Source organism: Oncorhynchus nerka, linkage group LG12 (assembly GCF_034236695.1).
Source record: "Oncorhynchus nerka isolate Pitt River linkage group LG12, Oner_Uvic_2.0, whole genome shotgun sequence".
Lineage (NCBI taxonomy): Eukaryota > Metazoa > Chordata > Actinopteri > Salmoniformes > Salmonidae > Oncorhynchus > Oncorhynchus nerka.
The window spans coordinates 17,668,222-17,797,807 of record NC_088407.1 but is presented as its reverse complement, the minus strand read 5'-3'; the positions used below and the strand labels follow the sequence as shown (position 1 = coordinate 17,797,807).

General features: G+C 43.0%; 2 protein-coding genes across 5 annotated transcripts in view; both read right to left on the bottom strand.

Annotated features, from left to right (window-relative positions):
- The window catches only part of LOC115118169 (butyrophilin subfamily 3 member A1-like), a 5,974-nt gene extending 3,602 nt beyond the window's left edge, over positions 1-2,372 (bottom strand). For 2 of the 4 annotated variants that reach the window (XM_029646737.2, XM_029646740.2), the window contains exons 1-5: positions 2,297-2,371; positions 1,513-1,557; positions 1,221-1,292; positions 957-1,028; positions 196-279 (exon numbers count right to left, since the gene is read on the bottom strand). In XM_029646737.2, coding sequence (XP_029502597.1) covers positions 196-279; positions 957-1,028; positions 1,221-1,292; positions 1,513-1,551 — 267 coding nt within the window. In that variant the 5' untranslated portion in view covers positions 1,552-1,557; positions 2,297-2,371. Of the gene's footprint in view, positions 1-195; positions 280-956; positions 1,029-1,220; positions 1,293-1,512; positions 1,558-2,296 lie in introns of all 4 variants that reach the window. The other 2 variants (XM_029646739.2, XM_029646738.2) reach the window with 2 other exon arrangements.
- A 9,265-nt stretch (positions 2,373-11,637) lies between these two features.
- Positions 11,638-128,471, bottom strand: LOC115139040 (IgGFc-binding protein-like). Its single transcript, XM_065025316.1, is given in 149 exon segments — positions 11,638-12,715; positions 16,081-16,155; positions 16,435-16,475; positions 16,695-16,788; positions 21,603-21,743; positions 21,988-22,123; positions 22,743-22,945; positions 23,904-24,034; positions 24,479-24,640; positions 25,072-25,273; positions 26,208-26,337; positions 27,298-27,545; positions 27,754-27,898; positions 28,648-28,856; positions 30,462-30,733; positions 32,439-32,566; positions 34,340-34,504; positions 40,433-40,576; positions 41,123-41,220; positions 41,860-42,004; positions 42,212-42,414; positions 44,217-44,393; positions 46,171-46,265; positions 46,510-46,618; positions 46,818-46,995; positions 47,275-47,522; positions 48,455-48,596; positions 48,880-49,082; positions 50,302-50,471; positions 51,399-51,506; positions 52,020-52,163; positions 52,553-52,698; positions 53,335-53,459; positions 54,202-54,318; positions 56,794-56,932; positions 57,058-57,257; positions 57,688-57,829; positions 58,124-58,262; positions 62,449-62,577; positions 62,851-62,999; positions 63,338-63,582; positions 65,342-65,471; positions 65,854-66,044; positions 66,237-66,350; positions 66,549-66,687; positions 66,813-66,997; positions 66,999-67,010; positions 67,439-67,580; positions 67,875-68,013; positions 68,119-68,247; positions 68,515-68,663; positions 69,002-69,246; positions 70,911-71,040; positions 71,425-71,615; positions 71,807-71,890; positions 72,089-72,227; positions 72,353-72,552; positions 72,981-73,122; positions 73,417-73,555; positions 73,679-73,807; positions 74,077-74,225; positions 74,564-74,808; positions 76,618-76,747; positions 77,132-77,322; positions 77,514-77,597; positions 77,796-77,934; positions 78,060-78,259; positions 78,688-78,829; positions 79,124-79,262; positions 79,366-79,494; positions 79,762-79,910; positions 80,247-80,491; positions 82,158-82,287; positions 82,672-82,687; positions 82,690-82,861; positions 83,053-83,136; positions 83,335-83,473; positions 83,599-83,753; positions 83,756-83,797; positions 84,225-84,366; positions 84,661-84,799; positions 84,915-85,043; positions 85,312-85,460; positions 85,799-86,043; positions 87,801-87,908; positions 87,911-87,929; positions 88,314-88,504; positions 88,697-88,780; positions 88,979-89,060; positions 89,063-89,116; positions 89,242-89,441; positions 89,870-90,011; positions 90,305-90,443; positions 90,555-90,683; positions 90,952-91,036; positions 91,039-91,099; positions 91,437-91,681; positions 93,442-93,571; positions 93,956-94,146; positions 94,338-94,421; positions 94,620-94,758; positions 94,884-95,083; positions 95,512-95,653; positions 95,947-96,085; positions 96,197-96,325; positions 96,593-96,741; positions 97,078-97,322; positions 99,108-99,237; positions 99,622-99,812; positions 100,004-100,087; positions 100,286-100,424; positions 100,550-100,749; positions 101,178-101,319; positions 101,614-101,752; positions 101,860-101,988; positions 102,258-102,406; positions 102,745-102,989; positions 104,752-104,881; positions 105,266-105,456; positions 105,648-105,731; positions 105,930-106,068; positions 106,194-106,393; positions 106,822-106,963; positions 107,258-107,396; positions 107,514-107,642; positions 107,909-108,057; positions 108,395-108,639; positions 110,421-110,550; positions 110,934-111,124; positions 111,315-111,398; positions 111,597-111,735; positions 111,861-112,060; positions 112,489-112,630; positions 112,925-113,063; positions 113,175-113,303; positions 113,573-113,721; positions 114,060-114,304; positions 116,776-116,905; positions 117,288-117,478; positions 117,632-117,757; positions 117,911-117,989; positions 118,163-118,284; positions 118,412-118,579; positions 118,717-118,872; positions 119,885-119,969; positions 120,385-120,650; positions 121,160-121,306; positions 126,986-127,011; positions 128,368-128,471. Coding segments are annotated over 149 exon segments (21,819 nt in total). The 3' UTR covers positions 11,638-12,617.
- Positions 128,472-129,586: the final 1,115 nt, after the last annotated feature.

The window sequence follows — 129,586 nt, the reverse complement described above, 5'->3', positions numbered from 1 at the left end:
TGAAGTTTGTATATTCCACTGCAAAGTGTAATACTTGATTCGTCCTTACAAAAAATATATCAACCCCTCAAAGATGTCCATTAATAATAATTCACATAATAATTCACATTTTCGGTTGCTGCAGGATTATTTTCCTGATGTAGAAAACTGGCTGAAATGATGATCCTACATCTGTACAGGTGGAGATTGTCGTACCTTACTGATGTCCTTCACCTCCTTGGTTAGCTCCTCGATGAGCTGTAGACACTCCTGGAACGTGTGCATATGTTCTAGGCCAGGCTGTGAGCAAAACAACCCAGGTAGGTTCATATAACACACCACCCAGGTAGGTTCATATAACACACCACCCAGGTAGGTTCATATAACACACCACCCAGGTAGGTTCATATAACACACCACCCAGGTAGGTTCATATAACACACCACCCAGGTAGGTTCATATAACACACCACCCAGGTAGGTTCATATAACACACCAGGTAGGTTCATATAACACACCAGGTAGGTTCATATAACACACCACCCAGGTAGGTTCATATAACACACCAGGGTAGGTTCATATAACACACCACCCAGGTAGGTTAATATAACACACCAGGGTAGGTTCATATAACACACCACCCAGGTAGGTTAATATAACACACCAGATAGGTTCATATAACACACCAGGGTAGGTTCATATAACACACCACCCAGGTAGGTTAATATAACACACCAGGTAGGTTCATATAACACACCACCCAGGTAGGTTAATATAACACACCACCCAGGTAGGTTAATATAACACACCACCCAGGTAGGTTCATATAACACACCAGGGTAGGTTAATATAACACACCAGGTAGGTTCATATAACACACCAGGTAGGTTAATATAACACACCACCCAGGTAGGTTAGTAACACACAAGACACAATATCATCCTCTCCCTGATATGTTTTTTTGTCAATAGAACCCACTTTGGTGTTGTTGAGACGAGGCTTGTTCCATGGTTCTGAATGGTATGCATCCCATTTCTCAAAGTCCCTCCCCTGTAGAAGTGGTACAGACAAAACCCAAATTACAGATGGATCCAAAATAGTGGAAAGTACCAAAAATAACATTTATGGGTGTGCCCAGCCCAGTCATAATCTATTTAATATGATGTGCCCTCATTTGCTATAGGATTGCCCAACATCCCAGATTCTAAACCTAGTTGTTTACTGGTTGGAAACCGAACCCACCTTGCTGTTGAGGAGTTGTGGTTTATTCCAGGGTGCTGAGTGGGTAGCCTCCACAGTCTCCAGGCTCTTGTCCTGTATCACCATCAGTGGGAGTACAGACAGGGTTAGGAAAGACAGAATACATCCACATACTAGTAGGCTGATTATACTGTCAAATCCTAGTGTCTACTACAGAGCCGGTCTTGTCAGAGTGGGCTCTAGTCAAAAGTAGTGCACTATATAGGGAATAGTGTGTCATGAGAGACAGCAATAGATGACATCATCATCATCAGGTGAGGGTTCTTTTCTTCACCTTAGGAGACCGGCTGCTGTGGTTATTAGGCTGCTGCATTACGGTCTATGGAGAGGAGGGAGGGAGAGAGAAAGAGAGAGAGAGAGAGAGAAATAGAGACCGAGAGAGAGAGAGAGAGAAATAGAGACCGAGAGAGAGAAAGAGAGAGAGAGAGAGAGAGAGAGAGAGAGAGAGAGAGAGAGAGAAATGAGGAAGTAAGGGTGAGAGAGGGATAAAGACAAAGAGAGGGAGAGAGAGAGATATACAATTTCACAAGAACAATAACAATTTCAGCCATGCAGTCAAGTTGTCTGCCAGTGTTTATAGGATCAAGGGTCAGTTCCACAGACTGCCTTACAGTGATTACACGTTACTGGAATTCTACAATTGTTTCCTTGTAACTCATAAGAAATGTATTGAACCAACATCAGCCTCATGCAATGTGATCAATCATTTCACAGAACTCTTAGATTCAAAACCTTTTCAGGTATAATACTGTAACTGTAGGTGCACTTGCTTTGTTTTGATTGAGGTGGGTTTTAATGTCATAGTTTTCAGTCATTTTGATTTATGAAATAGTACATAAACAAAGTATATTCTGGAAGTTTGTGACAGTTATTTACAAGACAATTAACTATTATCATTGAGTAGCTACAAGTTTTGGTTTGAGATTTGACACTTGTCAGCTTTCTTTTTGTACTGTTTAAGACATCTATATTAGCATCTCATAATATACAGCATCTATAATGATGAAATATCTGAAAATAGCCAGAATTGACCTCCTAAACACAAAAAAGTGACTTACCTGTTTATCTCTCACCCGCCTCTGTTGTGTTCATGGTACTACTGTTGGTCATACACACAGTAGATACATTTGGTCTTGGATGTGGACTTTGACCGAATAAATCATATAATCATATAATAATGTCTATACACACCATCATATACAATACCAGTCAAAAGGACACACCTACTCATCCAGGGGTTTTCTTTATTTGTACTATTTTCTACATCGTAGAATAATAAAGAAGACATCAAAACTAGGAAATAACACATATGGGATCACGTAGTAACCAAAAAAGTGCTAAACCTGTCACGGCTAGGGGTTCCGCTAGCTGAACGTTTTGACAACATCCGGTGAAATTGCAGAGTGCGAAATTCAAATTGAATTAAATTTATAAAATCACAAGTGCAATACACCAAATTAAAGGTTAACTTCTTGTTATTCCAGCCACTGTGTCAGATTTCTAAAAGGCTTTACGGCGAAAGCAAACCATGCGATTATCTGAGGACAGCACCCCATCAAACAAACACATGAAAATCATATTTCAACACGCCAGGCACGACACAAAAGTCAGAAATAACATATAATTCAGGCCTTACCTTTGAAGATCTTCTTCTGTTGGCACTCCAAAATGTCCCAGAAACATCATAAAGTGTCCTTTTGTTTGATAAATTCCGTCGTTATATCCCCAAAATGTCCATTTATTTGGTGCGTTTGATTCAGAAAAACACCGGTTCCAACTCGCCCAACATGACTACAAATTATCTAAAAAAAGTTACCTGTAAACGTGGTCCAAACATTTCAAGCAACTTTCCTAATCCAACTTTAGGTATTTTAAAATGTAAATAATCGATAAAATTTAAGACGGAATATACTGTGTTCAATAGCGGATAAAATGAATGTGGAGCGAGCTCCATGGCGCAAACCCCAAACAAAACAGTCCACTTGGCTCGACTCCCAGAAAGGAAAGGGCTACTTCTTCATTACTCAAAAGAAAAACATCAACCAATTTCTAAAGACTTTTGACATCTAGTGGAAGCCAGAGGAACTGCAACAAGTAGAAACCCAATTGAAAATACAGTCACCTCAATAACCTGGATGGTTTGTCCCCGGGGTTTCGCCTGACAAATAAGTTCTGTGATACTCACAGACATCATTTTAACAGTTTTAGAACCTTTAGAGTGTTTTCTATCCAAATCTATCAATACATGCATATCCTGGGCCTAAGTAGCAGGCAGTTTACTTAGGGAACGCTTTTCATCCGGACGTGAAAATATCGCCCCCTATCCCAAAATATATTTTAGATTTCAGATTCTTCAACGTAGCTATCCTTTGCCTTGATGACAGCTTTGCACACCCGTGTCATTCTCTCAACCAGCTTCATTAGGTAGTCACCTGGAATGCATTTCAATTAACAGGTGTGCCTTGTTAAAAGTTCATTTGTGGAATTTCTTTCCTTCTTAATGCGTTTGAGCCAATCAGTTGTGTTGTGACAATGTAGGGGGGTATACAGATGATTGCTCTTTTTGGTAAAAGACCAAGTCCATATTATGGCAAGAACAGCTCAAATGAGCAAAGAGAAACGACAGTCTATCATTACTTTAAGACATGAAGGTCAGTTAATTGGGACAATTTCAAGAACTTTGAAAGTTTTTTCAAGTGCAGTCGCAAAAACAATCAAGCACTTTGATGAAACTGGCTCTCATGAGGACCGCCGCAGGAAAGGAAGACCCAGAGTTACCTCTGCTGAAGAGGATGAGTTCATTAGAGTTACGAGTCTCAGAAATTGCAGCCCAAATAAATGCTTCACAGAGTTCAAGTAACAGACACATCTCAACATCAACTTTTCAGAGGAGACTGTGTGAATCAGGCCTTCCTGGTCGAATTGCTGCAAAGAAACCACTACTAAAGGACACCAATAACAAGAAGAGACTTGCTTGGGCCAAAAAACACGAGCAATGGACATTAGACCGCTGGAAATCTGTCCTTCGGTCTGATGAGTCTAAATGTGCAATTTTTGGTTCCAACCGCCGTGTCTTTGTGAGACGCAGAGTAGGTGAACGGATGACCTCCGCATGTGTGGTTCCCACCGTGAAGCATGGAAGAGGAGGTGTGATGGTGTGGGGGTGCTTTGCTTGGGCCACTGTCTGTGATTGATTTAGAATTCAAGGCACACTAACCAGCATGGCTACCACAGCGTTCTGCGGAAATATGCCATCCCATCTGGTTACTCTTAGTGGGACTATCATTTTTTTCCCAACAGGACAATGACCCAACACACTCCAGACTGTGTAAAAGCTATTTTCCCAGAAAGAGAGTGATGGAGGGGTGCATCAGATGACCTGGTCTCCATAATCACCCGACCTCAACCGGATTGAGATGGTTTGGGCTGAGTTGGACTGCATAGTGAAAGAAAAGCAGCTAACTAGTGCTCAGCATATGTGAGAACTCCTTCAAAAGCATTGGTTGAGAGGATGCCAAGAGTGTGCAAAGATGTCATCAAGTGTGGCAACTTTGAAGAATCTCAAATATAAAATATATTTTGATTTGTTTAACACTTTTTTGGATACTACATGATTCCATATGTGTTATTTCATAGTTTTGATGTCTTCACTATTATTCTACAATGTTCAAGGACTGGAGACATTACAAAAATACTGGTAGACTTTTTTCTCGTTATTTTATTAACGAAAGCATAAAAATGTTGATGAAGAAACACTGTACTGCTGTTTTAGTTAGAAATGTAACATCAAATACATTGTAAATTGAGGGATTTTCATACCTACAGTAGCCAGGCTATAAAGAGTATGTTGTCCTGCTAATAGTTCTACACCTGCTACTGTACTACAGTACACTTGTGAAAAACAAGTTTTTGAAAACCTGTTTTCAAAATGCCTCCAGCTGTCCATCACTACTGTAAATAAAAACACAGCATCTTGTTTACATCTTGTTTACATTCTTTATTGTAACCACAATGTCACAAATAATTTGTATCTACCTTCCAGTTACTTTTAGAGTTTGGGATTTACAAATGTGTGCTTTTCATGTCATTTTTCGGATTTAAGTATAACTTTTGAGTGTCGCCTTTAGTGAGAGGTCTAATGCTTAATTTTTAAATATGTAATAATATCTGCCCTTCGACTTCATATCTAAGGGGCATTTTTGCGGCATTATTAGTTACATTGTTTTAGGTTGAACGTGCAGACAGGCACTAAGAACATCGGGAGCGTTTCCCTAGTCAGCGTCGTTATCAGTGCAATGTCCCTTCAAGTGTTTCCTTGTACTACCCAGTGGGGCGATAACGCTGGAGAACTGCAAGGCAATCCCATTGTGCGCCACTCGGGAGCCATAACCAATATGACCAATATATATTGTCCTGCTAATAGCCCATCCTAGAAACTTTGTTTGCAGAATTCACAGCCTGCTACGCTTGTGAAAAACAGGGTTAATAATATTTCTGTGAGAATATCTTTTTTTTTATATAGTTCTAAATTAATAATTAATAATTGTAATAATAATTGCTTTAAAATATATATATATATATTTTGGAGATTATTTAGTTTTCAACTAACCTAAAGTGAGCGAGAAAAAGGCCATTCTTGAACATGGGGTGAGACATTCTTACTAATTTGTAAATAAAGCCAGTTTGTCATTTAGCATTCTTTATTTCTGTTTTTAGAGGGAGAGAAACCAAAAGCCCACCATCACCTCACGGGTCCCACCATCACCTCACGGGTCCCACCATCACCTCACGGGTCCCACCATCACCTCACGGGTCTTCCCGTTGCGGCTGGCACAGGTATCGAATTAGCATCTGCAGTGTCTTAGACCGCCACTCGGAAAGCCCCATAAACAAAGTTTTTTAATGCTGATCAATTGCCTTGCACAAAGTATCAAAATACAGAGAGGTATTGGCAAGAGTCTATTGCTACTTATTTATTTTGATTCAAAGCCATGAATGAGTGAGTCACTCAGCTTTATGGAGGTGTCGAGGCTATGTGACTGAGTCACTCAGCTTTATGGAGGTGTCGAGGCTATATGACTGAGTCACTCAGCTTTATGGAGGTGTCGAGGCTATGTGACTGAGTCACTCAGCTTTATGTAGGTGCCGAGGCTATACGACTGAGTCACTCAGCTTTATGGAGGTGTCGAGGCTATGTGACTGAGTCACTCAGCTTTATGGAGGTGTCGAGGCTATGTGACTGAGTCACTCAGCTTTATGTAGGTGCCGAGGCTATATGACTGAGTCACTCAGCTTTATGGAGGTGTCGAGGCTATATGACTGAGTCACTCAGCTTTATGTAGGTGCCGAGGCTATATGACTGAGTCACTCAGCTTTATGTAGGTGCCGAGGCTATATGACTGAGTCACTCAGCTTTATGGAGGTGTCGAGGCTATATGACTGAGTCACTCAGCTTTATGGAGGTGTCGAGGCTATGTGACTGAGTCACTCAGCTTTATGTAGGTGCCGAGGCTATGTGACTGAGTCACTCAGCTTTATGGAGGTGTCGAGGCTATGTGACTGAGTCACTCAGCTCTATGGAGGTGTCGAGGCTATATGACTGAGTTACTCAGCTTTATGGAGGTGTCGAGGCTATGCGACTGAGTCACTCAGCTTTATGGAGGTGTCGAGGCTATATGACTGAGTCACTCAGCTTTATGGAGGTGTGACTGAGTCACTCAGCTTTATGGAGGTGTCGAGGCTACTGAGTCACTTTATGGAGGTGTCAGCACTTTATGGAGTCACTCAGCTTTATGGAGGTGAGGCTATATGACTGAGTCACTCTTTATGGAGGTGTCAGGCTATGTGACTGAGTCACTCAGCTTTATGGAGGTGTCGAGGCTATGTGACTGAGTCACTCAGCTGGAGGTGTCGAGGCTATATGACTGAGTCACTCAGCTTTATGGAGGTGTCGAGGCTATATGACTGAGTCACTCAGCTTTATGGAGGTGTCGAGGCTATATGACTGAGTCACTCAGCTTTATGGAGGTGTCGAGGCTATATGACTGAGTCACTCAGCTTTATGGAGGTGTCGAGGCTATATGACTGAGTCACTCAGCTTTATGGAGGTGTCGAGGCTATATGACTGAGTCACTCAGCTTTATGGAGGTGTCGAGGCTATGTGACTGAGTCACTCAGCTTTATGGAGGTGTCGAGGCTATGTGACTGAGTCACTCAGCTTTATGGAGGTGTCGAGGCTATATGACTGAGTCACTCAGCTTTATGGAGGTGTCGAGGCTATATGACTGAGTCACTCAGCTTTATGGAGGTGTCGAGGCTATATGACTGAGTCACTCAGCTTTATGTAGGTGCCGAGGCTATATGACTGAGTCACTCAGCTTTATGTAGGTGCCGAGGCTATATGACTGAGTCACTCAGCTTTATGGAGGTGTCGAGGCTATGTGACTGAGTCACTCAGCTTTATGGAGGTGTCGAGGCTATGTGACTGAGTCACTCAGCTTTATGGAGGTGTATGAGGCTAGCTTTATGACTGAGTCACTCAGCTTTATGGAGGTGTCGAGGCTATATGACTGAGTCACTCAGCTTTATGGAGGTGTCGAGGCTATATGACTGAGTCACTCAGCTTTATGGAGGTGTCGAGGCTATATGACTGAGTCACTCAGCTTTATGGAGGTGTCGAGGCTATATGACTGAGTCACTCAGCTTTATGGAGGTGTCGAGGCTATATGACTGAGTCACTCAGCTTTATGGAGGTGTCGAGGCTATATGACTGAGTCACTCAGCTTTATGGAGGTGTCGAGGCTATCACTCAGCTGGAGTCACTCTGAGTCACTCAGCTGGAGGTGTCGAGGCTATATGACTGAGTCACTCAGCTTTATGGAGGTGTCGAGGCTATGTGACTGAGTCACTCAGCTTTATGGAGGTGTCGAGGCTATATGACTGAGTCACTCAGCTTTATGGAGGTGTCGAGTCACTCAGCTTTATGGAGGTGTCGAGGCTGACTGAGTCACTCAGCTTTATGGAGGTGTCGAGGCTATATGACTGAGTCACTCAGCTTTATGGAGGTGGAGGCTGACTGAGTCACTCAGCTTTATGGAGGTGTCGAGGCTATATGACTGAGTCACTCAGCTTTATGGAGGTGCCGAGGCTATATGACTGAGTCACTCAGCTTTATGGAGGTGTCGAGGCTATATGACTGAGTCACTCAGCTTTATGGAGGTGTCGAGGCTGACTGAGTCACTCAGCTTTATGGAGGTGTCGAGGCTATATGACTGAGTCACTCAGCTTTATGGAGGTGTCGAGGCTATATGACTGAGTCACTCAGCTTTATGGAGGTGTCGAGGCTATATGACTGAGTCACTCAGCTTTATGGAGGTGTGAGGCTTTATGGAGGTGTCGATGACTGAGTCACTCAGCTTTATGGAGGTGTCGAGGCACTCAGCTTTATGGAGGTGTCGAGGCTATATGACTGAGTCACTCAGCTTTATGGAGGTGTGACTGAGCTTTATGTAGGTGCTAGGCTATATGACTGAGTCACTCAGCTTTATGGAGGTGTCGAGGCTATATGACTGAGTCACTCAGCTTTATGGAGGTGTCGAGGCTATATGACTGAGTCACTCAGCTTTATGGAGGTGTCGAGGCTATATGACTGAGTCACTCAGCTTTATGGAGGTGTCGAGGCTATATGACTGAGTCACTCAGCTTTATGGAGGTGTCGAGGCTATATGACTGAGTCACTCAGCTTTATGGAGGTGTCGAGGCTATATGACTGAGTCACTCAGCTTTATGGAGGTGTCGAGGCTATATGACTGAGTCACTCAGCTTTATGGAGGTGTCGAGGCTATATGACTGAGTCACTCAGCTTTATGGAGGTGTCGAGGCTATATGACTGAGTCACTCAGCTTTATGGAGGTGTCGAGGCTATATGACTGAGTCACTCAGCTTTATGGAGGTGTCGAGGCTATATGACTGAGTCACTCAGCTTTATGGAGGTGTCGAGGCTATGTGACTGAGTCACTCAGCTTTATGGAGGTGTCGAGGCTATGTGACTGAGTCACTCAGCTTTATGGAGGTGTCGATGTGAGAGTCACTCAGCTTTATGGAGGTGTCGAGGCTATATGACTGAGTCACTCAGCTTTATGGAGGTGTCGACTGAGTCACTCAGCTTTATGGATGTCGAGGCTATATGACTGAGTCACTCAGCTTTATGGAGGTGTCACTCTGAGTCACTCAGCTTTATGGAGGTGTCGAGGCTATATGACTGAGTCACTCAGCTTTATGGAGGTGTCGAGGCTATATGACTGAGTCACTCAGCTTTATGGAGGTGTCGAGGCTTTGACTGAGTCAGCTTTATGTGTCGAGGACTGAGTCACTTATTTATGACTGAGTCACTCAGCTTTATGGGCTAGGAGTCACTCAGCTTTATGGAGGTGTCGAGGCTATATGACTGAGTCACTCAGCTTTATGGAGGTGTCGAGGCTATATGACTGAGTCACTCAGCTTTATGGAGGTGTCGAGGCTATATGACTGAGTCACTCAGCTTTATGGAGGTGTCGAGGCTATATGACTGAGTCACTCAGCTTTATGGAGGTGTCGAGGCTATATGACTGAGTCACTCAGCTTTATGGAGGTGTCGAGGCTATATGACTGAGTCACTCAGCTTTATGGAGGTGTCGAGGCTATATGACTGAGTCACTCAGCTTTATGGAGGTGTCGAGGCTATATGACTGAGTCACTCAGCTTTATGGAGGTGTCGAGGCTATATGACTGAGTCACTCAGCTTTATGGAGGTGTCGAGGCTATATGACTGAGTCACTCAGCTTTATGGAGGTGTCGAGGCTATATGACTGAGTCACTCAGCTTTATGGAGGTGTCGAGGCTATATGACTGAGTCACTCAGCTTTATGGAGGTGTATATGACGAGGCTTTATGGAGGTGACTGAGACACACTCAGCTTTATGGAGGTGTCGAGGCTATATGACTGAGTCACTCAGCTTTATGGAGGTGTCGAGGCTAGACTGAGTCACTCAGCTTTATGGAGGTGTGAGTCACTCAGCTTTATGGAGGCTATATGACTGAGTCACTCAGCTTTATGGAGGTGTCGAGGCTATATGACTGAGTCACTCAGCTTTATGGAGGTGTCGAGGCTATATGACTGAGTCACTCAGCTTTATGGAGGTGTCGAGGCTATATGACTGAGTCACTCAGCTTTATGGAGGTGTCGAGGCTATATGACTGAGTCACTCAGCTTTATGGAGGTGTCGAGGCTATATGACTGAGTCACTCAGCTTTATGGAGGTGTCGAGGCTATATGACTGAGTCACTCAGCTTTATGGAGGTGTGACTGAGTCACTCAGCTTTAGGCTATATGACTGAGTCACTCAGCTTTATGGAGGTGTCGAGGCTATATGACTGAGTCACTCAGCTTTATGGAGGTGTCGACTGAGTCACTCAGCTTTATGGAGGTGTCGAGGCTATATGACTGAGTCACTCAGCTTTATGGAGGTGTCGAGGCTATATGACTGAGTCACTCAGCTTTATGGAGGTGTGAGTCAGCTTTATGGAGGTGTCGAGGCTACTGAGTCACTCAGCTTTATGGAGGTGTCGAGGCTATATGACTGAGTCACTCAGCTTTATGGAGGTGTCGAGGCTATATGACTGAGTCACTCAGCTTTATGGAGGTGTGTTTATGGATGAGGTCACTCAGCTTTATGGAGGTGTCGAGGCTATATGACTGAGTCACTCAGCTTTATGGAGGTGTCGAGGCTATATGACTGAGTCACTCAGCTTTATGGAGGTGTCGAGGCTATATGACTGCGCCATCAACTTGATTATTTAGCAGACATCACTTGCTTATATTCAGTGAACACATATATATTAAGAATATCATGGAATATAATTGAACATTTTCGTTTCTCTTAGAATAAAAACCTTAGTGTAACAACAGTTTTTAGTAAGTAATACTGATGAGTAGAAATAAAAAAATATGTGTATTTTTCAGGGTGTGCGCGAGCAGGACAAATGAATAGCAATTCTTACACTATTGTTCTAAATTCAATCACCTTCTCCATCCCCATCATTCAGTTAATTGAAATTCAATTTTGAAGTCGTGCACAATTATCAGTTTCTATTTAGGTTTATGTCGCCCATTCACTGTCAGTTAGACACATTAGCAGCTTAGGCGTAATCAGTGATCTAACTCCCCCTTGTGGTGGTCTGGAGCAATGAAGCAGTGACGCAGGGTACAGTACTAAACCACAAATGACCTCTAAGTCCCGCAGCATAATTGAGCAACCACTGTAGTCAACTGGGTGGGACTTCCGACTTAATTGGCGATACCTTCTGGTGACCCTGTTGGAGTCATGTTCAAACGTGTAGAAGAAAATTGACTACTTCAAAATGGAGATTGCCTCAAAATGGGGCTGCCCGTGCGCTCACAGACGCTTTAATGGGAACTATATATAGGGAGGCTTTCCTTATTATGCCATAAAGATGGGCTACATAAATCCACAAGGTCAGGAGTAGCTTATAAAAAAAACAGAGGGAACAAATAAAATATCTGAGGGAATGGGTAAAAAAACTGAGGGAATGAATAAAAAAATTGGAAGAAAGGATAAAAACAGAGGGAACTAATACATTTTTTGGGGGGAATTAATACAAAAACAAAAGGAACGGATTAGTCTGGCTGTTTTTTTCCTTCCACCATGACCCCAAAGGGGCTCTGTAATTTGTTTTGTTTTTGGTCACTCCTAGTATGCACTTGCTGAATGAAGAAAGGCAGTTGGAGGGATTGGGCTTGTATACATGCCGTTCGTGTGTGTGTTTGTGTGTGTGTAAAAAAAAAAGAATATTTTATGCTTGCAGCAACATAATTTAATTCAATCAATAACATCTTAGGCACTTTAGGCATTTAATAATTTCACTTTTCCTTGGATCTTTTCTGACATCTCATATTTCACACATGATCAAATTACAACAACAAAAGCATGAATACGTTAATAAAAGCAGGTAATATAATGACAATATTCACAAATTCTACAAGTAATATCGGGACAAATATTTAACATTGACGTTACGGACTGTTATGAATTTGTGTGGATTTTAAAATGCATTTTAAAGTAAACTTGTCAGCATTTTACTGGATTTACAGAGTGGTCCTCTGTAGATCAGTTGGTAGAGCATGGCTCTTACAATGCCAAGATAGTGGGTTTGATTCCTGGGGCCACCCATTTGCAAAAAAAAAAAAGTTGTATAATTGTTTGCACGCATCTGCTAAATGACATGTATCATGCCACTGTTAGGGTCTAGCTTGTGTTTGTGTGTGACCTCCGTACATTCATCTGCCAGTAAACATGGAACTCTTGAGTTCTCTCTCTCCAGCTACATGGGAGTCACATTGTTGCTTGCGTTCTTCTCATTGTTGCCGAAGTTGTCGTATTTGACGTTGCTGTCCTTAAGATGCATGTTGTACTGGGTGCCTAGTAGAAATTCAATTGATAGAATTATGAGCGAGGGAGAAGGAAAAGGAGAGATGAGACAGGGAGAAGGAAAAGGAGAGATGAGAGAGAGAAGGAAAAGGAGAGATGAGAGAGAGAAGGAAAAGGAGAGATGAGAGGGAGAAGGAAAAGGAGAGATGAGACAGGGAGAAGGAAAAGGAGAGATGAGAGGGAGAAGGAAAAGGAGAGATGAGACAGGGAGAAGGAAAAGGAGATATGAGACAGGGAGAAGGAAAAGGAGAGAGATGAGAGGGAGAAGGAAAAGGAGAGATGAGACAGGGAGAAGGAAAAGGAGATATGAGAGAGAGAAGGAAAAGGAGAGATGAGACAGGGAGAAGGAAAAGGAGAGATGAGACAGGGAGAAGGAAAAGGAGATATGAGAGAGAGAAGGAAAAGGAGAGATGAGACAGAGAGAAGGAAAAGGAGAGATGAGACAGGGAGAAGGAAAATGAGAGATGAGAGAGAGAGGGGAAGAAGAGGTGCAACGTTTATTCATTTGTTGTTTTTATGACATTAGTTCGGTCCAGGTGTTTCTCCTAGTCAGGTCACTAGGTGATCAAGGGATTAGTTTGGAAAGCTAGAGGGCGACCTAATTGTCATGCAATCTAGTGAAAGAATACCTTTTCAAGAGTGTAAACCGAAGCACGTCTTTTTAAAAGTAGCATTGATTTCACAATTTCCCTCCTGATCATCGATTCATTGAATTAAGAAAGTGTATATTTGACCCACGAAACAAAACTTAAAGAGGCTCTCCATAAATGTTGTATATTTGACCCACAGAAGCCAGTAGTTTTGAAAGCACAAAGCGTTATCATGTAATTGCTCTCGAACCCCTGCAGCTGTTCAAAGACATGCACATGCTTGGGCTCACCCCACAACCTCATTGGACAATGCTGTGCTGATCAGCTTTAATATTGCAGATAGATTGTGGCTTCCATCAATGTATATGTCTGTTAGCTGCATGTGTGACGTAACTCCACCAGTCCTATTTATGATATCATTTACAAAGATTATACAATTTATTTATTTTTTATTCCAAAAATATAGTTTTTACATTTTTTTTAATCAATTAGTATATTTGAGTTTAAGCATAATATTTGTTGTAATATTTGTTCTGTCATTTCTGGTGGATTAAAGTGAAATTGCAACCAATTTTCTATGTCTTGTTTTAAAAACAGTGATATTTTGGGGATTATTTTCATTTTCAAATAACCGAAAGCGAGAGGTTGTAATCTGAATAAAGGGAAAAAGGCCATTCTTGAACATCGGGTGAGACATTCTTACTAATCTGCTAGAGAACCAGTTCAGATTTAAGTATAACCTTTGAATCAATGCACCTGTACACAGCCCATCTGTAAATATCCCACCCAAGTAAGTACCTCATCCCCATATTTTTTTGCTCCTTTGCACCCCAGTATTTCTACTTGCACATCATCTTCTGCACAACTTCTATCTATCTATCTATCTATCTATCTATCTATCTATCTATCTATCTATCTATCTATCTATCTATCTATCTATCTATCTATCTATCTATCTATCTATCTATCTATATAGTTATCATCATTTGGTTGTAGTTTATTATTTTGGTTGTTATTTACTATTTTACATCCAGGGTTACAAGACATAACTTTAATCAATTGCATTAAAGATTCTCCAAAATTGAAATATTCCAGGAATTTATATATAAATTCCAGTCGTACCTTATCAAAAGCATTTTCAAAGTCAGCTATGAATACAATGCCTGGTTTCCCAGATGTTTCATAGTGTTTGTTTCCAGTGTCTTATATTATCTCCAATGTATCGTTCATGTAAAAAACCTGTCTGATTAGGATGAATAATATCCAACAATAGCTTTTTCATTCTATTCCAGCTATGCATTTTGCTAGATTTTTAAAAATGGACTAAGTCTTTATTTACCACTTGGGTCCTGTTTCAGTAATGATGAAATCAGACCTTGTTGAGTATCTGAGTTCCTCCTCTGTAATTATGGCTTCACATGACTCTTTCTGTACAGCTGTTCATTTCACATTATTATTAGGGGGAAAAATCCTTACAATTAGCTTTGGTTGTTGGAGGTGGAGGAGACTGATGCTGATGCTTGCTTCCTCTTTCAAAATATTGTCTAGTGAATCAAACCCTCCCCTAACACAGACGACGTTGGGCCAATTGTGCGTCGCCTCATGGGTGTCCCGGTCACACTGTGACACAGCCTGGGCTCGAACCCGGGTCTGTAATGACGCCTCAAGCGTGCCACTTGGGAGGTTGCAGTAAATTATTTTCGATAGAAATACTATGTTGAAGATTAAAAAAATATTTGGTGCATTTTCTCCCACTTAAATTCCTCCATTTCTTTGTGTTTTTCCTCTAATGTATGCTGTGCCTCTATGGTACCGTTTTTATAGCTATCTAACTGTACTGTCAGTCCCTCTACTTCCTTTGTTAATATGAATTATTTGGACCTAAATTGCTTTTGTTTTAAAGATGAGTATTGAATTGAATGGCCTTAAAAAGGAACATTTAAAAGTGTCCCATACAATAAGGGGACCTGCTGTACCTATGTTATGTCGGAAAAAGTCTGTTCTAAATTCTTCTGTCCTGGTTAAAAACAAATTATCATCCAATAGGCTTAGATTACTTTTTCAATATCCTCGCCCACGTGGAAATTCTGTAAGAGTAATGTATATGCCAATAGTCATTTTCTGCTTGGTTTCCAGAGAAATGCAGCCGATTGAAAGAGAAATGAACCAACTACAGAGGTCTATCCTCTAATTTAAAATGTTTTGTCAAACTTACCATGCATGGTTTTGATCTATGTATTCAATGTATTTTCACTGTTATAAAAATAACTAATGGTTAGCGCATGGACACAGGCTAGCGTGTATCTCCTCCACTAAATGATGCCAGGTTAGAATGTAAGGACTCTTTTTTCCGCTGGGAGAGGACCGCTGGGAGAGGACCGCTGGGAGAGGACCGCAGGTGGTTTATTATCATGTATGAGCCACGTCGAGTCTGAAACGGGAGGTTTAAAAAAAAGAACTAGGTTGTTTTCATGCCTCTTTAAGTTTTAGGCATAGGGGTCAAAATGAATAAAGATTTACATTTAGGAACAAGGGTTAGGTTAAGGTTAATATGGTCCCGTGTGGCTCAGTTCGTAGCTTGCAACGCCAGGGATGTGGGTTCGATTCCCATGGAGGACCAGTACGAGAAAAGTAATAAAATGTTTCTCTGTAAGTTTCTCTGGATAAGAGCGTCTACTAAATGATAAAAAATGCAAAACTTGTATGTATCATTTCAGTGGGTTTAAAGTTATATAATTATAACACATCAACACAAGTTTCACTTGCCTCTGCAATAAATCAGCTGAATAGGTGGGACAGGTGTTTTTCTCCTGCTTTTCTCTTTCGCTGGCTTCCCATGTTCTGTGTCAAAATAATCGACTTGAAATAATTTACTCAGTCATAATGGCCACCAGTTCACCCATTATAGCATCCTAGGCCTGAACAGGGAATATCTGTTCTATTTATTCTATTTTATGTTCACCTAATCCTCCCCATCTAAATCCTTGGTCTGGTTTTACTGGGATAATATGAGCTAAGAAGTATAATATTACTATAATAGTAGCTAAGCAGGTTAAAAATGAATGTAAGTGAAAGTAAAAATATATATACATTTTAGGCAAGATAGAGACAGGCACTTACTTGAATCTGTGCTGTCACAATAATACTTATTTTCTTTGTTCCTGTAAACACAAAACGGTTTAGAGTTACCGTCCATTCACAGTGGAAAAATATACTGTACTAACAGGCTTTTTCTGTCTAATATACTGACGAATAAAATCAACTGTCAGGATTAAGATCAATTCGATCTTTGGTTATTTCATGTTGACTGTGTAGATAGGACTGAGGGCTGAGATAAACAGACTGATGTTGTGTTTTAGTGGTTGTTGAACAGTACTTACTTTCTACAGCATTTGTAGCATAACACACAGATCAGTGCTATGATGATGATTCCCAGAGGCACCAGGACTGCGATGAATATGATTGTGTTCTTATCTGGGGAACAATGAAGAAGAAGACAGTTGCAACAACACTATATGTCTCAACAAGTATTAACATAATAGAGTACAGTATAGTAGAGTACAGTATAGTACAGTATAGTATAGTACAGTATAGTAGAGTACAGTATAGTATAGTACAGTATAGGAGAGTACAGTATAGTAGAGTACAGTATAGTACAGTATAGTAGAGTACAGTATAGTAGAGTACAGTAGAGTACAGTATAGTACAGTATAGGAGAGTACAGTATAGTATAGTACAGTATAGTAGAGTACAGTATAGTAGAGTACAGTATAGTAGAGTACAGTATAGTACAGTATAGTAGAGTACAGTATAGGAGAGTACAGTATAGGAGAGTACAGTATAGTAGAGTACAGTATAGTACAGTATAGTACAGTACAGTATAGTAGAGTACAGTATAGTACAGTATAGTATAGTACAGTATAGGAGAGTACAGTATAGTAGAGTACAGTATAGTACAGTATAGTAGAGTACAGTATAGTATAGTACCGTATAGTATAGTACAGTATAGGAGAGTACAGTATAGTAGAGTACAGTATAGTACAGTATAGTAGAGTACAGTATAGTAGAGTACAGTATAGTATAGTAGAGTAGAGTAGAGTACAGTATAGTATAGTACAGTATAGTACAGTATAGTAGAGTACAGTATAGTACAGTATAGTAGAGTACAGTATAGGAGAGTACAGTATAGGAGAGTACAGTATAGTAGAGTACAGTATAGTACAGTATAGTACAGTAGAGTACAGTATAGTACAGTATAGTATAGTACAGTATAGGAGAGTACAGTATAGTAGAGTACAGTATAGTACAGTATAGTAGAGTACAGTATAGTACAGTATAGTAGAGTACAGTAGAGTACAGTATAGTAGAGTATAATAGAGTACAGTATAGGAGAGTACAGTATAGTACTGTATAGGAGAGTACAGTATAGTATAGTACAGTATAGTATAGTACAGTATAGGAGAGTACAGTATAGTAGAGTACAGTATAGTACAGTATAGTAGAGTACAGTATAGTAGAGTACAGTATAGTAGAGTAGAGTACAGTATAGTATAGTACAGTAGAGTACAGTATAGTAGAGTACAGTGTAGTAGAGTACAGTATAGTACAGTATAGTAGAGTACAGTATAGGAGAGTACAGTATAGGAGAGTACAGTATAGTAGAGTACAGTATAGTACAGTATAGTACAGTACAGTATAGTAGAGTACAGTATAGTACAGTATAGTATAGTACAGTATAGGAGAGTACAGTATAGTAGAGTACAGTATAGTACAGTATAGTAGAGTACAGTATAGTATAATAGAGTACAGTATAGGAGAGTACAGTATAGTACTGTATAGGAGAGTACAGTATAGTATAGTACAGTATAGTATAGTACAGTATAGGAGAGTATAGTAGAGTACAGTATAGTACAGTATAGTAGAGTACAGTATAGTAGAGTACAGTATAGTATAGTATAGTAGAGTAGAGTACAGTATAGTACAGTATAGTATAGTACAGTATAGTAGAGTACAGTATAGTACAGTATAGTAGAGTACAGTATAGGAGAGTACAGTATAGGAGAGTACAGTATAGTAGAGTACAGTATAGTACAGTATAGTACAGTACAGTATAGTAGAGTACAGTATAGTATAGTACAGTATAGTATAGTACAGTATAGGAGAGTACAGTATAGTAGAGTACAGTATAGTACAGTATAGTAGAGTACAGTATAGTACAGTATAGTAGAGTACAGTAGAGTACAGTATAGTAGAGTATAATAGAGTACAGTATAGGAGAGTACAGTATAGTACTGTATAGGAGAGTACAGTATAGTATAGTACAGTATAGTATAGTACAGTATAGGAGAGTACAGTATAGTAGAGTACAGTATAGTATAGTATAGTATAGTAGAGTAGAGTACAGTATAGTATAGTACAGTATAGTAGAGTACAGTATAGTAGAGTACAGTATAGTACAGTATAGTACAGTACAGTATAGGAGAGTACAGTATAGGAGAGTACAGTATAGTAGAGTACAGTATAGTACAGTATAGTACAGTACAGTATAGTAGAGTACAGTACAGTATAGTACAGTATAGTATAGTACAGTATAGGAGAGTACAGTATAGTAGAGTACAGTATAGTACAGTATAGTAGAGTACAGTATAGTACAGTATAGTAGAGTACAGTAGAGTACAGTATAGTAGAGTACAGTATAGTAGAGTACAGTAGAGTACAGTATAGTACAGTATAGTAGAGTACAGTATAGTAGAGTACAGTATAGTACAGTATAGTAGAGTACAGTATAGGAGAGTACAGTACAGGAGAGTACAGTATAGTAGAGTACAGTATAGTACAGTATAGTACAGTACAGTATAGTAGAGTACAGTATAGTACAGTATAGTACAGTATAGTATAGTACAGTATAGGAGAGTACAGTATAGTAGAGTACAGTATAGTACAGTATAGTAGAGTACAGTATAGTACAGTATAGTAGAGTACAGTAGAGTACAGTATAGTAGAGTATAATAGAGTACAGTATAGGAGAGTACAGTATAGTACTGTATAGGAGAGTACAGTATAGTATAGTACAGTATAGTATAGTACAGTATAGGAGAGTACAGTATAGTAGAGTACAGTATAGTACAGTATAGTAGAGTACAGTATAGTAGAGTACAGTATAGTATAGTACAGTATAGTATAGTACAGTATAGTAGAGTACAGTATAGTAGAGTACAGTATAGTACAGTACAGTATAGTACAGTATAGTACAGTACAGTATAGTAGAGTACAGTATAGTACAGTATAGTACAGTATAGTATAGTACAGTATAGGAGAGTACAGTATAGTAGAGTACAGTATAGTACAGTATAGTAGAGTACAGTATGGTACAGTATAGTACAGTAGAGTACAGTATAGTAGAGTATAATAGAGTACAGTATAGGAGAGTATAATAGAGTACAGTATAGGAGAGTACAGTATAGTACTGTATAGGAGAGTACTGTATAGTAGAGTACATTATAGTACTGTATAGTACAGTATAGTACAGTATAGGAGAGTACAGTATAGTAGAGTACAGTATAGTACAGTATAGTAGAGTACAGTATAGTACAGTATAGTAGAGTACAGTATAGTACAGTATAGTAGAGTACAGTATAGTAGAGTATAATAGAGTACAGTATAGGAGAGTACAGTATAGTACTGTATAGGAGAGTACTGTATAGTAGAGTACATTATAGTACTGTATAGTACAGTATAGTACAGTATAGTCGAGTACAGTATAGTAGAGTACAGTATAGTATAGTAGAGTACAGTATAGGAGAGTAGAGTACAGTACAGTATAGTACAGTATAGTACAGTATAGTAGAGTACAGTATAGTATAGTAGGATACAGTACAGTACAGTATAGTAGAGTACAGTATAGTATAGTATAGTACAGTATAGGAGAGTACAGTATAGTACAGTATAGTAGAGTACAGTAGAGTACAGTATAGTACAGTATAGGAGAGTACAGTATAGTAGAGTACAGTATAGTACAGTACAGTATAGTAGAGTATAGGAGAGTACAGTATAGCACAGTATAGTAGAGTACAGCATAGTAGAGTACAGTATAGTACAGTATAGTAGAGTAGAGTACAGTATAGTACAGTACAGTATAGTACAGTACAGTATAGGAGAGTACAGTATATCACAGTATAGGAGAGTACAGTATAGTAGAGTACAGTATAGTACAGTATAGTAGAGTACAGTAGTGTACAGTATAGTAGAGTACAGTAGAGTACAGTATAGGAGAGTACAGTATAGTATAGTACAGTATAGTACAGTATAGTAGAGTACAGTAGAGTACAGTATAGGAGAGTACAGTATAGGAGAGTACAGTATAGTACATTATAGTAAAGTAAAGTAGAGTACAGTATGGGAGAGTACAGTATAGTATAGTACAGTATAGGAGAGTACAGTATAGTACTGTATAGGAGAGCACAGTATAGTAGAGTACAGTATGGTACAGTATAGTAGAGTACTGTATAGTATAGTACAGTATAGTACTGTATAGTACAGTTTAGTAGAGTACAGTATAGTACAGTATAGGATAGTACAGTATAGGAGAGTACAGTATAGTATAGTACAGTATAGTACTGTATAGGAGAGCACAGTATAGTATAGTACAGTATAGTACAGTATAGTAGAGTACTGTATAGTAGAGTACATTATAGTACTGTATAGTAGAGTATTGTATAGTAGAGTACAGTATAGTCAGTGGTGGAAAAAGTACCCATTGTCATACTTGCGTAAAAGTATAGATACCTTAATAGAAAGTATCAAAAGAAAACATAATTGCTGAAATATATTTAAGTATCAAAGTTTTTTAAAAAGTATAAATCATTTCAAATTTCTTATATTAAGCAAACCAGATGGCACCATTTTCTTGTTTTTAAAATGTATGGATGGCCAGGGACACACTCCAACACTCAGACATTATCCTCCAGATCAGAGGCAGTAGGGATGACCAGGGATGTTCTCTTGATAAGTGTGAATTAGACCTTTTTCCTGTCATGCTAAGAATTCAAAATGTAACGAGTACTTTTAGGTGTCAGGGAAAATGTATGGAGTAGAAAGTATATTATTTTCTTTGGAAATGTGGTAAAGTAAAAGTATAAATAGTAAAGTACAGACACCCCAAAAAACAACTTAAGTAGTACTTTAAAGTATTTTTTACTTAAGTACTTTACACCACTGAGTATAGTACAGTATAATACAGTACAGTAAAGTACAGTAGAATATAGTATTAGCTCCAGTCAGTCACGTACCCAGGCCTCCGCTGGTATCTGTCTTCTCAATCTCACAAAGGTTGCCCTGGAAACCCTCTGGACACTGACAGCTGAATAAATCTACTGTAATCTCAGAGCATATACCGTTGTTCAGACAGGGGTCACTCAGACACGGGCTCTCTGAGAAGGGAGAGGGGAGATATAGAGGGGGGGAGAGGGAGGGGATGGGGAACAGAGAGAGGGAGAGAGAGAGAGACCGAGAGCGAGAGGGGGGACAGAGAGAGGGATAGAGAGAGAGGGGGGACAGAGAGAACGTGGAGGGGTAAGTCTGCTATCGAAGGCATTGCAGTTCATTTTGCACACTCACGTTGTTCTTATTGTAACTACTTGGGCACGAACGCATGATCAGTAGCAACACACGTACTTTTGTAGCAGTCACGTGTGAAGTTGAAGATAGTACAGACGTGTGTGTCGGAACAGCCTTTAGGTTGGCACACGGCGCCCGAGGGCGTACTCTCACAGGACAGGGCACAGTCCTCTGTCACAAACCTCTCTTTAAGCTGGGGAGGAAGGGAATGGAGGAATGGGATGGAGGCATGGAGGAATGGAGGGATAGGGGTCGATATGGGGGGAGAGAGAGAGAGAAAAGGAGGGGGAAAGAGACAGTTATACATCATACAATCCTGTCTCAACACCAGTTCTTAAATTCACTTTAGTCATCAGATTTTGTGTCTCATCTCAACAACTGACTGCACTACAGTATTGATCTCTTATTGTATATTATAAACCGGGTGGTTTGAGGCCTGAATACTGACTGGCTGAAAGCCGTGGTATATCAGCCTGTAGACCATGGCTATGACAAAACATAACTTTTAACTTTTCTAAGGACGTTGGTAACCGGTTTATAATAGCAATAAGGCACCAAGGGGGGTTTGTGGTATGTGGCCATTATACCACGGCTAATGGCTGTACGCAGGCAATCCGCATTACACCGTGCCTAAGAACAGCTCTTAGCCGTGGTATAATGGCCGTATACCACACTTCCTCAGGCCTTATTGCTTAATGACCCCACCAGGAAGTACTGGTCCAGGTAGGTGTAACCACACTCGCTGTATCCTTCTGTACTAAGTTTTACTGCATTTTTACTAGATTCTACTCTATTTTAATATATTAACTCACAGGGTAGTATCTATCCAAGTAGGTGCAGCCACACTCGCTGTAGGGAACACAGATGCCTCCGCTCATGGTGAATCCTGGGGAACACTGGCACCCCTCAACACAGGCAGTGAAGTCACACTCGGAGGGCGCGGCCAGATCAGCGCAGGAGGCAGGGCAAGGGGTCATACACTCAGAGTAGGCACTGTTGGCTACACAGCTCAGGACTGGAATGGGGAGAGAGAGGGAAGGTGAGAGGGAAGGTGAGAGAGAGGGTGAGAGAGCAGGAGGGGGAAGGGAACAAGTGAGCGTGTGTGTGCATGCACACATGTGAGACTGTGTCTGTATGTTTGCGTGTAAATGTGTGCATTTGTGTGTGTATAATAGTCTGTCTGTCTGTCTGTCTGTCTGTCTGTCTGTCTGTCTGTCTGTCTGTCTGTCTGTCTGTCTGTCTGTCTGTCTGTCTGTCTGTCTGTCTGTCTGTCTGTCTGTCTGTCTGTCTGTCTGTCTGTCTGTCTGTCTGTCTGTCTGTCTGTCTGTCTGTCTGTCTGTCTGTCTGTCTGTCTGTCTGTCTGTCTGTCTGTCTGTCTGTCTGTCTGTCTGTCTGTCTGTCTGTCTGTCTGTCTGTCTGTCTGTCTGTCTGTCTGTCTGTCTGTCTGTCTGTCTGTCTGTCTGTCTGTCTGTCTGTCTGTCTGTCTGTCTGTCTGTCTGTCTGTCTGTCTGTCTGTCTGTCTGTCTGTCTGTCTGTCTGTCTGTCTGTCTGTCTGTCTGTCTGTCTGTCTGTCTGTCTGTCTGTCTGTCTGTCTGTCTGTCTGTCTGTCTGTCTGTCTGTCTGTCTGTCTGTCTGTCTGTCTGTCTGTCTGTCTGTCTGTCTGTCTGTCTGTCTGTCTGTCTGTCTGTCTGTCTGTCTGTCTGTCTGTCTGTCTGTCTGTCTGTCTGTCTGTCTGTCTGTCTGTCTGTCTGTCTGTCTGTCTGTCTGTCTGTCTGTCTGTCTGTCTGTCTGTCTGTCTGTCTGTCTGTCTGTCTGTCTGTCTGTCTGTCTGTCTGTCTGTCTGTCTGTCTGTCTGTCTGTCTGTCTGTCTGTCTGTCTGTCTGTCTGTCTGTCTGTCTGTCTGTCTGTCTGTCTGTCTGTCTGTCTGTCTGTCTGTCTGTCTGTCTGTCTGTCTGTCTGTCTGTATATCTTACCACAGCCCAGCTGTTGTCTCCAGTTGCCCAGTTTGACTCCAGCCTCTTGGCAGGCCAGGGCGTACACCTCATAACTGTCACAACGCAGGGAGTCGGTTTCCTGATCCGCACACAGGTCAAACAAACAGTCCCTGGAAGAACACGCACGAGACGTTGAGTCCACAATATACTTCAGATACATCTATACACTCTTGATAAACAGGGTAAAACTTGTGACTTGTGTGTACCTGGAACCGAGCTCCCCCAACACACACACACACAAACAACTTCTCTCTCCCTCTCTCTGTCTCTCTGTTTCTCTGTCTCTGTCTCTCTGTCTCTCCATCTCTTTGTTTCTCTGTCTCTCTGTCTCACCCTCTCTCTGTCTCTCCCTCTCTCTGTCTCTCCCTCTCTGTCTCTCCCTCTCTCTGTCTCTCTATCTCTCTGTCTCTCTGTCTCTCTGTCGCTCCCTCTCTCTGTCTCTCTGTCTCTCTGTGTCTCTGTCTCTCTGCCTCTCTGTCTCTCTCCCTCTCTCTGTCTCTCTATCTCTCTGTCTCTCTGTCTCTCTGTCTCTCTGTCTCTCTGTCTCTACTCACTCCTGGAAGCTGTAGGGGAGTAGTGATGCATGGCAGGCAGCGAAGTGTCCTGTAGGGTCTGATACGGCTCCACACTGTTTAATACCCTTGAACTCAGCCAGCTGAGCGTCAGTACAACCTGCTGTCTCATAGCCTGTCTCTGGGTCGGTCTCCACATCACGCCTAGGGAGGGTGAAGAGGTGGAGGAGAGGTTGAGGTATGAACTGATATTTCAGTTTAAACATTTTTATAAAATTGCAAACATTTCCAAAACCCTGTTTTTGCTTTGTCACTATGGGGTATTGTGTTTAGATTGATGAGGGGAAAAAAATATTTAATAAATTTTAGAATAAGGCTGTAACTTAACAAAAAGTAGAAAAAGTTAAGGGGTCTGAATACTTTCCGAATGCACTGTATGTACACTCAATCATCTAAACACACTGTTGGCTGTGTTTATAAATACAGTAGATTATGAATGTATGAATTAATGAACCAACAAATAAGCTAATGAAGGAAATGTGTTGACATTATGTTTATATATTTACATTTACATTTACATTTAAGTCATTTAGCAGACGCTCTTATCCAGAGCGAATCCAGTGATCCCCTCTCACCTGTGCAGGTGCACCATCTTGGGGAGTTCTGATGTCACTAGCTCCGCCCCCTGCCTGTCAGTCACCCTCCAGCTACTTCCAAACTCTTCAAGGTTCCGCGTCACGGTTCCATCTGGTTTCATGTACTCATTCCTGGAGACCCCATCATAGTTCCCACACAGACCCCTCACCCTGTCTCTGTACGTACTGGGTAGGATCACCTCTGTTAAAGAGGGAGGGAGGGAGGGAGGGAGGGAGGGAGGGAGGGAGTGAGTGAGTGAGTGAGTGGGTGAGTGAGTGAGTGAGTGGGTGAGTGAGTGAGTGAGTGAGTGAGTGAGTGAGTGAGTGAGTGGGTGGTGGTGAGTGGTGAGTGGTGAGTGAGTGGTGAGTGAGTGAGTGAGTGAGTGAGTGAGTGAGTGAGTGAGTGAGGGAGGGAGGGAGGGAGGGAGGGGAGAAAGAGGGAGGGAATGAGTGAGTGAGTGAGTGAGTGAGGGAGGGAGGGAGGGAATGAGTGAGTGAGGGAGGGAGGGAGGGAGGGAGGGAGGGAGGGAGGGAGGGAGGGAGGGAGGGAGGGAGGGAGGGAGGAGAAGAGAGGGAGGGAATGAGTGAGTGAGTGAGTGATGGAGGGAGGGAGAAAGAGGGAGGGAATGAGTGAGTGAGTGAGTGAGTGAGTGGGTGAGTGAGTGAGTGAGTGAGTGAGGGAGGGAGGGAGGGAGGGAGGGGAGAAAGAGGGAGGGAATGAGTGAGTGAGTGAGTGAGTGAGGGAGGGAGGGAGAAAGAGGGAGGGAGGGAGGGAGGGAGGGAATGAGTGAGTGAGGGAGTGAGTGAGTGAGGTGAGTGAGTGAGTGAGTGAGTGAGTGAGTGAGTGAGTGAGGGAGGGAGGGAGGGAGGGAGGGAATGAGTGAGTGAGTGAGTGAGTGAGTGAGGGAGGGAGGGAGGGAGGGAGGGAGGGAGGGAGAAAGAGGAGGGAGGGAATGAGTGAGTGAGGGAGGGAGGGAGGGAGGAGGGAGGGAGGGAGGGAGGGAGGGAGGGAGGGAGGGAGGGAGGGAGAAAGAGGGAGGGAGGGAATGAGTGAGTGAGTGAGTGAGTGAGTGAGGGAGGAGTGAGTGAGGGAGGAGTGACTGACTAACTGGTGCCATCCCTTTCTCGTCTCTCACCTCCGTGCTGCTTGCCGTCGAAGCGTACGGTCATGCCGAAGTCGGCGACCAGCTGCACGTTCTTCGAGTTTATCGTGATGGTCAGGCCGCCTCTAGGACTGAGAGGAAGAGCCACACGCTCACCGTTCACCTACAGAGAGAACGGATGTGATTAGATTAGAAGTGTTTTATATTGGTGTTGTGGCTCTACAGATGATCCGAACCGTTTTAAACCTTCATATGCATCAGATATGATCCACTAGTGGGTCTCAAACCCCCATTTGGAAAACATAATGTCTCTATCTAATAACAACCCAGCACATGCAAATGAAAATCTCCACTCACAACACTGTGAGATTCATCTCCTCTTCCATTCACTCTAAATACAGTATGTTCTTCCATTCACTCTAAATACAGTATGTTCTTCCATTCACTCTAAATACAGTATGTTCTTCCATTCACTCTAAATACAGTATGTTCTTCCATTCACTCTAAATACAGTATGTTCTTCCATTCACTCTAAATACAGTATGTTCTTCCATTCACTCTAAATACAGTATGTTCTTCCATTCACTCTAAATACAGTATGTTCTTCCATCCACTCTAAATACAGTATGTTCTTCCATTCACTCTAAATACAGTATGTTCTTCCATTCACTCTAAATACAGTATGTTCTTCCATTCACTCTAAATACAGTATGTTCTTCCATTCACTCTAAATACAGTATGTTCTTCCATTCAGTCTAAATACAGTATGTTCTTCCATTCAGTCTAAATACAGTATGTTCTTCCATTCACTCTAAATACAGTATGTTCTTCCATTCAGTCTAAATACAGTATGTTCTTCCATTCACTCTAAATACAGTATGTTCTTCCATTCACTCTAAATACAGTATGTTCTTCCATTCACTCTAAATACAGTATGTTCTTCCGTTCACTCTAAATACAGTATGTTCTTCCATTCACTCTAAATACAGTATGTTCTTCCATTCACTCTAAATACAGTATGTTCTTCCATTCAGTCTAAATACAGTATGTTCTTCCATTCACTCTAAATACAGTATGTTCTTCCATTCACTCTAAATACAGTATGTTCTTCCATCCAACTCACCAGTACTACTTTCTTCTGCAGGAATCGGATACTGACTCCGTAGACATCGACATACACCTCATCCAGGTAGGAGACCTTCCTGCTGCCACCACGACGGACGTTCTTCCCCCGCACCTGCAGATCGACCAGTGAGCTGGGGAGGTCGTGACCCTGGGTCAGGGTGTAGGTGTAGGGGCCCTGGAAGTGGTGGGTGAGCCCATCGAACGTACGGTAGTGGGGGTCACCGTGGATATTGCACCTGTTGAACTCTGGAGAGGGGGTGGGAGGGAAAAGGGGAAGAGAAAGCTGTATGAGCAGGTAGAAACATTACAATCATACAGCAAGATAATATAGGCTGTTATAAGGCCAAGGTTTGTGTGAGTATTGAGTATTAGTATGTGTAATAGTATCTACTAGTACTACTAGTGGAATTAGAGGTAATATTGCCAATATTGGGAGTAGAATTGAGAGACTTACTCTCAGGTTTGCAGTAGAGTTCTCCATATTTGTCCAGAATGCAGACAGAATTGTCGGGACATTTAACGTCTGAGCAGGTTATGGAGCCTCCCAGGTTACAGGTACACTGGCCATCACAGTGGTCCGTCAACCACGAGTCACCCACCTGGAGCACACATGTCAGGATTATGACTGACTGTTGATTCTGGGAGTGTGTCAGTAACAAAAACAATGATGATAGGATCTTTTGGCACTGCCCCCCCCCCCCCCCCCCGCATTTCTTAAACTTTTAGTAGGCTCACTTGATGACGTATCAGCTATAGGTAAGGTATAGGTAATATCAGACAGAGGTAATATCAGACAGAGGTAATATCAGACAGAGGTAATATCAGACAGAGGTAATATCAGATATCAGACAGAGGTAATATCAGACAGAGGTAATATCAGACAGAGGTAATATCAGATATCAGACAGAGGTAATATCAGATATCAGACAGAGGTAACATCAGACAGAGGTAACATCAGACAGAGGTAATATCAGACAGAGGTAATATCAGACAGAGGTAATATCAGATATCAGACAGAGGTAACATCAGACAGAGGTAATATCAGACAGAGGTAATATCAGACAGAGGTAATATCAGATATCAGACAGAGGTAACATCAGACAGAGGTAATATCAGACAGAGGTAACATCAGACAGAGGTAACATCAGACAGAGGTAATATCAGACAGAGGTAATATCAGACAGAGGTAATTTCATCTGATGAGAGGAAGCCTGTGTGTGAGTGTGTGTGAGTGTGAGTGTGAGTGTGTGTGTGTGTGTGTGTGTGTGTGTGTGTGTGTGTGTGTGTATGACTGTGTGTGTGTGAGTGTGTGTGTGAGTGTGTGTGTGTGTGTACCAATCAGACTCACATCATGGTACTCTCCCACTCTGTCCACACAGCCACACTTGGCCAGAGGAACACACTGCACATCACTGAGGACAAACCCTGCGTCACACTGGCACCCCTCGACGCAGGTGGTAGAGGGAAGGTGGCAGAGCGTGGGGAACAGGTCAGAGCAGGTGGGGGGGCAGGGGGCCGTGCAGTCAGAGTAGTGGCTATTGGGGGGGCACGGCAGGGCTGGGAGAGCGAGAGGAGGGGGGAGAGAGAGGTTAGAAGACAACCAGAACACAACACATGACGTTGGTTCAATATATTCTTGGTACATAATATACTGTATGGGATGATTTCACTCACACATTTTCTATCACTCTCTTCACCCTCTCTTTCTTACTTTCTTCATCCCTCTCTCCCTCCATTTCCCTCCCCCTCTCTCTCCACCTCTCCTCCCTCTTCCCCTCTCTCTCCACCTCTCCTCCTTCTTCCCTTCTCTCCACCTCCCCTCCCACCTCTCCGCCCCTCTTCCCCTCTCTCTCCACCTCCCCTCCCACCTCTCCTCCTTCTTCCCCTCTCTCTCCACCTCCCCTCTGTCCTCTCCTCCCTCTTCCCCTCTCTCTCCACCTCCCTCTGTCCTCTCCTCCTTCTTCCCCTCTCTCTCCACCTCCCCTCCCTCCTCTCCTCCCTCTTCCCCTCTCTCTCCACCTCCCCTCTGTCCTCTCCTCCTTCTTCCTCTCTCTCTCCACCTCCTCTCCTCCCTCTTCCCCTCTCTCTCCACCTCCCCCTCCCTCCTCTCCTCCTTCTTACCCCTCTCTCTCCACCTCCCCCTCCTCTCCTCCCTCTTCCCCTCTCTCTCCACCTCCCCTCACACCTCTCCTCCCTCTTCCCCTCCCTCCTCTCCTCCCCTTCCACTCCCTCCTCTCCTCCCCCTTCCCCTCTCTCTCCACCTCCCCTCTGTCCTCTCCTCCCTCTTCCCCTCTCTCTCCACCTCCCCTCCCACCTCTCCTCCCTCTTCCCCTCTCTCTCCACCTCCCCTCACACCTCTCCTCCCTCTTCCCTCCCTCTTCCCCTCCCACCTCTCCTCCTTCTTCCCCTCTCTCCACCTCCCTCCCTCCTCTCCTCCCTCTTCCCCTCTCTCTCCACCTCCCCTCACACCTCTCCTCCCTCTTCCCCTCCCTCCTCTACTCCCTTCCCCTCCCTCCCTCCTCTCCTCCCCCTTCCCCTCTCTCTCCACCTCCCCTCTGTCCTCTCCTCCCTCTTCCCCTCTCTCTCCACCTCCCCTCCCACCTCTCCTCCTTCTTCCCCTCTCTCTCCACCTCCCCTCTGTCCTCTCCTCCCTCTTCCCCTCTCTCTCCACCTCCCCTCCCACCTCTCCTCCTTCTTCCCCTCTCTCTCCACCTCCCCTCTGTCCTCTCCTCCCTCTTCCCCTCTCTCTCCACCTCCCCTCTGTCCTCTCCTCCTTCTTCCCCTCTCTCTCCACCTCCCCTCACACCTCTCCTCCCTCTTCCCCTCCCTCTTCCCCTCCCACCTCTCCTCCTTCTTCCCCTCTCTCTCCACCTCCCTCCCTCCTCTCCTCCCTCTTCCCCTCTCTCTCCACCTCCCTCACACCTCTCCTCCCTCTTCCCCTCCCTCCTCTCCCTCCCCTTCCCCTCCCTCCTCTCCTCCCCTTCCCCTCTCTCTCCACCTCCCCTCTGTCCTCTCCTCCCTCTTCCCCTCTCTCTCCACCTCCCCTCCCACCTCTCCTCCTTCTTCCCCTCTCTCTCCACCTCCCCTCTGTCCTCTCCTCCCTCTTCCCCTCTCTCTCCACCTCCCCTCTGTCCTCTCCTCCCTCTTCCCCTCTTCACTTACGACAGAATGTATTGTTCCTCCAGCTGATGGTGACCCCGGCTGACTGACAGGCTTGGGCATATGCTTCCACGTTATCACACAGTGTGGCCTGCATGCCGTCGTATTCACACATGTCATACACACAGTTCTCCAGGAAAGCCTCTGGGGACAGTAAAGAGTGGCAGGGCTTGAATTTCTCTCCGAGGACAACAGAAGAACACAGGGTCTCGTACTGGTTCTCTTCTTCTGTCGTGCAGTTGGGGTGGATGCTGGGACGCTCATCTGGCGAGCATCTGGAGGGATGAAGAGAGAGAGAGACAAATGGGTTAGATAGATGAAAGGAGAGAGGTATGTATTTAAGCAATAAGGCACAAGGAAGTGTGGTATATGGCCAATATACCACGGCTAAGGGCTGTTCTTAGGCACAATGCTGTCAGCCAATCAGCATTCAGGGCTCGAACCACACAGCCACACTGATTGGCTGACAGCCGTGGTATATCAGACCGTATAACATGGGTATGACAAAACATTTATTTTTACTGCAGTTTATAGCAGCAATAAGGCACCTCAGAGGTTTGTGGTACACGGCCAACATACCACGGCTAAGGGCTGTATCCAGAGACTCCACGTTGTGTTGTGCTTAACAACAGCCCTTAGCCGTGGTATATTGGCCAATATACCACTGCTAAGGGCTGTATCCAGAGACCCCACGTTGTGTCGTGCTTAACAACAGCCCTTAGCCGTGGTATATTGGCCAAGTACATTTAAAAAAAAAACATTAGAATACATTCACAACACATTAAGTGTGTGTCCTCAGGCCACTACTCCACATCTACAACCGAAAATCCATGTGCTCGTGTGTGTATAGTGTGTATGTTATCGTGTGTGTGTGTGTGTGTGTATAGTGTGTATGTTATCGTGTGTGTGTGTGTGTATAGTGTGTATGTTATCATGTGTGTGTGTGTGTATAGTGTGTATGTTATCGTGTGTGTGTGTGTGTGTATAGTGTGTATGTTATCGTGTGTGTGTGTGTGTGTATAGTGTGTATGTTATCGTATGTGTGTGTATAGTGTGTATGTTATCGTGTGTGTGTGTGTGTGTATAGTGTGTATGTTATCGTGTGTATGTTATCGTGTGTGTGTGTGTATAGTGTGTATGTTATAGTGTGTATGTTATCGTGTGTGTGTGTGTGTATAGTGTGTATGTTATAGTGTGTATGTTATCGTGTGTGTGTGTGTGTATAGTGTGTATGTTATCGTGTGTATGTTATCGTGTGTGTGTGTGTATAGTGTGTATGTTATAGTGTGTATGTTATCGTGTGTGTGTGTGTGTATAGTGTGTATGTTATAGTGTGTATGTTATCGTGTGTGTGTGTGTGTATAGTGTGTATGTTATCGTGTGTGTGTTATCGTGTGTGTGTTATAGTGTGTATGTTATAGTGTGTGTGTGTATAGTGTGTATGTTATAGTGTGTATGTTATAGTGTGTATGTTATAGTGTGTATGTTATAGTGTGTATGTTATAGTGTGTGTGTGTATAGTGTGTATGTTATAGTGTGTATGTTATAGTGTGTATGTTATCGTGTGTGTGTGTGTGTATAGTGTGTATGTTATAGTGTGTATGTTATCGTGTGTATGTTATCGTGTGTGTGTGTGTGTATAGTGTGTATGTTATAGTGTGTATGTTATCGTGTGTGTGTGTGCATGTGTTTTTGTCTATGTTTATGTTGCTTCACAGTTCCCACTGTTCCAATAGGTGTATATTTATCTGTTTTTTAAATGTAATTCTACTGCTTGCATCAGTTACTTGATGTGGAATAGAGTTCCATGTATGTGGTAGAGAAAGGAAGGAGAGGATATCTACAGAGATGGATATCTGCATATCAGCAATGTGGGGGAAAGTGAGTTTGTTCTTGTATATGAATCATTTTCCTTCAGGTGTAGCACATGAATAAGGTCTGTGGTTAAAGGTCTAAGGTAAGAGGTCCAAGGTGACTGACCCTGGGTCTGAGTCTCCCTCTGACTTCCAGCTGTTGCCTAGTTCCATCACGTCCTTGGCCGGCTTTCGATCTGGTTTCAGGTTGTCATCAGACGTGTTCATGTTGAAGTTACCACACATACCACACACCTGACGAGATGTAGAGAGAGAGAGTGTGAGAGAGAGAGATAATGGAGAAGATTACCAGACAGATTACCAGGACAGATTACCAGACAGATTACCAGACGGATTACCAGACAGATTACCAGGACAGATTACCAGGACAGATTACCAGACAGATTACCAGGACAGATTACCAGACAGATTACCAGGACAGATTACCAGGACAGATTACCAGACAGATTACCAGGACAGATTACCAGACAGATTACCAGGACAGATTACCAGGACAGATTACCAGGACAGATTACCAGACAGATTACCAGACAGATTACCAGGACAGATTACCAGGACAGATTACCAGGACAGATTACCAGGACAGATTACCAGACAGATTACCAGACAGATTACCAGGACAGATTACCAGGACAGATTACCAGGACAGATTACCAGGACAGATTACCGGACAGATTACCAGGACAGATTACCAGGACAGATTACCAGGACAGATTACCAGACAGATTACCAGGACAGATTACCAGGACAGATTACCAGGACAGATTACCGGACAGATTACCAGGACAGATTACCAGGACAGATTACCAGGACAGATTACCAGACAGATTACCGGACAGATTACCAGGACAGATTACCATACAGATTACCAGGACAGATTACCAGACAGATTACCAGGACAGATTACCAGGACAGATTACCAGGACACGTACTCAGATTATACGCTGACCAGGTGGCAAGTGTCTTCACCTACATTTTCGACCTCTTCCTGACCCAGTCTGTAATACCTACATGTTTCAAGCAGACCACCATAGTCTCTGTGCCCCTCAACACCAAGGTAACCTGTCTAAATGACTAGCACTCACATCTGTAGCACTCATACCCCTGGTGTCCATGTCACTCCAGCTTCTACTCCCATTTGACTGCTGAACAGTTCATCACATGGCTGCCCGGACTATTATAGTATATAGACTGCCCATTTTTTTCTACTGTGTTATTGACTTGTTAATTGTTTACTCCATGTGTAACTCTGTGTTGTCTGTTCACACTGCTATGCTTTATCTTGGCCAGGTCGCAGTTGCAAATGAGAACTTGTTCTCAACTAGCCTACCTGGTTAAATAAAGGTGAAAAAAATATATAAAAAAATAAAATAAAATTAGCATTGACCCCCTTATTTTAATCTTATTTTTTTTTATCTGGCTCAGGCTCCATGTACAGTCATTGGAGCACGCACGCACGCACGCACGCACGCACGCACGCACGCACGCACGCACGCACACGCGCACACGCACACACACACACACACACACACACACACACACACACACACCTCTTCACATATGCTGCTGCTACTCTCTGTTTATTATCTATACATAGTCACTTCACCCCTATCTACATGTACATATTACCTCCACTAACCTGTTTATTATCTATACATAGTCACTTCACCCCTATCTACATGTACATATTACCTCAATTACCTTGACTAAAACGTACCCCTGCACATTGACTCTGTACCGCTCCCCATAGCCTCGTCATCGTTATTTTATTGTGTTACTATTTTACTTTAGTTTATTTAGCACATTACTCACTTTTTAAAAACTCTGCGTTGTTGGTTAAAGGCTCGTAAGTAAAGCATTTCACGGTATCATTTTGATCTGAAGATGTGCATATTTTGAGACAGCAAAATACATGTTTGTGTGAAAGAAGCTTCTTATTTGACCATGATATTATATGTATCATCATCATACAGTAACATTATAATGTTTGGGTCCAGTTGGATGTACCTTGTTGAAGTACTCTCCAGGGACGATGATCTCCAGGTGATGGACTCCATCAAACTTCACCTTCAGGCCAAAGTTAGTGTCCAGTAGAATGTAGACACCACTACTCAAGACCCTGGCCCCGGCCACATCGATGGACAGAGGAGTACGCACCCTGTGCCCGTTCAACTGGAGAGAAGAGAGGGAGAGGGAGAAAGATAGAGGGGGGGAGGGAGACATAGAGGGGAGAAGGAGGTTATTAGTGGTGATTAATAATACACTGTAAGGATCTGGGTGATTGTTTATCAAACTAGACCATCACAGCTTCCATGGGCGGTTCAAGGGAGGGGCTTGCCGGTGCTGACGTCCTCACTAGAATAGGCAACCTCCATCAGCACCCCCTAGAAACAATATTTTAGTACAGGCAAACCCCCTTGCCTCCCCTTTCTCCCTTGTCTCCAGTCTTCACTGTCTACCCCGTCTCCTGTCTCCCCTGTCTCCCTCATCTCTCCCGTCTCCCCCGCCTCTCCTGTCTCCCCCGTCTCCACTGCCAACCCTGTCTCCCCCGTCTCCACTGCCTCCACTGTCTCCCCCGTCTCCACTGCCATCCCTGTCTCCACTGTCTCCACTGTCTCCCGTCTCCACTGTCTCCCGTCTCCACTGCCACCCCTGTCTCCACTGTCTCCCGTGTCTCCTGTCTCCACTGTCTCCCGTGTCTCCTGTCTCCACTGTCTCCCGTGTCTCCTGTCTCCACTGTCTCCCGTGTCTCCTGTCTCCACTGTCTCCCGTCTCTACTGTCTCCGTCTCCACTGTCTCCCCTGTCTCCACTGCCACCCCTGTCTCCACTGCCACCCCTGTCTCCACTGTCTCCACTGTCTCCCGTGTCTCCCGTCTCCACTGTCTCTCCCGTCTCTACTGTCTCCCGTCTCCACTGTCACCCCTGTCTCCACTGTCTCCCGTCTCCACTGTCTCCCGTGTCTCCCGTCTCCACTGTCTCCCCTGTCTCCACTGCCACCCCTGTCTCCACTGTCTCCCCTGTCTCCACTGCCACCCCTGTCTCCACTGTCTCCACTGTCTCCCGTGTCTCCCGTCTCCACTGTCTCCCGTCTCCACTGTCTCCCGTGTCTCCCGTCTCCACTGCCACCCGTGTCTCCCGTGTCTCCACTGTCTCCCCTGTCTCCACTGTCTCCCGTCTCTCCCGTCTCCACTGTCTCCCCTGTCTCCACTGCCACCCCTGTCTCCACTGCCACCCCTGTCTCCACTGTCTCCCGTGTCTCCCGTCTCCACTGCCACCCCTGTCTCCCGTGTCTCCACTGTCTCCCCTGTCTCCACTGCCACCACTGTCTCCACTGTCTCCCGTGTCTCCCGTCTCCACTGCCACCCCTGTCTCCCGTGTCTCCCGTCTCCCCTGTCTCCCCCGTCTCCCCTGTCTCCCCTGTCTCCACTGCCACCCCTGTCTCCACTGTCTCCCGTGTCTCCCGTCTCCACTGCCACCCCTGCCACCCCTGTCTCCCATGTCTCCGTCTCCACTGCCACCCCTGTCTCCCGTGTCTCCCCTGTCTCCCCTGTCTCCACTGCCACCCCTGTCTCCACTGTCTCCCGTGTCTCCCGTCTCCACTGCCACCCCTGCCACCCCTGTCTCCCGTGTCTCCCGTCTCCACTGCCACCCCTGTCTCCCGTGTCTCCCGTCTCCACTGTCTCCCCTGTCTCCCGTCTCCACTGCCACCCCCGTCTCCACTGCCACTCCTGTCTCCACTGCCACCCCTGTCTCCACTGTCTCCCGTCTCCACTGTCTCCACTGTCTCCCGTCTCCACTGCCACCCCTGTCTCCACTGCCACCCCTGTCTCCACTGCCACCCCTGTCTCCACTGTCTCCACTGCCACCCCTGTCTCCACTGTCTCCACTGTCTCCACTGTCACCCCTGTCTCCACTGCCACCCCTGTCTCCACTGCCACCCCTGTCTCCACTGCCACCCCTGTCTCCACTGTCTCCCCTGTCTCCCCGTCTCCACTGCCACCCCTGTCTCCACTGCCACCCCTGTCTCCACTGCCACCCCTGTCTCCACTGTCTCCCCCGTCTCCACTGCCACCCCTGTCTCCACTGCCACCCCTGTCTCCACTGCCACCCCTGTCTCCACTGTCTCCACTGTCTCCACTGTCTCCCGTCTCCACTGCCACCCCTGTCTCCACTGTCTCCACTGTCTCCACTGCCACCCCTGTCTCCACTGTCTCCACTGCCACCCCTTTCTCTACTGTCTCCACTGCCACCCCTGTCTCCACTGTCTCCACTGTCTCCACTGCCACCCCTGTCTCCACTGCCACCCCTGTCTCCACTGCCACCCCTGTCTCCACTGCCACCCCTGTCTCCACTGCCACCCCTGTCTCCACTGTCTCCACTGTCTCCCGTCTCCACTGCCACCCCTGTCTCCACTGTCTCCCGTGTCTCCTGTCTCCACTGTCTCCCGTGTCTCCTGTCTCCACTGTCTCCCGTGTCTCCTGTCTCCACTGTCTCCCGTGTCTCCTGTCTCCACTGTCTCCCGTCTCTACTGTCTCCCGTCTCCACTGTCTCCCCTGTCTCCACTGCCACCCCTGTCTCCACTGCCACCCCTGTCTCCACTGTCTCCACTGTCTCCCGTGTCTCCCGTCTCCACTGTCTCTCCCGTCTCTACTGTCTCCCGTCTCCACTGTCACCCCTGTCTCCACTGTCTCCCGTCTCCACTGTCTCCCGTGTCTCCCGTCTCCACTGTCTCCCCTGTCTCCACTGCCACCCCTGTCTCCACTGTCTCCCCTGTCTCCACTGCCACCCCTGTCTCCACTGTCTCCACTGTCTCCCGTGTCTCCCGTCTCCACTGTCTCCCGTCTCCACTGTCTCCCGTGTCTCCCGTCTCCACTGCCACCCGTGTCTCCCGTGTCTCCACTGTCTCCCCTGTCTCCACTGTCTCCCGTCTCTCCCGTCTCCACTGTCTCCCCTGTCTCCACTGCCACCCCTGTCTCCACTGTCTCCCGTGTCTCCCGTCTCCACTGCCACCCCTGTCTCCCGTGTCTCCACTGTCTCCCCTGTCTCCACTGCCACCACTGTCTCCACTGTCTCCCGTGTCTCCCGTCTCCACTGCCACCCCTGTCTCCCGTGTCTCCCGTCTCCCCTGTCTCCCCCGTCTCCCCTGTCTCCCCTGTCTCCACTGCCACCCCTGTCTCCACTGTCTCCCGTGTCTCCCGTCTCCACTGCCACCCCTGCCACCCCTGTCTCCCATGTCTCCCGTCTCCACTGCCACCCCTGTCTCCCGTGTCTCCCCTGTCTCCCCTGTCTCCACTGCCACCCCTGTCTCCACTGTCTCCCGTCTCCACTGCCACCCCTGCCACCCCTGTCTCCCGTGTCTCCCGTCTCCACTGCCACCCCTGTCTCCCGTGTCTCCCGTCTCCACTGTCTCCCCTGTCTCCCGTCTCCACTGCCACCCCCGTCTCCACTGCCACTCCTGTCTCCACTGCCACCCCTGTCTCCACTGTCTCCCCGTCTCCACTGTCTCCCCTGTCTCCCCGTCTCCACTGCCACCCCGTCTCCACTGCCACCCCTGTCTCCACTGCCACCCCCCGTCTCCACTGTCTCTCCCGTCTCCACTGTCTCCCCTGTCTCCACTGCCACCCCTGTCTCCACTGTCTCCCGTCTCCACTGCCACCCCTGTCTCCCGTGTCTCCACTGTCTCCACTGCCACCCCTGTCTCCACTGTCTCCCGTGTCTCCCGTCTCCACTGCCACCCCTGCCACCCCTGTCTCCACTGTCTCCCGTGTCTCCCGTCTCCACTGTCTCCCCTGTCTCCCCGTCTCCACTGCCACCCCGTCTCCACTGCCACCCCTGTCTCCACTGCCACCCCGTCTCCACTGTCTCTCCCGTCTCCACTGTCTCTCCCGTCTCCACTGTCTCCCCTGTCTCCACTGCCACCCCTGTCTCCACTGTCTCCCGTGTCTCCCGTCTCCACTGCCACCCCTGTCTCCCGTGTCTCCACTGTCTCCCCTGTCTCCACTGCCACCCCTGTCTCCACTGTCTCCCGTGTCTCCCGTCTCCACTGCCACCCCTGTCTCCCGTGTCTCCCGTCTCCCCTGTCTCCCCCGTCTCCCCTGTCTCCACTGCCACCCCTGTCTCCACTGTCTCCACTGTCTCCCGTGTCTCCCGTCTCCACTGCCACCCCTGCCACCCCTGTCTCCACTGTCTCCCATGTCTCCCGTCTCCACTGCCACCCCTGTCTCCCGTGTCTCCCGTCTCCACTGTCTCCCCTGTCTCCCCCGTCTCCACTGCCACCCCCGTCTCCACTGCCACCCCTGTCTCCACTGCCACCCCTGTCTCCACTGTCTCCCGTGTCTCCCGTCTCCACTGTCTCCCGTGTCTCCACTGTCTCCCGTCTCCACTGTCTCCCCCGTCTCCACTGCCACCCCTGTCTCCACTGTCTCCCGTGTCTCCCGTCTCCACTGCCACCCCTGTCTCCCCTGTCTCCACTGCCACCCGTCTCCCCCGTCTCCACTGCCACCCGTCTCCCCTGTCTCCTCTGTCTCCTCTGTCTCCCCCATCTCCACTGCCACCCCTGTCTCCTCAGCCTCCCGTCTCCTCTGTCTCCTCTGTCTCCTCAGCCTCCCCTGCCTCCCTTGTCTCCACAGCCTCCCCTGTCTCCACAGCCTCCCCTGTCTCCCTTGTCTCCCGTCTCCACTGTCTCCACTGTCTCCCATGTCTCCTCTGTCTCCACAGCCTCCCCTGTCTCACGTGTCTCCCCTGCCTCCCTTGTCTCCCGTCTCCACTGTCTCCACAGTCTCCCCTGCCAGCTTCATAGAGAGGATAGTGATTGTTGACGATGAATAATGACCAATACTTACCGTAACGGTGACTCTACTATCTGACTGAAACAATTTGACAAAGCAGAGAACTGCTGTACTTTCTGGGGAAATCTGATTCACAGCTAACAGTAATATATACTCCCCAAGGACTCCCTCAGTAATATATACTCCCCAAGGACTCCCTCAGTAATATATCCTCCCCAAGGACTCCCTCAGTAATATATACTCCCCAAGGACTCCCTCAGTAATATATACTCCCCAAGGACTCCCTCAGTAATATATACTCCCCAAGGACTCCCTCAGTAATATATACTCCCCAAGGACTCCCTCAGTAATATATCCTCCCCAAGGACTCCCTCAGTAATATATACTCCCCAAGGACTCCCTCAGTAATATATACTCCCCAAGGACTCCCTCAGTAATATATCCTCCCCAAGGACTCCCTCAGTAATATATACTCCCCAAGGACTCCCTCAGTAATATATACTCCCCAAGGACTCCCTCAGTAATATATCCTCCCCAAGGACTCCCTCAGTAATATATCCTCCCCAAGGACTCCCTCAGTAATATATACTCCCCAAGGACTCCTCAGTAATATATACTCCCCAAGGACTCCCTCAGTAATATATACTCCCCAAGGACTCCCTCAGTAATATATACTCCCCAAGGACTCCCCCAGTAATTTATACTCCCCAAGGACTCCCTCAGTAATATATACTACCCAAGGACTCCCTCAGTAATATACACTCCCCAAGGACTCCCTCAGTAATATATACTCCCCAAGGACTCCCTCAATAATATATACTCCCCAAGGACTCCCTCAGTAATATATCCTCCCCAAGGACTCCTCAGTAATATATCCTCCCCAAGGACTCCCTCAGTAATATATACTCCCCAAGGACTCCTCAGTAATATATCCTCCCCAAGGACTCCCTCAGTAATATATACTCCCCAAGGACTCCCTCAGTAATATATACTCCCCAAGGACTCCCTCAGTAATATACACTCCCCAAGGACTCCCTCAGTAATATATACTCCCCAAGGACTCCCTCAGTAATATATACTCCCCAAGGACTCCCTCAGTAATATACACTCCCCAAGGACTCCCTCAGTAATATATACTCCCCAAGGACTCCCTCAGTAATATATACTCCCCAAGGACTCCCTCAGTAATATATACTCCCCAAGGACTCCCTCAGTAATATATACTCCCCAAGGACTCCCTCAGTAATATATACTCCCCAAGGACTCCCTCAGTAATATATACTCCCCAAGGACTCCCTCCCTCCATCTCACCAGAACTCTGCGGCTCTTCTGTAGCGTGATGTTGGCGTTGGGAAGGTAGACTGTAACAGAGTGCACGTAAGACGCCTCTGGTTGGCCGCGCTCCTCATTCTTCGCCACGATGGTGAACGGAGTTACCTTGGTGGAGTTACACACCTGACAGCGATAGAGGGAGGGAAGGAAAGAGAGAGAATGGGGGGACGGAGGGAGAGATCGGTTACACAGTGGGAGCGTGGGAGAGAGATGGGGAGGGAGGGATGGATGGATGGAGGGAGAGAGAAAGGGAGATTGGGATGGAGAGAGAGAGATGGGGAGGGAGGGATGGAAGGAGGGAGGGAGAGATCGGTTACACAGTGGGAGCGTGGGAGAGAGATGGGGAGGGAGGGATGGATGGAGGGAGAGAGAAAGGAGATTGGGATGGAGAGAGAGAGAGATGGGGAGGGAGGGGTGGGAGGGATGGAAGGAGGGAGGGAGAGAGAGAGAGACAAAGAAACGGGGATGGAGGGATGGAGGGAGAGAGGGAGAGAGACGGGGATGGGGGATGAATGGGGGAGAGAGAGAGAGAGAGAGACGGGGATGGAGGGAGGGAGGGAGAGAGACGGGGATGGGGGGATGAATGGGGGGAGAGAGAGAGAGAGACGGGATAGAGGGAGGGATGGAGGGAGATGTTAAAGGGAGGGAGGAGAGGATGACATTACTCACCTCTACCAGGGTGTAGGTACAGGTACCCATAAAGGTGTGCATGACAGCGTCGAAGGTGTAGTAGTGAGGATCTCCAGACACATGACACACAGCCAAACCTATAGAAAGGACAGAGATAGTGAATTCACAGCCAAACCTATAGAAAGGACAGAGATAGTGAATTCACAGCCAAACCTATAGAAAGGGCAGAGATAGTGAATTCACAGCCAAACCTATAGAAAGGGCAGAGATAGTGAATTCACAGCCAAACCTATAGAAAGGGCAGAGATAGTGAATTCACAGCCAAACCTATAGAAAGGGCAGAGATAGTGAATTCACAGCCAAACCTATAGAAAGGGCAGAGATAGTGAATTCACAGCCAAACCTATAGAAAGGGCAGAGATAGTGAATTCACAGCCAAACCTATAGAAAGGGCAGAGATAGTGAATTCACAGCCAAACCTATAGAAAGGACAGGGATAGTGAATTCACAGCCAACCCTATAGAAAGGACAGAGATAGTGAATTCACAGCCAAACCTATGGAAAGGACAGAGATAGTGAATTCACAGCCAAACCTATGGAAAGGACAGAGATAGTGAATTCACAAAGTGTTGCTGAGTTTGATGGGCTAAAAACTATCAATGATATTTTTTTGTCCCAGTAACATTTGTGAAACATAGAACAAAGACAACTGAGCCTGATAATAGTGACATGATATTTGAAGGATGGTAAAGGTCTACAGTGGGTGTAGTATTTACCTGTTGAGAAACATCCCAGCTCTCCCTCCAACACCTTACACTCCTGGGCGGGGCTACACTGCCACGGCTCACAGGTCATGTTGCTGCCAGGGTTACACCTACAACGCTCCGAACAGTCCAGCTCAGTGAACCAACTGTCTCCCACCTAGGACATGCACAGACATACAAATCTGCCTCAACAATATGAGCCTTAAACATAGTCTACCAAATGTAGAGTGCAAAAACAGAGGCTCAAACTATTTCAAACGGTTTATGAGATGACTTGAACTCTAGTTTATGTTATTCCCACGAGTTCCAGGCATCGTATTGACTTTTGTGAAAGCAATGATAAAACGGTGACTCTCTTGCTTACCGGCCTATAGTTGTTATCCTCGTCGGTGCAGCCACACTGGCTGGGTGGGACACACTTGTCTCCGCTGAGGAGCAGTCCGAGGTCACACACACACCCCTCTACACAGGGCTGGTTACAGGTGGAGTTGAAAGTAGGGTTCTGACAGCTGGAGGGACAGGCGCTACCACAGGGCTCGTAGTGGCTGCCTGGGAGACACTTCAGAGCTGGGGGAGAGATGGAGGACATGTTGGTTCATATCAATAAGGGGGGTACGGTAACATAGAGTTAGAGTATGTTACAGATACAGTAACATACAGATACGGTAACATACAGATACAGTAACATACAGATACAGTAACATACAGATACAGTAACATACAGATACAGTATGTTACAGATACAGTAACATACAGATACAGTAACATACAGATACAGTATGTTACAGATACAGTAACATACAGATACGGTAACATACAGATACAGTAACATACAGATACAGTAACATACAGATACAGTATGTTACAGATACAGTAACATACAGATACAGTATGTTACAGATACAGTAACATACAGATACAGTAACATACAGATACAGTATGTTACAGATACAGTAACATACAGATACGGTAACATACAGATACAGTAACATACAGATACGGTAACATACAGATACAGTAACATACAGATACAGTAACATACAGATACAGTAACATACAGATACAGTATGTTACAGATACAGTAACATACAGATACAGTAACATACAGATACAGTAACATACAGATACGGTAACATACAGATACAGTAACATACAGATACGGTAACATACAGATACGGTAACATACAGATACGGTAACATACAGATACGGTAACATACAGATACAGTAACATACAGATACAGTAACATACAGATACGGTAACATACAGATACAGTAACATACAGATACAGTAACATACAGATACAGTAACATACAGATACGGTAACATACAGATACAGTAACATACAGATACAGTAACATACAGATACAGTATGTTACAGATACAGTAACATACAGATACAGTAACATACAGATACAGTAACATACAGATACGGTAACATACAGATACGGTAACATACAGATACAGTAACATACAGATACGGTAACATACAGATACGGTAACATACAGATACAGTAACATACAGATACAGTAACATACAGATACGGTAACATACAGATACAGTAACATACAGATACAGTAACATACAGATACAGTAACATACAGATACGGTAACATACAGATACAGTAACATACAGATACAGTAACATACAGATACGGTAACATACAGATACAGTAACATACAGATACAGTAACATACAGATACGGTAACATACAGATACGGTAACATACAGATACAGTAACATACAGATACGGTAACATACAGATACAGTAACATACAGATACGGTAACATACAGATACAGTAACATACAGATACGGTAACATACAGATACGGTAACATACAGATACAGTAACATACAGATACAGTAACATACAGATACAGTAACATACAGATACGGTAACATACAGATACAGTAACATACAGATACAGTAACATACAGATACAGTAACATACAGATACAGTAACATACAGATACAGTATGTTACAGATACAGTATGTTACAGATACGGTAACATACAGATACGGTAACATACAGATACAGTAACATACAGATACAGTAACATACAGATACGGTAACATACAGATACAGTAACATACAGATACAGTATGTTACAGTATATTGACAGGTTTCTTAGTAGATGCACGGCCTAGTGTTTTACATAGAGAAGACGCAGGTGTGTGTTACAACAGAAGGAAAAGTAAACATTGTTTCTTGGTGTGTGACTTACGACAGGTGTGTGTGTGTGTGTGTGTGTGTGTGTGTGTGTGTGTGTGTGTGTGTGTGTGTGTGTGTGTGTGTGTGTGTGTGTGTGTGACTTACGACAGGTGTGTGTGTGACTTACGACAGGTGTGTATGTGTGTGACTTACGACAGAAGGTGTTGTTCCTCCATGCGATGGGTACTCCAGCCAAGGCACACAGGTCAGCGTAACTCTCTATAGCCTGGCACAGAGCCACCGTCTCTCCTCCTGTAGCACACTGGTCATACACACAGTTCTCCTGGTAGATGTTGGGGGGAACCACCACGTGGCACGGCTTGAAGATACCTGGGACAACCATGGAGAATGATTGGTGATAAATGGTTTTAGTGAAGGGGGAGACTGAAATATACATTACAAGTTCTGTGTAGTATATTTTATGTAACCGTTTTGGTGAAAGAAAATATGTTTGAGCATAGGATTTAGTCTAGACAGTGTGTTCATACAGTGCATTTGGAGTATTGAGACCCCTTGACTTTTCCCACATTTTGTTACGTTACAGCCTTATTCTAAAATAGATTAAATAAATACATTTCCTCATTGATCTACACAGAAAACTCCATTATGACAAAAATAGGTTTTAAGAATTGTTGTCCATTTATTTAAAAAACTAACAGAAATACCTTATTTAAATAAGTATTCAGACCCTTTGCTATGAGACTCAAAATTGAGCTCAGGTTCATCCTTTTTCCATTGATCATGTTAGAGATGTTTCTGCAACTTGATTGGAGTTCAACTGTCGTAAATTCCATTGACTGGACATTATTATTTGGAATGCCACACACCTGTCTATATAAGGTCCCACAAAGTCAGAGCAAAAACCAAGCCATGAGGAATTGTCTGTAGAGCCCCGTCACAGGATTGTGTCGAGGCACAGATCTGGGGAAGGGTACCAAAAAATGTCTGCAGCATTGAAGGTCCCCAAGAACACAGTGGCCTCCTCATCTTTAAATGTAAGAAGTTTGGAACCACCAAGACTCTTCCTAGAGCTGGCCGCCCAGCCAAACTGAGCAATTGGGGGAGAAGGGCCTTGGTTCAGGGAGGTGAGTAAGAACCCGATGGTCACTCTGACAGAACTCTAGAGTTCCTCTGTGGAGATAGGAGAACTTTCCAGAGGGACTTTATCTGCAGCACGCCACCAATCAGGCCTTTATTGTAGAGTGGCCAGACGGAAGCCACTCCTCAGTAAAAGGCGCATGACAGCACGCTTGGAGTTTGCCAAAACGCACCGAAAGGACTCTCAGACCATGAGAAACAAGATTCTCTGGTCTGATGAAACCAAGATTGTACTCTTTGGCCTGATTGCCAAGCATCACATCTGGAGGAAACCTGGCACCATCCCTATAGTGAAGCATGGTGGTGGCAGCATCCTGCTGCGGGGATGTTTTTCAGTGACAGGGACTGGGAGACTAGTTGGGATCGAGGGAAAGATGAACGGAGCAAAGTACAGAGAGATCCTTGATGAAAACCTGCTCCAGAGAGCTCAGGACCTCAGATTGGGGCGAAGGTTCACCTTCCAACAGAACAACGACCCTAAGCACACAGCCAAGACAATGCAGGACATGCTTCGGGACAAGTCTCTGAATGTCCTTGAGTGGCCCAGCCAGAGCCTGGACTTGAACCCGATCAAACATCTCTGGAGACACCTGAAAATAGCTGTGCAGCGACGCTCACCATCCAACCTGACAGAGCTTGAGAGGATGCAGAGAAGAATGGGAGAAACTCCCCAAATACAGGTGTGTCAAGCTTGTAGTGTCATACCCAAGAAGACTCAAGGCTGTAATCGCTGCCAATGGTGCTTGAACAAAGTGCTGAGTAGGGGGTCTGAATACTTATGTAAATGTAACATTTCAGTTTTTTATTTGTAATACATTTGTAAAAATGTCTAAAAACCTGTTTTTTCTTTATCATTATGGGTTATTGTGTGTAGATTGATGAGGGGGAAAAAACAATTTAATCCATTTTAGAATAAGGCTGTAACGCAACAAAATGTGAAAAGGTTCAAGGGGTCTGAATACTTTCCGAATGCACTGTGTGTGTGTGTGTGTGTGTGTGTGTGTCTCACCGTTAGGGTCACTGATCATCCCACAGCTGGTAGGTTTCACAGCCTCTACCTCCACCTTGGGATCACACTCCTCCTCTCCTTCGCCGTGGGTGCAGCTGACAGGGACAGAGAGGGATGGAGGGATTGAAGAAAGGGACGAACGTCAAAGACGTCACTGTCGAGGAGTGAAATTAAATCTCCATGGAGACAGACCTGTAGTAGGTCACGTTTGATACAAAACACTGGAATCCAGTCTGGTTCTGGTATCCGAGGTCAGACTATAGGTACTTCTAGAAAAATACAGGATGAATAAAACCATTCAGTTCATGAATGCAAATGAAACGGAGACAGGAGACTCACTCGGGGCGGTCGTCGGGTACCTGCCAGCTCTCTCCCAGTTCGTTGGTGTTGACGGCTGGTTTACCATCTGGCTTGATGTTGTCATCACCAGGTTGGCCATTGAAGTTTCCTATTAGATAGACAATCACCAAATAATGACAGAATCCCTATCTAGTCAATTAGGATGTTTTGTATCATTATTTTCTCATCCCAAGGGCTTGTATGGTGTACTACTGCAGGTTTCCCTGTCTGGCAATCGGGTTTCCCTGTCTGGCAATCGGGTTTCCCTGTCTGTAAATATTGATTATCTGTTGATGAACCCTTCTTACCACAAAGTCCACAGAGCAGTTGGTTGTAGAAGGAGGGCAGAGTGACGTCAGCGTGGTGGTTACCATCGAACCTCACCCGCAGGCCAAAGGTCGTCTCCAACACAACGAACTTCCCGCTCAGGTAGATCTTCACCCCATTGGTCAGAGTCACGGGAGGGGTCACCAGGGTACCGTTGACCTGGGAGAGGGGCAGAGAGCAACCAGTTTGATTAAACGTCTTGACGCTGAAAGCTGACGATACAGTGCAGCGTTGAATATTATTTTTGATATATTTTGGTTTTCTTTACTGGTGAAAGGCATCACCACCTTCCACCTTCTACACTGCAAAGCCTTTTTCTGACACTTTGGCAGCATAATTAATCTATAAATAAATAATATAAATAAACTAAAATGTGGGAAATGTAACATTTGTGATGAAGTCAAACTGTAGCTCTAATCTACCCATAATCCTCCTCACCTGTATTTTGCGTCCCTTTCCCAAGATGACAGTCATCCCGGAGACCTTGACCATGACGGCTCGGACGTACGACACCTTCTTGTTGCTGCCTCGGTGCTCGTTCTGCGTGTCGACGGTGAAGTACGGCAAGCCGGAGGACTCATTGCACGGCTTGGTGAGAGTGTAGGAACAGGAACCCATGAAGTTATGCACCTTTTTATCGAAAGAGGTGTAGTGAGGGTCGCCCTGTACAGTGCAGATACCTGTTTCTGTGGGTAGAGGGAGGAGAGATGGAGGGTAGAGTTTAGTTATAGTTTATCGTATTGAATTAAATTATGGTTGTGATGTTGTTAAATGTGTTGTAATTCATGTGCGTTGTAATTAATGTGTGTAGTAATTCATGTGTGTTGTAATTAATGTGTGTTGTAATTAATGTGTGTTGTAATTAATGTGTATTGTAATTAATGTGTGTAGTAATTAATGTGTGTTGTAATTAATGTGTGTTGTAATTAATGTGTGTTGTAATTAATGTGTGTTGTAATTCATGTGTGTTGTAATTAATGTGTGTTGTAATTAATGTGTGTTGTAATTAATGCGTGTTGTAATTCATGTGTGTTGTAATTCATGCGTGTTGTAATTCATGTGTGTTGTAATTAATGTGTGTTGTAATTAATGTGTGTTGTAATTCATGTGTGTGGTAATGCATGTGTGTTGTAATTAATGTGTGTTGTAATTCATGTGTGTTGTAATTCATGTGTGTTGTAATTCATGTGTGTTGTAATTAATGTGTGTTGTAATTAATGTGTGTTGTAATTCATGTGTGTTGTAATTAATGCGTGTTGTAATTCATGTGTGTTGTAATTAATGCATGTTGTAATTCATGCGTGTTGTAATTCATGCGTATTGTAATTAATGCGTGTTGTAATTCATGTGTGTTGTAATTCATGTGTGTTGTAATTAATGCGTATTGTAATTCATGTGTGTTGTAATTAATGCGTGTTGTAATTAATGCGTGTTGTAATTAATGTGTGTTGTAATTAATGCGTGTTGTAATTAATGTGTGTTGTAATTAATGTGTGTTGTAATTAATGCGTGTTGTAATTAATGTGTGTTGTAATTAATGCGTGTTGTAATTAATGTGTGTTGTAATTAATGCGTATTGTAATTAATGCATGTTGTAAATCATATAACTGTATAGTACCCAGTGGGTAACATCCTAACTCCCCATCCTGCAGGCCACAGCTCTCTGCCGGGGTACAGGTGGTGTTGTGACACTGTAGCACCCCTCCACCCAGACACACACACTTCTCCTTACAGCCCTCCAGGTACCAGGCGTCCCCCACCTGAAACACACACATCATGGTGAGTCTACAGTTCAGTACTACTGTCTTTTATTTTCATTCAGATGATTTAACATGAGTGTTCAATGCAACGTAGTTCAATTTCTACTTGTATCAGGGACTAATGTAGTCATTATGAAAGCTTGATGCTCAATACGAAACATAAAGCCAAGTTAAGTATATATTCATTGTTTTATCCTTTATTTAACCAGAGGTCACATTGAGATTTGACATTATTAAACCGTATTAAACATTCACTAAGGTGAAACACAGGAGTGTTACTCACAGGATGGTAGTCTCCAGAGGAGTTGACACAGCCACAGTCTTTAACAGCAACACACTTGTCGTCACTGAGGATAAAGCCACGGTTACACTCACACCCCTCCACACACACCTCGGAGCAACCAGCGGGGCCGCTGACACCCAGACATGTCTCTGGACAGGAGCTCACACACATGGAGTAAGAACTGTTGGGAGGACAGGCCAGGGCTATAGAGGTAGAGGAGAGAGAGCAGGAACAGGTCAGTACAGGAAGGTCTTCTGAATCATAAAGTACCTAACAGCTCCAAACATGATCAGGAGTGACTGTAATATTGGGATCGATTGACAAACATATTTGCACTGCAACTGTGTAACTTTGGCCTGTGTGCCAGCCTGAGAAATCTAATTCTGCTTCTCCTATGGGAAAGCTCCAGCAGACTCCGAAGGTAGTTGGACGGTGTGACCTGCCAAGTCATTTCCAATCAGTGCAGCGAAGGGGAGGAGACGATGACATGATCGTTTTTAAAGACGCACTAGTTTTTGAACTTTTGCTGTTGAAAAGAAATATAAAGTATAAATACAGTGATGCACACACACTTAAAGGGGCATTCTGCAGTTGCTACATACCTTTCTTTGATAAATGAATGATATTTACCCATTGATTCTTGAAGAATATAACTTATAAATAAATGCACCATGAGCTTAGTCGTACCCCATCAGAACCCCAAATATAAACGCGTTTTACTCCAATGTTTGTAAACAAAGAAAATGTCAATAAACAACACTATATAGCCTCAAACCATGGTTAAAATTATCATTCAAGTCTTGTATCCACAGCTCTGTGTAGAGACTTGAGAGTGATTACATTTCTCCAACCCCATCCTTCAGCTATTTACCGAACCAGGCGCGGGGAAGCCGCTTTGTTGTTGTTTCAACCGCTGATTGCTGCTTTCAGGGTAAAACAAGATATTCTGAGCAAAATAGTGTTTTTTTAAGACACATCTGCAAACTTCTAGAGTTGGCCATTCTGCTGGGTCTACTCTGATGTCATCGCCCCCACCCTGTTGGCCATTCTGCTGGGTCTACTCTGATGTCATCGCCCCCCCCCCCCCTGTTTGAGGAACAATAGAGGAGTGTTATAGAACAAAAGAGGAAAGCCCCCCCACTTGTGATGTCATGACTTACCTGGATCACCTATTGAGATGTCCCTTTGTTAAGTAACTCAGGTGTTAAATGAGGTGAAAAGAGACTGGAGTGCATCTTTAAGCAACTGAGACAGAGCCTCTGAGTGCAGTGGATCTCAGTCTATGGTGTCTGTGGTGTCTACAGTGTGAGACAGAAATCAGCAGAAGTCTGGCTGTCTCCAGGGGTGGACCTTGACCTCTGAACCTCCCTGATTCACTCCCATTGTGACTAAATGTCTGTGATGTCTACATATGAGACTCACGGCAGAAATCTGTCTCCCTCCAGGGGTGGACCTTGATCCCTGCGCTCAGGCAGGCGTCGGTATACACCTGAAGCTGGTCACACAGCATCTGCTGTTGGCCCACGAAGCGACACATGTCATACACACAGCTCTGGAAGAACGGACTAGGGTCCACCGACGCTATGCACTCCCTGTTGGGGGCGGGGGAGGGGGGGGGATAAAATGCAGAGAAAGTAATGGAATGAGTGAAATGTGTGAGGAAGACAGGGGGATTTGAGAAAGAAAGAAAGAAAGAAAGATAGAAAGAAAGGAAAGAGAGTGAAGGAGGGAGGGAGCATCAGAGAGAAAAGTCAAAACACCGAGATATCAAATCAAATCAAATTTATTTATATAGCCCTTCGTACATCAGCTGATATCTCAAAGTGCTGTACAGAAACCCAGCCTAAAACCCCAAACAGCAAGCAATGCAGGTGTAAAAGCACCTATATGAGCTTCACTCCAAAATTCTGTATATCCATTTTCAGAGTGACTTATAGTAAGTGCCTTCATCTTAAGATAGCTATGTGAGATAACCACATATCACAGTCAAATATACAGCATACGAGCATTACATTCCAGCTTAACAATGGATATGTAGCGTTTTGCAAAAAAACACATTTTCATATACATCTAAAATCTATTTCTAAAAAATCTGAGAACAGTAATACTTTACACACACATGAAGGTACCCATAAGCAATCATTTCTGATGATTGTGAAAGATTTGTGAAAATGTTTTAAAAGAAATGGTGAATATAGCGATTTGGAATGAAACTCATCAAGTATATTTTTACATATATAGCGCAAAACTTGAGATTAAATTAATTAAATCTGCACTATTTTCAAATAAGCATTCATTTGTGATGAAAAAATACAAATGTGAAAAGTTGGTGGATATAGTGTTTTGGACATAAACGCTTCTTATACAACCTTAAATCACTTTCTCTATACATACTATATGGGGTGAGTACTGAGTTAATATTCTGTATGAATGATTTTTCGTGTCAAATCGTCAGTTAATCCCTTATGGGATTAATTGACACATTACAATAATTCAGAGTTGTTAGTGTTCTTGTTCACCTGAAGGGTCCTTTGGTGTCGGTTAATTTTCCACAGTTCTCAGGTTTGGAAACCTCTGCCTCTAGTGAGGGATCACAGTGTGGATCTGGGTCGGTGTCGGGTTTGCATCTGTGGAAAACACAATGTTAATAAACAATAAAAAATGGAAAGACAATAACATTTTATAATATAATGCATAATACACTTATTACCCCTTAAAGTGTACACTTAGTTCGCAAACTATTGATATTACAAGTGTACACTAAGTTCCCAAACTATTGATTTTACAAGTGTACACTAAGTTCCCAAACTATTGATATTACAAGTGTACACTAAGTTCCCAAACTATTGATATTACAAGTGTACACTAAGTTCCCAAACTATTGATATTACAAGTGTACACTAAGTTCCCAAACTATTGATATTACAAGTGTACACTAAGTTCCCAAACTATTGATATTACAAGTGTACACTAAGTTCCCAAACTATTGATATTACAAGTGTACACTAAGTTCCCAAACTATTTCAGTTCCCTAACTATTGCAAGTCTACACTCAGTCTCAAGTGTGTACTTAAGTTCTACTACATACATTAATGGGCAGAAATATTCCCTAAGAAACTTCCCTCATAATTCCCACTCACGTGACATCCTCATCTTCCTCGGTCTTCCAGCTGTTTCCAAAGTCCTTGGAGGTGGTGACCTGGGATCCGTCCGGCTTGGTGAAGTCGTTGTTAGGGTTACCGTCGTAGTCGCCGCACAGACCACACATCTTGTCAGAGTAGGAGCTGTATTGACCAAGACACACGGCACGGTAGATTAGATACACAGCACAGTGGATTAGTTCAAAGGTCAAGATACAAAGACATAAAACCAGTGGATTGCTAGAGAGATCATACTACAAAGATCATAATACCAAGATACACAAAAACCAGCAGATAACTACAAAGATCAGAACAGAACAGAAATGGTTCTAAATTCTATATGAATAATATTAACTCATTAAGTCATGATGATAAATCATTTGCAATAGTATTGATACATTTATCACATAGATATGGCACAAAAGTAGTACACTATAAAAATAATAGGGCGTAATTTGTTTGAGATCGGCCTTGTGGAAAAAGGAAGATACTAGATTCTAATTCCTGTGCCCACTTCTTGTGTCTGTGCGTACCTGGGCACTGAGATCTGGGCGTAGTGGTTTCCGTCCCAGCGCACCTTGAGGCCGAACGGAGTCTGCAGCGTGACGTACTGACCCGCCAGCGATAGAGAGATGAGCGGAGAGGGGGAGTGAGGGAGGGACACTCGCTTTCCATTCACCTGTCGAGAGAGAGAGGGAGAGAGAGAGAGTGAGCTACACAGACAGAGGATTTTGATGTTTGAGCTCTGTTAAGGATAAGACAGACATAATTCTAGGAAAGAAAACAAAGTAGAGGTGAAGATGAGGTCTCACTGAAAGACAGATTTAAAGGGTTACTGGTAAAAGAGACGACGATGATGATGATGATGATGATGACGGGGGGAGGGAGGGAGAGAATAGATAAAAAGAGACAATGAACGAGAGAGAAAGAGAGATAAAAGGTGTATTACGAAGGGGGGAAGAAAAAGGCTTTGGGTGAATCATCATGGTGTAATATTGCTGATCCTTAGCTTAAGGGAGAGATGGAGAACAAGAAAGAGATAACAGAGTGATACCACCACATCTGTGACGTGGAATGTGAAGGACATAAACATGTATGAGAAAGTGTTATTACCGTTAATAACATAGAATTATGACACTTACACAGTTATTACATGCATAGGATTACATGTAAATTATGGGCAGGGTTAAATACTTTGGGACAACTGCTGATGCATAAAGAGCTGTATAAATACATTGGGTTGACTGATTGATTGGCTGATAGATTAATGGATGAATTGATTCATTCATGGTTGGATGGATGTATTAACATGTACCAGAGTCTTCCTGCTCTTCATTAGTGTGACAGTGATTCCATCGACAGTGACGTAGAGCTTTTTCAGGTAGGACACTCCAGCCAGACCGCGCTCCTCGTTCTTACCCTCCACAGAGAACCAGGGACCTAGAACACATACAGCAGAACACAAGTAGAACCACAGGGCTTAGAACACAGCAGGACCTAGAGTTAGAACTACAGAACCAAGAACCCAGAGCCCCGAGTTAGAACTACATAATCCAGAGCCCAGAGTTAGAACTACAGAACCTAGAACTCAGTTAGAACTACAGAACCCAGAACCCAGAGTTAGAACTACAGAACCCAGAACTCAGTTAGAACTACACAACCCAGAGAGCAGAGTTAGAACTACACAACCCAGAGCACTGTTTGAACTACAGAACCTAGAACCCAGAGTTAGAACTACAGAACCTAGAACCCAGAGCCCAGAGTTAGAACTACACAACCCAGAGTGCAGAATTAGAGCTACAGAACACAGAGCCCAGAGTTAGAATTACAGAACCCAGAGTTAGAACTACAGTACCTAGAACCCAGAGCCCAGAGTTAGAACTACAGAACCAAGAGCCCAGAGTTAGAACTACAGAACCCAGAGCCCAGAGTTAGAACTACAGAACCTAGAACGCAGAGTTAGAACTACAGAGCCCAGAGTTAGAACTACAGAACCTAGAACCCAGAGTTAGAACTACAGAACCTAGAAACCAGGGTTATAACTACAGAACCTAGAACCCAGAGTTAGAACTAAAGAACCTAGAAACCAGAGTTAGAACTATAGAACCTACAATCCAGAGTTAGAACTACAGAACCCAGAGATAGAACTACATAACCCAGAACCCAGAGTTAGAACTGTTACCTGTGTTGTTCTTGCAGGTCCTGGCCAGGGTGTAGGTGCAGGTCCCCATGAAGCTGTAGAACCTATCATCAAATGTATTGTAGTGGGGGTCTCCAGAGATCACACAGTCCTGGGAACCTGTGGTAGAGGGGACAGAGGGAGAAATCATGGACTATAAGCAGGAGATAGAATAACAGTAGCCTGTATTAAAGATGACAGATATTCCAGTCCTGAGAGCCTGGAGAACAGATATGAGATATGATACGTTATAATAGAAGTACAGTAAGTATACAAGCAGATTATCTTGTCATGGCCTGATGCAAAGAAAGATCAAGAAATGTTGGATACCTTTAGTACAGGCCCTATGTTCCTCCAGCAACCAAGATAATAACTTTAGTACAGGCCCTATGTTCCTCCAGAAACCAAGATAATAACTTTAGTACATGCCCTATGTTCCTCCAGAAACCAAGATAATAACTTTAGTACAGGCCCTATGTTCCTCCAGAAACCATGATAATAACTTTAGTACAGGCCCTATGTTCCTCCAGAAATCAAGATAATAACTTTAGTACAGGCCCTATGTTCCTCCAGAAACCAAGATAATAGCTTTAGTACAGGCCCTATGTTCCTCCAGAAACCAAGATAATAACTTTAGTACATGCCCTATGTTCCTCCAGAAACCAAGATAATAACTTTAGTACAGGCCCTATGTTCCTCCAGAAACCAAGATAATAACTTTAGTACAGGCCCTATGTTCCTCCAGCAACCAAGATAATAACTTTAGTACATGCCCTATGTTCCTCCAGAAACCAAGATAATAACTTTAGTACAGGCCCTATGTTCCTCCAGCAACCAAGATAATAACTTTAGTACATGCCCTATGTTCCTCCAGCAACCAAGATAATAACTTTAGTACAGGCCCTATGTTCCTCCAGCAACCAAGATAATAACTTTAGTACAGGTCCTATGTTCCTCCAGCAACCAAGATAATAACTTTAGTACAGGCCCTATGTTCCTCCAGCAACCAAGATAATAACTTTAGTACATGCCCTATGTTCCTCCAGAAACCAAGATAATAACTTTAGTACAGGCCCTATGTTCCTCCAGAAACCAAGATAATAACTTTAGTACAGGCCCTATGTTCCTCCAGAAACCAAGATAATAACTTTAGTACAGGCCCTATGTTCCTCCAGCAACCAAGATAATAACTTTAGTACAGGCCCTATGTTCCTCCAGCAACCAAGATAATAACTTTAGTACAGGCCCTATGTTCCTCCAGCAACCAAGATAATAACTTTAGTACAGGCCCTATGTTCCTCCAGCAACCAAGATAATAACTTTAGTACAGGCCCTATGTTCCTCCAGCAACCAAGATAATAACTTTAGTACAGGCCCTATGTTCCTCCAGCAACCAAGATAATAACTTTAGTACAGGCCCTATGTTCCTCCAGCAACCAAGATAATAACTTTAGTACAGGCCCTATGTTCCTCCAGCAACCAAGATAATAACTTTAGTACATGCCCTATGTTCCTCCAGAAACCAAGATAATAACTTTAGTACAGGCCCTATGTTCCTCCAGAAACCAAGATAATAACTTTAGTACAGGCCCTATGTTCCTCCAGTAACCAAGATAATAACTTTAGTACATGCCCTATGTTCCTCCAGAAACCAAGATAATAACTTTAGTACAGGCCCTATGTTCCTCCAGCAACCAAGATAATAACTTTAGTACATGCCCTATGTTCCTCCAGCAACCAAGATAATAACTTTAGTACAGGCCCTATGTTCCTCCAGCAACCAAGATAATAACTTTAGTACAGGTCCTATGTTCCTCCAGCAACCAAGATAATAACTTTAGTACAGGCCCTATGTTCCTCCAGCAACCAAGATAATAACTTTAGTACATGCCCTATGTTCCTCCAGAAACCAAGATAATAACTTTAGTACAGGCCCTATGTTCCTCCAGAAACCAAGATAATAACTTTAGTACAGGCCCTATGTTCCTCCAGAAACCAAGATAATAACTTTAGTACAGGCCCTATGTTCCTCCAGCAACCAAGATAATAACTTTAGTACAGGCCCTATGTTCCTCCAGCAACCAAGATAATAACTTTAGTACAGGCCCTATGTTCCTCCAGCAACCAAGATAATAACTTTAGTACAGGCCCTATGTTCCTCCAGCAACCAAGATAATAACTTTAGTACAGGCCCTATGTTCCTCCAGCAACCAAGATAATAACTTTAGTACAGACCCTATGTTCCTCCAGCAACCAAGATAATAACTTTAGTACAGGCCCTATGTTCCTCCAGCAACCAAGATAATAACTTTAGTACATGCCCTATGTTCCTCCAGAAACCAAGATAATAACTTTAGTACAGGCCCTATGTTCCTCCAGAAACCAAGATAATAACTTTAGTACAGGCCCTATGTTCCTCCAGAAACCAAGATAATAACTTTAGTACAGGCCCTATGTTCCTCCAGAAACCAAGATAATAACTTTAGTACAGGCCCTATGTTCCTCCAGAAACCAAGAGGATAAAGAAAGTAAATATACAAGCACATCATAAACATATTTATTTAGCAAGTATATTGTTTATGTCAGGGGACTTACTTGTAGGGTAGCAGTCCAGCTCTCCTCCCTGGACCTTACACTCGTGCATTGGAGGGCAATCAGAGGGATTGCAGGTGACGAAGGGAGCGTTACAATAACATTTCAGCTTACAGTCCTCCAGGTACCACTCCTCACCAGGCTGGAGGGAGGGAGGGAAGGAGGAGAGATGGAGGGAGAGACAATAGTTCATCATTGGTTGGTTGCAGGTTGGTTACATACACGTCACACACACAAAGTCCATCAGCCGACACACAACACACTCACCTCGTAGTACTGTCCGTTGGTGCCTTTGCAGCCACAGGAGTTCTCTTTGACACACTTCCCGGCGCTGAGGACGTAACCAGGGTCACACACACAGCCCTCTGAACAGGGAGCATCACACCCTGTGGAGGGTCTGGAGGCACAGCTGGGCTGGCAAGGGGCGGCACAGGGCACGTACTGACTGTTGGGGGGGCATGTCAGAGCTGGAGAGAAGGAGGGAAGAGGAGACATTAGGAGATAGGTCTACTTTAAAACATGACTGTCTCTTAATAATGCCGTTGTTGGTTATACGGAACAGTACTGTTAGAGTGTATTGTTTGGTCTTTGATGTGCTAATAACAGCAGGGTCTTTGGTGAGTGAATGAATAATTATTATTATATTAATCACTGCAATTTCCATCTTCATCATCAATATCCGTCTCTTCCTTGTTATTATTATGTATAACATGTATCTGTACCAGGGTTGGGGTCCATTCCATTTCAATTCCAGTCAATTCAGGAAGTACTTTAAAATACCAATTCCAATTCTCTTTAATGCTTTTCAGTGAGGGAAAACTTGGAATGAGAATTTGGTTTACTTTCTGAAATGACTGGAATGAAATGGAATTGACCCCAACACTGATCTGTACTCACGGCAGAAGGTGCTGTTCCTCCAGGTTCCGATGGTGACTCCTCGGTCCTGACAGTCGTTGACGTACGACTCGATGGACTCACACAGGATGGGTTGAGCACCATCCAGCTCGCACAGGTCAAACAGACAGTCCTTGAAGAAACTCTGAAATAGACACACATAAACATATGCCTGTCTTCGACTTGCACACAAAGCTTGGAGGTTTGGTTACTTAAGTGACAAAGTTGTTTGAATTGAATTAAGCGTATTTAAAAATCTCTGCACTAAAAATGTCTATATATTTAAAAATGTTTTTCTTGGGTGTGAGATTTCACACGTTAAACAAACGTTTGTTGAATCTTAAAGACAAAATATGATATGACCCTATATACCGTACATTACAGTAATATCTCACATTAGGTAAGACACTATGTACCACACATTACGGTAGTTACTCACATTGGGGTTGACCTTGGGGTGACAGACAGCGAACGGTCCGTTCTTGTCCAGTAGCATGCCGCAGTAGCCAGAGCTCTCATACCTGTCCAGTTCATCATCAGTACAGCCTGGGATGGTGGTGTTGGGCTTCTTGTTACAACTGGAGTCACAGACAGGGTGAATCAGTCGTCGATGAACGAATCACTGATCATAATCTTGATGTGATTGGCCTGACTGAAACATGGCTTAAGCCTGATGAATTTACTGTGTTAAATGAGGCCTCACCTCCTGGCTCACTAGTGACCATATTCCCCGTGCATCCCGCAAAGGCGGAGGTGTTGCTAACATTTACGATAGCAAATTTCAATTTACAAAAAAAAAGATGTTTTCGTCTTTTGAGCTTCTAGTCATGAAATCTATGCAGCCTACTCAATCACTTTTTATAGCTACTGTTTACAGGCCTCCTGGGCCATATACAGCGTTCCTCACTGAGTTCCCTGAATTCCTATCGGACCTTGTAGTCATAGCAGATAATATTCTAATCTTTGGTGACTTTAATATTCACATGGAAAAGTCCACAGACCCACTCCAAAAGGCTTTCGGGGCCATCATCGACTCAGTGGGTTTTGTCCAACATGTCTCTGGACCCACTCACTGTCACAGTCATACGCTGGACCTAGTTTTGTCCCATGGAATAAATGTTGTGGATCTTAATGTTTTTCCTCATAATCCTGGACTATCGGACCACTATTTTATTACGTTTGCAATTGCAACAAATAATCTGCTCAGACTCCAACCAAGGAACATCAAAAGTCGTGCTATAAATTCACAGACAACACAAAGATTCCTTGATGTCCTTCCAGATTCCCTCTGTCTACCCAAGGACGCCAGAGGACAAAAATCAGTTAACCACCTAACTGAGGAACTCAATTTAACCTTGCGCAATACCCTAGATGCAGTTGCACCCCTAAAAACTAAAAACATTTCTCATAAGAAACTAGCTCCCTGGTACACAGAAAATACCCGAGCTCTGAAGCAAGCTTCCAGAAAATTGGAACGGAAATGGCGCCACACCAAACTGGAAGTCTTCCGACTAGCTTGGAAAGACAGTACCGTGCAGTACCGTAGAGCCCTTACTGCTGCTCGATCATCCTATTTTTCTAACTTAATTGAGGAAAATAAGGACAATCCGAAATTCCTTTTTGATACTGTCGCAAAGCTAACTAAAAAGCATCATTCCCCAAGAGCGGATGACTTTCACTTTAGCAGTGATAAATTCATGAACTTCTTTGAGGAAAAGATTATGATTATTAGAAAGCAAATTACGGACTCCTCTTTAAATCTGCGTATTCCTTCAAAGCTCAGTTGTCCTGAGTCTGCACAACTCTCCCAGGACTTAGGATCAAAGGAGACACTCAAGTGTTTTAGTACTATATCTCTTGAGACAATGATGAAAATAATCATGGCCTCTAAACCTTCAAGCTGCATACTGGACCATATTCCAACTAAACTACTGAAAGAGCTGCTTCCTGTGCTTGGCCCTCCTATGTTGAACATAATAAACGGCTCTCTATCCACCGGATGTGTACCAAACTCACTAAAAGTGGCAGTAATAAAGCCTCTCTTGAAAAAGCCAAACCTTGACCCAGAAAATATAAAAAACTATCGGCCTATATCGAATCTTCCATTCCTCTCAAAAATTTTAGAAAAGGCTGTTGCGCAGCAACTTACTGCCTTCCTGAAGACAAACAATGTATACGAAATGCTTCAGTCTGGTTTTAGACCCCATCATAGCACTGAGACAGCACTTGTGAAGGTGGTAAATGACATTTTAATGGCATCGGACCGAGGCTCTGCATCTGTCCTCGTGCTCCTAGACCTTAGTGCTGCTTTTGATACCATCGATCACCACATTCTTTTGGAGAGATTGGAGACCCAAATTGGTCTACACGGACAAGTTCTGGCCTGGTTTAGATCTTATCTGTCGGAAAGATATCAGTTTGTCTCTGTGAATGGTTTGTCCTCTGACAAATCAATGGTAAATTTCGGTGTTCCTCAAGGTTCCGTTTTAGGACCACTACTGTTTTCACTATATATTTTACCTCTTGGGGATGTTATTCGAAAACACAATGTTAACTTTCACTGCTATGCGGATGACACACAGCTGTACATTTCAATGAAACATGGCGAAGCCCCAAAATTGCCCTTGCTAGAAGCATGTGTTTCAGACATAAGGAAGTGGATGGCTGCAAACTTTCTACTTTTAAACTCGGACAAAACAGAGATGCTTGTTCTAGGTCCCAAGAAACAAAGAGATCTTCTGTTGAATCTGACAATTAATCTTAATGGTTGTACAGTCGTCTCAAATAAAACTGTGAAGGACCTTGGCGTTACTCTGGACCCTGATCTCTCTTTTGAAGAACATATCAAGACCATTTCAAGGACAGCTTTTTTCCATCTACGTAACATTGCAAAAATCAGAAACTTTCTGTCCAAAAATGATGCAGAAAAATTAATCCATGCTTTTGTCACTTCTAGGTTAGACTACTGCAATTCTCTACTTTCCGGCTACCCGGATAAAGCACTAAATAAACTTCAGTTGGTGCTAAATACGGCTGCTAGAATCCTGACTAGAACCAAAAAATGTGATCATATTACTCCAGTGCTAGCCTCTACACTGGCTTCCTGTCAAAGCAAGGGCTGATTTCAAGGTTTTACTGCTAACCTACAAAGCATTACATGGGCTTGCTCCTACCTATCTCTCTGATTTGGTCCTGCCGTACATACCTACATGTACGCTACGGTCACAAGACGCAGGCCTCCTAATTGTCCCTAGAATTTCTAAGCAAACAGCTGGAGGCAGGGCTTTCTCCTATAGAGCTCCATTTTTATGGAATGGTCTGCCTACCCATGTCAGAGACGCAAACTCGGTCTCAACCTTTAAGTCTTTACTGAAGACTCATCTCTTCAGTGGGTCATATGATTGAGTGTAGTCTGGCCCAGGAGTGGGAGGGTGAACGGAAAGGCTCTGGAGCAACGAACCGCCCTTGCTGTCTCTGCCTGGCCGGTTCCCCTCTTTCCACTTGGATTCTCTGCCTCTAACCCTATTACAGGGGCTGAGTCACTGGCTTGCTGGGGCTCTCTCATGCCGTCCCTGGAAGGGGTGCGTCACCTGAGTGGGTTGATTCACTGATGTGGTCATCCTGTCTGGGCTGGCGCCCCCCTTGGGTTGTGCCATGGCGGAGATCTTTGTGGGCTATACTCGGCCTTGTCTCAGGATGGTAAGTTGGTGGTTGAAGATATCCCTCTAGTGGTGTGGGGGCTGTGCTTTGGCAGAATGGGTGGGGTTATATCCTTCCTGTTTGGCCCTGTCCGGGGGTGTCCTCGGATGGGGCCACAGAGTCTCCTGACCCCTCCTGTCTCAGCCTCCAGTATTTATGCTGCAGTAGTTTATGTGTCGGGGGGCTAGGGTTAGTTTGTTATATCTGGAGTACCTCTCCTGTCCTATTCGGTGTCCTGTGTGAATCTAAGTGTGCGTTCTCTAATTCTCTCTTTCTCTCTTTCTCTCTCTCTCTCAGAGGACCTGAGCCCTAGGACCATGCCCCAGGACTACCTGACATGATGACTCCTTGCTGTTCCCAGTCCACCTGGCCGTGCTGCTGCTCCAGTTTCAACTGTTCTGCCTTATTATTATTCGACCATGCTGGTCATTTATGAACATTTGAACATCTTGGCCATGTTCTGTTATAATCTCCACCCGGCACAGCCAGAAGAGGACTGGCCACCCCACATATGCTCTCTGTAATTCTCTCTTTCTTTTTCTCTCTCGGAGGACCTGAGCCCTAGGACCATGCCCCAGGACTACCTGACATGATGACTCCTTGCTGTCCCCAGTCCACCTGACCGTGCTGCTGCTCCAGTTTCAACTGTTCTGCCTTATTATTATACGACCATGCTGGACATTTATGAACATTTGAACATCTTGGCCATGTTCTGTTATAATCTCCACCCGGCACAGCCAGAAGAGGACTGGCCACCCCACATAGCCTGGTTCCTCTCTAGGTTTCTTCATAGGTTTTGGCCTTTCTAGGGAGTTTTTCCTAGCCACCGTGCTTCTACACCTGCATTGCTTGCTGTTTGGGGTTTTAGGCTGGGTTTCTGTACAGCACTTTGATATATCAGCTGATGTACGAAGGGCTATATAAATACATTTGATTTGATTTTGTGTGTGTGTGTGTGTGTTTGTGTAATGTGTGTGTGTGTGTGTGTGTGTGTGTGTGTGTGTGTGTGTGTGTGTGTGTGTGTGTGTGTGTGTGTGTGTGTGTGTAACTGGTGGTATGACTCACTTGGGATATGTGACCCAGCTGTGTCCAAAGTCATTGGGGTTGGTGGTCAGAGAACCGTCTGGTTTCCTGAAGTCATCGTTGGAGTTTCCGTTGTAGTCTCCACACAGTCCACACAGCTTGTCCTTATAGCTAAATACAGAGGAGCAAATAGACCGATGAGTCAAGCATTTTTTTCAAGAATATTAATGACAAAATTATAAAATAAAAATATTACAATGTGAGAATTTTCTACTTGGTTTTTATTTTACGTTGTGTTTATATGGTTATTTTAATGGTATATCATGTCGGGGTCACAAACTGTAGGAGAGAAACCAAGCTGCATAGACCCCATTTATGGTCTCTCTCTCTCTGTATGTGTGTGTGTGCTCTCTTCAGTGTGTGTATGAAGCAGTTTTGACTCACTCCTTGATGACCTTGATGTCCATATAGTGGTTTCCGTCATATCGTACAGTCACACCAAAGTCCATGGCTACAGTGTAGTGTTTACCAGACTTCAAAACAGACACACCTGTAGCTGGGGTCAGTGGGATGTTCACATTGATACCATCCAACTAGGAGGAGAAGAGGACACAGACGTGTTAGTGAGGGGCACTTCATTTCTTATGTTTTTTAGCTTCCTCTTTATAAGCTGTTCTGTGTTTTGTATGAATTTGATGCATTTAATGCTGCTCAGGAATTTCCCTTCGGTGGCAAGAAATATTTATTGAATACAATAACAAACTGTTCTTGACAGTGTATGTTACTTTATATTGCATGTGTACATGCAGGGCTCTGCATTTTATCACTATTTCTTTCTATTGTTACGTATTTAAACATTTTCAAACGTCTTCCTCATCTCTTTTTCTCTCTACCCCAACCCTATCCCTCCATCAATCCCTCTCTCTCTCACCTGCACGGTGCCTCCCTTCAAGATGGAGATCTTCACCCCACGCACGTACACATGCACAGCCTTCAGGTAGGAGATGGTTGGTTTGTTGAAGCGGTTCTCGTTGTCAGCATGCACCTCGTAGTGAGGCACTGACGTGTGGTTACAGGGCTCTGACATCAGGTAGCTGCAGTTCCCCATGAAGTTGTACTTCTTCTTGTCGAAGGTGGTGTAGTGAGGGTCACCAGACGCGATACAGGTAGAGGTGTCTGGGGGGAATAGTGATTATAAAGTTGGGAGTGAGATTAGTAATTGGCTGGTGGAAATAATACTGACTCAGTGTTCACATAGTTGGGTTATTATTTTCACCAAATGATGCCTGACAAAATGTAAATAGTGTTTTCCAAGCTGAACATAATACATGTATACTGTATATAAGGCTGTCTGTTTGCATAGCTAGGAATCAAACTCTAGGAACGATCCACTTTACTGTAGGTTGGATGTTCCCCTGGGTTTCACGATGGAACTCCTTACCAATATAATAGATTTGATAAGACTTTCATCTTTATACAAGTTATGATAACTGAGCTAATACAAGTTATGACAACTGAGCTAATACAAGTTATGACAACTGAGCTAATACAAGATCTCATAACTTAGCTAAAACAAGTGATGATAACTGAGCTAACACAAGTTATGATAACTGAGCTAATACAAGTTATGACAACTGAGCTAATACAAGATCTCATAACTTAGCTAATACAAGTTATGATAACTGAGCTAATACAAGTTATGATAACTGAGCTAATACAAGTTATGACAACTGAGCTAATACAAGATCTCATAACTTAGCTAATACAAGTTATGATAACTGAGCTAATACAAGTTATGATAACTGAGCTAATACAAGTTATGATAACTGAGCTAATACAAGTTATGATAACTGAGCTAATACAAGTTATGACAACTGAGCTAATACAAGATCTCATAACTTAGCTAATACAAGTTATGATAACTGAGCTAATACAAGTTATGATAACTGAGCTAATACAAGATCTCATAACTTAGCTAATACCAGCTATGATAACTGAGCTAATACAAGTTATGATAACTTGGGCGGCAGGTAGCCTAGTGGTTAGATCTTTGGGCCAATAACTGAAAGGTTGCTCAATTGAATCCCCGAGCTGACAAGGTAAAAGTCTGTCGTTCTGTCCGTGAACAAGGCAGTTAACCCGCCATCACTGCCAATAAGAAATTGTTCTTAAAAACCTCTTAAGTGTTGGACCCCTTTTTTCAATTTTCGCCTAAAATGACATACCCACATCTAACTGCCTGTAGCTCAGGACCTGATACAAGGATATGCATATTCTTGGTACCATTTGAAAGGAAACACTTTGAAGTTTGTGGAAATGTGAAAGGAATGTAGAAGGATATAACACATTAGATCAGGTAAAATATAATACAAAGAAAAACCCACCGTTTTTGTATTTTTTGTACCATCGTGTTTGAAATGCAAGAGAAAGGCCATAATGTATTATTCCAGCCCAGCTTCATTTTAGATTTTGGCCACTAGGTGGCAGCAGTGTATGTGCAAAGTTACAGACTGATCCAATGAATCATTGCATTTCTGTTCAAAATGTTGTATCAAGACTGCCCAAATGTGCCTAATTTGTTGATGAAAAACTTTTCATGTTCAAAACTGTGCACTCTACTCAAACAATAGCATGGTATTCTTTCACTGTAATAGCATCTGTCAATTGGACAGTGCAGTTAGATTAACAAGAATTTAAGCTTTCTGCCAATGTCAGATATGTCTATGTCCTGGGAAATGTTCTTGTTACTTACAACCTCATGCTAATCGCATTAGCCTACGTTAGCTCAACCCACCAATCCTGAAGAAGTTTTAACTGACTTGCCAAGTTAAATAAAGGTCAAATAAAAACTCAGCTAATTCAAGTTGTGACAACTGAGCTAATACAAGTTATGATAACTTTGCCTAACAATGTATTATAACTCAGCTAACAGTACCTTTAGGATAGCAGGCTCCGTTGCGACACTCCTCCGTGGGAGAGCAGGAGTTGTCCACACAGTCCAAGATGTAGTTTCCAGCACAACGACACATCTTGGAGCAGCCGTCCCCAAAGATGATCTCTCCTGGCTAAAAGGACAGAGACAGGTAGAGAGGAATTGTTAACATGTTGTTTTGACAATATATATATATTTTTTGTCATTTATTTGTGCATTCTGTAAATGTATGCGTGTGTTCCTTGTGTTGCTGGTCATTTTGAAAGTATATTTGTGATGTGCTGAGAGGAGCACTATCAATATCCATGTAAGTGGACATTCTGGACAGTAAAAGAACTGTATCGTATAATATTGTATCATATTGTGTATCACATCGCATATATCGTGTATCATATATCGATTGGTATGCCGTATGGTATATCACTCACAATAATGTACATCACATTATATTGTGTCATATTCAATCACACAGTACATTCTTAACCACAGACTAACAATCCCAGATGGTCTCGTACCTCATAGTAGTCACCTCCCTCCAGACAGCCACATGTTTCTATGGGGACACAGCGTCTGCCTTTGAACACAAAGCCTGGCTTACAGAAACACGCGCTGATACAGGAGCCAGTGCAGTTGGTGGAGGGGTCCTTACAGCTGGGGATGCAGGCAGGGCCACACTCTATATACTCAGCATTGGGAGGGCACTTCACTATTGGGGGAGAGAGGGAGAGGAAGATAGGGGGAGGCAAAGAAGAGAGGGTAAGGGGGTGAGGCGGAAGGGAGGCAAGGGGTCAATATCAGGAATTATTGGGTTACCAATTAATTGATTTGTGCAAATACAGAAAGCGGTTTCTGATTCTGATCGTAAGAATGAGAACAGATGATTGTCTGTTAATTTCACCTGGTGGTTTTGTGGTAGTAGGTTTGGGAGTAGTTGGTTTAGGTGTAGTTGGTATGGGAGTAGTTGGTTTAGGTGTAGTTGGTATGGGAGTAGTTGGTTTGACTGTAGTTGGGGCTGAGGGACAGAGGGAGACAGCATGAGACATAAGAGAGAAAGACATTATAGCCAAGTCTCAGATCTGTTTGTGCTGTCTGGTCAACTCATATGGTCACAGCCTGGTCACCTCCCCTACCATCCAAGAGGTCAGATGTCAAAACACCATTCTGAGTGTGTGTGGGTGTTTGTACGGACTGTTTATTTCAGGGAACTTACTTGTAGGGTAGCAGTCCAGCTCTCCTCCCTGGACCTTACACTCGTGCATTGGAGGGCAATCAGAGGGATTGCAGGTGACGAAGGGAGCGTTACAATAACATTTCAGCTTACAGTCCTCCAGGTACCACTCCTCACCAGGCTGGAGGGAGGGAGGGAAGGAGGAGAGATGGAGGGAGAGACAATAGTTCATCATTGGTTGGTTGCAGGTTGGTTACATACACGTCACACACACAAAGTCCATCAGCCGACACACAACACACTCACCTCGTAGTACTGTCCGTTGGTGCCTTTGCAGCCACAGGAGTTCTCTTTGACACACTTCCCGGCGCTGAGGACGTAACCAGGGTCACACACACAGCCCTCTGAACAGGGAGCATCACACCCTGTGGAGGGTCTGGAGGCACAGCTGGGCTGGCAAGGGGCGGCACAGGGCACGTACTGACTGTTGGGGGCATGTCAGAGCTGGAGAGAAGGAGGGAAGAGGAGACATTAGGAGATAGGTCTATTTAAAACATGACTGTCTCTTAATAATGACGTTGTTGATTATACGGAACAGTACTGTTAGAGTGTATTGTTTGGTCTTTGATGTGCTAATAACAGCAGGGTCTTTGGTGAGTGAATGAATAATTATTATTATATTAATCACTGCAATTTCCATCTTCATCATCAATATCCGTCTCTTCCTTGTTATTATTATGTATAACATGTATCTGTAGCAGGGTTGGGGTCCATTTCATTTCAATTCCAGTCAATTCAGGAAGTACTTTAAAATACCAATTCCAATTCTCTTTAATGCTTTTCAGTGAGGGACACTTGGAATGAGAATTTGGTTTACTTTCTGAAATGACTGGAATGAAATGGAATTGACCCCAACACTGATCTGTACTCACGGCAGAAGGTGCTGTTCCTCCAGGTTCCGATGGTGACTCCTCGGTCCTGACAGTCGTTGACGTACGACTCGATGGACTCACACAGGATGGGTTGAGCACCATCCAGCTCGCACAGGTCAAACAGACAGTCCTTGAAGAAACTCTGAAATAGACACACATAAACATATGCGTGTCTTCGACTTGCACACAAAGCTTGGAGGTTTGGTTACTTAAGTGACAAAGTTGTTTGAATTGAATTAAGCGTATTTAAAAATCTCTGCACTAAAAATGTCTATATATTTAAAAATGTTTTTCTTGGTTGTGAGATTTCACACGTTAAACAAACGTTTGTTGAATCTTGAAGACAAAATATGATATGACCCTATATACCGTACATTACAGTAACATCTCACATTAGGTAAGACACTATATACCACACATTACGGTAGTTACTCACATTGGGGTTGACCTTAGGGTGACAGACAGCGAACGGTCCGTTCTTGTCCAGTAGCATGCCGCAGTAGCCAGAGCTCTCATACCTGTCCAGTTCATCATCAGTACAGCCTGGGATGGTGGTGTTGGGCTTCTTGTTACAACTGGAGTCAGAGACAGGGTGAATCAGTCATGTGTGTGTGTGTGTGTGTGTGTGTGTGTGTGTGTGTGTGTGTGTGTGTGTGTGTGTAACTGGTGGTATGACTCACTTGGGATCTGTGACCCAGCTGTGTCCAAAGTCATTGGGGTTGGTGGTCAGAGAACCGTCGGGTTTCCTGAAGTCATCGTTGGAGTTTCCGTTGTAGTCTCCACACAGTCCACACAGCTTGTCCTTATAGCTAAATACAGAGGAGCAAATAGTCCGATGAGTCAAGCATTTTTTCTAGAATATTAATGACAAAATTATAAAATAAAAATATTACAATGTGAGAACTTTCTACTTGGTTTTTATTTTACGTTGTGCTTATTTTAATGGTATATCATGTCGGGGTCACCAAAACCGTAGAAAGAAACCAAGCTGCATAGACCCCATTTATGGTCTCTCTCTCTGTATGTGTGTGTGTGTGTGCTCTCTTCAGTGTGTGTATGAAGCAGTTTTGACTCACTCCTTGATGACCTTGATGTCCATATAGTGGTTTCCGTCATATCGTACGGTCACACCAAAGTCCATGGCTACAGTGTAGTGTTTACCAGACTTCAAAACAGACACGCCTGTAGCTGGGGTCAGTGGGATGTTCACATTGATACCATCCAACTAGGAGGAGAAGAGGACACAGACGTGTTAGTGAGGGGCACTTCATTTCTTATGTTTTTTAGCTTCCTCTTTATAAGCTGTTCTGTGTTTTTTATGAATTTGATGCATTTAATGCTGCTCAGGAATTTCCCTTCGGTGGCAAGAAATATTTATTGAATACAATGACAAACTGTTCTTGACAGTGTATGTTACTTCATATTGAATGTGTACATGCAGGGCTCTGCATTTTATCACTATTTCATTCTATTGTTACGTATTTAAACATTTTCAAACGTCTTCCTCATCTCTTTTTCTCTCTACCCCAACCCTATCCCTCCATCAATCCCTCTCTCTCTCACCTGCACGGTGCCTCCCTTCAAGACGGAGATCTTCACCCCACGCACGTACACATGCACAGCCTTCAGGTAGGAGATGGTTGGTTTGTTGAAGCGGTTCTCGTTGTCAGCATGCACCTCGTAGTGAGGCACTGACGTGTGGTTACAGGGCTCTGACATCAAGTAGCTGCAGTTCCCCATGAAGTTGTACTTCTTCTTGTCGAAGGTGGTGTAGTGAGGGTCACCAGACGCGATACAGGTAGAGGTGTCTGGGGGGAATAGTGATTATAAAGTTGGGAGTGAGATTAGTAATTGGCTGGTGGAAATAATACTGACTCAGTGTTCACATAGTTGGGTTATTATTTTCACCAAATGATGCCTGACAAAATGTAAATAGTGTTTTCCAAGCTGAACATAATACATGTATACTGTATATAAGGCTGTCTGTTTGCATAGCTAGGAATCAAACTCTAGGAACGATCCACTTTACTGTAGGTTGGATGTTCCCGTGGGTTTCACGATGGATCTCCTTACCAATATAATAGATTTGATAAGACTTTCATCTTTATACAAGTTATGATAACTGAGCTAATACAAGTTATGACAACTGAGCTAATACAAGATCTCATAACTTAGCTAAAACAAGTGATGATAACTGAGCTAACACAAGTTATGATAACTGAGCTAATACAAGTTATGACAACTGAGCTAATACAAGATCTCATAACTTAGCTAATACAAGTTATGATAACTGCTAATACAAGTTATGATAACTGAGCTAATACAAGTTATGATAACTGAGCTAATACAAGTTATGATAACTGAGCTAATACAAGTTATGATAACTGAGCTAATACAAGTTATGACAACTGAGCTAATACAAGATCTCATAACTTAGCTAATACAAGTTATGATAACTGAGCTAATACAAGTTATGATAACTGAGCTAATACAAGATCTCATAACTTAGCTAATACCAGCTATGATAACTGAGCTAATACAAGTTATGATAACTTGGGCGGCAGGTAGCCTAGTGGTTAGATCTTTGGGCCAATAACTGAAAGGTTGCTCAATTGAATCCCCGAGCTGACAAGGTAAAAGTCTGTCGTTCTGTCCGTGAACAAGGCAGTTAACCCGCCATCACTGCCAATAAGAAATTGTTCTTAAAAACCTCTTAAGTGTTGGACCCCTTTTTTCAATTTTCGCCTAAAATGACATACCCACATCTAACTGCCTGTAGCTCAGGACCTGATACAAGGATATGCATATTCTTGGTACCATTTGAAAGGAAACACTTTGAAGTTTGTGGAAATGTGAAAGGAATGTAGAAGGATATAACACATTAGATCAGGTAAAATATAATACAAAGAAAAACCCACCGTTTTTTTGTATTTTTTTGTACCATCGTGTTTGAAATGCAAGAGAAAGGCCATAATGTATTATTCCAGCCCAGCTTCATTTTAGATTTTGGCCACTAGGTGGCAGCAGTGTATGTGCAAAGTTACAGACTGATCCAATGAATCATTGCATTTCTGTTCAAAATGTTGTATCAAGACTGCCCAAATGTGCCTAATTTGTTGATGAAAAACTTTTCATGTTCAAAACTGTGCACTCTACTCAAACAATAGCATGGTATTCTTTCACTGTAATAGCTTCTGTCAATTGGACAGTGCAGTTAGATTAACAAGAATTTAAGCTTTCTGCCAATGTCAGATATGTCTATGTCCTGGGAAATGTTCTTGTTACTTACAACCTCATGCTAATCGCATTAGCCTACGTTAGCTCAACCCACCAATCCTGAAGAAGTTTTAACTGACTTGCCAAGTTAAATAAAGGTCAAATAAAAACTCAGCTAATTCAAGTTGTGACAACTGAGCTAATACAAGTTATGATAACTTTGCCTAACAATGTATTATAACTCAGCTAACAGTACCTTTAGGATAGCAGGCTCCGTTGCGACACTCCTCCGTGGGAGAGCAGGAGTTGTCCACACAGTCCAAGATGTAGTTTCCAGCACAACGACACAGCTTGGAGCAGCCGTCCCCAAAGATGATCTCTCCTGGCTAAAAGGACAGAGACAGGTAGAGAGGAATTGTTAACATGTTGTTTTGACAATATATATATATATATTTGGTCATTTATTTGTGCATTCTGTGAACATTTGCGTGTGTTCCTTGTGTTGCTGGTAATTTTCTAAGTATATTTGTGATGTGCTGAGAGGAGCACTATCAATATCCATGTGAGTGGACATTCTGGACAGTAAAAGTACTGTATCGTATAATATTGTATCATATTGTGTATCACATCGTATATATTGTGTATCATATATCGATTGGTATGCCGTATTGTAAATCATTCACAAAATTGTATATCACATTATATTGTGTGATATTCAATCACACAGTACATTCTTAACCACAGACTACCAATCCCAGATGGTCTCGTACCTCATAGTAGTCACCTCCCTCCAGACAGCCACATGTTTCTATGGGGACACAGCGTCTGCCTTTGAACACAAAGCCTGGCTTACAGAAACACGCGCTGATACAGGAGCCAGTGCAGTTGGTGGAGGGTTCCTTACAGCTGGGGATGCAGGCAGGGCCACACTCTATATACTCAGCATTGGGAGGGCACGTCACTATTGGGGGAGAGAGGGAGAGGAGGATGGGGGAGGCAAAGAAGAGAGGGTAAGAGGGTGGGGCGGAAGGGAGACAAGGGGTTAATATCAGGAATTATTGGGTTACCAATTAATTGATTTGTGCAAATACAGAAAGCGGTTTCTGATTCTGATCGTAAGAATGAGAACAGATGATTGTCTGTTAATTTCACCTGGTGGTTTTGTGGTAGTAGGTTTGGGAGTAGTTGGTTTAGGTGTAGTTGGTATGGGAGTAGTTGGTTTGACTGTAGTTGGGGCTGAGGGACAGAGGGAGACAGCATGAGACATAAGAGAGAAAGACATTATAGCCAAGTCTCAGATCTGTTTGTGCTGTCTGGTCAACTCATATGGTCACAGCCTGGTCACCTCCCCTACCATCCAAGAGGTCAGATGTCAAAACACCATTCTGAGTGTGTGTGGGTGTTTGTACGGACTGTTTATTTCAGGGAACTTACTTGTAGGGTAGCAGTCCAGCTCTCCTCCCTGGACCTTACACTCGTGCATTGGAGGGCAATCAGAGGGATTGCAGGTGACGAAGGGAGCGTTACAATAACATTTCAGCTTACAGTCCTCCAGGTACCACTCCTCACCAGGCTGGAGGGAGGGAGGGAAGGAGGAGAGATGGAGGGAGAGACAATAGTTCATCATTGGTTGGTTGCAGGTTGGTTACATACACGTCACACACACAAAGTCCATCAGCCGACACACAACACACTCACCTCGTAGTACTGTCCGTTGGTGCCTTTGCAGCCACAGGAGTTCTCTTTGACACACTTCCCGGCGCTGAGGACGTAACCAGGGTCACACACACAGCCCTCTGAACAGGGAGCATCACACCCTGTGGAGGGTCTGGAGGCACAGCTGGGCTGGCAAGGGGCGGCACAGGGCACGTACTGACTGTTGGGGGGGCATGTCAGAGCTGGAGAGAAGGAGGGAAGAGGAGACATTAGGAGATAGGTCTATTTAAAACATGACTGTCTCTTAATAATGACGTTGTTGATTATACGGAACAGTACTGTTAGAGTGTATTGTTTGGTCTTTGATGTGCTAATAACAGCAGGGTCTTTGGTGAGTGAATGAATAATTATTATTATATTAATCACTGCAATTTCCATCTTCATCATCAATATCCGTCTCTTCCTTGTTATTATTATGTATAACATGTATCTGTAGCAGGGTTGGGGTCCATTCCATTTCAATTCCAGTCAATTCAGGAAGTACTTTAAAATACCAATTCCAATTCTCTTTAATGCTTTTCAGTGAGGGACACTTGGAATGAGAATTTGGTTTACTTTCTGAAATGACTGGAATGAAATGGAATTGACCCCAACACTGATCTGTACTCACGGCAGAAGGTGCTGTTCCTCCAGGTTCCGATGGTGACTCCTCGGTCCTGACAGTCGTTGACGTACGACTCGATGGACTCACACAGGATGGGTTGAGCACCATCCAGCTCGCACAGGTCAAACAGACAGTCCTTGAAGAAACTCTGAAATAGACACACATAAACATATGCGTGTCTTCGACTTGCACACAAAGCTTGGAGGTTTGGTTACTTAAGTGACAAAGTTGTTTGAATTGAATTAAGCGTATTTAAAAATCTCTGCACTAAAAATGTCTATATATTTAAAAATGTTTTTCTTGGTTGTGAGATTTCACACGTTAAACAAACGTTTGTTGAATCTTGAAGACAAAATATGATATGACCCTATATACCGTACATTACAGTAACATCTCACATTAGGTAAGACACTATATACCACACATTACGGTAGTTACTCACATTGGGGTTGACCTTAGGGTGACAGACAGCGAACGGTCCGTTCTTGTCCAGTAGCATGCCGCAGTAGCCAGAGCTCTCATACCTGTCCAGTTCATCATCAGTACAGCCTGGGATGGTGGTGTTGGGCTTCTTGTTACAACTGGAGTCAGAGACAGGGTGAATCAGTCATGTGTGTGTGTGTGTGTGTGTGTGTGTGTGTGTGTGTGTGTGTGTGTGTGTGTGTGTGTGTGTGTGTGTGTGTGTAACTGGTGGTATGACTCACTTGGGATCTGTGACCCAGCTGTGTCCAAAGTCATTGGGGTTGGTGGTCAGAGAACCGTCGGGTTTCCTGAAGTCATCGTTGGAGTTTCCGTTGTAGTCTCCACACAGTCCACACAGCTTGTCCTTATAGCTAAATACAGAGGAGCAAATAGTCCGATGAGTCAAGCATTTTTTCTAGAATATTAATGACAAAATTATAAAATAAAAATATTACAATGTGAGAACTTTCTACTTGGTTTTTATTTGACGTTGTGCTTATTTTAATGGTATATCATGTCGGGGTCACCAAAACCGTAGAAAGAAACCAAGCTGCATAGACCCCATTTATGGTCTCTCTCTCTCTGTATGTGTGTGTGTGTGTGTTCTCTTCAGTGTGTGTATGAAGCAGTTTTGACTCACTCCTTGATGACCTTGATGTCCATATAGTGGTTTCCGTCATATCGTACGGTCACACCAAAGTCCATGGCTACAGTGTAGTGTTTACCAGACTTCAAAACAGACACGCCTGTAGCTGGGGTCAGTGGGATGTTCACATTGATACCATCCAACTAGGAGGAGAAGAGGACACAGACGTGTTAGTGAGGGGCACTTCATTTCTTATGTTTTTTAGCTTCCTCTTTATAAGCTGTTCTGTGTTTTGTATGAATTTGATGCATTTAATGCTGCTCAGGAATTTCCCTTCGGTGGCAAGAAATATTTATTGAATACAATGACAAACTGTTCTTGACAGTGTATGTTACTTCATATTGAATGTGTACATGCAGGGCTCTGCATTTTATCACTATTTCATTCTATTGTTACGTATTTAAACATTTTCAAACGTCTTCCTCATCTCTTTTTCTCTCTACCCCAACCCTATCCCTCCATCAATCCCTCTCTCTCTCACCTGCACGGTGCCTCCCTTCAAGACGGAGATCTTCACCCCACGCACGTACACATGCACAGCCTTCAGGTAGGAGATGGTTGGTTTGTTGAAGCGGTTCTCGTTGTCAGCATGCACCTCGTAGTGAGGCACTGACGTGTGGTTACAGGGCTCTGACATCAAGTAGCTGCAGTTCCCCATGAAGTTGTACTTCTTCTTGTCGAAGGTGGTGTAGTGAGGGTCACCAGACGCGATACAGGTAGAGGTGTCTGGGGGAATAGTGATTATAAAGTTGGGAGTGAGATTAGTAATTGGCTGGTGGAAATAATACTGACTCAGTGTTCACATAGTTGGGTTATTATTTTCACCAAATGATGCCTGACAAAATGTAAATAGTGTTTTCCAAGCTGAACATAATACATGTATACTGTATATAAGGCTGTCTGTTTGCATAGCTAGGAATCAAACTCTAGGAACGATCCACTTTACTGTAGGTTGGATGTTCCCCTGGGTTTCACGATGGAACTCCTTACCAATATAATAGATTTGATAAGACTTTCATCTTTATACAAGTTATGATAACTGAGCTAATACAAGTTATGACAACTGAGCTAATACAAGTTATGACAACTGAGCTAATACAAGATCTCATAACTTAGCTAAAACAAGTGATGATAACTGAGCTAACACAAGTTATGATAACTGAGCTAATACAAGTTATGACAACTGAGCTAATACAAGTTATGACAACTGAGCTAATACAAGATCTCATAACTGAGCTAATACAAGTTATGATAACTGAGCTAATACAAGTTATGATAACTGAGCTAATACAAGTTATGACAACTGAGCTAATACAAGATCTCATAACTTAGCTAATACAAGTTATGATAACTGAGCTAATACAAGTTATGATAACTTAGCTAATACAAGTTATGATAACTGAGCTAATACAAGTTATGATAACTGAGCTAATACAAGTTATGATAACTGAGCTAATACAAGTTATGACAACTGAGCTAATACAAGATCTCATAACTTAGCTAATACAAGTTATGATAACTGAGCTAATACAAGTTATGATAACTGAGCTAATACAAGATCTCATAACTTAGCTAATACCAGCTATGATAACTGAGCTAATACAAGTTATGATAACTTGGGCGGCAGGTAGCCTAGTGGTTAGATCTTTGGGCCAATAACTGAAAGGTTGCTCAATTGAATCCCCGAGCTGACAAGGTAAAAGTCTGTCGTTCTGTCCGTGAACAAGGCAGTTAACCCGCCATCACTGCCAATAAGAAATTGTTCTTAAAAACCTCTTAAGTGTTGGACCCCTTTTTTCAATTTTCGCCTAAAATGACATACCCACATCTAACTGCCTGTAGCTCAGGACCTGATACAAGGATATGCATATTCTTGGTACCATTTGAAAGGAAACACTTTGAAGTTTGTGGAAATGTGAAAGGAATGTAGAAGGATATAACACATTAGATCAGGTAAAATATAATACAAAGAAAAACCCACCCTTTTTTTGTATTTTTTTGTACCATCGTGTTTGAAATGCAAGAGAAAGGCCATAATGTATTATTCCAGCCCAGCTTCATTTTAGATTTTGGCCACTAGGTGGCAGCAGTGTATGTGCAAAGTTACAGACTGATCCAATGAATCATTGCATTTCTGTTCAAAATGTTGTATCAAGACTGCCCAAATGTGCCTAATTTGTTGATGAAAAACTTTTCATGTTCAAAACTGTGCACTCTACTCAAACAATAGCATGGTATTCTTTCACTGTAATAGCTTCTGTCAATTGGACAGTGCAGTTAGATTAACAAGAATTTAAGCTTTCTGCCAATGTCAGATATGTCTATGTCCTGGGAAATGTTCTTGTTACTTACAACCTCATGCTAATCGCATTAGCCTACGTTAGCTCAACCCACCAATCCTGAAGAAGTTTTAACTGACTTGCCAAGTTAAATAAAGGTCAAATAAAAACTCAGCTAATTCAAGTTGTGACAACTGAGCTAATACAAGTTATGATAACTTTGCCTAACAATGTATTATAACTCAGCTAACAGTACCTTTAGGATAGCAGGCTCCGTTGCGACACTCCTCCGTGGGAGAGCAGGAGTTGTCCACACAGTCCAAGATGTAGTTTCCAGCACAACGACACAGCTTGGAGCAGCCGTCCCCAAAGATGATCTCTCCTGGCTAAAAGGACAGAGACAGGTAGAGAGGAATTGTTAACATGTTGTTTTGACAATATATATATATATATTTGGTCATTTATTTGTGCATTCTGTGAACATTTGCGTGTGTTCCTTGTGTTGCTGGTAATTTTCTAAGTATATTTGTGATGTGCTGAGAGGAGCACTATCAATATCCATGTGAGTGGACATTCTGGACAGTAAAAGTACTGTATCGTATAATATTGTATCATATTGTGTATCACATCGTATATATTGTGTATCATATATCGATTGGTATGCCGTATTGTAAATCATTCACAAAATTGTATATCACATTATATTGTGTGATATTCAATCACACAGTACATTCTTAACCACAGACTACCAATCCCAGATGGTCTCGTACCTCATAGTAGTCACCTCCCTCCAGACAGCCACATGTTTCTATGGGGACACAGCGTCTGCCTTTGAACACAAAGCCTGGCTTACAGAAACACGCGCTGATACAGGAGCCAGTGCAGTTGGTGGAGGGTTCCTTACAGCTGGGGATGCAGGCAGGGCCACACTCTATATACTCAGCATTGGGAGGGCACGTCACTATTGGGGGAGAGAGGGAGAGGAGGATGGGGGAGGCAAAGAAGAGAGGGTAAGAGGGTGGGGCGGAAGGGAGACAAGGGGTTAATATCAGGAATTATTGGGTTACCAATTAATTGATTTGTGCAAATACAGAAAGCGGTTTCTGATTCTGATCGTAAGAATGAGAACAGATGATTGTCTGTTAATTTCACCTGGTGGTTTTGTGGTAGTAGGTTTGGGAGTAGTTGGTTTAGGTGTAGTTGGTATGGGAGTAGTTGGTTTGACTGTAGTTGGGGCTGAGGGACAGAGGGAGACAGCATGAGACATAAGAGAGAAAGACATTATAGCCAAGTCTCAGATCTGTTTGTGCTGTCTGGTCAACTCATATGGTCACAGCCTGGTCACCTCCCCTACCATCCAAGAGGTCAGATGTCAAAACACCATTCTGAGTGTGTGTGGGTGTTTGTACGGACTGTTTATTTCAGGGAACTTACTTGTAGGGTAGCAGTCCAGCTCTCCTCCCTGGACCTTACACTCGTGCATTGGAGGGCAATCAGAGGGATTGCAGGTGACGAAGGGAGCGTTACAATAACATTTCAGCTTACAGTCCTCCAGGTACCACTCCTCACCAGGCTGGAGGGAGGGAGGGAAGGAGGAGAGATGGAGGGAGAGACAATAGTTCATCATTGGTTGGTTGCAGGTTGGTTACATACACGTCACACACACAAAGTCCATCAGCCGACACACAACACACTCACCTCGTAGTACTGTCCGTTGGTGCCTTTGCAGCCACAGGAGTTCTCTTTGACACACTTCCCGGCGCTGAGGACGTAACCAGGGTCACACACACAGCCCTCTGAACAGGGAGCATCACACCCTGTGGAGGGTCTGGAGGCACAGCTGGGCTGGCAAGGGGCGGCACAGGGCACGTACTGACTGTTGGGGGGGCATGTCAGAGCTGGAGAGAAGGAGGGAAGAGGAGACATTAGGAGATAGGTCTATTTAAAACATGACTGTCTCTTAATAATGACGTTGTTGATTATACGGAACAGTACTGTTAGAGTGTATTGTTTGGTCTTTGATGTGCTAATAACAGCAGGGTCTTTGGTGAGTGAATGAATAATTATTATTATATTAATCACTGCAATTTCCATCTTCATCATCAATATCCGTCTCTTCCTTGTTATTATTATGTATAACATGTATCTGTAGCAGGGTTGGGGTCCATTTCATTTCAATTCCAGTCAATTCAGGAAGTACTTTAAAATACCAATTCCAATTCTCTTTAATGCTTTTCAGTGAGGGACACTTGGAATGAGAATTTGGTTTACTTTCTGAAATGACTGGAATGAAATGGAATTGACCCCAACACTGATCTGTACTCACGGCAGAAGGTGCTGTTCCTCCAGGTTCCGATGGTGACTCCTCGGTCCTGACAGTCGTTGACGTACGACTCGATGGACTCACACAGGATGGGTTGAGCACCATCCAGCTCGCACAGGTCAAACAGACAGTCCTTGAAGAAACTCTGAAATAGACACACATAAACATATGCGTGTCTTCGACTTGCACACAAAGCTTGGAGGTTTGGTTACTTAAGTGACAAAGTTGTTTGAATTGAATTAAGCGTATTTAAAAATCTCTGCACTAAAAATGTCTATATATTTAAAAATGTTTTTCTTGGTTGTGAGATTTCACACGTTAAACAAACGTTTGTTGAATCTTGAAGACAAAATATGATATGACCCTATATACCGTACATTACAGTAACATCTCACATTAGGTAAGACACTATATACCACACATTACGGTAGTTACTCACATTGGGGTTGACCTTAGGGTGACAGACAGCGAACGGTCCGTTCTTGTCCAGTAGCATGCCGCAGTAGCCAGAGCTCTCATACCTGTCCAGTTCATCATCAGTACAGCCTGGGATGGTGGTGTTGGGCTTCTTGTTACAACTGGAGTCAGAGACAGGGTGAATCAGTCATGTGTGTGTGTGTGTGTGTGTGTGTGTGTGTGTGTGTGTGTGTGTGTGTGTGTGTAACTGGTGGTATGACTCACTTGGGATCTGTGACCCAGCTGTGTCCAAAGTCATTGGGGTTGGTGGTCAGAGAACCGTCGGGTTTCCTGAAGTCATCGTTGGAGTTTCCGTTGTAGTCTCCACACAGTCCACACAGCTTGTCCTTATAGCTAAATACAGAGGAGCAAATAGTCCGATGAGTCAAGCATTTTTTCTAGAATATTAATGACAAAATTATAAAATAAAAATATTACAATGTGAGAACTTTCTACTTGGTTTTTATTTTACGTTGTGCTTATTTTAATGGTATATCATGTCGGGGTCACCAAAACCGTAGAAAGAAACCAAGCTGCATAGACCCCATTTATGGTCTCTCTCTCTGTATGTGTGTGTGTGTGTGCTCTCTTCAGTGTGTGTATGAAGCAGTTTTGACTCACTCCTTGATGACCTTGATGTCCATATAGTGGTTTCCGTCATATCGTACGGTCACACCAAAGTCCATGGCTACAGTGTAGTGTTTACCAGACTTCAAAACAGACACGCCTGTAGCTGGGGTCAGTGGGATGTTCACATTGATACCATCCAACTAGGAGGAGAAGAGGACACAGACGTGTTAGTGAGGGCACTTCATTTCTTATGTTTTTTAGCTTCCTCTTTATAAGCTGTTCTGTGTTTTTTATGAATTTGATGCATTTAATGCTGCTCAGGAATTTCCTTCGGTGGCAAGAAATATTTATTGAATACAATGACAAACTGTTCTTGACAGTGTATGTTACTTCATATTGAATGTGTACATGCAGGGCTCTGCATTTTATCACTATTTCATTCTATTGTTACGTATTTAAACATTTTCAAACGTCTTCCTCATCTCTTTTTCTCTCTACCCCAACCCTATCCCTCCATCAATCCCTCTCTCTCTCACCTGCACGGTGCCTCCCTTCAAGACGGAGATCTTCACCCCACGCACGTACACATGCACAGCCTTCAGGTAGGAGATGGTTGGTTTGTTGAAGCGGTTCTCGTTGTCAGCATGCACCTCGTAGTGAGGCACTGACGTGTGGTTACAGGGCTCTGACATCAAGTAGCTGCAGTTCCCCATGAAGTTGTACTTCTTCTTGTCGAAGGTGGTGTAGTGAGGGTCACCAGACGCGATACAGGTAGAGGTGTCTGGGGGGAATAGTGATTATAAAGTTGGGAGTGAGATTAGTAATTGGCTGGTGGAAATAATACTGACTCAGTGTTCACATAGTTGGGTTATTATTTTCACCAAATGATGCCTGACAAAATGTAAATAGTGTTTTCCAAGCTGAACATAATACATGTATACTGTATATAAGGCTGTCTGTTTGCATAGCTAGGAATCAAACTCTAGGAACGATCCACTTTACTGTAGGTTGGATGTTCCCGTGGGTTTCACGATGGATCTCCTTACCAATATAATAGATTTGATAAGACTTTCATCTTTATACAAGTTATGATAACTGAGCTAATACAAGTTATGACAACTGAGCTAATACAAGATCTCATAACTTAGCTAAAACAAGTGATGATAACTGAGCTAACACAAGTTATGATAACTGAGCTAATACAAGTTATGACAACTGAGCTAATACAAGATCTCATAACTTAGCTAATACAAGTTATGATAACTGAGCTAATACAAGTTATGATAACTGAGCTAATACAAGTTATGATAACTGAGCTAATACAAGTTATGATAACTGAGCTAATACAAGTTATGATAACTGAGCTAATACAAGTTATGACAACTGAGCTAATACAAGATCTCATAACTTAGCTAATACAAGTTATGATAACTGAGCTAATACAAGTTATGATAACTGAGCTAATACAAGATCTCATAACTTAGCTAATACCAGCTATGATAACTGAGCTAATACAAGTTATGATAACTTGGGCGGCAGGTAGCCTAGTGGTTAGATCTTTGGGCCAATAACTGAAAGGTTGCTCAATTGAATCCCCGAGCTGACAAGGTAAAAGTCTGTCGTTCTGTCCGTGAACAAGGCAGTTAACCCGCCATCACTGCCAATAAGAAATTGTTCTTAAAAACCTCTTAAGTGTTGGACCCCTTTTTTCAATTTTCGCCTAAAATGACATACCCACATCTAACTGCCTGTAGCTCAGGACCTGATACAAGGATATGCATATTCTTGGTACCATTTGAAAGGAAACACTTTGAAGTTTGTGGAAATGTGAAAGGAATGTAGAAGGATATAACACATTAGATCAGGTAAAATATAATACAAAGAAAAACCCACCGTTTTTTTGTATTTTTTTGTACCATCGTGTTTGAAATGCAAGAGAAAGGCCATAATGTATTATTCCAGCCCAGCTTCATTTTAGATTTTGGCCACTAGGTGGCAGCAGTGTATGTGCAAAGTTACAGACTGATCCAATGAATCATTGCATTTCTGTTCAAAATGTTGTATCAAGACTGCCCAAATGTGCCTAATTTGTTGATGAAAAACTTTTCATGTTCAAAACTGTGCACTCTACTCAAACAATAGCATGGTATTCTTTCACTGTAATAGCTTCTGTCAATTGGACAGTGCAGTTAGATTAACAAGAATTTAAGCTTTCTGCCAATGTCAGATATGTCTATGTCCTGGGAAATGTTCTTGTTACTTACAACCTCATGCTAATCGCATTAGCCTACGTTAGCTCAACCCACCAATCCTGAAGAAGTTTTAACTGACTTGCCAAGTTAAATAAAGGTCAAATAAAAACTCAGCTAATTCAAGTTGTGACAACTGAGCTAATACAAGTTATGATAACTTTGCCTAACAATGTATTATAACTCAGCTAACAGTACCTTTAGGATAGCAGGCTCCGTTGCGACACTCCTCCGTGGGAGAGCAGGAGTTGTCCACACAGTCCAAGATGTAGTTTCCAGCACAACGACACAGCTTGGAGCAGCCGTCCCCAAAGATGATCTCTCCTGGCTAAAAGGACAGAGACAGGTAGAGAGGAATTGTTAACATGTTGTTTTGACAATATATATATATATATTTGGTCATTTATTTGTGCATTCTGTGAACATTTGCGTGTGTTCCTTGTGTTGCTGGTAATTTTCTAAGTATATTTGTGATGTGCTGAGAGGAGCACTATCAATATCCATGTGAGTGGACATTCTGGACAGTAAAAGTACTGTATCGTATAATATTGTATCATATTGTGTATCACATCGTATATATTGTGTATCATATATCGATTGGTATGCCGTATTGTAAATCATTCACAAAATTGTATATCACATTATATTGTGTGATATTCAATCACACAGTACATTCTTAACCACAGACTACCAATCCCAGATGGTCTCGTACCTCATAGTAGTCACCTCCTCCAGACAGCCACATGTTTCTATGGGGACACAGCGTCTGCCTTTGAACACAAAGCCTGGCTTACAGAAACACGCGCTGATACAGGAGCCAGTGCAGTTGGTGGAGGGTTCCTTACAGCTGGGGATGCAGGCAGGGCCACACTCTATATACTCAGCATTGGGAGGGCACGTCACTATTGGGGGAGAGAGGGAGAGGAGGATGGGGGAGGCAAAGAAGAGAGGGTAAGAGGGTGGGGCGGAAGGGAGACAAGGGGTTAATATCAGGAATTATTGGGTTACCAATTAATTGATTTGTGCAAATACAGAAAGCGGTTTCTGATTCTGATCGTAAGAATGAGAACAGATGATTGTCTGTTAATTTCACCTGGTGGTTTTGTGGTAGTAGGTTTGGGAGTAGTTGGTTTAGGTGTAGTTGGTATGGGAGTAGTTGGTTTGACTGTAGTTGGGGCTGAGGGACAGAGGGAGACAGCATGAGACATAAGAGAGAAAGACATTATAGCCAAGTCTCAGATCTGTTTGTGCTGTCTGGTCAACTCATATGGTCACAGCCTGGTCACCTCCCCTACCATCCAAGAGGTCAGATGTCAAAACACCATTCTGAGTGTGTGTGGGTGTTTGTACGGACTGTTTATTTCAGGGAACTTACTTGTAGGGTAGCAGTCCAGCTCTCCTCCCTGGACCTTACACTCGTGCATTGGAGGGCAATCAGAGGGATTGCAGGTGACGAAGGGAGCGTTACAATAACATTTCAGCTTACAGTCCTCCAGGTACCACTCCTCACCAGGCTGGAGGGAGGGAGGGAAGGAGGAGAGATGGAGGGAGAGACAATAGTTCATCATTGGTTGGTTGCAGGTTGGTTACATACACGTCACACACACAAAGTCCATCAGCCGACACACAACACACTCACCTCGTAGTACTGTCCGTTGGTGCCTTTGCAGCCACAGGAGTTCTCTTTGACACACTTCCCGGCGCTGAGGACGTAACCAGGGTCACACACACAGCCCTCTGAACAGGGAGCATCACACCCTGTGGAGGGTCTGGAGGCACAGCTGGGCTGGCAAGGGCGGCACAGGGCACGTACTGACTGTTGGGGGGGCATGTCAGAGCTGGAGAGAAGGAGGGAAGAGGAGACATTAGGAGATAGGTCTATTTAAAACATGACTGTCTCTTAATAATGACGTTGTTGATTATACGGAACAGTACTGTTAGAGTGTATTGTTTGGTCTTTGATGTGCTAATAACAGCAGGGTCTTTGGTGAGTGAATGAATAATTATTATTATATTAATCACTGCAATTTCCATCTTCATCATCAATATCCGTCTCTTCCTTGTTATTATTATGTATAACATGTATCTGTAGCAGGGTTGGGGTCCATTTCATTTCAATTCCAGTCAATTCAGGAAGTACTTTAAAATACCAATTCCAATTCTCTTTAATGCTTTTCAGTGAGGACACTTGGAATGAGAATTTGGTTTACTTTCTGAAATGACTGGAATGAAATGGAATTGACCCCAACACTGATCTGTACTCACGGCAGAAGGTGCTGTTCCTCCAGGTTCCGATGGTGACTCCTCGGTCCTGACAGTCGTTGACGTACGACTCGATGGACTCACACAGGATGGGTTGAGCACCATCCAGCTCGCACAGGTCAAACAGACAGTCCTTGAAGAAACTCTGAAATAGACACACATAAACATATGCGTGTCTTCGACTTGCACACAAAGCTTGGAGGTTTGGTTACTTAAGTGACAAAGTTGTTTGAATTGAATTAAGCGTATTTAAAAATCTCTGCACTAAAAATGTCTATATATTTAAAAATGTTTTTCTTGGTTGTGAGATTTCACACGTTAAACAAACGTTTGTTGAATCTTGAAGACAAAATATGATATGACCCTATATACCGTACATTACAGTAACATCTCACATTAGGTAAGACACTATATACCACACATTACGGTAGTTACTCACATTGGGGTTGACCTTAGGGTGACAGACAGCGAACGGTCCGTTCTTGTCCAGTAGCATGCCGCAGTAGCCAGAGCTCTCATACCTGTCCAGTTCATCATCAGTACAGCCTGGGATGGTGGTGTTGGGCTTCTTGTTACAACTGGAGTCAGAGACAGGGTGAATCAGTCATGTGTGTGTGTGTGTGTGTGTGTGTGTGTGTGTGTGTGTGTGTGTGTGTGTGTGTGTGTGTGTGTGTAACTGGTGGTATGACTCACTTGGGATCTGTGACCCAGCTGTGTCCAAAGTCATTGGGGTTGGTGGTCAGAGAACCGTCGGGTTTCCTGAAGTCATCGTTGGAGTTTCCGTTGTAGTCTCCACACAGTCCACACAGCTTGTCCTTATAGCTAAATACAGAGGAGCAAATAGTCCGATGAGTCAAGCATTTTTCTAGAATATTAATGACAAAATTATAAAATAAAAATATTACAATGTGAGAACTTTCTACTTGGTTTTTATTTGACGTTGTGCTTATTTTAATGGTATATCATGTCGGGGTCACCAAAACCGTAGAAAGAAACCAAGCTGCATAGACCCCATTTATGGTCTCTCTCTCTCTGTATGTGTGTGTGTGTGTGTTCTCTTCAGTGTGTGTATGAAGCAGTTTTGACTCACTCCTTGATGACCTTGATGTCCATATAGTGGTTTCCGTCATATCGTACGGTCACACCAAAGTCCATGGCTACAGTGTAGTGTTTACCAGACTTCAAAACAGACACGCCTGTAGCTGGGGTCAGTGGGATGTTCACATTGATACCATCCAACTAGGAGGAGAAGAGGACACAGACGTGTTAGTGAGGGGCACTTCATTTCTTATGTTTTTTAGCTTCCTCTTTATAAGCTGTTCTGTGTTTTGTATGAATTTGATGCATTTAATGCTGCTCAGGAATTTCCCTTCGGTGGCAAGAAATATTTATTGAATACAATGACAAACTGTTCTTGACAGTGTATGTTACTTCATATTGAATGTGTACATGCAGGGCTCTGCATTTTATCACTATTTCATTCTATTGTTACGTATTTAAACATTTTCAAACGTCTTCCTCATCTCTTTTTCTCTCTACCCCAACCCTATCCCTCCATCAATCCCTCTCTCTCTCACCTGCACGGTGCCTCCCTTCAAGACGGAGATCTTCACCCCACGCACGTACACATGCACAGCCTTCAGGTAGGAGATGGTTGGTTTGTTGAAGCGGTTCTCGTTGTCAGCATGCACCTCGTAGTGAGGCACTGACGTGTGGTTACAGGGCTCTGACATCAAGTAGCTGCAGTTCCCCATGAAGTTGTACTTCTTCTTGTCGAAGGTGGTGTAGTGAGGGTCACCAGACGCGATACAGGTAGAGGTGTCTGGGGGAATAGTGATTATAAAGTTGGGAGTGAGATTAGTAATTGGCTGGTGGAAATAATACTGACTCAGTGTTCACATAGTTGGGTTATTATTTTCACCAAATGATGCCTGACAAAATGTAAATAGTGTTTTCCAAGCTGAACATAATACATGTATACTGTATATAAGGCTGTCTGTTTGCATAGCTAGAATCAAACTCTAGGAACGATCCACTTTACTGTAGGTTGGATGTTCCCCTGGGTTTCACGATGGAACTCCTTACCAATATAATAGATTTGATAAGACTTTCATCTTTATACAAGTTATGATAACTGAGCTAATACAAGTTATGACAACTGAGCTAATACAAGTTATGACAACTGAGCTAATACAAGATCTCATAACTTAGCTAAAAAAGTGATGATAACTGAGCTAACACAAGTTATGATAACTGAGCTAATACAAGTTATGACAACTGAGCTAATACAAGATCTCATAACTGAGCTAATACAAGTTATGATAACTGAGCTAATACAAGTTATGACAACTGAGCTAATACAAGATCTCATAACTTAGCTAATACAAGTTATGATAACTGAGCTAATACAAGTTATGATAACTTAGCTAATACAAGTTATGATAACTGAGCTAATACAAGTTATGATAACTGAGCTAATACAAGTTATGATAACTGAGCTAATACAAGTTATGACAACTGAGCTAATACAAGATCTCATAACTTAGCTAATACAAGTTATGATAACTGAGCTAATACAAGTTATGATAACTGAGCTAATACAAGATCTCATAACTTAGCTAATACCAGCTATGATAACTGAGCTAATACAAGTTATGATAACTTGGGCGGCAGGTAGCCTAGTGGTTAGATCTTTGGGCCAATAACTGAAAGGTTGCTCAATTGAATCCCCGAGCTGACAAGGTAAAAGTCTGTCGTTCTGTCCGTGAACAAGGCAGTTAACCCGCCATCACTGCCAATAAGAAATTGTTCTTAAAAACCTCTTAAGTGTTGGACCCCTTTTTTCAATTTTCGCCTAAAATGACATACCCACATCTAACTGCCTGTAGCTCAGGACCTGATACAAGGATATGCATATTCTTGGTACCATTTGAAAGGAAACACTTTGAAGTTTGTGGAAATGTGAAAGGAATGTAGAAGGATATAACACATTAGATCAGGTAAAATATAATACAAAGAAAAACCCACCGTTTTTGTATTTTTTTGTACCATCGTGTTTGAAATGCAAGAGAAAGGCCATAATGTATTATTCCAGCCCAGCTTCATTTTAGATTTTGGCCACTAGGTGGCAGCAGTGTATGTGCAAAGTTACAGACTGATCCAATGAATCATTGCATTTCTGTTCAAAATGTTGTATCAAGACTGCCCAAATGTGCCTAATTTGTTGATGAAAAACTTTTCATGTTCAAAACTGTGCACTCTACTCAAACAATAGCATGGTATTCTTTCACTGTAATAGCTTCTGTCAATTGGACAGTGCAGTTAGATTAACAAGAATTTAAGCTTTCTGCCAATGTCAGATATGTCTATGTCCTGGGAAATGTTCTTGTTACTTACAACCTCATGCTAATCGCATTAGCCTACGTTAGCTCAACCCACCAATCCTGAAGAAGTTTTAACTGACTTGCCAAGTTAAATAAAGGTCAAATAAAAACTCAGCTAATTCAAGTTGTGACAACTGAGCTAATACAAGTTATGATAACTTTGCCTAACAATGTATTATAACTCAGCTAACAGTACCTTTAGGATAGCAGGCTCCGTTGCGACACTCCTCCGTGGGAGAGCAGGAGTTGTCCACACAGTCCAAGATGTAGTTTCCAGCACAACGACACAGCTTGGAGCAGCCGTCCCAAAGATGATCTCTCCTGGCTAAAAGGACAGAGACAGGTAGAGAGGAATTGTTAACATGTTGTTTTGACAATATATATATATATATTTGGTCATTTATTTGTGCATTCTGTGAACATTTGCGTGTGTTCCTTGTGTTGCTGGTAATTTTCTAAGTATATTTGTGATGTGCTGAGAGGAGCACTATCAATATCCATGTGAGTGGACATTCTGGACAGTAAAAGTACTGTATCGTATAATATTGTATCATATTGTGTATCACATCGTATATATTGTGTATCATATATCGATTGGTATGCCGTATTGTAAATCATTCACAAAATTGTATATCACATTATATTGTGTGATATTCAATCACACAGTACATTCTTAACCACAGACTACCAATCCCAGATGGTCTCGTACCTCATAGTAGTCACCTCCCTCCAGACAGCCACATGTTTCTATGGGGACACAGCGTCTGCCTTTGAACACAAAGCCTGGCTTACAGAAACACGCGCTGATACAGGAGCCAGTGCAGTTGGTGGAGGGTTCCTTACAGCTGGGGATGCAGGCAGGGCCACACTCTATATACTCAGCATTGGGAGGGCACGTCACTATTGGGGGAGAGAGGGAGAGGAGGATGGGGGAGGCAAAGAAGAGAGGGTAAGAGGGTGGGGGCGGAAGGGAGACAAGGGGTTAATATCAGGAATTATTGGGTTACCAATTAATTGATTTGTGCAAATACAGAAAGCGGTTTCTGATTCTGATCGTAAGAATGAGAACAGATGATTGTCTGTTAATTTCACCTGGTGGTTTTGTGGTAGTAGGTTTGGGAGTAGTTGGTTTAGGTGTAGTTGGTATGGGAGTAGTTGGTTTGACTGTAGTTGGGGCTGAGGGACAGAGGGAGACAGCATGAGACATAAGAGAGAAAGACATTATAGCCAAGTCTCAGATCTGTTTGTGCTGTCTGGTCAACTCATATGGTCACAGCCTGGTCACCTCCCCTACCATCCAAGAGGTCAGATGTCAAAACACCATTCTGAGTGTGTGTGGGTGTTTGTACGGACTGTTTATTTCAGGGAACTTACTTGTAGGGTAGCAGTCCAGCTCTCCTCCCTGGACCTTACACTCGTGCATTGGAGGGCAATCAGAGGGATTGCAGGTGACGAAGGAGCGTTACAATAACATTTCAGCTTACAGTCCTCCAGGTACCACTCCTCACCAGGCTGGAGGGAGGGAGGGAAGGAGGAGAGATGGAGGGAGAGACAATAGTTCATCATTGGTTGGTTGCAGGTTGGTTACATACACGTCACACACACAAAGTCCATCAGCCGACACACAACACACTCACCTCGTAGTACTGTCCGTTGGTGCCTTTGCAGCCACAGGAGTTCTCTTTGACACACTTCCCGGCGCTGAGGACGTAACCAGGGTCACACACACAGCCCTCTGAACAGGGAGCATCACACCCTGTGGAGGGTCTGGAGGCACAGCTGGGCTGGCAAGGGGCGGCACAGGGCACGTACTGACTGTTGGGGGGGCATGTCAGAGCTGGAGAGAAGGAGGGAAGAGGAGACATTAGGAGATAGGTCTATTTAAAACATGACTGTCTCTTAATAATGACGTTGTTGATTATACGGAACAGTACTGTTAGAGTGTATTGTTTGGTCTTTGATGTGCTAATAACAGCAGGGTCTTTGGTGAGTGAATGAATAATTATTATTATATTAATCACTGCAATTTCCATCTTCATCATCAATATCCGTCTCTTCCTTGTTATTATTATGTATAACATGTATCTGTAGCAGGGTTGGGGTCCATTTCATTTCAATTCCAGTCAATTCAGGAAGTACTTTAAAATACCAATTCCAATTCTCTTTAATGCTTTTCAGTGAGGGACACTTGGAATGAGAATTTGGTTTACTTTCTGAAATGACTGGAATGAAATGGAATTGACCCCAACACTGATCTGTACTCACGGCAGAAGGTGCTGTTCCTCCAGGTTCCGATGGTGACTCCTCGGTCCTGACAGTCGTTGACGTACGACTCGATGGACTCACACAGGATGGGTTGAGCACCATCCAGCTCGCACAGGTCAAACAGACAGTCCTTGAAGAAACTCTGAAATAGACACACATAAACATATGCGTGTCTTCGACTTGCACACAAAGCTTGGAGGTTTGGTTACTTAAGTGACAAAGTTGTTTGAATTGAATTAAGCGTATTTAAAAATCTCTGCACTAAAAATGTCTATATATTTAAAAATGTTTTCTTGGTTGTGAGATTTCACACGTTAAACAAACGTTTGTTGAATCTTGAAGACAAAATATGATATGACCCTATATACCGTACATTACAGTAACATCTCACATTAGGTAAGACACTATATACCACACATTACGGTAGTTACTCACATTGGGGTTGACCTTAGGGTGACAGACAGCGAACGGTCCGTTCTTGTCCAGTAGCATGCCGCAGTAGCCAGAGCTCTCATACCTGTCCAGTTCATCATCAGTACAGCCTGGGATGGTGGTGTTGGGCTTCTTGTTACAACTGGAGTCAGAGACAGGGTGAATCAGTCATGTGTGTGTGTGTGTGTGTGTGTGTGTGTGTGTGTGTGTGTGTGTGTGTGTGTGTGTGTGTGTAACTGGTGGTATGACTCACTTGGGATCTGTGACCCAGCTGTGTCCAAAGTCATTGGGGTTGGTGGTCAGAGAACCGTCGGGTTTCCTGAAGTCATCGTTGGAGTTTCCGTTGTAGTCTCCACACAGTCCACACAGCTTGTCCTTATAGCTAAATACAGAGGAGCAAATAGTCCGATGAGTCAAGCATTTTTCTAGAATATTAATGACAAAATTATAAAATAAAAATATTACAATGTGAGAACTTTCTACTTGGTTTTTATTTGACGTTGTGCTTATTTTAATGGTATATCATGTCGGGGTCACCAAAACCGTAGAAAGAAACCAAGCTGCATAGACCCCATTTATGGTCTCTCTCTCTCTGTATGTGTGTGTGTGTGTGTTCTCTTCAGTGTGTGTATGAAGCAGTTTTGACTCACTCCTTGATGACCTTGATGTCCATATAGTGGTTTCCGTCATATCGTACGGTCACACCAAAGTCCATGGCTACAGTGTAGTGTTTACAGACTTCAAAACAGACACGCCTGTAGCTGGGGTCAGTGGGATGTTCACATTGATACCATCCAACTAGGAGGAGAAGAGGACACAGACGTGTTAGTGAGGGGCACTTCATTTCTTATGTTTTTAGCTTCCTCTTTATAAGCTGTTCTGTGTTTTGTATGAATTTGATGCATTTAATGCTGCTCAGGAATTTCCCTTCGGTGGCAAGAAATATTTATTGAATACAATGACAAACTGTTCTTGACAGTGTATGTTACTTCATATTGAATGTGTACATGCAGGGCTCTGCATTTTATCACTATTTCATTCTATTGTTACGTATTTAAACATTTTCAAACGTCTTCCTCATCTCTTTTTCTCTCTACCCCAACCCTATCCCTCCATCAATCCCTCTCTCTCTCACCTGCACGGTGCCTCCCTTCAAGACGGAGATCTTCACCCCACGCACGTACACATGCACAGCCTTCAGGTAGGAGATGGTTGGTTTGTTGAAGCGGTTCTCGTTGTCAGCATGCACCTCGTAGTGAGGCACTGACGTGTGGTTACAGGGCTCTGACATCAAGTAGCTGCAGTTCCCCATGAAGTTGTACTTCTTCTTGTCGAAGGTGGTGTAGTGAGGGTCACCAGACGCGATACAGGTAGAGGTGTCTGGGGGAATAGTGATTATAAAGTTGGGAGTGAGATTAGTAATTGGCTGGTGGAAATAATACTGACTCAGTGTTCACATAGTTGGGTTATTATTTTCACCAAATGATGCCTGACAAAATGTAAATAGTGTTTTCCAAGCTGAACATAATACATGTATACTGTATATAAGGCTGTCTGTTTGCATAGCTAGGAATCAAACTCTAGGAACGATCCACTTTACTGTAGGTTGGATGTTCCCCTGGGTTTCACGATGGAACTCCTTACCAATATAATAGATTTGATAAGACTTTCATCTTTATACAAGTTATGATAACTGAGCTAATACAAGTTATGACAACTGAGCTAATACAAGTTATGACAACTGAGCTAATACAAGATCTCATAACTTAGCTAAAAAAGTGATGATAACTGAGCTAACACAAGTTATGATAACTGAGCTAATACAAGTTATGACAACTGAGCTAATACAAGATCTCATAACTGAGCTAATACAAGTTATGATAACTGAGCTAATACAAGTTATGACAACTGAGCTAATACAAGATCTCATAACTTAGCTAATACAAGTTATGATAACTGAGCTAATACAAGTTATGATAACTTAGCTAATACAAGTTATGATAACTGAGCTAATACAAGTTATGATAACTGAGCTAATACAAGTTATGATAACTGAGCTAATACAAGTTATGACAACTGAGCTAATACAAGATCTCATAACTTAGCTAATACAAGTTATGATAACTGAGCTAATACAAGTTATGATAACTGAGCTAATACAAGATCTCATAACTTAGCTAATACCAGCTATGATAACTGAGCTAATACAAGTTATGATAACTTGGGCGGCAGGTAGCCTAGTGGTTAGATCTTTGGGCCAATAACTGAAAGGTTGCTCAATTGAATCCCCGAGCTGACAAGGTAAAAGTCTGTCGTTCTGTCCGTGAACAAGGCAGTTAACCCGCCATCACTGCCAATAAGAAATTGTTCTTAAAAACCTCTTAAGTGTTGGACCCCTTTTTTCAATTTTCGCCTAAAATGACATACCCACATCTAACTGCCTGTAGCTCAGGACCTGATACAAGGATATGCATATTCTTGGTACCATTTGAAAGGAAACACTTTGAAGTTTGTGGAAATGTGAAAGGAATGTAGAAGGATATAACACATTAGATCAGGTAAAATATAATACAAAGAAAAACCCACCGTTTTTTTGTATTTTTTTGTACCATCGTGTTTGAAATGCAAGAGAAAGGCCATAATGTATTATTCCAGCCCAGCTTCATTTTAGATTTTGGCCACTAGGTGGCAGCAGTGTATGTGCAAAGTTACAGACTGATCCAATGAATCATTGCATTTCTGTTCAAAATGTTGTATCAAGACTGCCCAAATGTGCCTAATTTGTTGATGAAAAACTTTTCATGTTCAAAACTGTGCACTCTACTCAAACAATAGCATGGTATTCTTTCACTGTAATAGCTTCTGTCAATTGGACAGTGCAGTTAGATTAACAAGAATTTAAGCTTTCTGCCAATGTCAGATATGTCTATGTCCTGGGAAATGTTCTTGTTACTTACAACCTCATGCTAATCGCATTAGCCTACGTTAGCTCAACCCACCAATCCTGAAGAAGTTTTAACTGACTTGCCAAGTTAAATAAAGGTCAAATAAAAACTCAGCTAATTCAAGTTGTGACAACTGAGCTAATACAAGTTATGATAACTTTGCCTAACAATGTATTATAACTCAGCTAACAGTACCTTTAGGATAGCAGGCTCCGTTGCGACACTCCTCCGTGGGAGAGCAGGAGTTGTCCACACAGTCCAAGATGTAGTTTCCAGCACAACGACACAGCTTGGAGCAGCCGTCCCCAAAGATGATCTCTCCTGGCTAAAAGGACAGAGACAGGTAGAGAGGAATTGTTAACATGTTGTTTTGACAATATATATATATATATTTGGTCATTTATTTGTGCATTCTGTGAACATTTGCGTGTGTTCCTTGTGTTGCTGGTAATTTTCTAAGTATATTTGTGATGTGCTGAGAGGAGCACTATCAATATCCATGTGAGTGGACATTCTGGACAGTAAAAGTACTGTATCGTATAATATTGTATCATATTGTGTATCACATCGTATATATTGTGTATCATATATCGATTGGTATGCCGTATTGTAAATCATTCACAAAATTGTATATCACATTATATTGTGTCATATTCAATCACACAGTACATTCTTAACCACAGACTACCAATCCCAGATGGTCTCGTACCTCATAGTAGTCACCTCCCTCCAGACAGCCACATGTTTCTATGGGGACACAGCGTCTGCCTTTGAACACAAAGCCTGGCTTACAGAAACACGCGCTGATACAGGAGCCAGTGCAGTTGGTGGAGGGTTCCTTACAGCTGGGGATGCAGGCAGGGCCACACTCTATATACTCAGCATTGGGAGGGCACGTCACTATTGGGGGAGAGAGGGAGAGGAGGATGGGGGAGGCAAAGAAGAGAGGGTAAGAGGGTGGGGCGGAAGGGAGACAAGGGGTTAATATCAGGAATTATTGGGTTACCAATTAATTGATTTGTGCAAATACAGAAAGCGGTTTCTGATTCTGATCGTAAGAATGAGAACAGATGATTGTCTGTTAATTTCACCTGGTGGTTTTGTGGTAGTAGGTTTGGGAGTAGTTGGTTTAGGTGTAGTTGGTATGGGAGTAGTTGGTTTGACTGTAGTTGGGGCTGAGGGACAGAGGGAGACAGCATGAGACATAAGAGAGAAAGACATTATAGCCAAGTCTCAGATCTGTTTGTGCTGTCTGGTCAACTCATATGGTCACAGCCTGGTCACCTCCCCTACCATCCAAGAGGTCAGATGTCAAAACACCATTCTGAGTGTGTGTGGGTGTTTGTACGGACTGTTTATTTCAGGGAACTTACTTGTAGGGTAGCAGTCCAGCTCTCCTCCCTGGACCTTACACTCGTGCATTGGAGGGCAATCAGAGGGATTGCAGGTGACGAAGGGAGCGTTACAATAACATTTCAGCTTACAGTCCTCCAGGTACCACTCCTCACCAGGCTGGAGGGAGGGAGGGAAGGAGGAGAGATGGAGGGAGAGACAATAGTTCATCATTGGTTGGTTGCAGGTTGGTTACATACACGTCACACACACAAAGTCCATCAGCCGACACACAACACACTCACCTCGTAGTACTGTCCGTTGGTGCCTTTGCAGCCACAGGAGTTCTCTTTGACACACTTCCCGGCGCTGAGGACGTAACCAGGGTCACACACACAGCCCTCTGAACAGGGAGCATCACACCCTGTGGAGGGTCTGGAGGCACAGCTGGGCTGGCAAGGGGCGGCACAGGGCACGTACTGACTGTTGGGGGGGCATGTCAGAGCTGGAGAGAAGGAGGGAAGAGGAGACATTAGGAGATAGGTCTATTTAAAACATGACTGTCTCTTAATAATGACGTTGTTGATTATACGGAACAGTACTGTTAGAGTGTATTGTTTGGTCTTTGATGTGCTAATAACAGCAGGGTCTTTGGTGAGTGAATGAATAATTATTATTATATTAATCACTGCAATTTCCATCTTCATCATCAATATCCGTCTCTTCCTTGTTATTATTATGTATAACATGTATCTGTAGCAGGGTTGGGGTCCATTTCATTTCAATTCCAGTCAATTCAGGAAGTACTTTAAAATACCAATTCCAATTCTCTTTAATGCTTTTCAGTGAGGGACACTTGGAATGAGAATTTGGTTTACTTTCTGAAATGACTGGAATGAAATGGAATTGACCCCAACACTGATCTGTACTCACGGCAGAAGGTGCTGTTCCTCCAGGTTCCGATGGTGACTCCTCGGTCCTGACAGTCGTTGACGTACGACTCGATGGACTCACACAGGATGGGTTGAGCACCATCCAGCTCGCACAGGTCAAACAGACAGTCCTTGAAGAAACTCTGAAATAGACACACATAAACATATGCGTGTCTTTGACTTGCACACAAAGCTTGGAGGTTTGGTTACTTAAGTGACAAAGTTGTTTGAATTGAATTAAGCGTATTTAAAAATCTCTGCACTAAAAATGTCTATATATTTAAAAATGTTTTCTTGGTTGTGAGATTTCACACGTTAAACAAACGTTTGTTGAATCTTGAAGACAAAATATGATATGACCCTATATACCGTACATTACAGTAACATCTCACATTAGGTAAGACACTATATACCACACATTACGGTAGTTACTCACATTGGGGTTGACCTTAGGGTGACAGACAGCGAACGGTCCGTTCTTGTCCAGTAGCATGCCGCAGTAGCCAGAGCTCTCATACCTGTCCAGTTCATCATCAGTACAGCCTGGGATGGTGGTGTTGGGCTTCTTGTTACAACTGGAGTCAGAGACAGGGTGAATCAGTCATGTGTGTGTGTGTGTGTGTGTGTGTGTGTGTGTGTGTGTGTGTGTGTGTGTGTGTGTGTGTGTAACTGGTGGTATGACTCACTTGGGATCTGTGACCCAGCTGTGTCCAAAGTCATTGGGGTTGGTGGTCAGAAAACCGTCGGGTTTCCTGAAGTCATCGTTGGAGTTTCCGTTGTAGTCTCCACACAGTCCACACAGCTTGTCCTTATAGCTAAATACAGAGGAGCAAATAGTCCGATGAGTCAAGCATTTTTTCTAGAATATTAATGACAAAATTATAAAATAAAAATATTACAATGTGAGAACTTTCTACTTGGTTTTTATTTTACGTTGTGCTTATTTTAATGGTATATCATGTCGGGGTCACCAAAACCGTAGAAAGAAACCAAGCTGCATAGACCCCATTTATGGTCTCTCTCTCTGTATGTGTGTGTGTGTGTGTTCTCTTCAGTGTGTGTATGAAGCAGTTTTGACTCACTCCTTGATGACCTTGATGTCCATATAGTGGTTTCCGTCATATCGTACGGTCACACCAAAGTCCATGGCTACAGTGTAGTGTTTACCAGACTTCAAAACAGACACGCCTGTAGCTGGGGTCAGTGGGATGTTCACATTGATACCATCCAACTAGGAGGAGAAGAGGACACAGACGTGTTAGTGAGGGGCACTTCATTTCTTATGTTTTTTAGCTTCCTCTTTATAAGCTGTTCTGTGTTTTGTATGAATTTGATGCATTTAATGCTGCTCAGGAATTTCCCTTCGGTGGCAAGAAATATTTATTGAATACAATGACAAACTGTTCTTGACAGTGTATGTTACTTCATATTGAATGTGTACATGCAGGGCTCTGCATTTTATTACTATTTCATTCTATTGTTACGTATTTAAACATTTTCAAACGTCTTCCTCATCTCTTTTTCTCTCTACCCCAACCCTATCCCTCCATCAATCCCTCTCTCTCACCTGCACGGTGCCTCCCTTCAAGATGGAGATCTTCACCCCACGCACGTACACATGCACAGCCTTCAGGTAGGAGATGGTTGGTTTGTTGAAGCGGTTCTCGTTGTCAGCATGCACCTCGTAGTGAGGCACTGACGTGTGGTTACAGGGCTCTGACATCAAGTAGCTGCAGTTCCCCATGAAGTTGTACTTCTTCTTGTCGAAGGTGGTGTAGTGAGGGTCACCAGACGCGATACAGGTAGAGGTGTCTGGGGGAATAGTGATTATAAAGTTGGGAGTGAGATTAGTAATTGGCTGGTGGAAATAATACTGACTCAGTGTTCACATAGTTGGGTTATTATTTTCACCAAATGATGCCTGACAAAATGTAAATAGTGTTTTCCAAGCTGAACATAATACATGTATACTGTATATAAGGCTGTCTGTTTGCATAGCTAGGAATCAAACTCTAGGAACGATCCACTTTACTGTAGGTTGGATGTTCCCCTGGGTTTCACGATGGAACTCCTTACCAATATAATAGATTTGATAAGACTTTCATCTTTATACAAGTTATGATAACTGAGCTAATACAAGTTATGACAACTGAGCTAATACAAGTTATGACAACTGAGCTAATACAAGATCTCATAACTTAGCTAAAACAAGTGATGATAACTGAGCTAACACAAGTTATGATAACTGAGCTAATACAAGTTATGACAACTGAGCTAATACAAGATCTCATAACTGAGCTAATACAAGTTATGATAACTGAGCTAATACAAGTTATGATAACTGAGCTAATACAAGTTATGACAACTGAGCTAATACAAGATCTCATAACTTAGCTAATACAAGTTATGATAACTGAGCTAATACAAGTTATGATAACTTAGCTAATACAAGTTATGATAACTGAGCTAATACAAGTTATGATAACTGAGCTAATACAAGTTATGATAACTGAGCTAATACAAGTTATGACAACTGAGCTAATACAAGATCTCATAACTTAGCTAATACAAGTTATGATAACTGAGCTAATACAAGTTATGATAACTGAGCTAATACAAGATCTCATAACTTAGCTAATACCAGCTATGATAACTGAGCTAATACAAGTTATGATAACTTGGGCGGCAGGTAGCCTAGTGGTTAGATCTTTGGGCCAATAACTGAAAGGTTGCTCAATTGAATCCCCGAGCTGACAAGGTAAAAGTCTGTCGTTCTGTCCGTGAACAAGGCAGTTAACCCGCCATCACTGCCAATAAGAAATTGTTCTTAAAAACCTCTTAAGTGTTGGACCCCTTTTTTCAATTTTCGCCTAAAATGACATACCCACATCTAACTGCCTGTAGCTCAGGACCTGATACAAGGATATGCATATTCTTGGTACCATTTGAAAGGAAACACTTTGAAGTTTGTGGAAATGTGAAAGGAATGTAGAAGGATATAACACATTAGATCAGGTAAAATATAATACAAAGAAAAACCCACCGTTTTTTTTGTATTTTTTGTACCATCGTGTTTGAAATGCAAGAGAAAGGCCATAATGTATTATTCCAGCCCAGCTTCATTTTAGATTTTGGCCACTAGGTGGCAGCAGTGTATGTGCAAAGTTACAGACTGATCCAATGAATCATTGCATTTCTGTTCAAAATGTTGTATCAAGACTGCCCAAATGTGCCTAATTTGTTGATGAAAAACTTTTCATGTTCAAAACTGTGCACTCTACTCAAACAATAGCATGGTATTCTTTCACTGTAATAGCTTCTGTCAATTGGACAGTGCAGTTAGATTAACAAGAATTTAAGCTTTCTGCCAATGTCAGATATGTCTATGTCCTGGGAAATGTTCTTGTTACTTACAACCTCATGCTAATCGCATTAGCCTACGTTAGCTCAACCCACCAATCCTGAAGAAGTTTTAACTGACTTGCCAAGTTAAATAAAGGTCAAATAAAAACTCAGCTAATTCAAGTTGTGACAACTGAGCTAATACAAGTTATGATAACTTTGCCTAACAATGTATTATAACTCAGCTAACAGTACCTTTAGGATAGCAGGCTCCGTTGCGACACTCCTCCGTGGGAGAGCAGGAGTTGTCCACACAGTCCAAGATGTAGTTTCCAGCACAACGACACAGCTTGGAGCAGCCGTCCCCAAAGATGATCTCTCCTGGCTAAAAGGACAGAGACAGGTAGAGAGGAATTGTTAACATGTTGTTTTGACAATATATATATATATATTTGGTCATTTATTTGTGCATTCTGTGAACATTTGCGTGTGTTCCTTGTGTTGCTGGTAATTTTCTAAGTATATTTGTGATGTGCTGAGAGGAGCACTATCAATATCCATGTGAGTGGACATTCTGGACAGTAAAAGTACTGTATCGTATAATATTGTATCATATTGTGTATCACATCGTATATATTGTGTATCATATATCGATTGGTATGCCGTATTGTAAATCATTCACAAAATTGTATATCACATTATATTGTGTCATATTCAATCACACAGTACATTCTTAACCACAGACTAACAATCCCAGATGGTCTCGTACCTCATAGTAGTCACCTCCCTCCAGACAGCCACATGTTTCTATGGGGACACAGCGTCTGCCTTTGAACACAAAGCCTGGCTTACAGAAACACGCGCTGATACAGGAGCCAGTGCAGTTGGTGGAGGGTTCCTTACAGCTGGGGATGCAGGCAGGGCCACACTCTATATACTCAGCATTGGGAGGGCACGTCACTATTGGGGGAGAGAGGGAGAGGAGGATGGGGGAGGCAAAGAAGAGAGGGTAAGAGGGTGGGGCGGAAGGGAGACAAGGGGTTAATATCAGGAATTATTGGGTTACCAATTAATTGATTTGTGCAAATACAGAAAGCGGTTTCTGATTCTGATCGTAAGAATGAGAACAGATGATTGTCTGTTAATTTCACCTGGTGGTTTTGTGGTAGTAGGTTTGGGAGTAGTTGGTTTAGGTGTAGTTGGTATGGGAGTAGTTGGTTTGACTGTAGTTGGGGCTGAGGGACAGAGGGAGACAGCATGAGACATAAGAGAGAAAGACATTATAGCCAAGTCTCAGATCTGTTTGTGCTGTCTGGTCAACTCATATGGTCACAGCCTGGTCACCTCCCCTACCATCCAAGAGGTCAGATGTCAAAACACCATTCTGAGTGTGTGTGGGTGTTTGTACGGACTGTTTATTTCAGGGAACTTACTTGTAGGGTAGCAGTCCAGCTCTCCTCCCTGGACCTTACACTCGTGCATTGGAGGGCAATCAGAGGGATTGCAGGTGACGAAGGGAGCGTTACAATAACATTTCAGCTTACAGTCCTCCAGGTACCACTCCTCACCAGGCTGGAGGGAGGGAGGGAAGGAGGAGAGATGGAGGGAGAGACAATAGTTCATCATTGGTTGGTTGCAGGTTGGTTACATACACGTCACACACACAAAGTCCATCAGCCGACACACAACACACTCACCTCGTAGTACTGTCCGTTGGTGCCTTTGCAGCCACAGGAGTTCTCTTTGACACACTTCCCGGCGCTGAGGACGTAACCAGGGTCACACACACAGCCCTCTGAACAGGGAGCATCACACCCTGTGGAGGGTCTGGAGGCACAGCTGGGCTGGCAAGGGGCGGCACAGGGCACGTACTGACTGTTGGGGGGGCATGTCAGAGCTGGAGAGAAGGAGGGAAGAGGAGACATTAGGAGATAGGTCTATTTAAAACATGACTGTCTCTTAATAATGACGTTGTTGATTATACGGAACAGTACTGTTAGAGTGTATTGTTTGGTCTTTGATGTGCTAATAACAGCAGGGTCTTTGGTGAGTGAATGAATAATTATTATTATATTAATCACTGCAATTTCCATCTTCATCATCAATATCCGTCTCTTCCTTGTTATTATTATGTATAACATGTATCTGTAGCAGGGTTGGGGTCCATTTCATTTCAATTCCAGTCAATTCAGGAAGTACTTTAAAATACCAATTCCAATTCTCTTTAATGCTTTTCAGTGAGGGACACTTGGAATGAGAATTTGGTTTACTTTCTGAAATGACTGGAATGAAATGGAATTGACCCCAACACTGATCTGTACTCACGGCAGAAGGTGCTGTTCCTCCAGGTTCCGATGGTGACTCCTCGGTCCTGACAGTCGTTGACGTACGACTCGATGGACTCACACAGGATGGGTTGAGCACCATCCAGCTCGCACAGGTCAAACAGACAGTCCTTGAAGAAACTCTGAAATAGACACACATAAACATATGCGTGTCTTTGACTTGCACACAAAGCTTGGAGGTTTGGTTACTTAAGTGACAAAGTTGTTTGAATTGAATTAAGCGTATTTAAAAATCTCTGCACTAAAAATGTCTATATATTTAAAAATGTTTTTCTTGGTTGTGAGATTTCACACGTTAAACAAACGTTTGTTGAATCTTGAAGACAAAATATGATATGACCCTATATACCGTACATTACAGTAACATCTCACATTAGGTAAGACACTATATACCACACATTACGGTAGTTACTCACATTGGGGTTGACCTTAGGGTGACAGACAGCGAACGGTCCGTTCTTGTCCAGTAGCATGCCGCAGTAGCCAGAGCTCTCATACCTGTCCAGTTCATCATCAGTACAGCCTGGGATGGTGGTGTTGGGCTTCTTGTTACAACTGGAGTCAGAGACAGGGTGAATCAGTCATGTGTGTGTGTGTGTGTGTGTGTGTGTGTGTGTGTGTGTGTGTGTGTGTGTGTGTGTGTAACTGGTGGTATGACTCACTTGGGATCTGTGACCCAGCTGTGTCCAAAGTCATTGGGGTTGGTGGTCAGAGAACCGTCGGGTTTCCTGAAGTCATCGTTGGAGTTTCCGTTGTAGTCTCCACACAGTCCACACAGCTTGTCCTTATAGCTAAATACAGAGGAGCAAATAGTCCGATGAGTCAAGCATTTTTTCTAGAATATTAATGACAAAATTATAAAATAAAAATATTACAATGTGAGAACTTTCTACTTGGTTTTTATTTTACGTTGTGCTTATTTTAATGGTATATCATGTCGGGGTCACCAAAACCGTAGAAAGAAACCAAGCTGCATAGACCCCATTTATGGTCTCTCTCTCTCTGTATGTGTGTGTGTGTGTGTTCTCTTCAGTGTGTGTATGAAGCAGTTTTGACTCACTCCTTGATGACCTTGATGTCCATATAGTGGTTTCCGTCATATCGTACGGTCACACCAAAGTCCATGGCTACAGTGTAGTGTTTACCAGACTTCAAAACAGACACGCCTGTAGCTGGGGTCAGTGGGATGTTCACATTGATACCATCCAACTAGGAGGAGAAGAGGACACAGACGTGTTAGTGAGGGGCACTTCATTTCTTATGTTTTTTAGCTTCCTCTTTATAAGCTGTTCTGTGTTTTGTATGAATTTGATGCATTTAATGCTGCTCAGGAATTTCCCTTCGGTGGCAAGAAATATTTATTGAATACAATGACAAACTGTTCTTGACAGTGTATGTTACTTCATATTGAATGTGTACATGCAGGGCTCTGCATTTTATCACTATTTCATTCTATTGTTACGTATTTAAACATTTTCAAACGTCTTCCTCATCTCTTTTTCTCTCTACCCCAACCCTATCCCTCCATCAATCCCTCTCTCTCTCACCTGCACGGTGCCTCCCTTCAAGATGGAGATCTTCACCCCACGCACGTACACATGCACAGCCTTCAGGTAGGAGATGGTTGGTTTGTTGAAGCGGTTCTCGTTGTCAGCATGCACCTCGTAGTGAGGCACTGACGTGTGGTTACAGGGCTCTGACATCAAGTAGCTGCAGTTCCCCATGAAGTTGTACTTCTTCTTGTCGAAGGTGGTGTAGTGAGGGTCACCAGACGCGATACAGGTAGAGGTGTCTGGGGGAATAGTGATTATAAAGTTGGGAGTGAGATTAGTAATTGGCTGGTGGAAATAATACTGACTCAGTGTTCACATAGTTGGGTTATTATTTTCACCAAATGATGCCTGACAAAATGTAAATAGTGTTTTCCAAGCTGAACATAATACATGTATACTGTATATAAGGCTGTCTGTTTGCATAGCTAGGAATCAAACTCTAGGAACGATCCACTTTACTGTAGGTTGGATGTTCCCCTGGGTTTCACGATGGAACTCCTTACCAATATAATAGATTTGATAAGACTTTCATCTTTATACAAGTTATGATAACTGAGCTAATACAAGTTATGACAACTGAGCTAATACAAGTTATGACAACTGAGCTAATACAAGATCTCATAACTTAGCTAAAACAAGTGATGATAACTGAGCTAACACAAGTTATGATAACTGAGCTAATACAAGATCTCATAACTGAGCTAATACAAGTTATGATAACTGAGCTAATACAAGTTATGATAACTGAGCTAATACAAGTTATGACAACTGAGCTAATACAAGATCTCATAACTTAGCTAATACAAGTTATGATAACTGAGCTAATACAAGTTATGATAACTTAGCTAATACAAGTTATGATAACTGAGCTAATACAAGTTATGATAACTGAGCTAATACAAGTTATGATAACTGAGCTAATACAAGTTATGACAACTGAGCTAATACAAGATCTCATAACTTAGCTAATACAAGTTATGATAACTGAGCTAATACAAGTTATGATAACTGAGCTAATACAAGATCTCATAACTTAGCTAATACCAGCTATGATAACTGAGCTAATACAAGTTATGATAACTTGGGCGGCAGGTAGCCTAGTGGTTAGATCTTTGGGCCAATAACTGAAAGGTTGCTCAATTGAATCCCCGAGCTGACAAGGTAAAAGTCTGTCGTTCTGTCCGTGAACAAGGCAGTTAACCCGCCATCACTGCCAATAAGAAATTGTTCTTAAAAACCTCTTAAGTGTTGGACCCCTTTTTTTCAATTTTCGCCTAAAATGACATACCCACATCTAACTGCCTGTAGCTCAGGACCTGATACAAGGATATGCATATTCTTGGTACCATTTGAAAGGAAACACTTTGAAGTTTGTGGAAATGTGAAAGGAATGTAGAAGGATATAACACATTAGATCAGGTAAAATATAATACAAAGAAAAACCCACCGTTTTTTTGTATTTTTTTGTACCATCGTGTTTGAAATGCAAGAGAAAGGCCATAATGTATTATTCCAGCCCAGCTTCATTTTAGATTTTGGCCACTAGGTGGCAGCAGTGTATGTGCAAAGTTACAGACTGATCCAATGAATCATTGCATTTCTGTTCAAAATGTTGTATCAAGACTGCCCAAATGTGCCTAATTTGTTGATGAAAAACTTTTCATGTTCAAAACTGTGCACTCTACTCAAACAATAGCATGGTATTCTTTCACTGTAATAGCTTCTGTCAATTGGACAGTGCAGTTAGATTAACAAGAATTTAAGCTTTCTGCCAATGTCAGATATGTCTATGTCCTGGGAAATGTTCTTGTTACTTACAACCTCATGCTAATCGCATTAGCCTACGTTAGCTCAACCCACCAATCCTGAAGAAGTTTTAACTGACTTGCCAAGTTAAATAAAGGTCAAATAAAAACTCAGCTAATTCAAGTTGTGACAACTGAGCTAATACAAGTTATGATAACTTTGCCTAACAATGTATTATAACTCAGCTAACAGTACCTTTAGGATAGCAGGCTCCGTTGCGACACTCCTCCGTGGGAGAGCAGGAGTTGTCCACACAGTCCAAGATGTAGTTTCCAGCACAACGACACAGCTTGGAGCAGCCGTCCCCAAAGATGATCTCTCCTGGCTAAAAGGACAGAGACAGGTAGAGAGGAATTGTTAACATGTTGTTTTGACAATATATATATATATATTTGGTCATTTATTTGTGCATTCTGTGAACATTTGCGTGTGTTCCTTGTGTTGCTGGTAATTTTCTAAGTATATTTGTGATGTGCTGAGAGGAGCACTATCAATATCCATGTGAGTGGACATTCTGGACAGTAAAAGTACTGTATCGTATAATATTGTATCATATTGTGTATCACATCGTATATATTGTGTATCATATATCGATTGGTATGCCGTATTGTAAATCATTCACAAAATTGTATATCACATTATATTGTGTCATATTCAATCACACAGTACATTCTTAACCACAGACTAACAATCCCAGATGGTCTCGTACCTCATAGTAGTCACCTCCCTCCAGACAGCCACATGTTTCTATGGGGACACAGCGTCTGCCTTTGAACACAAAGCCTGGCTTACAGAAACACGCGCTGATACAGGAGCCAGTGCAGTTGGTGGAGGGTTCCTTACAGCTGGGGATGCAGGCAGGGCCACACTCTATATACTCAGCATTGGGAGGGCACGTCACTATTGGGGGAGAGAGGGAGAGGAGGATGGGGGAGGCAAAGAAGAGAGGGTAAGAGGGTGGGGCGGAAGGGAGACAAGGGGTTAATATCAGGAATTATTGGGTTACCAATTAATTGATTTGTGCAAATACAGAAAGCGGTTTCTGATTCTGATCGTAAGAATGAGAACAGATGATTGTCTGTTAATTTCACCTGGTGGTTTTGTGGTAGTAGGTTTGGGAGTAGTTGGTTTAGGTGTAGTTGGTATGGGAGTAGTTGGTTTGACTGTAGTTGGGGCTGAGGGACAGAGGGAGACAGCATGAGACATAAGAGAGAAAGACATTATAGCCAAGTCTCAGATCTGTTTGTGCTGTCTGGTCAACTCATATGGTCACAGCCTGGTCACCTCCCCTACCATCCAAGAGGTCAGATGTCAAAACACCATTCTGAGTGTGTGTGGGTGTTTGTACGGACTGTTTATTTCAGGGAACTTACTTGTAGGGTAGCAGTCCAGCTCTCCTCCCTGGACCTTACACTCGTGCATTGGAGGGCAATCAGAGGGATTGCAGGTGACGAAGGGAGCGTTACAATAACATTTCAGCTTACAGTCCTCCAGGTACCACTCCTCACCAGGCTGGAGGGAGGGAGGGAAGGAGGAGAGATGGAGGGAGAGACAATAGTTCATCATTGGTTGGTTGCAGGTTGGTTACATACACGTCACACACACAAAGTCCATCAGCCGACACACAACACACTCACCTCGTAGTACTGTCCGTTGGTGCCTTTGCAGCCACAGGAGTTCTCTTTGACACACTTCCCGGCGCTGAGGACGTAACCAGGGTCACACACACAGCCCTCTGAACAGGGAGCATCACACCCTGTGGAGGGTCTGGAGGCACAGCTGGGCTGGCAAGGGGCGGCACAGGGCACGTACTGACTGTTGGGGGGGCATGTCAGAGCTGGAGAGAAGGAGGGAAGAGGAGACATTAGGAGATAGGTCTATTTAAAACATGACTGTCTCTTAATAATGACGTTGTTGATTATACGGAACAGTACTGTTAGAGTGTATTGTTTGGTCTTTGATGTGCTAATAACAGCAGGGTCTTTGGTGAGTGAATGAATAATTATTATTATATTAATCACTGCAATTTCCATCTTCATCATCAATATCCGTCTCTTCCTTGTTATTATTATGTATAACATGTATCTGTAGCAGGGTTGGGGTCCATTTCATTTCAATTCCAGTCAATTCAGGAAGTACTTTAAAATACCAATTCCAATTCTCTTTAATGCTTTTCAGTGAGGGACACTTGGAATGAGAATTTGGTTTACTTTCTGAAATGACTGGAATGAAATGGAATTGACCCCAACACTGATCTGTACTCACGGCAGAAGGTGCTGTTCCTCCAGGTTCCGATGGTGACTCCTCGGTCCTGACAGTCGTTGACGTACGACTCGATGGACTCACACAGGATGGGTTGAGCACCATCCAGCTCGCACAGGTCAAACAGACAGTCCTTGAAGAAACTCTGAAATAGACACACATAAACATATGCGTGTCTTCGACTTGCACACAAAGCTTGGAGGTTTGGTTACTTAAGTGACAAAGTTGTTTGAATTGAATTAAGCGTATTTAAAAATCTCTGCACTAAAAATGTCTATATATTTAAAAATGTTTTTCTTGGTTGTGAGATTTCACACGTTAAACAAACGTTTGTTGAATCTTGAAGACAAAATATGATATGACCCTATATACCGTACATTACAGTAACATCTCACATTAGGTAAGACACTATATACCACACATTACGGTAGTTACTCACATTGGGGTTGACCTTAGGGTGACAGACAGCGAACGGTCCGTTCTTGTCCAGTAGCATGCCGCAGTAGCCAGAGCTCTCATACCTGTCCAGTTCATCATCAGTACAGCCTGGGATGGTGGTGTTGGGCTTCTTGTTACAACTGGAGTCAGAGACAGGGTGAATCAGTCATGTGTGTGTGTGTGTGTGTGTGTGTGTGTGTGTGTGTGTGTGTGTGTGTGTGTGTGTGTGTGTGTGTGTAACTGGTGGTATGACTCACTTGGGATCTGTGACCCAGCTGTGTCCAAAGTCATTGGGGTTGGTGGTCAGAGAACCGTCGGGTTTCCTGAAGTCATCGTTGGAGTTTCCGTTGTAGTCTCCACACAGTCCACACAGCTTGTCCTTATAGCTAAATACAGAGGAGCAAATAGTCCGATGAGTCAAGCATTTTTCTAGAATATTAATGACAAAATTATAAAATTAAAATATTACAATGTGAGAACTTTCTACTTGGTTTTTATTTTACGTTGTGCTTATTTTAATGGTATATCATGTCGGGGTCACCAAAACCGTAGAAAGAAACCAAGCTGCATAGACCCCATTTATGGTCTCTCTCTCTGTATGTGTGTGTGTGTGTGTTCTCTTCAGTGTGTGTATGAAGCAGTTTTGACTCACTCCTTGATGACCTTGATGTCCATATAGTGGTTTCCGTCATATCGTACGGTCACACCAAAGTCCATGGCTACAGTGTAGTGTTTACCAGACTTCAAAACAGACACGCCTGTAGCTGGGGTCAGTGGGATGTTCACATTGATACCATCCAACTAGGAGGAGAAGAGGACACAGACGTGTTAGTGAGGGGCACTTCATTTCTTATGTTTTTTAGCTTCCTCTTTATAAGCTGTTCTGTGTTTTTATGAATTTGATGCATTTAATGCTGCTCAGGAATTTCCCTTCGGTGGCAAGAAATATTTATTGAATACAATGACAAACTGTTCTTGACAGTGTATGTTACTTCATATTGAATGTGTACATGCAGGGCTCTGCATTTTATCACTATTTCATTCTATTGTTACGTATTTAAACATTTTCAAACGTCTTCCTCATCTCTTTTTCTCTCTACCCCAACCCTATCCCTCCATCAATCCCTCTCTCTCTCACCTGCACGGTGCCTCCCTTCAAGACGGAGATCTTCACCCCACGCACGTACACATGCACAGCCTTCAGGTAGGAGATGGTTGGTTTGTTGAAGCGGTTCTCGTTGTCAGCATGCACCTCGTAGTGAGGCACTGACGTGTGGTTACAGGGCTCTGACATCAAGTAGCTGCAGTTCCCCATGAAGTTGTACTTCTTCTTGTCGAAGGTGGTGTAGTGAGGGTCACCAGACGCGATACAGGTAGAGGTGTCTGGGGGAATAGTGATTATAAAGTTGGGAGTGAGATTAGTAATTGGCTGGTGGAAATAATACTGACTCAGTGTTCACATAGTTGGGTTATTATTTTCACCAAATGATGCCTGACAAAATGTAAATAGTGTTTTCCAAGCTGAACATAATACATGTATACTGTATATAAGGCTGTCTGTTTGCATAGCTAGGAATCAAACTCTAGGAACGATCCACTTTACTGTAGGTTGGATGTTCCCCTGGGTTTCACGATGGAACTCCTTACCAATATAATAGATTTGATAAGACTTTCATCTTTATACAAGTTATGATAACTGAGCTAATACAAGTTATGACAACTGAGCTAATACAAGTTATGACAACTGAGCTAATACAAGATCTCATAACTTAGCTAAAACAAGTGATGATAACTGAGCTAACACAAGTTATGATAACTGAGCTAATACAAGTTATGACAACTGAGCTAATACAAGATCTCATAACTTAGCTAATACAAGTTATGATAACTGAGCTAATACAAGTTATGATAACTGAGCTAATACAAGTTATGACAACTGAGCTAATACAAGATCTCATAACTGAGCTAATACAAGTTATGATAACTGAGCTAATACAAGTTATGATAACTTAGCTAATACAAGTTATGATAACTGAGCTAATACAAGTTATGATAACTGAGCTAATACAAGTTATGATAACTGAGCTAATACAAGTTATGACAACTGAGCTAATACAAGATCTCATAACTTAGCTAATACAAGTTATGATAACTGAGCTAATACAAGTTATGATAACTGAGCTAATACAAGATCTCATAACTTAGCTAATACCAGCTATGATAACTGAGCTAATACAAGTTATGATAACTTGGGCGGCAGGTAGCCTAGTGGTTAGATCTTTGGGCCAATAACTGAAAGGTTGCTCAATTGAATCCCGAGCTGACAAGGTAAAAGTCTGTCGTTCTGTCCGTGAACAAGGCAGTTAACCCGCCATCACTGCCAATAAGAAATTGTTCTTAAAAACCTCTTAAGTGTTGGACCCCTTTTTTCAATTTTCGCCTAAAATGACATACCCACATCTAACTGCCTGTAGCTCAGGACCTGATACAAGGATATGCATATTCTTGGTACCATTTGAAAGGAAACACTTTGAAGTTTGTGGAAATGTGAAAGGAATGTAGAAGGATATAACACATTAGATCAGGTAAAATATAATACAAAGAAAAACCCACCGTTTTTGTATTTTTTGTACCATCGTGTTTGAAATGCAAGAGAAAGGCCATAATGTATTATTCCAGCCCAGCTTCATTTTAGATTTTGGCCACTAGGTGGCAGCAGTGTATGTGCAAAGTTACAGACTGATCCAATGAATCATTGCATTTCTGTTCAAAATGTTGTATCAAGACTGCCCAAATGTGCCTAATTTGTTGATGAAAAACTTTTCATGTTCAAAACTGTGCACTCTACTCAAACAATAGCATGGTATTCTTTCACTGTAATAGCTTCTGTCAATTGGACAGTGCAGTTAGATTAACAAGAATTTAAGCTTTCTGCCAATGTCAGATATGTCTATGTCCTGGGAAATGTTCTTGTTACTTACAACCTCATGCTAATCGCATTAGCCTACGTTAGCTCAACCCACCAATCCTGAAGAAGTTTTAACTGACTTGCCAAGTTAAATAAAGGTCAAATAAAAACTCAGCTAATTCAAGTTGTGACAACTGAGCTAATACAAGTTATGATAACTTTGCCTAACAATGTATTATAACTCAGCTAACAGTACCTTTAGGATAGCAGGCTCCGTTGCGACACTCCTCCGTGGGAGAGCAGGAGTTGTCCACACAGTCCAAGATGTAGTTTCCAGCACAACGACACAGCTTGGAGCAGCCGTCCCCAAAGATGATCTCTCCTGGCTAAAAGGACAGAGACAGGTAGAGAGGAATTGTTAACATGTTGTTTTGACAATATATATATATATATTTGGTCATTTATTTGTGCATTCTGTGAACATTTGCGTGTGTTCCTTGTGTTGCTGGTAATTTTCTAAGTATATTTGTGATGTGCTGAGAGGAGCACTATCAATATCCATGTGAGTGGACATTCTGGACAGTAAAGTACTGTATCGTATAATATTGTATCATATTGTGTATCACATCGTATATATTGTGTATCATATATCGATTGGTATGCCGTATTGTAAATCATTCACAAAATTGTATATCACATTATATTGTGTCATATTCAATCACACAGTACATTCTTAACCACAGACTAACAATCCCAGATGGTCTCGTACCTCATAGTAGTCACCTCCCTCCAGACAGCCACATGTTTCTATGGGGACACAGCGTCTGCCTTTGAACACAAAGCCTGGCTTACAGAAACACGCGCTGATACAGGAGCCAGTGCAGTTGGTGGAGGGTTCCTTACAGCTGGGGATGCAGGCAGGGCCACACTCTATATACTCAGCATTGGGAGGGCACATCACTATTGGGGGAGAGAGGGAGGGAGGATGGGGGAGGCAAAGAAGAGAGGGTAAGAGGGTGGGGCGGAAGGGAGACAAGGGGTTAATATCAGGAATTATTGGGTTACCAATTAATTGATTTGTGCAAATACAGAAAGCGGTTTCTGATTCTGATCGTAAGAATGAGAACAGATGATTGTCTGTTAATTTCACCTGGTGGTTTTGTGGTAGTAGGTTTGGGAGTAGTTGGTTTAGGTGTAGTTGGTATGGGAGTAGTTGGTTTGACTGTAGTTGGGGCTGAGGGACAGAGGGAGACAGCATGAGACATAAGAGAGAAAGACATTATAGCCAAGTCTCAGATCTGTTTGTGCTGTCTGGTCAACTCATATGGTCACAGCCTGGTCACCTCCCCTACCATCCAAGAGGTCAGATGTCAAAACACCATTCTGAGTGTGTGTGGGTGTTTGTACGGACTGTTTATTTCAGGGAACTTACTTGTAGGGTAGCAGTCCAGCTCTCCTCCCTGGACCTTACACTCGTGCATTGGAGGGCAATCAGAGGGATTGCAGGTGACGAAGGGAGCGTTACAATAACATTTCAGCTTACAGTCCTCCAGGTACCACTCCTCACCAGGCTGGAGGGAGGGAGGGAAGGAGGAGAGATGGAGGGAGAGACAATAGTTCATCATTGGTTGGTTGCAGGTTGGTTACATACACGTCACACACACAAAGTCCATCAGCCGACACACAACACACTCACCTCGTAGTACTGTCCGTTGGTGCCTTTGCAGCCACAGGAGTTCTCTTTGACACACTTCCCGGCGCTGAGGACGTAACCAGGGTCACACACACAGCCCTCTGAACAGGGAGCATCACACCCTGTGGAGGGTCTGGAGGCACAGCTGGGCTGGCAAGGGGCGGCACAGGGCACGTACTGACTGTTGGGGGGGCATGTCAGAGCTGGAGAGAAGGAGGGAAGAGGAGACATTAGGAGATAGGTCTATTTAAAACATGACTGTCTCTTAATAATGACGTTGTTGATTATACGGAACAGTACTGTTAGAGTGTATTGTTTGGTCTTTGATGTGCTAATAACAGCAGGGTCTTTGGTGAGTGAATGAATAATTATTATTATATTAATCACTGCAATTTCCATCTTCATCATCAATATCCGTCTCTTCCTTGTTATTATTATGTATAACATGTATCTGTAGCAGGGTTGGGGTCCATTTCATTTCAATTCCAGTCAATTCAGGAAGTACTTTAAAATACCAATTCCAATTCTCTTTAATGCTTTTCAGTGAGGGACACTTGGAATGAGAATTTGGTTTACTTTCTGAAATGACTGGAATGAAATGGAATTGACCCCAACACTGATCTGTACTCACGGCAGAAGGTGCTGTTCCTCCAGGTTCCGATGGTGACTCCTCGGTCCTGACAGTCGTTGACGTACGACTCGATGGACTCACACAGGATGGGTTGAGCACCATCCAGCTCGCACAGGTCAAACAGACAGTCCTTGAAGAAACTCTGAAATAGACACACATAAACATATGCGTGTCTTCGACTTGCACACAAAGCTTGGAGGTTTGGTTACTTAAGTGACAAAGTTGTTTGAATTGAATTAAGCGTATTTAAAAATCTCTGCACTAAAAATGTCTATATATTTAAAAATGTTTTTCTTGGTTGTGAGATTTCACACGTTAAACAAACGTTTGTTGAATCTTGAAGACAAAATATGATATGACCCTATATACCGTACATTACAGTAACATCTCACATTAGGTAAGACACTATATACCACACATTACGGTAGTTACTCACATTGGGGTTGACCTTAGGGTGACAGACAGCGAACGGTCCGTTCTTGTCCAGTAGCATGCCGCAGTAGCCAGAGCTCTCATACCTGTCCAGTTCATCATCAGTACAGCCTGGGATGGTGGTGTTGGGCTTCTTGTTACAACTGGAGTCAGAGACAGGGTGAATCAGTCATGTGTGTGTGTGTGTGTGTGTGTGTGTGTGTGTGTGTGTGTGTGTGTGTGTGTGTGTGTGTGTAACTGGTGGTATGACTCACTTGGGATCTGTGACCCAGCTGTGTCCAAAGTCATTGGGGTTGGTGGTCAGAGAACCGTCGGGTTTCCTGAAGTCATCGTTGGAGTTTCCGTTGTAGTCTCCACACAGTCCACACAGCTTGTCCTTATAGCTAAATACAGAGGAGCAAATAGTCCGATGAGTCAAGCATTTTTTCTAGAATATTAATGACAAAATTATAAAATAAAAATATTACAATGTGAGAACTTTATACTTGGTTTTTATTTTACGTTGTGCTTATTTTAATGGTATATCATGTCGGGGTCACCAAAACCGTAGAAAGAAACCAAGCTGCATAGACCCCATTTATGGTCTCTCTCTCTCTGTATGTGTGTGTGTGTGTGCTCTCTTCAGTGTGTGTATGAAGCAGTTTTGACTCACTCCTTGATGACCTTGATGTCCATATAGTGGTTTCCGTCATATCGTACGGTCACACCAAAGTCCATGGCTACAGTGTAGTGTTTACCAGACTTCAAAACAGACACGCCTGTAGCTGGGGTCAGTGGGATGTTCACATTGATACCATCCAACTAGGAGGAGAAGAGGACACAGACGTGTTAGTGAGGGGCACTTCATTTCTTATGTTTTTTAGCTTCCTCTTTATAAGCTGTTCTGTGTTTTTTATGAATTTGATGCATTTAATGCTGCTCAGGAATTTCCCTTCGGTGGCAAGAAATATTTATTGAATACAATGACAAACTGTTCTTGACAGTGTATGTTACTTCATATTGAATGTGTACATGCAGGGCTCTGCATTTTATCACTATTTCATTCTATTGTTACGTATTTAAACATTTTCAAACGTCTTCCTCATCTCTTTTTCTCTCTACCCCAACCCTATCCCTCCATCAATCCCTCTCTCTCTCACCTGCACGGTGCCTCCCTTCAAGACGGAGATCTTCACCCCACGCACGTACACATGCACAGCCTTCAGGTAGGAGATGGTTGGTTTGTTGAAGCGGTTCTCGTTGTCAGCATGCACCTCGTAGTGAGGCACTGACGTGTGGTTACAGGGCTCTGACATCAGGTAGCTGCAGTTCCCCATGAAGTTGTACTTCTTCTTGTCGAAGGTGGTGTAGTGAGGGTCACCAGACGCGATACAGGTAGAGGTGTCTGGGGGGAATAGTGATTATAAAATTGGGAGTGAGATTAGTAATTGGCTGGTGGAAATAATACTGACTCAGTGTTCACATAGTTGGGTTTTTATTTTCACCAAATGATGCCTGACAAAATGTTGTTGTGGAATAATCAGAATTTGTTGGTAACATAGGTAAGATGTTTTATATTCATCATATGTTTGTAAGTTACTTCTCATCAGAATGGTATTTTTGTATAATACTGTGGCGAGGTTGCAGTTATCTGTTCTATGTCAAGACTAAGTTGCATGGGCCGCAGAGAGGGGAGAGGTCAAGGGATCATCATGTGTAAACATATCTTTGGCTCCACAATGTCTGTGTGCCAGTCAGTGTGTCTCTGTGATCTTGTCAAGATAGGATGAATTTGATATATGCCTGTTGATATGGAGGATTGGTTTATGGTTCCGAGTTTGAGAAAGGAGACAAAGCTGAACAATTAATTATGCCGATGCTGTCTTATCCTGTGTATCTTTGCTATAAAGGATCCCATTTGCCATTATGTTGGGACTCTCAACTTTTCATTAGAGATACTGAACTGTTGAAAGTCAAAATGCTATTGCAATGTGGAAGGGGCTCTCAGAGAATTCATTGAGAGACACTGAATTACCTGAGAGTCACAGGGTTATGATAGAGCTCATATAATTAAAGATGGACTTTGATAACTAACTCTGACTTGTGTGTGGTTTGCGCTCATGATTTGGTAAATAGAGGAACATTTCCACGACAATGTAAATAGTGTTTTCCAAGCTGAACATAATACATGTATACTGTATATAAGGCTGTCTGTTTGCATAGCTAGGAATCAAACTCTAGGAACAATCCACTTTACTCTAGGTTGGATGTTCCCCTGGGTTTCACGATGGAACTCCTTACCAATATAATAGATTTGATAAGACTTTCATCTTTATATAAGTGATGATAACTGAGCTAATACAAGTTATGACAACTGAGCTAATACAAGTTATGACAACTGAGCTAATACAAGATCTCATAACTTAGCTAATACAAGTTATGATAACTGAGCTAATATAAGTTATGATAACTGAGCTAATACAAGTTACGACAACTGAGCTAATACAAGTTATGATAACTGAGCTAATACAAGATCTCATAACTTAGCTAATACAAGTTATGATAACTGAGCTAATATAAGTTATGATAACTGAGCTAATACAAGTTACGACAACTGAGCTAATACAAGTTATGATAACTGAGCTAATACAAGTTATGATAACTGAGCTAATACAAGTTATGATAACTGAGCTAATACAAGATCTCATAACTTAGCTAATACAAGTTATGATAACTGAGCTAATACAAGAGCTCATAACTTAGCTAATACAAGTTATGATAACTGAGATAATACAAGTTATGATAACTGAGCTAATACAAGTTATGATAACTGGTATGCCGTAATACAAGATCTCATAACTTAGCTAATACCAGCTATGATAACTGAGCTAATACAAGTTATGATAACTTAGCTAATACCAGCTATGATAACTGAGCTAATACAAGTTATGATAACTTGGGCGGCAGGTAGCCTAGTGGTTAGATCGTTGGGCCAGGAACCGAAAGGTTGCTCAATTGAATCCTCGAGCTGACAAGGTAAAAGTCTGTAGTTCTGTCCGTGAACAAGGCAGTTAACCCGCCATCACTGCCAATAAGAAATTGTTCTTAAAAACCTCTTAAGTGTTGGACCCCTTTTTTTCCATTTTCGCCTAAAATGACAGACCCACATCTAACTGCCTGTAGCTCAGGCACTGATACAAGGATATGCATATTCTTGGTACCATTTGAAAGGAAACACGTTGAAGTTTGTGGAAATGTGAAAGGAATGTAGAAGGATATAACACATTAGATCAGGTAAAAGATAATACAAAGAAAAACCCACCGTTTTTTTGTATTTTTTTGTACCATCATGTTTGAAATGCAAGAGAAACGCCATAATGTATTATTCCAGCCCAGCTTCATTTTAGATTTTGGCCACTAGGTGGCAGCAGTGTATGTGCAAAGTTACAGACTGATCCAATGAATCATTGCATTTCTGTTCAAAATGTTGTATAAAGACTGCCCAAATGTGCCTAATTTGTTGATGAAAAACTTTTCATGTTCAAAACTGTGCACTCTACTCTAACAATAGCATGGTATTCTTTCACTGTAATAGCTACTGTCAATTGGACAGTGCAGTTAGATTAACAAGAATTTAAGCTTTCTGGCAATGTCAGATATGTCTATGTCCTGGGAAATGTTCTTGTTACTTACAACCTCATGCTAATCGCATTAGCCTACGTTAGCTCAACCCACCAATCCTGAAGAAGTTTTAACTGACTTGCCAAGTTAAATAAAGGTCAAATAAAAACTCAGCTAATTCAAGTTGTGATAACTGAGCTAATACAAGTTATGATAACTTTGCCTAACAATGTATTATAACTCAGCTAACAGTACCTTTAGGATAGCAGGCTCCGTTGCGACACTCCTCCGTGGGAGAGCAGGAGTTGTCCACACAGTCCAAGATGTAGTTTCCAGCACAACGACACAGTTTGGAGCAGCCGTCCCCAAAGATGATCTCTCCTGGCTAAAAGGACAGAGACAGGTAGAGAGGAATTATTAACATGTTGTTTTGGCAATATATATATATTTTTTGTCATTTATTTGTGCATTCTGTAAACGTATGCGTGTGTTCCTTGTGTTGCTGGTCATTTTGAAAGTATATTTGTGATGTGCTGAGAGGAGCACTATCAATATCCATGTAAGTGGACATTCTGGACAGTAAAAGTACTGTATCGTATAATATTGTATCATATTGTGTATCACATCGCATATATCGTGTTTCATATATCGATTGGTATGCCGTATGGTATATCACTCACAATAATGTACATCACATTATATTGTGTCATATTCAATCACACAGTACATTCTTAACCACAGACTAACAATCCCAGATGGTCTCGTACCTCATAGTAGTCACCTCCCTCCAGACAGCCACATGTTTCTATGGGGACACAGCGTCTGCCTTTGAACACAAAGCCTGGCTTACAGAAACACGCGCTGATACAGGAGCCAGTGCAGTTGGTGGAGGGTTCCTTACAGCTGGGGATGCAGGCAGGGCCACACTCTATATACTCAGCATTGGGAGGGCATGTCACTATTGGGGGAGAGAGGGAGAGAGAGGGAGGGGGGGGTAAGGGGGTGTATGGGTTGGGGTGGAAGGGAATCAAAGGTTAACAACAGAGCTCATTTGTGACGGTTTCTGATTCTGACCATGAGAATGATAGAGGTGATTGGCTGTTAATCTCACCTGGTGGTTTTGTGGTTGGTGGTTTTGGTGTAGAAGGCTTGGGGGTTGAGGGTTTGGGAGTAGTTGTTCCTGGTGCTGAGGTAGTTGGTCCCGGTGTTGGAGGTTTTGGTGTAGTTGGTGGAGGAGCTGAAATAACCAATGAAAACATTTGAGACACAAAACAATACTTTCAGAAGACCAAATAAACTCCAGAGGCTAGCAGTTTTCAAAGATCAGAAGACATGGTTGTCTATCTTTACACAAGATATTGATCATCTCAGATCATAGATGATTCATTACCTGTGCATTCTGTGATGCATACAGCGTCTATAGCGATGTCTGTCTCAGGGGTCTCACCGTAGAAGCCAACGATCACAAACTGAAACTCAAACACCCTCCGTCAAATCAACATTCAAACAAAAGGAAAACAGGTTTACCAGATAAATACACATTTGTGCTTTGATAACGAAGGGTTGAATATAAGAGCACAAGGCTATTTTTTCTCTCTCAATTTTATCAAATTTGTAACAAATCACTTTTCAGCCTGTTTACCTGCATGTTATCTGAGCCAAGGTAGCGTATCTCTGCAGGCTTCCAACCCTGGCCCTGGTTCCCTGTCAAGGAGAAGATAGGGGAACCGAGGCTTCCTCCTGGAGTGGGAGAGTGAGAGAGAGCTACAGAGAGAGTAGAGGCAGAGAGTGGGTAATCAAAGGTAAGTGGAGCTGCAAGACATCAGCTATCTTACCACTGGTCACATCTATCTTATAGGTAAGTGGAGCTGCAAGACATCAGTTATCTTACCACTGGTCACTGCGTGGACATTGAGCTTCATGGTGGTGGCAGTGCCGTACATGTAGTAATGGAAGGTAAGGTCCAGACAGCCAGAGGAGGAGGTGGTGGGTGGGCTCCACAGCTCTACTTTCTCTCCAGCGACACGAAACAACGAGTCCATCAGCAGATATTGGCCCACTGCGGAGAGAAGAGACCACATGAAAACAAGACAGTACGCGAGTGACCTTTAACATGAGCTGTTGGGTGTCACCATGTATTTTCTCCCAGTAAATAAAAGAAGATTTCGACAACACAGTGTTCAAAGGAAGACCTACAGCCTGGTTTGGAGAAGTCATCGTCAGGACCAGATCCGTCTGTGTCAGTTTGACCAATCCACTGCTCCCAACCAAACAAGTCAGGATGTGATGGTTTACGTGCCTCCCAGCTGCACAGATCATCAGTGGTGTCGAAGTCACAACCAGTCAGACAGGCTGTGGAAATACATGGAATTGATCAGTACAGGTGATATAGTCAAACTGGAACGGGAAGGGGGGTTGAGAGAGGGGGGGGATGAGAGAGAGGGGGAGAGGGAGGGGGGGGGGTAAAGAGCTACATACCTGGACAGTACAGGTGTCTGATATAGTCAAACTGGAAAGGGAAAGAGAGTAAATACCTGGACAGTACAGGTGTCTGATATAGTCAAACTGGAAAGGGAAAGAGAGTAAATACCTGGACAGTACAGGTGTCTGATATAGTCAAACTGGAACGGGAAAGAGAGTAAATACCTGGACAGTACAGGTGTCTGATATAGTCAAACTGGAAAGGGAAAGAGAGTAAATACCTGGACAGTACAGGTGTCTGATATAGTCAAACTGGAAAAGGAAAGAGAGTAAATACCTGGACAGTACAGGTGTCTGATATAGTCAAACTGGAAAGGGAAAGAGAGTAAATACCTGGACAGTACAGGTGTCTGATATAGTCAAACTGGAAAGAGAAAGAGAGTAAATACCTGGACAGTACAGGTGTCTGATATAGTCAAACTGGAACGGGAATGAGAGTAAATACCTGGACAGTACAGGTGTCTGATATAGTCAAACTGGAACGGGAATGAGAGTAAATACCTGGACAGTACAGGTGTCTGATATAGTCAAACTGGAACGGGAATGAGAGTAAATACCTGGACAGTACAGGTGTATGATATAGTCAAACTGGAACGGGAAGGGGGGGAGAGAGGAAGAGAGAGAGAGGGGGGAGAGGGAGGGAGGGAGAGAGGGAGGGAGGGGGAGAGAGAGGGAGGGAGGGGGGGTGAGAGAGGGAGGGAGAGAGGGGGAGGGGGTGAGAGAGGAAGAGAGAGAGGGGGGGTGATGAGAATGAGAGTAAATACATGGAATTGATCAGTACAGGTGTATGATGATATAGTCAAACTGGAAAGGGAAGGGGGGGGGGGTGAGAGATGAAGAGAGAGAGTGGGAGGGGGGGGGTGATGAGAATGAGAGTAAATACCTGGACAAGCTCCCTCACTAATGACAATGTTATCCAGGGCTGAGTCACAAGAAGCAGACAATCCACGCTGTGCCTCAAACACAATCTGTAGACAGAGATAAACACATATAATATGGAGAATGTGTAGTCACCCAAGTCACTGTCATTGACCAATAATTGTCCAATTATATGCCAGGTAGAGAGACAAAACCAGCTAAGCAAGGGCCACAACAAATAAAAAAGTTGAGAGGCCCTGGTGTCAATGTCTCCTTGTCTGTCTGTTTTTCTCTCTCTCACATTCCCTGAGCTGTGATTGTTTTACAACTACCAGTGTCTCGTTAAAGACTTTGCTGTGGAGGACAAGAGAGATGAAAAGTGCTGTAAAGAAATGGCAGAGGACTGTAAAACGGACACAGACGCTTGTGACCCGACTGATCACTCTTTCACTGAAACCAGACACATACAGCACTCAAACATGTGTCTATCCTGAATCTAATTCAAACACACACACACTCACTCACATTTAGGGTCTGTCCTGCTGGTTTGGCCACAGTGACAGCAGCTCCAAGCCAGGAGGGGCTCTGGATCCCAGTCTTCTCCCAGACTTTGTCCTCCGAGGTGGGCCTCTTGGCCAGCACGTGCAGGTGGTTCTGGTTGTCTGAGCCGTACATGTAGTAGTGGAACTGGACACAAATCTGGGTGGAGGTGGAGGAGAGGGCCGGGCTGAGAAGACGAGCCTTCTGCCCGTTGGCCACGTTGTCACACTCATGGTAGATGTAGAACCCATCTGGAGAAATAAAGAAAGAAAAGGAGAGAGAGAGAGAGAGAGAGAGAGAGAGAGAGAAAGAGAGAGCGAGTGAGTGAGAGAGAGAGAAAGAGAGAGCGAGTGAGTGAGAGAGAGAGAAAGAGAGAGAGAGAGAAAGAGAGAGGGTAAGAGAGAGTGAGAGAGAAAGAGAGAGCGAGTGAGTGAGAGAGAGAGAAAGAGAGAGAGATTGATGATGTAGATGGGTGTGGAGATAACAAAGAACCATTGAAGCAATCTTTTCTGTGATGTAAGAGTCATAGTCTAAATGTTGGATATGACTGTGAGTTTCGAGGTGCAGAATAGATACGGCTATTAAAACTCCAGATCCCTCATGGTAGGAGTTGTCTAAAGCAGAAGAAGACTGGCCCCCAAAAGCCACCACAACCTATTTACCTACATGGGTGAAGAAAACATTTACTAACGTCTCTCATCTATGTGATGTATATATATATACACACAGGTGGATGTCCCTAAGAGGACAGGCTACTCACTGCCGTCAGGGTAGTCCCCGGGGGGGCCTGTTCCTGGTGTAGGGGTGGGGCCTCGGTGTCTTGTCCAATCACTGTTGTCGTTGCCGTCCTGCTGGAGCTGACAATAGGGTGCACTTTCCTGGTTAAAGTCACAAGAGGTCAGAATGGCTGTAGGAAAGAGATGGGTGGAGAGAGGGACGGAGAGAGAGGGATGGAGAGAGAGGGATGGAGAGAGAGGGACGGAGAGGGGATGGAGAGAGGGATGGAGAGAGAGGGATGAAGAGAGAGGGGTGGAGAGAGGGACGGAGAGAGAGGGATGGAGAAAGGGATGGAGAGAGAGGGATGAAGAGAGAGGGGTGGATAGAGGGACGGAGAGAGAGGGATGGAGAGAGGGATGGAGAGAGAGGGATGAAGAGAGAGGGGGAGAGAGAGGGATGGAGAGAGAGGGATGGAGAGAGGGATGGAGAGAGAGGGATGAGAGAGGGATGGAGAGAGGGATGGAGAGAGGGATGGAGAGAGGGATGGAGAGAGGGATTGTGAGTGAGAGATGGAGAGAGGGGATGGAGAGAGAGATGGAGAGAGATGGATGGAGAGAGGGATGGAGAGAGAGGGATGAGAGAGGGATGGAGAGAGAGAGATGGAGAGAGGGATGGAGAGAGAGGGATGGAGAGAGGGATGGAGAGAGGGATTGTGAGTGAGGTCCTGAATGTTCTACTCTCAAAAGCACTCAGATCTCTGACGCCGTTGAACATTAAATACAACAAATGCTTGAATGCACTGAATGTATAGAATGCACTGAATGTATAGAATGCACTGAATGTATAGAATGCACTGAATGTATAGAATGTGTGTCAGATCAAATTAAATCACACTTTTTGTCACATGCGCCGAATACAATAAGTGCAGACTTTACCGTGAAATGCTTACTTACAAGCCCTTAACCAACAGTGCAGTTCAAGAAGAAGAACATTTTTACCAAGTAGACTAAAATAAAAAGTAATAATAGAAAGTATCACAATAAGAACAACAATAACGAGGCTATAATGGGGACACGGGTAACAAACAAACAGAGAGTAGCAGCAGTGTACAAAAGGGGGGGGGGTGTCAATGTATTTTTTTTAATGAATTGTTCAGCAGCCTTATGGCTTGGGGGTAGAAGCTGTTGAGGAGCCTTTTGGTCCTAGACTTGGCGCTCCGGTACCACTTGCATGCGGTAGCAGACAAAACAGTCTATAACTTGGGTGACTAGGTCCTGGATGGCAGGAAGCTTGCCCCAGTGATGTACTGGGCCATTCGCACTACCCTCTGTAGTGCCTTACGATCAGATGCAGAGCAGTTGCCATACCAGGTGGTGATGCAACCCGTCAGGCTGCTCTCGATGGTGCAGTTGTAGAACCTTCTGAGGACCTGGGGACCCATGCCAAATATTTTCAGTCTCCTGAGGGGGAAAAGGTTTTTTTCATACACACGACTGTCTTGGTATGTTTGGACCATGATAGTTTGTTGGTGATGTGGACACCAAGGAACTTGAAACTTTCGACTCGCTCCACTACAGTCCCGTCGATGTTAATGGGAGCCTGTTCGGCTCGCCTTTTCCTGTAGTCCACGATCAGCTCCTTAGTCTTGCTCACATTGAGGGAGAGGTTGTTGTCCTGGCACCACACTGCCAGTACTCTGACCTCGTCCCTATAGGCCGTCTCATCGTTGTCGGTGATCAGGCCTAACACTGTTGTGTCGTCAGCAAACTTAATGATGGTATTGGAGTCGTGCTTGGTCACGCAGTCGTGGGTGAACAGGGAATACAGGAGGGGCCTAAGCACACACCCGAGGGGCCCCAGTGTTAAGAATCAGCATGGCAGACGTGTTGTTGCCTACTCTCACCACCTGGGGGCGACCCGTCAGGAAGTCCAGGATCCAGTTGCAGAGGGAGGAGTTTAGTCCCAGTGTCCTTAGCTTAGGGATGAGCTTCGTGGGCACTATGGTATTGAACGATGAGCTGTAGTCAATGAACAGCATTCTCACATAGGTGTTCCTTTTGTCCAGGTGGGAAAGGGTAGTGTGGAGTGCGATTGAGATTGCGTCATCTGTGGATCTGTTGGGGAGGTATGCAAATTGGAGTGGGTCTAGGGTGTCAGGGAGGATGCTGTTGATGTGGGCCATGACCAGCCTTTCAAAGCACTACATGGCTACCGACGTGAGTGCCACGGGGCTGTAATAATTTAGGCAGGTTACATTCGCTTCCTTGGGCACAGGGACTATGGTGGTCTGCTTGAAGCATGTAGGTATTACAGACTCGGCCAGGGAGAGGTTGAAAATGTCAGTGAAGACACTTGACAGTTGGTCCGCACATGCTTTGAGTACATGTCCTGGTAATTTGTCTGGCCCAGCGGCTTTGTGAATGTTGACCTGTTTAAAGGTTTTGTTCACATCAGCTACCGAGAGCGTTATCACACAGTCATCCAGAACAGCTGGTGCTCTCGTGCATGCTTCAGTGTTACTTGCCTCGAAGTGAACATAAAAGGCATTTAGCCTGGTAGGCTCGCGTCACTGGGCAGCTTGCGTCTGGGTTTCCCTTTGTAGTCCGTAATAGTTTTCAAGCCCTGCCACATCCGACGAGTGTCAGAGCTGGTGTAGTAAGATTCAATCTTAATCCTGTATTGAAGCTTTGCTTGTTTGATGGTTTGTCTGAGCGGGATCATAGCGGGATTTCTTATAAGCCTTGAAAGCGGCAGCTCTAGCCTTTAGCTCGATGCGGATGTTGCCTGTTATCCATGGCTTCTGGTTGGGATATGTACATGCAGTCACTGTGGGCCGACGACATCGATGCCCTTATTGATGAAGCCGATGACTGAGGTGGTGTATTTCTCAATGCCATTGGATAAATTCTGGACCATATTCCAGTCTGTGCTAGCAAAACAGCCCTGTAGTGTAGCATCCTCGTCATCTGGCCACTTCCGTATTGAGTGAGTCACTGGTACTTCCTGCTTTAGTTTTTGCTTATAAGCAGGAATCAGGAGGATAGAATTATGGTCAGATTTGCCAAATGGAGGGCGGGGGAGAGCTTCGTGTGCATCTCTGTGTGTGGAGTGAAGGTGGTCTAGGATTTTTTCCCCCCTGGTTACACGTGACATGCTGTTGATGTAATAAGGCAAATATCACTGAGCAATTGGCTGCTCAAATCATCATAGGTAAATGGCATTATATCAAATGTGTTGTCACGTGTTGTCCTCCTCAAGGCTACTATACAGCCAAGGCGACATTGCGTAAACACATTGGCAAAAGACAGCTGACTATCATATCAACAGTAGTTCATTTAGAATCTGTTGATTACCTCTTGCCATATCAACAGTAATGCATTTAGAATGTGTTGATTACCTCTTGCCATATCAACAGTAATGCATTTAGAATCTGTTGATTACCTCTTGCCATATCAACAGTAGTTCATTTAGAATCTGTTGATTACCTCTTGCCATATCAACAGTAGTTCATTTAGAATCTGTTGATTACCTCTTGCCATATCAACAGTAATGCATTTAGAATCTGTTGATTACCTCTTGCCATATCAACAGTAATGCATTTGGAATCTGTTGATTACCTCTTGCCATATCAACAGTAATGCATTTAGAATCTGTTGATTACCTCTTGCCATATCAACAGTAATGCATTTAGAATCTGTTGAGTACCTCTTGCCATATCAACAGTAATGCATTTGGAATCTGTTGATTACCTCTTGCCATATCAACAGTAATGCTTTCAGAATCTGTTGATTACCTCTTGCCATATCAACAGTAGTTCATTTAGAATCTGTTGAGTACCTCTTGCCATATCAACAGTAATACATTTGGAATCTGTTGAGTACCTCTTGCCATATCAACAGTAATGCATTTGGAATCTGTTGATTACCTCTTGCCATATCAACAGTAATGCATTTGGAATCTGTTGATTACCTCTTGCCATATCAACAGTAATGCATTTAGAATCTGTTGATTACCTCTTGCCATATCAACAGTAATGCATTTAGAATCTGTTGATTACCTCTTGCCATATCAACAGTAATGCATTTAGAATCTGTTGATTACCTCTTGCCATATCAACAGTAATGCATTTGGAATCTGTTGATTACCTCTTGCCATATCAACAGTAATGCATTTAGAATATGTTGATTACCTCTTGCCATATCAACAGTAGTTCATTTAGAATCTGTTGATTACCTCTTGCCATATCAACAGTAATGCATTTAGAATCTGTTGATTACCTCTTGCCATATCAACAGTAATGCATTTAGAATCTGTTGATTATCTCTTGCCATATCAACAGTAGTTCATTTAGAATCTGTTGATTACCTCTTGCCATATCAACAGTAATGCATTTAGAATCTGTTGATTACCTCTTGCCATATCAACAGTAATGCATTTAGAATCTGTTGATTACCTCTTGCCATATCAACAGTAATGCATTTAGAATCTGTTGATTACCTCTTGCCATATCAACAGTAATGCATTTAGAATCTGTTGATTACCTCTTGCCATATCAACAGTAATGCATTTAGAATCTGTTGATTACCTCTTGCCATATCAACAGTAATGCATTTAGAATCTGTTGATTACCTCTTGCCATATCAACAGTAATGCATTTAGAATCTGTTGAGTACCTCTTGCCATATCAACAGTAGTTCATTTAGAATCTGTTGATTACCTCTTGCCATATCAACAGTAATGCATTTAGAATCTGTTGATTACCTCTTGCCATATCAACAGTAATGCATTTAGAATCTGTTGATTACCTCTTGCCATATCAACAGTAATGCATTTAGAATCTGTTGATTACCTCTTGCCATATCAACAGTAGTTCATTTAGAATCTGTTGATTACCTCTTGCCATATCAACAGTAATGCATTTAGAATCTGTTGATTACCTCTTGCCATATCAACAGTAATGCATTTAGAATCTGTTGATTACCTCTTGCCATATCAACAGTAATGCATTTAGAATCTGTTGATTACCTCTTGCCATATCAACAGTAATGCATTTAGAATCTGTTGATTACCTCTTGCCATATCAACAGTAATGCATTTAGAATCTGTTGATTACCTCTTGCCATATCAACAGTAATGCATTTAGAATCTGTTGATTACCTCTTGCCATATCAACAGTAATGCATTTGGAATCTGTTGATTATGGAACACCCAGACCCTAAACCAATTACTTATTTTTTTATTTAACCTTTATTTAACTACACAAGTCAGTTTAAGAACACATTCTTACTTACAATGATGGCCTATCCCGGCCAAACCCAGACAACGCTGGGCCAATTGTGCGCCGCCCTATGGGACTCCCAATTGCGGCCAGGATGTGATTGAACCTGGATTTGAACCAGGGACTGTACTGTCGCCTCTTGCACTGAGATGCAGTGCCTTAGACCGCTGCCCTAGACCGTTGCCCCATTTTATGGCCCCCTCTTGCATTGTTTTGTACCATAACTGTGAGAAAGTGTCTGTGTGTTTTTGTGTAGGTTGTGTAGCGATAACCGTCTTTGTGTTGTACAGTATAGGGGAGGAGATGGAGAAAGACCATCATGTTCCCAAGGACATTGTGATGACTGGATCATGTGACTGAACTCACCTGCCGGTTGTATCTATCAGACGCTGTACAGTAGACCCACAGAGTGGGGTTACATGATTTGTATTCAATTAGCCTAACACTAAAACACCTGATTCAACTAATCACCTAATCATCAGTTGAATCACTTGTGGTAGAGCCCATCATAATTTAATCAAGTGTTCTGCTAATATTAACAGCAAGGCAAAAGATGAAAAACCAAATTGTGTTTTGATATGGCAAACTTACCAGCATCTCTCATTGATCTTGCATAGCTGTGTACAAGAAAAAAAAGAGGTAGATTAAATGTGGTTTCCTGTTTGTATAAAATATACTGTCTGGGATCTATCCATATGTTATGTGAAGAATATGAATTCCTATAGAATCCAAAATATCAGCAGAGATTTAAGAAGTAAATTAAATTAAATTAATTATAGACCGTTTAGCTGACAACATCACAAAAACGCTGCAAAAAAATAGCAGCAGGGATGTTTGTCTATACCGTACGAGTGGATGACGTATCATTTCATTTAATTAATGAATTATAACTGACAACGTCACAAAAAAATGATGCACGCGATTCAATGGGGAAGAAGTCCATGTGTTGCTATGATTCTGGATGGTCAGATAGCTGGCAACAATGACACGATGCTGCCATGGGGGGAATCGTAGGTGCTATGATTCTGGATGGTCAGATAGCTGGCAACAATGACACGATGCTGCCATGGGGGGAATCGTAGGTGCTATGATTCTGGATGGTCAGATAGCTGGCAACAATGACACGATGCTGCCATGGGGGGAATCGTAGGTGCTATGATTCTGGATGGTCAGATAGCTGGCAACAATGACACGATGCTGCCATGGGGGAATCGTAGGTGCTATGATTCTGGATGGTCAGATAGCTGGCAACAATGACACGATGCTGCCATGGGGGAATCGTAGGTGCTATGATTCTGGATGGTCAGATAGCTGGCAACAATGACACGATGCTGCCATGGGGGGAATCGTAGGTGCTATGATTCTGGATGGTCAGATAGCTGGCAACAATGACACGATGCTGCCATGGGGGGAATCGTAGGTGGGTCGTTTCTGCTACTTTTATTTTGGTCTTGATACCATGTCTCGTTTTGAGTTACTTTGACTGATGTCATGTCTCTGCTAATATGGATAAAAAAAGATTTGACTAGCTAGCTAAACAACAATTGTTCATGAAGTTGCTTTACAATCATTCAGAACAATTACTTGAAAGGATACCAATTTCAGAGCCACATCTGTTTAACCCAGCTCCATCAGAAGAAGATTACAAATACACACATCATCCCTGATAGCGACAAATGTGAGTTCATTAACACTGTCCTTACAATAGTGTGTGTCAAAAAGGCAAATGCAACAAAACCAATTATTCTGTAAAACTTGATTGGTAAAATACTCTAAACGCCTTACAATATCTGATACCTGTAATTCATACTTTACAGTAGAATATTATTATACAATTATAATCAAACATTTCAAATTGACCAAACTCATTTGATTACTCAACCAATCAAGTCCAATGAATTCAACAAGACGATCACAGATCTTGAGTCAAATTGAAGCTCAATATTAATATCTCAGAGTCTCTGTAAACTCACCCTTCTTCTGTGGTGGCCAGGGCACTGTACCCACATATCCACAGCAGGACACAAATGCTTTTTAATTTGCCCATGGCTAACTTAAGAGTTAGCGGGCTAGCCATTCAGTTAGCAGGGAATGAGGACAATGAGAGGGATCAGGGCAATGAGAGGGACCCGTACTTTTATAGGTGGGATGAAAGTATAGAACAAGATAGGAGGAGGGAGGGAAAGAAGGGTGAAGGGAGTGGAGTGTATTATAAATGCTATTACCCTATCACTAGCCTACGTCTCAAGATGTGTATGATCTTGCGTTGCACATTGCAAAACCACCAATTCATTGAGTGAATAAGTAACAGTGAGTGATATGGCGTGGGTGTGTTCAGTTTGTGAGTTTTTGTCTGACGCCAGTGTCCAGTTAGAATGGGTGGAGATGCTTCGTAAAGTTCTGCATCTGTTTGAAAATGCGTTACATAACAGTTTTAAGGCCTAAGTTTAATTAGGACAAAACCACACCAGTATTAGTAGTGGTGGAAAAAATACTCTAGTCATACTTGAGTAAAAGTAAAGATACCTTACTAGAAAATGACTCTATGACTGAGTAAAAGGGAAAATCACCCAGTAAAATACTACTTGAGGAAAAGTCTAAAAGTATCTGATTTTAAATATACTTAAGTACAGTGGTGGAAAAAGTACTCAATATCATACTTGAGTAAAAGTAAAAGCTATACATCAAATTCCTTCTATTAAGCAATCCAGACGGCACAATTCTTTCTTGTTTTTAAAATTTACAGACAGACAGGGCAACACTCTCACACTCAGACATAATTTACAAACGCAGTATTTGTGTTTAGTGAGTCCACCAGATCAGAAGCGGACGGGATGACAATGTGTTATATTGATAGGTGTGTGAATTGGACCATATTCATGTCCTGCCTGAGCATTCGAAATATAACGAGTACTTTTAGGTGTCAGGGAGTCTTCTTTAGGAATATACCGCAAAAAAACAACTTAAATAGTCCTTCAAATTATTTTTACTTAAGTACTTTACACTACTGAGTATTGGACACAATGATTATTGACTGGTCTAGACCCAGATTTGACATCTCTGTGCTTTATAATTAGGCTGGGATTGACAGTCACACTCTGCTTTAACTTTCTCTACAGGTCATTATGGTCTCGACCTCTTATCAAATGCGTCTCAAACCAGATAGACAATCTCAATGACAGCCACCCTAAG